Source organism: Lepidochelys kempii, chromosome 3 (assembly GCF_965140285.1).
Source record: "Lepidochelys kempii isolate rLepKem1 chromosome 3, rLepKem1.hap1, whole genome shotgun sequence".
NCBI lineage: Eukaryota > Metazoa > Chordata > Testudines > Cheloniidae > Lepidochelys > Lepidochelys kempii.
The window spans coordinates 107299494-107443672 of NC_136382.1; the positions used below are offsets into that span (position 1 = coordinate 107299494).

Below are 144179 nucleotides of genomic sequence, written 5' to 3' on the forward strand. Positions count from 1 at the left end.
AAGATAGGCACATGACCCCTATGGGGCAAGCATAACCTATTGGCTCAGATGGATGTGATGAGAATCTGAAACGAGAGATTGGGTAATGAGCCAGCAGAAAAATTGTCCAGTCCTAAATTTTGGAGGCAGATGTTGCACTGAGGTGATGGATACAGAGGTGGCACAATGATAAGAACCCTGTACATCATCCAGCTCCTGAGTAAGGAAAGATGTACCCATACATTGGACTAATGTATGGAGTATTTGGAAAAAAAGAAAAGAAAAAGGAATACAACAATAATGAATCTGGAATTATAATTTAATTTATAATTATAATTTAAAATAATTTTAGAGAGGATATTAAACCTCATGCTCAGGGCTTAAACCAATCTCTTATCTGGTAGAGACAGATTATTCCACATCTTCCTACTGCAGGGTTCTTACCCTTTCCTCTAAGTCACCTGGTGCTGGCCACTTTCAAAGACAAGATGGTAACTAGATGGACCTCCGGTTTAATCCAGTAGAGCAATTCCTATGTTCCTAAAGAGTAATTGTTATGAGACTACAGAGGTAGGCTAGAGTCACAGGGGAAAAAAATCCTACTGTTGCATGATACAGTAGGTAGTTAAGTGGGGGTGGTGTAGGTAAATTGGGTTAGAAATGTGCCTGGCCTCATGTTCCTGCTGGAGGCATCCCTGATTGTATTAGAGGAGAGGAATAAGCTATTGAGGCTGCATATGCGTGTGGGGGTGTGTACCTAAAAATACAGATCCAAATTTCACACAGCTATATTGGTATTTGATTACTGTTCTGACAGCGTTCTATGAAACCTCTTCTGTTCATTCCAGTGCTTGTACAGCCTAGCTATATACATCAAAAACTGGTTTCTTTTTAAGATGCAGCCAATATACTTCATCATATTGACTTACTGCATTTTAATTTAGAATACTTTTGGCCTTAAGTATGTATTACTCATAGATTTTTGCAGGATATTCTTTCAGTCAGCAATGTCCCAATTTAATAGGACATGCAGTGCAAACTACGTTTGCTGTTTTAGTGTATTATTCGCTAGACACAGCCTGATGCTTTAGCTGTTACCCATCTGAGTAATCCTTCAATGAGACTGATCATGTGAGTAAGGCTTGCAAGATTGGGCCAACCATAATAACATTAGAAGCTTCTCCCTGTCTAAGGTAGGTTTTCAAGAAGGAACTCATCCTCCTTATCCTCACTAGAGTTCTGATTTTCTGTGGTCCAGCCTGGAGTGCATGTATTCAAGGGTTTCTACCTGGGTCCACTTGCATAATTTAACCTGAAGCTGCAGCCTTTTGTTACACCTACAATGCATTGGTTTTGTTTTGAAAAAGACACAAGTGTAAGATCCATCCGACTGCTTCTGCATCACATTTTGCCTGCTACGTACCAACGTAGCAACCATTTTTTAAAAAATAAAAAGCTCCAATATGACATTTTCAAAATAAAAAACCACCATCTCACTGGTTATCCTGATAGAATTACTGAATAATAAGACACTGTTGCTCTATATAACTGCACTAACACAAGAATCAGAGCTGTGGAACAGAGTCCTGGGAGGTTAATCCAACCATAAAATCAAGAAGACTTAAATAGTAATAGTGAATTGCCAATAACTCAGTCCTGCTTGCTTTCTCTGTCTGAGCTTTTAGACATGTTGGGCTGAAGGTGCTTAGAGACTAACCTATCCACCTTGTTTGGAATTTGATTAAACATAGGCTAAAGTTAATTGCTCAAGACTGGCTCCAGGAAACATCACTCAGCTGTCAAAAGCAAGATAAAGTATATACTGTTTGCAAACAGCAGAATCCTCACACTGTGGTCCTTTCTTTTCCACGTGTTTTGAAAGGAGAACTATATTAGTCACATATTTCTCAAAACACACAGGATAATTGAGGGCACTCAGCAAGTCTCTGCACGGGACCCTAGCCTCTTGATATCTCCCATAGGAACGGTAAGTTTCTGGGCCACCCAGAATTCTGACTGTAGAAAGATATGGGCTAGATCTATTCTAAAGTTTTGTCAATATAGCTATGTCAGTCAGGGATGTGAACCCCGCCTCGGAGCTGACAGAGCTATGCCTGCAAAACCCCAGTATAATGACAGCTATACTGAGAGAAGAATTCTTCTGTCAGCATCATTTGAGGAGATGGTGTTATTATGCTGACAGAAAAACTCCTCCTGTTGTATATGCTGTATCTATGCTTGGGGGCTCTGCCAGTATAGGTACAAAGCAGTTGTAGTGTAGATGAGGCCTAAGACGTTGAAGAAAGTAACAAAAGTCAAATACCTTTTATGACAATGAAAAAAAAAATGTTCCTTTAAAGATTACAAGCTCTGTAACCAGGACTTTTTCTTTATACAAGCTGTCAAGGTTGATTCCCCACTCTGGCACTTCGAGTGCAGAAGAGGACGGAGGGTGGGGTAGGGCGCAAAGATTCTAAAAATTAATATTGGCTACTCCATGCTTGTATTAAACTCCCAAGGTTACAGATTTTTTCTGACCTTGGATGCGTAGATGCTGCTACCACCCAAGTGCAAAAACCCCTTTGAAAACCCAGGAAGGTGCACTTCGGAATTCCTTCCCGGGGGGGTATCCTCAAGCCCTTTCATCCCCGCTCCGGGGAAGAGCTGAGAAAGAAAACAAAGGAAATCAGCTGTTGCCACCAGCTAATTAAACGTGCACAAACCTCTTAGGATACAAAATTCCAATCCTGTTCTTAAAAAAGGTAAATTTTATTAAAAACAGAAAGAAAAATATATCTGAAAACTTAGGCTATTGCTAGATTTAAAAAGAGCAAATACAATAATTAAGCATTAAGAAGATTTTCTTGAGGTCCAATTTAAAGGTTACAAGCAAAACAAAAGCATTTGGGGTGAGCGCAGAGGAGTCCACAAGCCATAAAGAAATAAAACAGATAAACTTAATCATGTCTTCCTAGACATTTCCTGATCTACTTACATATCTGGGGTTTCAAATGAGTAGTTTCTAGGTATGATGTGATGATTTTTCATACCTGGCCCAAAGCTTTTTACAGCATAGTTCCAGCCCTATCCCTGGTCTCCGGGAGAACAACACAGACAGACAAAGGGGAAGTTTTTTCCCAATTTTAAAAAGTTCTAGCCTTCCCATTGGCTCTTTTGGTCAGGTGCCCACTCCCTTTCTTTTACCTATGGACTTTTTAACCCTTTACAGGTAAACCAAGTAGAGAACAGTTACTAACAGGGGTTTTATAGCTAACTGGCTGGCTGGCTGTCCATAAAAAGGAGCTACCTCTTCCCCCTTCATTTATCACACAAGCACTAATTAAACGGCTAAATTCCACTTCAGTTTTAGGCTAGAGATTTTTCTGAGCAGCACAGAAGTCCTCTCTACCATTGGTTAATGTTTCCACTATGGATATTTGACGCTATACAGACTGTGATGGACAGGCAGCAGAAGGGGAACAACAGAAGATATCAACACCCATCAGTTATGAGTCTAGTATTGTCGCTAGCAAGGTGCAGGCCAAACAGTACATTTTGCTGAGTACGTAGTAGGGCCAATTCCTGTTCTATGTTGCATGGGTTCACTGACTCTAAAGAGGAATTACCCACATAAATCCCCTCCACAGCAAGAAAAGAGTCAAATCGGATTTGTAAAGTACAGGAAGGAAATTTGGATGAAGGCACACAGCAGAACAAGACAGAGGACTTTACAATTAAGATCTCAATTCCCTCGGTGGACTAATCCACAATGGAAAGTTAATTAAGGGAGGGGCATTGATTTTCATTTGGCAGAGTGAGCAAAAGCAGAGATTAGAATTTCAGAAAAGGCAGGCGAGGGAAGGGATTTATACCAGGATATTTTATCAGCTACTTTAGTATTCCTACAAAATAAAATTAATCTTGGGAGAAACTACTGGCAAGTGACAATGTGCCAAATTCAACCCTGGATCTTTCCTGGAATTACTGGCCTTGGACCAGGGATGAGTTTGTCTTGATAGCATTAGGCACAACCTGATAAAAGTATGTCTCAGGATCTTGAAGGGGTTGTGGAATCCTTGTGCTTAACTCAGTTCATGCCAAGGAACATGACTGCATTCTATTTAGTTTCCACATCCTGCATGGTGGTATTGCCACAGTATTACTTGAAATGTGCTAATTGCATGGATTTTGGCACACTCAGTCTGAACTTCTCCACTGAAAATGCACTGGGATCACCAGCTTTGGCAGGAGAGGTGAGTGTTGGGTAGCCCAGCTCCTACTCCTTCTGGGACATTGCCACCAACGGATCCATTGATTTCAGTTCACTTGTCTCTACTGCCAAGTCTGCCTAACTGTAATACCATGGAAGACTTTACAAACCAAAGTACTTTTTTATGGTATCCTTTTCTCCCCCTACCTTACCTCTTTTTTGTCTGTTATGTCTAAACTTAGTTTTGTAAACTAGGGCAGAGGCCATAGGCCAAATTCAGAGGGGATTCAAAGCAAGCCTAAAGAAGGTACGGATATATGTTGAGTGAGTTACACTTTCTTATTAATAAATTGTAAGCCTGGTCCACATGAGAAAATTTGTACTAGTTTAAATAAACCAATTTTAAAATGGATTGATTTCAGCAAGGGTTAAACTGGTTTTATTGTATTTATATCAGGAGGTTGCAGCTGCTTAACTAGACCAATTTAAATCTGATTTAATTAGACCACTGCAACTCTTCTCATAAAGACATGGTCTAGAGTCACTCATGGAGAGTCACAGGGCTAAATTGTGAGTGAATGTAGATAAATTAGAGTACATTATACTAGCTTTGGCTCCTGTACAGCTGTCTACAAGTGCCACCATCTCTAAAGGATTCTGAACTGGTCTCCTTTACACAGCAAGGAGGCAGAAAATTGTGCAGCTCCCACCCTGACTTACCTTGCAACTTCCAGTTCCTCAGATCATGAGTGTCCTTTAGAAATTTGTCAAATAGCTGCAGGTAGCCCCCAGGGGGCCTAAATCCCTTCGTACACTAGTGTAACCCCATTCACGTAATTGGAATTACACCAGAGTAGGAGATCACAATCAGGCTTATGAAGTCTGAGTATAAAGGTGGACAAACCTGTATGAGTTACTAACTTACACATGACCTCAGTTAAACCCCCCCCCCCCCTTTTGTGTATGCTACAAGGCACCTCACACCCTTTAGGTACTTGCTAAATAAAATTAATTAATATTAATAATGAATAGTGATTTTTGGCTAAGTAATCTGTTTCACTTCAAAATGGAATAAAAATGCTCTATTTTTACATAATTTCAGTAGATTTTTTGCTGATTTAAGTTATAACAAAAAGGCCATTCTTAATAAAAGCGTCACACAGAGATTTGCACCAAAATAACTGGGACTCAAGCCCAACACTCCATTTTCCACATGGGGAAATTGAGCAGAAAAATCAGTTTGTTTGTTCAAGGCACCCAGGGTTGCAAGAGCTGGGAGCTCCTGATACCCAGTCCAGTGCTCATGCCATACTTCTCTTCCTAACTTACACATGGCTTCACAGTGCACTAGTGATAATGTCAGACCTATATTAACATTCACAAACTAGGCTTGAAGGGGGCAAGAGACAAAAGCCCATTGATAAGTCAAAACGTGGAGACCTGGAAGAAGGGTTGGAATCTGGGGGGAACATGGGCCATTATAATGGGGATAAGAGAGAGACAAGAGCAAACGTGGGGGAAAATCAAATCAGTATTTTAGCTGTCTGTATACTAATGTGAGAAGTGTGGGGAATAAACAGGAAGAACTAGAAATGCTAGTGAATAAACACAACGATGACATAGTTGGCATCACAGAGACTTGGTGGGATAATACACAAGTGGAATATTGGTATGGAAGGGTGCAGCTTGTTCAGGAAGGACAGGCAGGGAAAAAAGGGAGGAGGTGTTGCCTTGTATATCAAAGATCTATATACTTGGACTAAGGTTGGGATGGAAATAGGAGACAGACTTGTTGAAAGTCTATAGATAAGGATAAAAGGGGTAAAAAACAACGGCAATGGCATGGTAGGGGTCTACTACAGGCCACCTAACCAGGAAGAAGAGGTGGATGAGGCTTTTTTAAATAACTAACAAAATCATCCAAAGCACAGGATATGGTGGTGATGGGGGACTTTAACTACCCAGGTATCTGTTGGGAACATAACACAGCAGGCCACAGGTTATCCAACAAGTTTTTGGCATGTATTGGAGATATTTTTTATTTCAGAAGGTGTAGAAAGCTACTAGAATGGAGGCTGTTCTAGATTTGATTTTGATAATAGGGAGAAACTGGTTGAGAATTTGAAAGTGGTAGGCAGCTTGGGTGAAAGTGATCATAAAATGATAGAGTTTGTGATTCTCAGGAAAGGTAGGAGGGAGAACAGCAGAATAAAGATAATGGCTTTCAAGAAGGTAGACTTTAGCAAACTCAGGGAGTTGGTAAGTGAGATCCCATGGAAAGCAAGTATAAGGGGCAAAACACTTGGAAAGAATTGGCAGTTTTTCAAAGAGACATTATTAAGGGCACAGGAGCAAACTATCCCACTGCATAGGAAAGATAGGAAGTATGGCAAGAAACCATCCTGGCTTAACCAGGAGATCTTCAATGATCTGAAACTGAAAAAAGAGTCCTACAAAAATGGAAACTAGGTCAAATTACAAAGGATGAATATAAACTGGGGGGAGGGGGCGGGCAAACTTTTTGGCCCAAGGGCCACATCGGGGAACAGAAATTGTATGGCGGGCCATGAATGCTTACAAAATTGGGGCTTTGGGTGGGGTGGGGCTGGGGATGAGGAGTTTGGGGTGTAGGAGGGTGCTCTGGGTTTGGACCGAGGGGTTCGGGGGCGGGGGAATCAGAGCTGGGGCAGGGGTGCAGGTTCCAGCTGGGAGTGCAGGCTCTGGGATGGGGCTGGGGATGAGAGGTTTGGAGTTCAGGAGGGTGTTCCGGGCTGGGATCGAGGGGTTTGGAGAGCAGGAGGGTGATCAGGGCTGGGGCAGGGGATTGGGACGTGGGGAGAGGCTCAGGGAGGTGCAAGGTCTGAGTGGCGCTTACCTCAAGCAGCGCCCAGAAGCAGTGGCATGTCCCTTCTCCAGCTCCTATGTGGAGGTGTGGCCAGGTGGCTCTGCACACTGCCCCATCCATAGGCACCACCCCTGCAGCTCCCATTGGAGTGTGTAGGAGCTGGAGTGGGGCCATGCTGTGGCTTCCAGGAGCCATGTGGTCTGACCCCTGACCCCGCACCCTGGCCAGAGCACCAGAGCGGGGCTGAGCTGCATGATGCAGCCCCAACCCAGTGCCCCAGCCAGAGCAATGGAGTGGGACAGATTCGCGTGGTGCGGCTCTGACTCAGGGCCCTGGCCAGAGCGCCATCGCGGGGCTGAGTCCATGGTGTGGCTTGCGGACTGGCTTAAAATGGCTCGCAGGCCAGATCTGGCCCGCGGGCCGTAGTTTGCCCACCCCGATATAAACAAACAACAAGAGCATGTAGAGACAAAATTAAAGGCCATGGTACAAAATGAGATTAAACTATTTAGAGACAGAAAGGGTAACAAGAAAACATTCTACAAATTCATTGGAAGCAAGAGGAAGACCAAGGATAGGGTAGGTCTGTTACTCAATGTGGGGAGAAAGACAACAGAAAATGTGGAAATGACCAAAGTGCTAAATTACTTTTTGTTTCAATTTTCAACAAAAAGGTTAGTAATGATTGGATGTCTAACATAGTGAATGCCAGTGAAAATGAGGTAGGATTGAAGGCTAAAATAGGGAAAGAACAAGTTAAAAATTACTTAGACAAGTTAGATGTCTTCAAGTTGGCAGGGCCTGATGGAACACATCCTAGAATACTCGAGGAGCTGACCAAGGAGATTTATGAGCCACTAGTTTTTATCTTTGAAAACTCATGGAAGACAGGAGAGATTCCAGAGAACCAGAAAAGGGCAAATATAATACCAATCTATAAAAAGGGGAAATAAGGACAATCTGGGGAATTATAACCATTCAGGTTAACCTCAGTACCCAGAAAGATAATGGAGCAAATAATCAAGCAATCAATTTTCAAACGCCTAGAAAATAATAAGGTGATAAGTAACAGTCAACATGGATTTATCAAGAACAAATCATATCAAAACAACCTAATAGCTTTCTTTGACAGGTAACAAGACTTGTGGATAGGGGGAAGCTGTAGATGTGGTATATCTTGACTTTAGTAAGGCTTTGATAGTCTCTCATGGCTTTCTCATAAACAAATTAGGGAAATACAGCTTAGGTGGAGCTACTATAAAGTGGGTGCATAACTGGTTGGAAAACTGTTCCCAGAGAGTAGTTATTAGTAGTTCCCAGGCAAGCTGGAAGCGCATATTGAGTGGGGTCCCATGCGATCATTTCTGGGTCTGGTTCTGTTCAATGTCTTCATCAGTGATTTAGATAATGGTATAGAGAGTACACTTATAAAGTTTGCAGACGATACCAAGCTGGGAGGGGTTGCAAAAGCTTTGGAGGACAGGATTGAAATTCCAAATGATCTGGAGAAACTGGAGAAGTGGTCTGAAGTAAATAGGATGAAATTCAATAAGGACAAATGCAAAGTACTCCACTTAGGAAGGAACAATCAGTTGCACACATACAAAATGGGAAATGACTGCCAAGGAAGGAGTACTGCAGAAAGAGATCTGGGGGTCATAGTGGATCACCAGCTAAGTATGAATCAACAGTGTAATGTTGTTGCAAAAAAGGCAAACAACATTCTTGGGCTGTGTCTACACTGCCACTTTCAGCGCTAAAATTTTAGTTATTGAGGCGTGTGAAAAAAACACTACCTGAGCGACAAAAGTTTTAGCATTGAAAAGCACCAGTATAGACAGCGTTTTATCACTGGGAGCCGGTCTCCAGGTAATAAAACTACCACCGCTCGTTCAGGGTGGGGTTTTTTTATTGCTGGGAGAGCCCTCCCTCGGAGATAAAGTGTGTCTACACTGCCCATGTCACAGAGTGGCCACAGCCGCCCTGTAATGTGGGCAGTAGACATATTCTGAGATGTATTAGCAGAAGTGTTGTAAGCATGACAGGAGAAGTAAAGCCTCATCTGGAGTATTGTGTCCCGCTCTGGGCCCCACATTAGAGAAAAGAATCGGAGAAAGTCCAGAGAAGAGCAAAAAAAAAAAATGATTAAAGAAAACATGAGCTATCAGGGAAGATTGAAAAAATTGGGTTTGTTTAGTCTGGGGAAAGAAGGCTGGGAGGGGACATGATAACAATTTTCAAGTACATAAAAGGTTGTTACAAGAGGAGGGTGAAAAATTGTTCTCCTTAACCTCTGAAGATAGGACAAAGAACCACCACTCCCAAGAGGAGAAGGCGGGTGGTGGTGGTCGGGGACTCTCTCCTCCGGGGGACTGAGTCATCTATCTGCCGCCCTGACCGGGAAAACCAAGAAGTCTGCTGCTTGCCAGGGGCTAAGATTCGCGATGTGACGGAGAGACTGCCGAGACTCATCAAGCCCTCGGATCGCTACCCCTTCCTGCTTCTCCACGTGGGCACCAATGATACTGCCAAGAATGACCTTGAGCGGATCACTGCAGACTATGTGGCTCTAGGAAGAAGGATAAAGGAGTTGGAGGCACAAGTGGTGTTCTCGTCCATCCTCCCCGTGGAAGGAAAAGGCCTAGGTAGGGAGCGTCGAATCGTGGAAGTCAACGAATGGCTACGCAGGTGGTGTCGGAGAGAAGGCTTTGGTTTCTTTGACCATGGGATGGTGTTCCATGAAGGAGGAGTGCTGGGCAGAGACGGGCTCCATCTTATGAAGAGAGGGAAGAGCATCTTTGCCAGCAGGCTGGCTAACCTAGTGAGGAGGGCTTTAAACTAGGTTCACCGGGGGAAGGAGACCAAAGCCCTGAGGTAAGTGGGAAAGCGGGATACCGGGAGGAAGCACAGGCAGGAATGTCTGTGAGGGGAGGGCTCCTGCCTCATACTGGCAATGAGGGGCGATCAACAGGTTATCTCAAGTGCTTATATACAAATGCACAAAGCCTTGGAAACAATCAGGGAGAACTGGAGGTCCTGGTGATGTCAAGGAACTATGACGTGATCGGAATAACAGAGACTTGGTGGGATAACTCACATGACTGGAGTACTGTCATGGATGGTTATAAACTGTTCAGGAAGGACAGGCAGGGCAGAAAAGGTGGGGGAGTAGCCCTGTATGTAAGGGAGCAATATGACTGCTCAGAGCTCCGGTACGAAACTGCAGAAAAACCTGAGTGTCTCTGGATTAAGTTTAGAAGTGTGTGCAACAAGAGTGATGTAGTGGTGGGAGTCTGCTATAGACCACCGGACCAGGGGGATGAGGTGGATGAGGCTTTCTTCCGGCAGCTCACGGAAGCTACTAGATCGCATGCCCTGATTCTCATGGGTGACTTTAATTTTCCTGATATCTGCTGGGAGAGCAATACAGCGGTGCATAGACAATCCAGGAAGTTTTTGGAAAGCGTAGGGGACAATTTCCTGGCGCAAGTGCTAGAGGAGCCAACTAGGGGGGGCGCTTTTCTTGACCTGCTGCTCACAAACCGGGTAGAATTAGTGGGGGAAGCAAAAGTGGATGGGAATCTGGGAGGCAGTGACCATGAGTTGGTTGAGTTCAGGATCCTGACGCAGGGAAGAAAGGTAAGCAGCAGGATACGGACCATGGACTTCAGGAAAGCAGACTTCGACTCCCTCAGGGAACGGATGGCCAGGATCCCCTGGGGGACTAACTTGAAGGGGAAAGGAGTCCAGGAGAGCTGGCTGTATTTCAAGGAATCCCTGTTGAGGTTACAGGGACAAACCATCCCGATGAGTCGAAAGAATAGTAAATATGGCAGGCGACCAGCTTGGCTTAATGGTGAAATCCTAGCGGATCTTAAACATAAAAAAGAAGCTTACAAGAAGTGGAAGGTTGGACATATGACCAGGGAAGAGTATAAAAATATTGCTCGGGCATGTAGGAATGTTATCAGGAGGGCCAAATCGCACCTGGAGCTGCAGCTAGCCAGAGATGTCAAGAGTAACAAGAAGGGTTTCTTCAGGTATGTTGGCAACAAGAAGAAAGCCAAGGAATGTGTGGGCCCCTTACTGAATGAGGGAGGCAACCTAGTGACAGAGGATGTGGAAAAAGCTAATGTACTCAATGCTTTTTTTGCCTCTGTTTTCACTAACAAGGTCAGCTCCCAGACTGCTGCGCTGGGCATCACAAAATGCGGAAGAGATGGCCAGCCCTCTGTGGAGATAGAGGCGGTTAGGGACTATTTAGAAAAGCTGGACGTGCACAAGTCCATGGGGCCGGACGAGTTGCATCTGAGAGTGCTGAAGGAATTGGCGGCTGTGATTGCAGAGCCACTGGCCATTATCTTTGAAAACTCGTGGCGAACCGGGGAAGTCCCGGATGACTGGAAAAAGGCTAATGTAGTGCCAATCTTTAAAAAAGGGAAGAAGGAAGATCCTGGGAACTAAGGCCAGTCAGCCTCACCTCAGTCCCTGGAAAAATCATGGAGCAGGTCCTCAAAGAATCAATCCTGAAGCACTTGCATGAGAGGAAAGTGATCAGGAACAGCCAGCATGGATTCACCAAGGGAAGGTCATGCCTGACTAATCTAATCGCCTTTTACGATGAGATTACTGGTTCTGTGGATGAAGGGAAAGCAGTGGATGTATTGTTTCTTGACTTTAGCAAAGCTTTTGACACGGTCTCCCACAGTATTCTTGTCAGCAAGTTAAGGAAGTATGGGCTGGATGAATGCACTATAAGGTGGGTAGAAAGCTGGCTAGATTGTCGGGCTCAACGGGTAGTGATCAATGGCTCCATGTCTAGTTGGCAGCCGGTATCAAGTGGAGTGCCCCAAGGGTCGGTCCTGGGGCCGGTTTTATTCAATATCTTCATAAATGATCTGGAGGATATTGTGGATTGCACTCTCAGCAAATTTGCGGATGATACTAAACTGGGAGGAGTGGTAGATACGCTGGAGGGGAGGGATAGGATACAGAAGGACCTAGACCAATTGGAAGATTGGGCCAAAAGGAATCTGATGAGGTTCAATAAGGATAAGTGCAGGGTCCTGCACTTAGGACGGAAGAACCCAATGCACAGCTACAGACTAGGGACCGAATGGCTAGGCAGCAGTTCTGCGGAAAAGGACCTAGGGGTGACAGTGGACAAGAAGCTGGATATGAGTCAGCAGTGTGCCCTTGTTGCCAAGAAGGCCAATGGCATTTTGGGATGTATAAGTAGGGGCATAGCGAGCAGATCGAGGGACGTGATCGTTCCCCTCTATTTGACATTGGTGAGGCCTCATCTGGAGTACTGTGTCCAGTTTTGGGCCCCACACTTCAAGAAGGATGTGGATAAATTGGAGAGAGTCCAGCGAAGGGCAACAAAAATGATTAGGGGACTGGAACACATGAGTTATGAGGAGAGGCTGAGGGAGCTGGGATTGTTTAGTCTGCAGAAGAGAAGAATGAGGGGGGATTTGATAGCTGCTTTCAACTACCTGAAAGGGGGTTCCAAAGAGGATGGCTCTAGACTGTTCTCAATGGTAGCAGATGACAGAACGAGGAGTAATGGTCTCAAGTTGCAGTGGGGGAGGTTTAGATTGGATATTAGGAAAAACTTTTTCACTAAGAGGGTGGTGAAACACTGGAATGCGTTACCTAGGGAGGTGGTAGAATCTCCTTCCTTAGAGGTTTTTAAGGTCAGGCTTGACAAAGCCCTGGCTGGGATGATTTAACTGGGAATTGGTCCTGCTTTGAGCAGGGGGTTGGACTAGATGACCTTCTGGGGTCCCTTCCAACCCTGATATTCTATGATTCTATGAAAGAAGCAATGGGTTTAAATTGCAGCAAGGCAGGTTTAGGCTGGACATTAGGAAAAACTTCCTAACTGTCAGGGTGGTTAAACACTGGAACAAATTGCCTCGGGAGGTTGTGGAATCCCCATCCTTGGAGGTTTTTAAGAACAGGTTAGGCAAACACCTGTCAGGAATGACAGGTTTCAGAGTAACAGCCGTGTTAGTCTGTATTCGCAAAAAGAAAAGGAGTACTTGTGGCACCTTACCGACTAACCAATTTATTTGAGCATAAGCTTTCGTGAGCTACAGCTCACTTCATCGGATGTCAGGAATGGTTAGTTACTGAGCACAGGAGACTGGACTAGATGACCTCTCAAGGTCCCTGCTAGTCCTACACTGCTATGATTAAGCTGTTATGCTATGTTATATCAAGTGATTTAGAAACACTTCTGTGGCAGAGACTGATTAATGAACTGGACACTTAGAAGCCTTGCATAAATTCATGGCAGTCATTACTTTGCACACACACACAGTGCAAACTATGTAGATGTGATTTTTTTTAACACAATGGAGATGATCAAGCTGCTTCGAGATCAGTGTTTGTGTGGAGCCACCTTACCATGTTTCCAACCCTGTTGATGAATAAGCAGGTTTGTTTTAAATATCAATTGTGTTTAATTTGTAAATTTGGTTTTTTAATCTAGTTTTTTAACATTATGGATGAATTTAATGATCCTGAAAATGAAAAACAAATAGCATGGGTAGACTCATGCATAGTACAGGAAGTTTCAGAGCAAGCTGTTTCTCACATCTGCAGGTACATTTCTTTCCTGACCTGCACCAACCTCACTATTCAAGTCCTTAGCCTTTTTTGAGCAGACATTTCCAGTTGCATTGAATAATGCAAGGCTGGAGGGTGGTTTTGTGATGTGTTCAAAATGTCTAGGACGGGGACCAAAGTTGTCTTCTCTTTTGATCTAATCCAGGTGTGACCCCGAATCTCCAGATGTGAAAATGCATTACCTCCCCCCAGAAATGCTGCGTTCAGTACAACTGACCATTGACGACACTGTTTATTTTTTCAAAAAGGTTTTCTAATTTCTGCATCATCTGGCTTTAGCCTGAAATGGGAGGGAAATTGTTCTCGCTGAATCTTTTTTGTGCTGGAAAGCTATGGACTGCAGATATTTTTGCCTTCGACATTTAGCAATACAAGAAACAAACAATCCAAAATAATTGAGTTAGAGATTTTGCTATAGAACAAACATAAATCCAAGCATTCATCTCACTGAAGAAGTTCACCCTTTAACAATCAATGGAATTGCTGGAGCTACAAAGATAAGCTATAATGATGCACTGATCACCTTGCCACAGACACTTGATATAGCCCGTCAGTTCTCTGGCTAGTGTGAGAACCACTACACCTCTCTTTCTAAGCGTGAGTTTTGTGTTTACTAGTACAAGCTGTAATGTAGCATCCCCCTAACCTTGTGGAATTTGTGATTGTGGCATTACTTTCTTGTTTTGCATCTTTAAGAAGAGGTCTACACTTGGAGCTAGGGGTGTGATTCCCAGCTCATGAAGACCTATTCCTGTTAGCTCTTATCTGAACCAGCACGCCAAAAATAGTAGCATAGCTGGTGTAGCACACGTCATGGCAGCAGCAGCGCAGGCTAGCTGCCCTGGGCACAAAGCAGAGCCATGCAGAACCTGGGTGAATCTTTCTGTCGTTTCCTTTGGGTCACGTGGGACTGCCTGAAGTTTGGCGTTAATATGACCCAAAAAATCTCAAAGATAAATTTACCTAAAACTGACACATGTTGACTAGCTTCTGGTTGAAATAAATTTATTTATCTTCGCTTTTTCTCTAGCACCCATTGCCATGGTATATAAGTGCTTGACCAAGAAAAACTGCCGAGTATCTCCATAAGTCCCTATTTGATATTTGAAGCTTAGCTCAAGTCTACTGAACAACCTTTCTATGAGCCTGGCCCAAGTCTTGTGTTTGAAAAGAAACCTGGAACTGGGTGAGTTTTGCTCTGTTTTTGCATTTTGTTATGAAGGTTTTTGCCCAACGAGCTGCAGTAAGCAGAACAGGGCTAGTAACTGGAAGGGACACCTACAGGAAAAACTTAGCTGCAGCAGGAAGTGTGGTCAGCGGTTCATGAATGGATACTTTGCTCTCTGCGCTATTCCTGGAGCAGGGGTTAAGAGGGATTGTGCTGCTGGAGGAACTGTCTTTTGGTAAGATGTAAAAAGTCATGACCACTTGCAGTCATTAAAGATCCCCCTTTGGCACTGTTCTCCAAACAGGGATGTTTAACAGAGTGTCCTGACCAAATTTTCCTTTGAGTAACTGTGCATCTAAATGTCCCCTGCCATTTCAGCTGGGTAAAATATTCACTTCCTCGGAACAAAGGAATTGCCTGTGGTTTATGCAGTTCCGGATGTTGGGCTAGACTCTTAGATGATGTAAATCAGTGTAGCTCTATTAACTTCAAGGAAGTTATGTAGATTTACACCAGCTGAGAATTTGACTCTTTTTCTCAGGCTGTGGTCATACCTACATGTTTCAGAGGAAGCTGCAAAAGAGCCCCATAATGAGCAATTAGGGAATAATCTGATCATTGGGAAAGCTTCTTCCTAACCCCAGGCAATTAATTAGTAGCTGGACTATACTCTGGACTATACTCTGAAGCATGAGGAATTTATATTCCTTATCTATCTAATGAAGCCAACTGTCCTAAATTCATTTTTACTATGAACTGTGAAAAAATGGTTCCAGTCCACCACAGAGCTGGTTGTTTTTCAGCAGTGGGTGAAGTGATTTCAGAATATCCATTGCTTGTAAAACATTTTGGGATCCTATGAGATTAAAGATGCTATATGTGATATATTATTTATAAGGCTGTGATTTAATCATGGGTATTTTCAGTAAAAGTCATGGATAGGCTATGAACAAAAATTCATGGCCCGTGACCTGCCCATGACTTATACTATAAATACCCCTGACTAAATCTGGGGGGGGGCATTGCTGGGGGGGCACCCTGGGGAGGGGGGCGCTGCAGAGGGGTGGGGCTGCTAACAGCAGCTGCTCCGGCCCGGGGACCACTGCCATGGGCCACCGACAGCGGCTGCTCTGGCCCCTTGGACGGCTGCTGGGGGGTGTTCCTGGGGAGGGGTGGGTTACTGCTGGGGGGGGTGTGCCACTGCTCGGGGGATGCCCGGGGCCAGTAGCACCAGCTGATGGGGGCTGCCAACAGTGGCTGCTCTGGCCACCCCCGGGACCACTGCTCAGGCGGTCCCTGGGGCCAGCTGCCTGGGACCACCCAAGCACCAGCTGGTGTGGCTGTCCCCAGGGCCACCTGAGCAGCTGCTTGGGCAGCCCTGGGGTCGGCCACACTGGCCGCTGCAGAAGTCACGGAGGTCATGGAAAGTCCCGAAATCCATGACTTCCGCGACCTCCGTGACAGACATGGAGCCCTTATTATTTATGGAAAGCACTGTGTAAAACAAATGCAAATAGGAGGGCATCAGAAACATCCGTGATAAAAAATAAGGAATATGTTACAAATTCTTAAATTATATACTTGGCTCCAAAGTTCTGACATTTTAACAAGTTCAGTAAGAATGAGATGATTTTCTCCCCTTATTTGTCCCATGCCTGCAGCTATCTGGTGGGAAGCCTTTGCCCAGATTTCAAAATATTTTTAGCTGAGTGTGGTGCATTTGCTGATGTTGCTTTTCATTCCCTTTGCATTATCATAGGTGTGGCAGGTGAATCACAGAGAAATAATTACTTACTCAGGTGTAGACTTGTATTCTACCTTATTTAGCAGACAGACTATTGCATGGAGCTAATATTTCCAATGGGATATTAAGAGAGACTAGCCTCAAAGCACATGTGCAGGGGGGAAAGCTCAGCTGCCCTGTGAAAATGCAGGAAGTCCTCATCCTATACAGGCCTCCAAAACTGGCCGCATAACCTCCGTCACTATGTAAGGCATGACTGCACTCTGTGACCACTCTGAATAGTGGCGAAGAGTATCAAAGGAACATTACTGCTGTTTCAAGAAGGATTCACTTTAACCCGCCATCTATGTGATGCAGATTTGGTCAGGGACTCAATGTACAGCAACTATTTCCTGATTCGGTACCCTGCTGGCTCTTCAGACTCTTTTCTTGCACAGCCCCTCATCCATGTGAACAGGGAGTGCATTGGATGCTGTGGCAGCCATGCTCCGATAGAGTTGCCTTTTCCCCTTTGCAGCTGTTCATAAATTACATTACACATTTATTTTTTGTGATTTTCAAAACTCACCCACCCCTTGGAACACTGAAACAAACATGCAAAATTAAGGACACCCACACCCCTTAATGCATTCCATAATTTATGGACAGCCCCTTCATCACATAGCCCAGAATCTGCTTTTGCCTTCCCACTCAGGATGTAGAAACAGGGAGCATGGGGGCCTATGTAACTTCAGTGTCCTCTGAAAGTATTCATTGTGCTGCTGGCAGGAAGGCAATTTTCTTTGTCAGGGAGGGAAACCCTAACTCTTTGTGTACTTTGTTTTGGAGGGTCGTTTTCTGAAATCAGGATGTACCTCCCCTGCTGTGCATCATGGGAAGGGACTCCTAGCAGTTTAGGAAAGTACAGGACTTCACAGCTCTTGTGCTAATTGGAAAAGAGACATAAAAAGGGAAGCAAACTAATCATATCTAATATTTTTCCATGTCTAAGTAAAGGTAGTTTATTTAAAGTGTTGGGAATCAAACACACTGCAGTATAAATAAAGGACAACTTTATGGAGGGATAGATAGGGTATAAATACCATGATTGATGCTATAGTTTCTTAAACAAACTTTTAAAATAAACACCAAGGGCCAAATTGAGCACTGATGTACATCCTGTGAATGCCATTCATTTCAAAGGGTAAATCAGCACTGAATTTTGTCCCGTGGGTGCATATGCAGTGCTCACTGATTGCAGTATAACAGGAGCTGTGTATACATATCCCAGGGAAGAATCTGGCCTAAAGTTAAATTGATGTAATTATTAGAAGGTGGGGGGAGTGGGGGAGGGGGAATTTAGAGAGAGAGAGAGAGAGAGAGAGAGAGAGAAGAGGGAAGGTCCTGGAAAAAGCTAGACAGGTGGCCACCCTAGAGAGTATTATAGACAGTTCTGGTTGTGACACCAATAGTTAAGTTTGCCCAAGACTTGCTGTTATAAGATCCTGTTTTCAGTTGCTTATAGTTTGGCTAAACATTTGAGCTGAAATTTTCCTTGAGGAGTGTCTGCCTCAGACTGACTTTTTGTGGGAAGTTTCAGATAAAATGGTTTTTATCTAAAATACATTATTTTATCCATGTTTGTCATAAATATAAAGGGAAGGGTAACCACCTTTCTGTATACAGTGCTATAAAATTCCTTCTGGCCAGAGGCAAAACTCTTTCACCTGTAAAGGGTTAAGAAGCTAAGGTAACCTTGCTGGCACCTGACCCAAAATGACAAATGAGGGGACAAGATACTTTCAAATCTGGAGATGCGGGGGACAAAGGATCTGTCTGTGTGATGCTTTTGCCGGGAACAGATTAGAAATGCAGCCTTCCAACTCCTGTTAAGTTAGTTAGTAATCTAGCTAGAAATGAGTTAGATTTCCTTTTGTTTAATGGCTGGTAAAATAAGCTCTGCTGGATGGAATGTATATTCCTGTTTTTGTGTCTTTTTGTAACTTAAGGTTTTGCCTAGAGGGATTCTCTATGTTTTGAATCTGATTACCCTGTAAGGTATTTACCATCCTGATTTTACAGAGGTGATTCTTTTACCTTTTCTTTAATTAAAATTCTTCTTTTAAGAACCTGATTGATTTTTCATTGTTCTTAAGATCCAAGGGTTTGGGTCTGTGTTCACCTGTAAAAATTGGTGAGGATTATTATCAAGCCTTCCCCAGGAAAGGGGATGTAGGGATTGGGGGGATATTTTGGGGGAAAACATCTCCAAGGGGCTCTTTCCCTGTTCTTTGTTTAAAATGCTTGGTGGTGGCAGCATACGGTTCAAGGACAAGGCAAAGTTTGTACCTTGGGGAAGTTTTTAACCTAAGCTGGTAAGAATAAGCTTAGGGGGTCTTTCATGCAGGTCCCCACATCTGTACCCTAGAGTTCAGAGTGGGGAAGGAACCTTGACAATGTTAAAAAAATGCATACAGCTCGTTTCCTTGAGAAGATGTAGCAACTCTGGGAGCAGGGACTTGACATTTGGCAGGGGTATTGTGAGCATCAGGGATGTGTCTTTTGCCATCCCTGTGGAAAATCTGCCCAAATTTGGCCAAGTTATAAGCCTCTGAAAAATTTCAGCTTACACATGCTCAGGGAAGGCTTCTTAGTTTGTCAACTAAATTTGCTGAAGATTTTGTCTTCACTGAGCTTGCTCTACTCCACACAGTTCCTACATGAGACTGGACTGGGCATGTGGCCATCCCCACACAGTGACTGAGCATGCTTCATCCTGGAGCTGCAGGGGCTAAGCCAGGACTTTCATGGCAGCTCCTCCTCCCATTTACTGCAGGCCACTGTGGTGCTGGGTGCCTTAACTAAGAGAGGGAGACTGTCTCTTCTGTGTTCTCAGTCTTTCTCTGCTGGCACCCAAGCAGTGTGGAGGAGAAGGAGGAAGCAGACTGACTGAAACACAGAGAGGTGAGTAGGAGAAGGAGGAAGCAGACTGACTGAAACACAGAGAGGTGAGTAACTATGGTAGGCCATATGGTGAGGCCCATTATTGTGCCGTGCCATTCCAGCAAGAGGGGCACTATATAGTCTGTGAAATTTGATTCAGACAATAACATGAGAGATTTTATGTTAAAAGTCTTCTGCAAGAAACCTTGAAGTTTTTGTCATGGCATATCCAAAGTTATCTGGCTGGCAACAGTTTTTGACACCATGCTTATTAAAGAATTTTTGCCTATAATTTCCTGAATATTTGCCTAATCTTGGCCCAAGATGTTCAAAATAATTGAAATATATTCAAAAATGTCTTGCAATGATCAGTGAAAGCATAATACAGCTTATAGATGATACATGGGTGAAAACATGCTCAAAATGTTCAAAAAAATGGTCAGAGTTTGTATTTTATCTTTGAATTATGCATGGAATTGTTTATAAGGCCCAGAAGTCTGGTCCACCTAGTGCATAATATACACCAACATTTTTCTCATTTATCATGCAAACAGATTATGTGCAATAATTAGCCATATCTCTATTTTGGTAAAATTAGTGGTGCAAAACTTTACCCTGCTCCCAATTTGTCTTATCATCAGCAATACTCATGGTTCAGTATCGCTATTAATGTGTTCCATTTTAACTCCAGGCAAAGAATTTGGATGATAAATGCATGATATTTAAAATTAATTTTTTCCTAAATATTCATAGTAACATGTCTTTTCATGGCAAACAGCATATTTTTCTTAGTGGCAGTGTTATAGAAAAATAGCACATACAGTCTTTTATGGGGAGATTTTGATGTCTCAAATGATGATACATTTGATTTCAAATAAAAGGAAGACAGTGTAGGAACACAACAAAGGGTGCTTGTACCTAGCACCACTGCATTTTTGTAGCAGCAATTAATATTTATGGCACATTGCACGTACAGCAATAAACATTGTCAACCATGTAGATTTTCAGAAAGTGGCTTTGTGTTGTCTCCTAGATGTTGCGGTTTTTTTTCCCCTTCATTTTTTAGCATCCAGTGTGCAAATGTTGGAAAGTTAACCCAGTATTGAGCCACTTGCACCACATAAAAAGAGACAGTAGTAAAGCTTGGCGGCTTTGAATTTGACCAGTTCCATGTATTCAACCAATATGGTCGTGCTCAAGGATGGTCACGAAGACCAGGAAATCCCTTGTCAATCATCTAAGATTCCAAAGAATTCAGTTTAATAAAACTGGTTTGCACTGTTATATGTATCTAGCCTCAGTCTCTGGGAAATCTTGTCCTACTCCTTGGCAGCAGTTTCCTACCCTTTTGCTAGTGCTGATGATGCTCTGGTAAAAACCAACAAATCAGCTCTGCTCTATCTTCAATTCAAAGGTGGAGACTGCCTTACTGACCACATTCCAGAGAATAGTGCAATAATCTTTGATGGAATGGCTGTCATCCAAGCATTACGTGATATTCTTTCAACATTGGGTGAGCTTGCAGATGCCCTTTTAATGTACATAATTAAGCTTGCAAGAAAGTACAAGTGTACTTTCTTTGGACTTTGTCACAGATCTGTAACTCAATGTGAACATCAAAAATGTGGAACAGTCACGCTGAGCAGCAGGTGGCTCCCAAGTGGTACAAATCTATGGAAAGGACCAGAAAACCTCCAGTCAGTGGAAGAAGATTCTTTCTTATGGCAACAATAAGGAAGCACTTCAGACATTCTTGTACATGATGTGAAGGGATGCAGATTTGCAAGCTGTAGGAAAGGACATCATTCTCTACATAGCTCATGGAGAAGAGTGTTACTGTCTGGCTGTGCAGAAGGGTTCAGTGACAGTCACAGCTGTTGATGAATTAAGTTGTGACCACGAAGAATGTGACTACGTGAAACAGGCTGCAAAGGACTACCAGACTGTGATCATTAGGAACCCAGATACAGATGTTACAGTCATAGGCATCAGTCTTAAGTCACAACGGCCAGTCAATTCGCATTTCTTCAGTTGTGATGGGAATCAAAGCCACACTATTGATTTGGAGAAAGTCACTTCAACTCTAGGCCCGAAAGTAAGTATCCCCTTTATTGGACTCCACACGTTCACAGGATGTGATTCTGCAAGTGCCTTCTATAGAAAAGGAAAGAGAAAGGCATTTGCTGTGGCTTCTCAGAGTGAAGAGTTCCTGGATGCTTTCACAGACCTTGGGAAAGACTTTACACTTCAAGACTCAACTTTCCTTGTGCTTGAGAAATGTGTGTGCCATCCAGTATGGCCATGCTTCACCATAGGATGTCAGTGATGCCCGATGCAAGGTGTTCTGCCTAGCTTCATCTTCACTGCCTGAACTGAGCGTGCCACCAACATGTAATGCTCTACACCAACGCAGCAAGCAGGCAAATGACCAGGCTGCTATAATGAGGTACTCTTTTGTTGACAGGATGAATGCTCATTCCCCCGGTGGCCCTGGATAGCATTTAGAAAACAAGGAGCTTGTCATGACCTGGATGGCAAGAAATCCAGCACCAGATTGTATATTGCAGTGATTCATGCTTGCAAGCATGTAAAATGTCAAACATGGTGATGTTCCATTGTTCCTGTTTTGCTGCTGGGCTTTCCTGCCCAGGCTTGTGTCAGAAGTGTGAGAACATTGACCAAAAGGCTGCTGAACCTGTTATTCACAATGATGACGTGTCCGGCAAGAGTGATTGTGGTGAGTAGGATGCCGGACTGGGAAATAAAAATGTACTTTACTCAGGGAATAAGCAATACAGGGCCAATAACAATATATATAATTCACAGCAAACACTGGACTTGAAATAGAAAATACAATTTTGACTTATATCAATAATTATGTCAGTTCATACCAATTCAGATAAACTGCCACTTATAAATATTTGAGCAAGAAATAAAGGGCAGTCCAGTCAAAAGATTTGTGTTTTACTTGGTTCAGTGTTGTGGCTGAAGAAACATGCTCATTGCCAAGGAAAATAACGTTTTAGGCATTTTCATAAATTTAATATATTTGATGCATTTTTCTATCATTTCATGTAGTTAGGCTGGTGCACAAACACTTCTCTTGAGGGTAAATGGTAACATAATTCAGCCTACAGTGAAAGGTGAGTATTGCCAAGAAAAACAAATGATAGGGATGGGGTAATACTTTGACCTATACTTACTACGAAAAGCTAGTCATGGTAATTTATTGCACATTATCTGTTAGACTGATGGTAGAAAATATTAATGCATAAACACGCCAGTAGGGCAAGAATTTGTAATTCTTTAGCACATTTTATTATCCACAACTACTAAAAATAAAAGATTTTTCACCCAAATTGGCTATTTGCAATATTTTTTCTTGTGTATGACTTCTAAGTTCCTCAGTCCATTCTGCCTTGCCTGTAATATACTTCCATATACATTTCAATCATTTGCAGTCAATTTGGGCCTTTACAGGGAAAATATTAATGAAATTATGGACAAGAACTATTTTCGGTATGGTATCAAAATTGGTAACTTTGTGCCATGACAGAAAAATGTAGGGTTTCTTGCAGAGAACTTTTAATACAAGGCCTCTCAGGTTATTGGCTGTATAAATCTGCAGAGAGTAAGTGGTACCCCTAGTGCCAGAATGAAACTCATTTTCTAAGCACAATAATGGGCCTCACTGTCTGGCCTATGCTGTGGGGCGGTAGGTGAAGAGATGCAGGGTTGGAAGACACGTGCAGGAGCCTGAGGGAGAGGAGGGAATTGGGAGACTTGGGGAAGGGAGTTAGGAGCAAGAGCTGGGATGGGAAGAGAGGCATGAGCAAAAGTGGCATGATGACATACTAATTTTCCACAGGACCTCTACCTTAGTCAGTGCACAGGATGGGTGGTGTGCTGAGAATGAATCAGGGTGGTGTTGGGGGTTGAGGCTGTTGTCTGTTGGTTACATGAGCAATGTTAATTCTGGTGTTTCCTTCCTTCAGAGTGCATGACTTTGTAAACTGAATGTTCTTTTAATGTAGTTTTGGGGGATGTAATTGGATATTTAAGTTTGTAAGGAACTTAGATACAATGGTGGTGAAGACATTATAAAACAAAGACAGGTATTAAAATGACAAAAAACAAAAACAAATGAATAAACAAAAACCCCCCAAACCAAACCAAATCAAAGCCCCAAACCCCAAAACAAAACAAAACCCCAAACAAACCCAAACCAAAAAATTCACAAATCACCAGAGCAGAAAGAGATTTAATGTATATATGAATCATGCTAATTTAATTTAAAAACACCCTAACAACAAGCAAAACTATATGCTTCAAATTTATACTCAGCTTCTATAGACACAAAATCACTGGAACCTAAAGAAAGTAAACCACATGAGTATAGATTTTCAACAATTGAAACAATTAATGTATAGGCTAAAAGTTTCAATGCTAGGCATCTAAGCGGCCTGATTTTCAGAGGAGATTACCAACATTTAGGTGCTTAAATATAAAAGGAAGTGCCTAACTTGAGGCATCTAAATTTTAAAAATTTTAGCCATAACGGATAAGGCCAACTCCAGAACAAACAACTGTCACAAATCATACTGTGAATACTGCAACAGATAACTTTCCAAAAGATTGTACCAAACAGTGAAAATAATGAAAAAAATTATATTGTGTTAACTGGGCTGAATTATCTCTTTGGGAATGAATGAAGATTAAAAATGGAGACTCATTTTTGGGTGAAATGGAACAAGAATTTTGTGATCACAGTATCTGACAAATGACATCTTTCCGCCTAGGTCACCAATATTTCAATTTAAATCTGCATGTATGATTTTCTAGAGCATTTGAGGGTTTCTCGACTTCTGTTCTCATATTAGTGGCTTTTTCACAGTGTTGAGATAGTCAGACCAGGAACTGGTAGCATGAAGGCCTGGACTAAGTATTCCTATTGTGGGTACTGGGATTGGTGGGCTCTGGATTAAGTGTACCTATTGTGGTAGCCAGAAGCTGGGAATGGGCGACAGGGGATAGATCACTTGATGATTACCTGTTCTGTTCATTCCCTGTGTGGCACCTGGCATAGGCCACTGTCCGAAGACAGGATACTGGGCTAGATGGACCTTTGGTCTGACCCAGTATAGCCGTTCTTATGTTCCTAAAAATGGCAGGCCTAGTCCCAACCATAGTTAAAGGCCTGCCCCCTGGTGGGGGAGGAACCACTAAGCTCAGGCCACAAATGATTACGTGGGAGAACGAATTAGAAAACAGCAATGGGAGTGAAGGTCAAAGGTTAAAAATCAGGGATTCAGAAGGGGACAGAAAGCAGAGAACCCTGACAGTGTCCACCACTCCTTAAAGATGTCTAAGGAGTCAGTGGATACCACCCACAGGAATCATACCAGTGGTATGATTTGATAAGGGACCAAAAATAGGCCCCAAAGTTGCCGAGTGCTTCTCCTGCCCCACCAAGCTTTCTCCTCCTGGTTTGGTGGTGGCCATTTTGGCCAGTGCCAGGAGCAGGTTGATGGGGAGATCTCGCAACATCCTGGGACCATGGATAAGGTGTGCAAAGATAAACAGGTGAGGGGAAAAGTGCAGCCAGAACCTCAGTAAAAGATTCTCAAGGAGCTGGAAGAATGGCTGCAGCCTGACATACTCTACATAGATGTGACCCAAGGTCTCTTTCTTGCCACAGATAGGAGAGGTGTCATGGGATTCCATAAACTGTGCCAAATAACGCCTGTGCTCATTGCTCCATCGAGGAACTGCCAACTAATATCCCCAGAGAGTCATGAAACCATAGCAGAATACAGACTGGCCCACTACGGCTCCCTGCCCACTGGATTAAGTGCAGAGGATGCATGCTGGGGATGAGAGAGGGATTCTAGCAATGGGCAGGCAGGGCAGATTAGGACTCTCCATCAAACATAACTCCTGACATTCCCTGCTGAATGCCCTACAAGCTCCCCCTTTTGCTCATGACTCTAAAAACAAGTTGATGACACACAGAAGCTGGCTAAAATAGTGAGGGCCAGAGTGTAAGGGGCCCTTGAGTGGGCTTGCGGATGGGTAGGGGCATCCTTCCTTCCTCTCCGATGTTCTACATTCCTGGCACTCAGGGGAGCACAGGGATTGTTTGCTTTTGTTCCACTCTGAGGAGCAGGATACCAAAAAGGGAGTGAAGAGGAAGCAGCATAGCTCAGCTCCCGTTCCTGACTGTACCAGCTTAAACACCCAGGTTTATGCTTCTGGGAGCAATCTGTGGACAGAGCAGACTGTACACCACCTGTGCACAAAGAGAAATCGGGGAGAGAGTATACCTGCCTGAGACACAATCTCTGGTGCTCCTGCTGAGGCAGGGCTGTTGCTGATGTAAGCAGTGTCAGGATGAGCTCCACCCTGACATCTGGTGGTGAGGTGTGGCAAGTTGTGGAAAAGAACTTCAGGGGCAGATCTCATTTGCATAGGCACACCCACCACGCCTAGAATGAGACCATAGCTGCCCAAATGGTCACTTTGGCTGCTGTGGGATCCCCAGTGTCTCTGTTATTGGGGCAGGAAGAATAAATTGTTATTACCCTGATTATGGGAACTGTGCTTGGAACTGTACGTGGCCTTTTGTTACGATGGAGGGATTCACCATCATCTAAGTAGCACTCGCTAGGCAAGGGTCATGGGTTCCAAAACTGTGTGAATGGAGAGAGGCTGGGGACAAGTATTAATACTTGGTGGCATGGGCCCCTTGGTGAGGGCCTTACATGCTGATTGCACTTCCTCCTCTCTCCACTGTGGAATATCAGAGCTAATTTTGATTTCATTAGAAGTCTAGTTATAGGCTGCTGAGCTCACTTTGGGCTGACAGTGCCCCAGCACTGGGGCTCCCCTACTATAAGCTGAATTCACCTAAGAGCTGAAATCACTGAGTGTTGTGTTAAGTAGTGGGGGAGCCTGAAGATATATTGTGGAGCAGTTTGCGGGAGGGCTGGTGAAGCAGTTCGACACGGAGCAGTGTGTGGATGGCAGGAGCTGCTTGTGGGCCGTGGAGCTGAGTGAAGGAGTTCGTGGGGCGGCTGGCGGAGCGGAGCGCAGCTGAGCGAAGGAGTTCGTGGGGCGGCTGGCGGAGCGGAGCGCAGCTGAACGAAGGAGTTCGTGGGGCGGCTGGCGGAGCGGAGCGCAGCTGAACGAAGGAGTTCGTGGGGCGGCTGGTGGAGCGGAGTGCAGCTGCGCGAAGGAGTTTTGTGGGGCGGCTGGCGGAGCGGAGCGGAGCGCCGCTATGGAGCTATGGGGCGGTCAGCTTCAGATCACGTAAGGTGCCTCTTACCCCCGTCCCATTTCCACCCAGGTTGGGAGGTAAAGCTCCGCCGATAAACTTTCGAACTCTGGGGCTGCCCTGACCAGGGACAGAGACTTTTGGGGCATTGGACTTTTGGGGTTGCTGGACTCAAGAACCAAAGGGAAAAGGGCATGCCCCAATTTGCCTGGGGTGGGGTTGTTTTTGCTCATGGGTTGTGTTATGAATCCGGTTGGTGGTGTTTCCCCAACATAATGCCACATTGTTTCTCTCTGTTATTAAAAGACTTTTGCTACACTCAGACTATGTGCTTGCGAGAGGGGAAGTATCGCCTCTTGGAGGCGCCCAGTGGGGGTGGTATATATTTGTCCCAGGTCACTGGGTGGGGGCTCGAGCCGGTTTGCATTGTGTTATTGGAATGGAACCCCTAGATATTGAACCCGGCCCTTGTTGCTGCCAACTCTGACGGGCAGAAGGGTTACATTTTTGGGGGCTCGTCCGGGATCGCCTGGGTCAGTACCCCTCGCAAGCACCTGTTGAGTGATCCACTACATTGGGAAACAATTTATATATTTTTTTTGTTTGTGCTTATATTTTGAGGAAATTACTGTTTGTATAATGGCTAATATGTCAGGTTTGTTGGGCCCTGGCTCAGCAGCTTCTAGCTCGGAGGCTGCAGCCTCGGCTGATGATTGGACAAAAGCTCTGGGGCAAATATTGGAAAAGGTTGTGCTGCCCCATGCTGAGTCAGACTCTTGTCGTAAGTTAAGATTATTTGCTGGGGAGGAGGAGTTTGAACCCTGGTTAGAGCATACCACTGAAATGCTGCAAGAGTGGGCCGTACCAGATGCAGAAAAGCGAAGATGCCTTATAGAGAGCCTTGGCGGCCCAGCATTAGATGTGATTCGCACCCTGAAGCTCATTGACCCTGGGGTCAGTGTGAAGGACTGCCTAGAGGCCCTTGAACACAACTTTGGGAGCGTAGAGGGCCCTGAAGACAGCTACTGTAAGTTCCTTAATTCCCGACAACAAAAGGGCGAGAAGGCTTCAGCCTACATACAGAGACTGGAGAGACTGCTTCAGAGAGCTGTCATGAGGGGAGCAGTGACTGCTGAGCAGATGGATCAGACCAGACTGGCTCAAATTGTAAGAGGAACTCAGTATCAGAACCCGATTCTACTTCATCTCCGGCTAAGAGAACGACGGGAACATCCCCCAAGTTACTCCCAGCTGATAAAAGAGGTCCGAGAGGAGGAAGAAAGGCAGGCTGCCAGTGAGTTTTGGGAAGCCCAAACATCGGAGCCAGCCAGCACAACACCACTGCAAATGGCCAGTGTACTGATGGTGAGCACCAGAGAGGAACTTGCCCAACAAATGCAGGTCCTGACGGAACGGATAGCTGAGCTGCAAAGTACCGTTGACCGAGTTAAGACTTCTAGGAATAAGAAGCCTCAAACTGTGGCGATTGAGAAGCCCGCACTTAGAGCCACCATCCCCCCCAGGCGAAGGGGGAAAGGTCAATTCTTCTGCTACCGATGTGGTCAGGATGGACACAGTGCTGCCAAGTGCCGTAATGAAGAAAACCCCTCCTTAGTGTATGGAAAGCTGAGGATCAGTTGGGAGAGATCCGGTAGCTGCCAGAGGGTCTGGGGACGGGGACCCCCCAGGTCTGCAGGATTTGAAGATTCCCCCAGAAAAGACTTTCCAGCTGGGATCCCTGCAGGACTGATAGGGCCTCGAGCAGAGGTCATGGTGAGGATCGAAGGGGTGGAGTGTAAAGCAGTGCTTGACACTGGATCTCAAGTGACTATTATATTTCAGTCATTCTACCAACAGATGCTTAGGCACTTGCCTATACAGCCACTGACTGGCCTTGGCCTATGTGGCCTCAGCATGGATGAATACCCCTATCAAGGGTATGTCATAGTGCACCTGGAATTCCCAGAGGAGGTTGCTGGGGTAAGAGAAGAGGTAGACACAGCTGCCTTAATATGCCCTGACCCTAAAGGGACTTCTGATGTGTCTGTGCTGATAGGGACCAACTCCAGTCTCTTCAAGGTACTCGCGGATTACTGCAGAAGGCGGGCTGGGGACCAGTACCTGAATACCCTGATGATCCATACGCTTTGTGCTGAAGCCTATAGGAAAATTGAGAGCGCTAAAAGGGACACATCTGAGCTACCGCTTGGGGCACTGAAGTACGCGGGCACAACCCCCTTAGTAGTGCCTGCAAGGACGGAGCAAGAAGTGCTTGTCATGAGTACCTGTCTGAAAGGCAGTAAAGGGAAGTTAGCAATGATAGAGCAGCCGATGGGAGGAGAGCTCCCTGAAGGAGTGCTGGTCCCCAGTGGAGTCATAACCCTACCTGCTGAAGCCCAGGAAAGGGTGACTATACTGATTGCTAATGAAACGAGTCGTGATATTTTTGTGAAGCAAGGACAAAAGATAGCAGACCTCTTTGAGCCTGAGTCGATTGTAAAACCCCAGTATGAAACTCCAGTTCCGGCAATAGACCCAGCAAAGTTTGACTTTGGAGATTCACCAGTGTCCGAGGACTGGAAAGATCGCCTGAGGAAGAAACTTTGTGAAAGATCCAAGGTGTTCTCACTGCATGAGTGGGATGTGGGATGTGCAAAAGGAGTAGAGCACAATATCAGACTACATGACTCTCGACCTTTCAGGGAGAGATCTAGGAAGATTGCTCTCTCTGAGATGGAAGATGTGCGACATCATCTTCAGGAGCTGGCTGCGAATGGCATCATTACAGAGTCCCGCAGCCTATACGCCTCACCCATTGTGGTAGTCCGCAAAAAGAATGGGAAAATCCGGATGTGTATTGACTACCGCACCCTAAACAGCCGTACGGTGGTCGACCAGTACACTATGCCTCGAGTGCAAGACGCCTTAGACTGTTTGCTGGGAAGCCAGTGGTTCTCTGTGTTGGATCTTCGAAGTGGATACTACCAGATCCCTCTGGGAGAAGAAGATAAGGAGAAGACAGCCTTCATCTGCCCATTAGGGTTTTATCAGTTCGAACGCATGCCCCAAGGGATTTCTGGAGCACCTGCCACCTTTCAACGTCTCATGGAGAAAGTTGTGGGAGACATGAATTTACTGCAAGTGTTAGTTTATTTGGATGACCTGATTGTGTTTGGAAGAACCTTAGAGGAGCATGAAGAAAGACTTCTTAAAGTGCTTGATAGGTTGGAGGATTATGGTCTGAAGCTTTCAATTGACAAATGCCAGTTCTGCAGAACCTCAGTGAAGTATGTGGGTCACATTGTGTCCCAAGAAGGTGTGAGTACTGATCCTGATAAAATAGAAGCACTCACTACATGGCCACGTCCAAGTAACTACAGAGAACTCAAGACCTTCCTTGGATTTAGTGGCTACTACCGCAGATTTGTGAAAAACTATGCTACGATTGTAAAGCCTCTGAATGATCTTACCAGGGGACATCAGTCCAGCAAGAACAAATCTAAGTCCAAGAATAAGGGGAGGTCCCCAAAGCCTCCTGTGCAGAGACACAATGGCCCCTGTGCACCATTTGGGCCACGGTGGGATGAGAGATGTGAAAGGGCTTTTCAAGAAATCATTACTTGCCTAACTCATGCTCCAGTCCTAGTTTTTGCTGACCCAAGCAAACCATTTATCCTGCATACTGATGCCAGTTTGGAGGGTCTGGGAGCAGTCCTGTACCAGGAAGTGGAAGGCAAATGTAAACCTGTAGCCTTTGCCAGCCGAGGATTGTCTGATAGTGAAACTCGCTATCCCACCCACAAGCTGGAGTTTTTGGCCTTGAAATGGGCCATCACTGAGAAATTTCGAGACTACTTGTATGGTGCTCAGTTCCAGGTGTGGACAGACAACAATCCACTGACTTATGTGTTAACAAGTGCTAAGCTGGATGCTACAGGGCAGAGATGGGTGGCCGCCTTGGCTAGCTATGAGTTCAGCATTCAGTACCGATCAGGGAGAAGCAATGTAGATGCAGATGCATTGTCCAGGCGTCCGCAGGCTCCAGAAGTTGCTGTGATACCCACAGATGGAGTGAGAGCTATTTGCAGTGTGAGTCGCCGAGAGCCAGAGGCCCGTGAAGACTTTCAGGGATGTGTTGCAGAAGCTTTGGGCCTGCCCCCTGAATGCATGCCTTCTGCTTCGGTGAACTATATTGCATTAGACCAATCTCCTTTGCCCATGCTCAATGCGGCTGACTGGCAAGAAGCCCAGCGGCAAGATATTGACATTCGTGATACACTACTTGCCAAAAGGGAGGGGCGAAGCCCGACTGCGGTTGTCCCACCTAACCCGGAGGGTAAACTACTATTGAGAGAATGGACCAAACTAAAACTGATTCAGGGAGTGCTACACCGAATGACCACTGACCCTTTACAAAAACAACGAGCACAACTAGTACTGCCAAAAAAGTACAGAGCCCTGGCCATGAGGGCCCTGCATGATGACTTTGGGCATTTAGGGATGGAGAGGACCCTGGAACTTATTCGTAGTAGGTTCTATTGGCCCCGAATGGCTGAAGATGTTCGCAGGAAATGTGAGACTTGCGCTCGATGTGTTCAAAGGAAAACTCTGCCCACGAGGGCTGCATATCTCAAGAACATCACCAGCAACAAACAAACAGTAATTTCCTCAAAATATAAGCACAAACAAAAAAAATATATAAATTGTTTCCCAATGTAGTGGATCACTCAACAGGTGCTTGCGAGGGGTACTGACCCAGGCGATCCCGGACGAGCCCCCAAAAATGTAACCCTTCTGCCCGTCAGAGTTGGCAGCAACAAGGGCCGGGTTCAATATCTAGGGGTTCCATTCCAATAACACAATGCAAACCGGCTCGAGCCCCCACCCAGTGACCTGGGACAAATATATACCACCCCCACTGGGCGCCTCCAAGAGGCGATACTTCCCCTCTCGCAAGCACATAGTCTGAGTGTAGCAAAAGTCTTTTAATAACAGAGAGAAACAATGTGGCATTATGTTGGGGAAACACCACCAACCGGATTCATAACACAACCCATGAGCAAAAACAACCCCACCCCAGGCAAATTGGGGCATGCCCTTTTCCCTTTGGTTCTTGAGTCCAGCAACCCCAAAAGTCCAATGCCCCAAAAGTCTCTGTCCCTGGTCAGGGCAGCCCCAGAGTTCGAAAGTTTATCGGCGGAGCTTTACCTCCCAACCTGGGTGGAAATGGGACGGGGGTAAGAGGCACCTTACGTGATCTGAAGCTGACCGCCCCATAGCTCCATAGCGGCGCTCCGCTCCGCTCCGCCAGCCGCCCCACAAAACTCCTTCGCGCAGCTGCACTCCGCTCCACCAGCCGCCCCACGAACTCCTTCGTTCAGCTGCGCTCCGCTCCGCCAGCCGCCCCACGAACTCCTTCGTTCAGCTGCGCTCCGCTCCGCCAGCCGCCCCACGAACTCCTTCGCTCAGCTGCGCTCCGCTCCGCCAGCCGCCCCACGAACTCCTTCACTCAGCTCCACGGCCCACAAGCAGCTCCTGCCATCCACACACTGCTCCGTGTCGAACTGCTTCACCAGCCCTCCCGCAAACTGCTCCACAATATATCTTCAGGCTCCCCCACTACTTAACACAACACTCAGTGATTTCAGCTCTTAGGTGAATTCAGCTTATAGTAGGGGAGCCCCAGTGCTGGGGCACTGTCAGCCCAAAGTGAGCTCAGCAGCCTATAACTAGACTTCTAATGAAATCAAAATTAGCTCTGATATTCCACAGTGGAGAGAGGAGGAAGTGCAATCAGCATGTAAGGCCCTCACCAAGGGGCCCATGCCACCAAGTATTAATACTTGTCCCCAGCCTCTCTCCATTCACACAGTTTTGGAACCCATGACCCTTGCCTAGCGAGTGCTACTTAGATGATGGTGAATCCCTCCATCGTAACAAAAGGCCACGTACAGTTCCAAGCACAGTTCCCATAATCAGGGTAATAACAATTTATTCTTCCTGCCCCAATAACAGAGACACTGGGGATCCCACAGCAGCCAAAGTGACCATTTGGGCAGCTATGGTCTCATTCTAGGCGTGGTGGGTGTGCCTATGCAAATGAGATCTGCCCCTGAAGTTCTTTTCCACAACTTGCCACACCTCACCACCAGATGTCAGGGTGGAGCTCATCCTGACACTGCTTACACTTAAAAGCCAGGATCTGCCCCTAAAGATTAAAACAGCAATATTAGGAGGCATCGTGCGAAGAAATTTCCCCTTTCACGATGGTTCTGTTGAAAGCAATGACACAATCACAGCACTGAACAGAGATGGCAGTTAGGGGTAGATGTTTGGAGTTGTGTGTGGGTGTTTAGATACAAAATTTCCAATAACAAGTTAGTGATTTGTGCAGGTAACTTTTGCAAAAATGTGCCATTATTGTATTTCTTAATGGCTTCAGTTTACCCTATCAGTGCTTCTGCTGTGATCACAAATCCTCATCACCTCATTTATTAAGCTCACCTGGCTTCTAAACAGGGCATGTTTTGTGCACCATCAAGCCAAATTGATATATTTAATTATATAGCTTTAAAAAATGTGTATCCATATTGCAGCAATTCTTAAAACATGAAACCTCAACACTTTGCCTGGATTTTGTCGAGTGAGATGACTCATTATGCCTGGAAAGAAGATCTTGTAATTTTGTTATATTTTGCTGACATTAAGAAAATATTATGCTTTGCGTATATCAGGGACAGCCAAAATAGCAAACCCATTATTAGTGTGGGGTGGTGGCAAAGAGGTAAGATGCGTTACACACCCTTATAAAACACATTTGAGCATGTTTTCAAGCCCCATTTTTTTTTGTTTCAGAAAATCAGTTTTGGGAGAAAATGGAGCTGTGACTGACAGAAAGACAAGCCAGAAAACAGTGTTACGTTTAATCTACTCCTTCCATGTCAGCATCTCCTGTTTGCTGTGTGGGCTGCTCTGCTGGGGTGCCTTCAAATTTTTCAGCCTTTGGCACACATTCAGTGGACTTCAGAGCAAGACTCAGCTGCCCAGAGGGATTCCCTGCCTCTGGCTGAGGGGTGGGATGGGAAGGAGGCCCTGGATCTGTGAGACAAAGAGGACTGCATGCTTGAGGGTCAGCTGGCTCTGGATTACTGGTCTCACTGGAGACTGTGAGGGGATCCTGCACGTGATGGGTCACCATGAATGCTGCAGCTAGATTCTTCAGGACGTTCTCATCAATCATGGAGAGCTCTGCACTATCCTGTTCAGTAACGGAAGGACTTGCATCAGCCTCTTTTCCCAAGATGTCATCATTTCTATCCTCCTCATCCTCCTCTTCCTCGTTAGTGAATTTTGCTTCTTTTATTTTTTTGTACAGTTCATTCCTCTCTTCCTGCAGCGCTCTGCAAAGGTTCTCTAGCCTCTGGATTTTCAGCACGAAGCACTCGTACTCCTTAGCCCTCATTGCTTTCTGTGATCAAATCAAAATCAGGCAAAGGTGTAGAAAAATGGAGTTAATATTCACGAAGTTCACACACGTATGTTGCAGTTATAAAGATATAATTTGTTACATGCAACCTTTCTTCACTGCAAGGTAGCTGGAGTCCCCAGAGTAATCAGATGCAATTACAATCTTCCTAATTAAGTACTAATTCATCCCAGTTAACTGAAGTGTGTCACTTAAGTGGTAAATAAGGCATTCTGCAGGTCCTCTGCACTCAGCTGAATTTCACCGAGAGATATGAGGCATAGGCATAGCCATGAATAATCTCTAGTGATAGAAGGATGATAAAACATTCAGAATGTCAGTACAGATAAGCACCCAAAACCTGTATTGCTTATCTGGACTTCCTGGAACACTGTGTTGGAATTTTCCTGAGAACAGGCTGCCTCATATTTTCAATCCACCTTGTTTTTGGTTGGCTGGAAATTCTGTGAGAACAGCCTTTCTTGCAGCATTTTGTGGACATCTACATTTTCTGATTCTAGCTGGACGTAGAAGTCCACAAAAATGACAATACTGGAGGTTGCAGCGGGGACGTTATTCATTCTTTTTTCAAACCTCAGAAACTTAGTCCAGGTTACAATTAAGTTTGGGATGAAACTTTAGGTAACTTCTTATTTTATCTGAATCAGTTTCCACATCCCTACTAATTTTCTATGCAATTTCTCTATATAGGGAACATTTAAATCTATTGTGGTCCCCAGTGACTTCTATATTGGAAAATAAGCTGAATTAACCAAAGGTCTGACTTTAAAGTGCATTATTTAAAGCACATTAAAACCCCTGTGTGGACACTTTCTTTCAGAAGTCAAGTGGCCTTAATCTAAAGTGAACTAAAGCCACTTCACTTCTGAATGAGAACATCCATATGGGGGTTTAATGCACTTTAAATTCACCCTTTTAGTCAATTAGGCTTAACTTCCCGTGTGGACAAGCTGTTAGTGTATGCACAGAGCCAGGCCCAGTAATATCTTGGTCTCCATAGTTAAGATGTTTTTTCCAAGATCTGACTTTATCAACATATACTAGGAAAAAGGGCCCTGATCCAGAGACCATCAATATCAATGGGAGTTTTCCCATTGATTTTAGTGGGCTTTGGATCAGCCCCTAATTAACTTGAAAATATGAAAAAAATTGTGAAGTAGGTTTCTCACCTCTTCAATCATGTCCAATAGAGCTTTATTACAGTTCTCAAACCTGGCTTTCCATGTAGCTGTATCCTTTTCCAGCTTCTTCATCTTCTTTGTCATCTACAGAAGCAGGAAGAGAATCACAGCAGGTATCCCAAATGTTATTTGAAGTTAGAACAGCATTTTAGTTATCTTTTCTTAAACCTCTACTTATAGCTCTGTTACCAGTAACTACAATAAAAATTAATACAGCATTGTCAAAGAATGATGGCTGACTAACATATAGCGAGAGACTTGTTTAATTTCAACTCCCCAAGCGTTAAACTTTGACACAAGTGAATACCCTCTGCCATTCACACCCACGTGCTTCAAAATAGGAAAAATATATTACATGGTTAAAAATGATTATACATGTTAAAAATAGTTAAGGCTGTGAGGAAGGAAAGTTAATATTTCCCAAAGGAAATCTACATGAAGAAAAGAGATATCCTGGTGCCACAGCCTACACAAAATGGTTACTCCAATAGTAATGGCCAATTTCTAAACTGATCACTCAATTCTCTCTCACTTTCTGCTGCAAAGATTACAGTCTTACTAGTGTTTTAATGTGAACAATTACAAACACTTGATAGGGAGACTTCTGATTTCCTTAGGGCCCAATCCTCTGAGAAAGCTGGGGGGGGGCGGGGGCTGTTCTGGATTTGATTCTGACAAATAGGGAGGAACTGGTTGAGAATTTGAAAGTGGAAGGCAACTTGGGTGAAAGTGATCATGAAATGGTGGAGTTCATGATTCTAAGGAATGGTAGGAAGGAGAACAGCACAATAAAGACAATGGATTTCAAGAAGTCAGACTTCAGCAAACTCAAGGAGTTGGTAGGTAAAATCCTATGGGAAACAAGTCTAAGGGAAAAAACAATTGAAGACAATTGGCAGTTTTTCAAAGAGATGTTATTAAGGGCACAAGAGCAAACTATCCTACTGCATAGGAAAGATAGAAGTATGGCAAGAGACCACCCTGGCTTAACCAGGAGATTTTCAATGATCTAAAACTCCAAAAAGAGTCCTACAAAAAGTGGAAACTTGGTCAAATTACAAAAGATGAATATAAACAAATAACACAAGTATGTAGGGACAAAATTAGAAAAGCCAAGGCACAAAATGAGAGCAAACTAGCTAGGGACATAAAAAGAAACAAGAAAACATTCTACAAATACATTAAAAACAAGAGGAAGACCAAGGACAGAGTAGGCCTGTTACTCAATGAAGGGGGAAAGACAATAACAGAAAATGGGGAAATGGCAGAGGTGCTTAATGACTCTTTGTTTCTGTTTTCACCAAGAAGGTTGGTGGCAATTGGATGTCTAACATAGTGAATGCCAGTGAAAATGAGGTAGGATCAGAGTCTAAAATAGGGAAAGAACAAGTCAAAAATTACTCAGACAAGTTAGATGTCTTCAAATCACCAGGGCCTGATTAAATGCATCCTAGACTACTACAAGGAGCTGACTGAGGAGATATATGAGCCATTAGGAATTATCTTTGAAAAGTTTTGGAAGATGGGAGACATTCAAAAAAGCTGGAAAAGGGCAAATATAGTGCCCATCTAGAAAAGGGGAAATAAGGACAACCCGGGGAATTACAGACCAGTCATCTTAACTTCTGTACCCAGAAAGATAATGGTGCAAATAATTAAGCAATCAATTTGCAAACACCTAGAAGATAATAAGGTGATAAATAATAGTCAGTATGGATTTGTCAAGAACAAATCATGTCAAATCAACCTGATCGCTTTCTTTGACAGGGTAACAAGTCTTGTGGATAGGGGAGAAGTGGCAGATTTCAGAAAAGATGTGGACAAATTGGAGAAAGTCCAGAGAAGAGCAACAAAAAATGATTAAAGGTCTAGAAAACATGACCTATGAGGGAAGATTGAAAAAATTGGATTTGTTTAGTCTGGAGAAGAGAAGACTGAGAGGGGACATGATAACCATTTCCCAGTACATAAAAGGTTGTTACAAGGAGGAGGGAGAAAAATTGTTCTTCTTAGCCTCTGAGGATAGGACAAGAAGCAATAGGCTTAAATTGCAGCAAGGGAGGTTTAGGCTGGACATTAGGAAAAACTTCCTAACTGTCAGGGTGATTAAGCACTGGAATAAATTGCCTAGGGAGGTTGTGGAATCTCCATAATTGGGGATTTTTAAGAGCAGGTTGGACAAACACCTGCCAGGGATGGTCTAGGTAATACCTAGTCCTGCCTTGAGTGCAGGGGACTGGACTAGATAACCTCTCGAGGTCCCTTCCAGTCCTATGATTCTATGAAGTACTGAGTGCTGCAAGCTCTCCCTGAAGTCACTTGTCACCTCTTGGGGTGACTGAAATACTTACAGAAGCAAAGCCCCTCTTGGTTGCATTACTAAATTCAGAGTGAATTTTCTGGCATTTGGCAGGGATTCCTTCTCCCTCCTTATCAGTCTAAGGCTAGGTCTACAGTACGAAATTATTTCAAAATTATTCTATTCGAATTTTCGGAAGCGATTTTATACATTTGGTCTTGTGTGTCCCCACTATAGCGCGTAAATTCGGCGGAGTGCGTCCACGGTACCGAGGCTAGCATCGAATGTCGGAGTGGTGCACTGTGGGTAGCTATCACACAGTTCCCGCAGTCCCCGCAGCCCATTGGAATTCTGGGTTAAGCTCCCAGTGCATGATGGGGCAAAAACATTCTCGCGAGTGTTTCTGGGTGTGTGTCGGCAGTCGCTTCTCCCGCCATGAAAGCTACGGCAGACAATCGTTTCTCGCCTTTTTGGTGTGCAGATGCCATACTGCTTTCAGCAGACGGTGCAGTATGGTGCACTGCTTCTTTCCTGGTACTCTGAAACCACCTCACATTTCCTCTCATCTTTCTATGTAATCTCTATAAGTATCTGCTCTTTCTCTTCCTCATCGACCGCTTCCACTGCCAACTCTGCTCGGCCATCATGAACTGAACAGCACAGCTTCCGCTGCCAACTCTGCTCTCCCGCTTTTGTCATGCTACCAAGCTTCTCCATGTTGTCTGTCCTGGGCTCCCGCCTCCGTGAAAGCTACGGAAGACAACCATTTCCCACCTTTTTTCGGCGATCGTGAACTGAACAGCACCTCTTCTGCTGCCACTCTGCTCTCCTACGTTTTGTGCCCTTTTTCCAGGATTACCCATGCAGGAGCCATAGTGCGGCAAGCATGGAGCCTGCTCAGATCTCCGCTGCAGTTTTGACCATTGTAAATACCTTGCGCATTATCCAGCAGTATGTGTAGTACCTGCAAAACCGGGCGAGGAAGTGACGACAGCGTGATTACGATAGTAATGAGGAGATGGACACAGACGTTCCTAGAAGCACGGCATGTGGCGATTGGGAGATCATGGTGGTGTTGGGCCAGGTTCATGCCATGGAACGCCAATTCTGGCCGCTGCAAACAAGCACAGATTGGTGGGACCGCATAGTGTTGCAGGTATGGGATGATTCCCAGTGGCTGCGAAACTTTCATATGCGTAGGGCCACTTTCATGGAACTTTGTGACTCGCTGTCCCCTGCCCTGAAGCACAAAGACACCAAAATGAGGGCAGACCTCACAGTTGAGAAGCAAGTGGCCACAGCCCTGTGGAAGCTTGCAATGCCCGACAGCTACCAGTCAGTCGGGAATCAATTTAGAGTGAGCAAATCTACTGTGGGGGCTGCTGTGCTGCAAGCACAAACACAATCATTAACCAGCTGCTATCAAGGGTAGTGACTTTGGGAAATGTGCAGACCATTGTGGATGGCTTTAATGTGCTCAGGTTCCCTAACTGTGGTGGGACAATAGACGGAACGCATATCCCTATCTTGGCCCCGAATCACCGGGGCGGCCAGTATGTAAACCGCCAGCGGTACTTTTCCATGGTGCTGCAAGCACTGGTGGATCACAAGGGACATTTCACTGACATCAACGTGGGATGGCCAGGAAAGGTGCATGACGCTCACATCTTCAGGAACTCTGGTCTGTTTGAACAGCTGCAGGAAGGGACTTACTTCCCAGACCAGAAAATTACTGGTGGGGATGTTGAAATGCCTATAGTTTTCCTCGGGGACTCAGCCTACCCCTTAATGTCATGGCTCATGAAGCCGTACACAGGCACCCTGGACAGTAGTAAGGAGCAGTTCAACTATAGGCTGAGCAAGTGCAGAATGGTGGTAGAATGTGCTTTTGGACATTTGAAAGCTCGCTGGTGCAGTTTAGTGACTCAGTTAGATCTCAGCACAACCAATATTCCAATTGTAATGGCTGCTTCTTGTGTGCTCCACAATATCTGTGAGACTAAGGGGGAGATGTTTATGGCGGGGTGGGAGGTTGAGGCAACTCGTCTGGTGGCCAATTTCGCACAGCCAGACAACAAAGCTATTAGAAGAGTGCAGCAGGGTGTGCTGCGCATCAGAGAAGCTTTGAAAGCCAGTTTCATGACTGGCCAGGGTACGGTGTGACAGTTGTGTTTGTTTCTCTTGAAGTTACCCACCCCCATATATATATGAAAGGAAATAAAGTCACAATTGTTTAAAAACCATTCTTTATTATTTGTTGCACAATACATTGAGAGAAATCAGAAGGTAGACTGGGGGGGAGGGGTGGAGAGGGTGGAGGAGGAGGGAAGGACAAGTCCAGAAACCAAATCAAAATTTCAGATATACCAGCTTTCTGCTGCTTGTGCAATCCTCTGGGGTTGAGTGTGTGGGTCTCTGTAGCCTCCCCTGCCATGTTCTTGGGCATCTGGGTGAGGAGGCTATGGAACTTGGGGAGGAGGGAGGGCGGTTATACAGGGGCTGCAGTGGCGGTCCATGGTATTGCTGCCTTTCCAGCATAGATCCACCATACAGCGGACCATGTCAGTTTGCTCCCCCATGAGCTTGACCATAGCATCCTGCCTGCTCTCATCACGTGCGTCCCTCCTCTCTTCGTGTTCATTTAACGCTTTACGGGACTCCACAGTTGTTTGCCTCTACACATTCAGCTGGACCCTATTATTGCTGGAGGACTGCATGAGCTCAGCGAACATGTCGTCCCGAGTTAGTTTTTTCCACCTTCTAATCTGGACCAGCCTCTGGGATGGAGTAGATAGGGGCGTTGAAACATTTGCACCTGCGGGAGGAGAAAAAGGGAGGGTAGTATTCTAAAAGATACATTTTAGAGAACAAAGGGGACACTTTCTCAGTGAAACAGGCAATTCATAGTACACAGCACATGTTCTTTCTGTACAAGGTCACATTTTGCCTCTTCTACTGAAGTGCCTGCCACTTTGGTGTGAGTAAGCCATCACATGTGGCCCGGCAACAGAATTCAGCTTGCCGGCAGCCATGGTAAGCCCTAGGGGCATGCGGGGTTCTGCTTCTTCCGCATTCATTTCAATGCTTTCAAACTGCCAGGCCCCCTTTCCCATAGCAAGCAATGCCTGGTGGGTTTGCCATAGAAAAGGAGGGCCTGCGGGCTCTCTGGGATGATCGCTTCACACACCACCCCTGCCCCCCCCACACCCACCGTGTGGCTCCGATGAGGCTCTGAGCAGGGATGAGCCCTTTAAACTAAAGGCGAACAGCCCAGCGTGGCTGGGTTTCCCGCCACCCCCCACTGCGTGGCTCCGATCAGGCTCTTACTCACCAGAAGTGCCTTCTCCAGGGTCATGGTCCGTGAGCCCACATTGGGAGTGGGGGAGGCTATTGGGTCCAGCGTTAAGAATAGTTCCTGGCTAGGGGGGAAATGGATTCCCCACTTGCTGCCTGTGCACTGTCCTCCTCCTCCTCTTCCTCCTCTTCATCCTCCAATAATTCCTCCTCCTTGCTCCGTGTCACTCCCCCCTTCCTTGCAGGTGTTCATGAAGAGTGGTGGGGTAGTGGTGGCGTCACCCCCCATAATTGCATGCAGCTCACGGTAGAAGCGGCATGTATGGGGCTGTGACTCAGAGTGCCCGTTCACCTCCCTGGCTTTTTGGTACGTTTGGCTGAGCTCCTTGATTTTTGTATGACTTTGCTCTGTGTCCTTGGAGTAACGTCTTTCCGTCATGGCCCTGGAGACTTTAGCGTACGTATTTGTGTTTCTTTTTTTGGAACCTAGTTCTGCCATAACAGATTCGTCTCCCCAACATGCGATGAGATCCAGTACCTCCCATTTGGACCATGCTGGAGCTCATCTGCGAATCCGGGACTGTGTGGCCTCTTGTGATGGTGGACTCTGCATGGTTGCCTGCGGTGGTGGACTGTGCTGATGGTGACCTGTGCTGATGGTGACCAAACAGGAAATGAAATTCAAAAGTTCCCGGGGCTTTTACTGCTCACCTGGTTAGTGCATCGGAGTTGAGAGTGTTGTCCAGAGTGGTCACAAGGGAGCATTCTGGGATAGCTCCCGGAGGCCAATAACATCAAATTGCATCCACAGTACCTGTAACCCGGAACTGCGATCTCAATTTTAGCACTACTCCACTTGCCGAGGTGGAGTACAGAAATTGGATTAAAGAGCCCTTTAAATCGAAAAAACCAGTTTGGTCGTGTGGACGGAATCAGTTTTATTTCGAATTAACTCGGCTAATTCTGAAATAACCGCGTACTGTAGACCAGGCCTAAGATTTCCCCACTTGAGGTCCTGCTCAGGACTAGACTGTGCTTCCCCTGAACAGGAGAGGAGAAGGAATGGGGATTCTTTCCCTTTGTGCACTCCTGCACTGGGTCCAGACACAAAATCCTGAGCACGCTCCTGCCTCCCCCTGGAGTGCAAACCATCACAAAAGGGGCACAAGGAAGAAGTGGGGCCATGCCCTTACCCTTTGCCCAGACTGTGGAGTTGGCTGGCTATGCTAAGGGGAGCAGGTGCAGTATGTGTCTCCTGAGGCACAACTCCTAGTGGAACACCTTCTGGGATGATCACCTCTGCAGTGTCCTCAGTACAGGCCAATAGCAAAATTCCACAATCTTCCCTTCAGTCTTTACTCAGACCTCACGCCCTCTGAAGACAATTAGAGCTCTTTTCAATTAGGAATTCAGAATTTTGAGCCCCTGGAACATGAAAATTATGGGCTAGATTCTCTCTTGTGTTGCACTTTGTGCAGTCATTTAAACCACCAGTGCAAAGTGGGGGGACAACTCTGACTAGATAGCATTTTAAACTCCTTTGGCAGTGGGGTAAATGGCTGCATGAAGTGCAGGGCAACAGTGAATTGTGCCTTAAATATTTATACCAACACTAAACGTTTTATGCCAATTCATAAATGGTATTGAATGGCCATATGAGCCATCAGGTTAGATTGTAAGCAGTTCATTGATTATACTTCCTTTTTCTTTCACATACTTGTTATTTCTTTGCTGGAGAAGAGAGTGGAAGCTTTAACTTCCAGTGCTAAGACACAAGGGGCCAGATTCCAAACTTGTATAAACTAGTGTAAGTCTATTACATCAGCTGAAGAGCTGGTCCCATAAGTTTCTGTGGAGAGGAGATTGTGGGTCTCTTTTTCTATTAGACGTTATATCAGTTGACAGAAATCAGAAACGTACACAAAGTATCAAAACAATATTGCAATATATTTGGTCTTCCTGAGCCCTATCTCACATCCCACTCAAACTTGGACAAGTTTGTTTCACCCAAGCGTACAGAAATTTTCCAAATCAAAGATAAATGATCACAAAGGAGAACCATGTGTATCAAAATGGAAAGTGTCAGATTTTTAGAAATGATACATGCTACTCACTTTTTCCATCTCCTGTTTGAAACTGGCGAACACCTCATTGCTTTTTGTCAGTGTTTTCTGAAATTCTTCAAACCTTTCAGAATAGAGGGTGAGCTACGTACACAGGAACAAACAGATCAGTTTCAGAAGCTCCATGTGGGCAAATTGAATGAACACACACCTTGTTTTAATGCTAATTAAATGAAAAGGGAATAAATATGATTCAATAATAATCCTTTTGTGCGTGTAGAGCAGCTTTCAAAGCATCACATTAGTGAACTTAGCCTCACTACACCCTGATGAGGCTGGGAACTATATTATCCTTATATTAGAGAGGAATAAAATGAAGAAGAGCAGAAAGATTGAGGCCAATATTTTCAAAAGTATGTGGGAGCTGTGGGTGCTCAGCATTCTGAATATCAGGCTCAAGGTGGCATGTGGGTACCCAAAAATTGGAAGAATGTCAAATAAGTAGAGACTTGAAAAATTTTGACCTATGTGGCTTTCCTAAGGTCCCACAGGCAGAGAGCAGTAAAGCCTCGTAAACAACCCAAGGGCTCAGAGTCCTAGCTGCAATGCCTTCCAAAATGCCAAGTGTGGCCTGGGCAGTTTAAGAAGCATTTGTAACAAAGGCATAGTAGATCCGTCTTAGTGGGAGCTTCAGCTGGCAGTGGCTTATCCCAAAGTGACACATTTCCTGCCCATTTCCATCTTGACCTTCCCTTCCTTTATCAGTCTTCCCTATTTTTATCTGTGTGTTTGTGTCTCCTCCTTCACTCTCCTCCATTTATCTCACCTTCTATCCTCTCTCCCAATTCTTGCTTCTTTTTCTCTCACTTCACTTTTCCTATTTTTAAATCTTTTCCCTTTCTCTCTTTCCTTTTTCGTTTATTCCGAGTCTTGTTTCTTTTCCTTCTCACTTTGTGCTCTTTTTATTTATTTCCTCTCTCCTCCCTACACCTTTATGTTCTCTGGTTGCTTTGCCCTTTCCTGCACCCTCTAGCTGGCCTCTTCTCACTACTCAACTCCCTGACCCCACCTGCTGAGCCACTTCACAGGGAAGCAGCAGAGTGAACTGAGAAGGAATCTAGTCAGCTTTATTTTCTGGCTTGTACCTGGAGTGGAGCAGCAGGTAGGGCCAGCAAAAGCAGAGTAGCAAGGGTCTCTTGTCAATTTCACTTTGCTGTTCACACATGAGGCAGTGCAACAAAGCAGGAGAAAAGTGCTATTACAGTGTGCCAGTGTAACCTTTGGTCGGGCTAGAGTTCACTTCATTACCCTTCGCCAGTTCCTAAAAAAACCCAACTCCCACGGAAGAGTAGCTGGAGACCAGGAAGAAAAGGAGGACTTGTGGCACCTTAGAGACTAACCAATTTATTTGAGCATAAGCTTTCGTGAGCTACAGCTAGCTCACGAAAGCTTATGCTCAAATAAATTGGTTAGTCTCTAAGGTGCCACAAGTCCTCCTTTTCTTTTTGCAGATACAGACTAACACGGCTGTTACTTGGAGACCAGGAGTTCAGTCTCTAAGGATTTTCAGCAAGGATGCACAGGGTCAACCTCCCCACACTGAAGTCCCAAAAGGAACTAAATAAATGAGTTTAATTAAATAACTTTATAAAATCTTATGATAAAGAAACAAATAATCTAATTTTTACAACATGACACGGCTATTTTATCATCCACAGACATTACCTTCACAGTTATACATAAACATAAATAAAGAAAACAAATTAAAATCTGAACAGTTCAGTCCCCACAGAAATACAGTGAGAAGAAACTGAAAGTTCCCAAAAGCTTAGGTTTTGTTCACCTAAGTCTCAGTTAGAGTCTTTGATCACAAAGTCTATACAGTCTGCTGAGTCTAAAACAACATCTTCCCTCCACTTGCTTGTAGGAATCTTCAGTTGGAATCTATGCAGACTCTTCCTCTGCTGAAATCACACTAGCCACTCAGCTGACTGATTAGCCAATAACTCAGTTAAGTGTCTAGATTGAGCTTGAGTGTATAGATTAATTTAAGCATGTGAGTAGTCCCATTAAAACCAGAGCCTCAACCCCCAAGTAAGGCAGTCTGAGAGAGGCTTGAATGGATTCCTTTATTACTATTTTTACCATTTGAAATGCATGTTTAATATATTCTCTCCTGTTCAATTTCATTAAACTGGCTAGTGAGGTCTGGCTGATACACAAAACTCTTTCTAGCTGAACATAAAGACTTAATTAAAAACACTCAAAGAAAATTGGGGACTGACTCCTCAGGAAGCCTGTGAGGTTTGATTGGAGAACCTATCAAATTGATGTCCATAAACAGTAGGTGCAGAATAAGTTTATTTAATATTTTTCAATTTCTTCCCTGCTTATTTTAACCTTTGAAAAACTGCATAAAGGACCATATCCTTCTCACCTTGTTGGCCGTTGGCTAGACTGTCACAGCTCTTACTTGGCTGCATAGGGATGTTAGGTCACCATACTTGGATTGTGAGTCTGCCTTCCGGGGTAGACCCGGATCCACACACCCAGTACTATGCAATGTGAGCAATTGGGCAGGGAGGAGGTGTGGAGTGGGAGGAGCCCTGGCTTTGTTTCCCCTTCCTCGCAGGCCAGAATAGTTGGCAGAGTGCAGAGCAGGAGATATGCTACTCTATGAAAAGGGATAAATAACTTATTCCTCATCCAGTGGGCGTGAATTTTGACGGTCTGAGTCATAGCGCCATCCCTGGGCTGCGCCTGAGAAGATGTTGCCCTTTACTGTGGGCAGAGTATAAAATTACATTCTAGCCCATAAGTAACCCCAAAGTTGCTGAGGCTCTGTCTACAATAGTCATTTTTCCATAAAACTTCCCCCCATAGCTATAGCCTGTGCAATTTGCCTGATGATTATAACAATGGAAGCACCAGTGCAGATGAGGTACGGAGCCATTGTTAGGGTTTTCACCACTGTGTTTGGCAGACCTGCTCTGAGCTCTCCAGGGATCTCCAGGAAGTGCTCTGAGGACCACCAGCATTTAAGAGTGAATTCTCTCTGGGCTATAGAGTACTAGAGGCTGGTTTAAAAATTCTACTAAATGGAGGTAATTCTCATTTAAATCCTAAAAGAAGATCATTCTCTATGAATATTTCCATTAGGTATTTCCATAAGGCTAGGAAAATCTATCAATGTTTTCTCTTTTTGGTATACACATCCTATGTCCCCTTTTAATTGCTTACCCACATTTCAGGTCTGGTATTGTGCCACTCTGTGATGGAGTAACTGTTGTATGTTTTTCTATTAGTTGTATGTTACTTGGCTGCCATTGCATTTTGCTCCAGCCTTATCTGTGTGATAGTTTATGTAATACATTCCATTTTAATGTATTTTTCAAACACTGTTTTATGCCCTGTTGAGCAGAAAGCACAAAAGGCTCATTTGTACAAGCACTCTGTGTTTGGAACTGCCATGGAAGTTAATGAGAATTCTGATTCAGGCCCGATTCCAGAAAAGCACTTAAGGACGTGCTTAACAACTGACTTCACTGCAACTCATGTGCTTAAAGTTAAGTATGTGCTTCAGTGCTTTGCTGGACTGGAGCTTCAGAGGCGTGTAGGTCTGGGCTGAGGAAGAGTTATGGTGAGTATACTGGTATGGGCATCCAACATTATTACAGCACAGAGCTTTGCGGCTCAGTATTGTATGCACATGCAAACACTTCAGTGTGGTGCTCTGTTTTACTACGTGCTTGAATATAGCCTGATTCCATTACTACAGTGTCTTAATGATTCAGGATAGGCTTAGGGGGCATGCATACAAAGCTTCTGGAATACTTTACCTGGAATGTGGCACGTGGGCTAAAAATGGGCACACAAAGGCACACCATGCAATGAACTTCACCTGGGCCTGTAGTACAGTCTCCTGTTCCTTCAACATTTTTGCCTGGAGCTTCCATTCTGCAGCTTGAGTCAGCAGCTGTGTTTAGAGAAACAGAGAGAAAATTGTTATATCTGTGCCTTAGCAATGATAAATCCTGGCATTCCAACTACTTTATATTAGTATCTTTGGAAATAGCTGGTATAAATTCCATCCATGTGCTGCACAAAGAATCTATCTAGATTGGGGCCATTAGCATGAGTTTGAAAATTATGGGGTGGGGGTTCAGTGAAAAAAAACCGGGGATTTCAAAAATAGTTGGAGTAGAAGCTCCTATATGTTGTATACAACATGGCTGTACAGCACCTAAGAAAATATATCTACATATACTTTACTCAGCCAGTTGGGTAAAATCTTAGCCCCACTGAAGTCAATGGCAAAACTCCCATTGACTTTAATGGAGACAGGATTTCAGTGTTTAGATAATTTTGGCTAGGATCCCAAGTTCTGACCAAGGTCAATTTAATAGGTGGTGATAGATACATATATAATCCAAGGGATCCTATGGAAGGCCATGCAGCATGAAGAGATGGTGTGGATAACTCTTAGTTAGGTGGGCCCTAATTTCTGAGTCACTTTCTTGAGGAAGTATGTAGATAACATATGTGAAGAATACTTAATTATGTTAACATTTGCAGGCTGCGCTGGATTTTCAAGTCCAGGTCTCCCTTTTTGGCACTTACATGGTGGCTTCTTGAGGAATTACAGGTTGGTTGGGTCTAATGGTTTGAAACAAAACTTTGAAAAGCCTCAGGGCCATTTGGTGTCTAGGCTAGTCATTAATTCCCAAAACTGCCTGTGCTTTGATCTTTATTTCTTAAATGTTCATAAGGGTCACCTTGATAGACATCCTGGCTAGGATGATGAAGAGACCCAAGGTCAGACCCGTATGTCCTCTGCTACAACAAAACAGAGTTAAAATGAGGCAGAAAAAGTAGTATTTTTGGACAATAATGAAATCCTTCCAACATATTATCACACTGCACTATTTCTGTAGCTTGTAAAATCCAGGAGTTAATAAACTTTTCTGTAACATAAGCAAACCACAGATTGGCTACACAGATTAATGTGCAGTTTTAGGCAGCCCAAGATAATCTGCAAAAAACAAACTGGGAGAAACTGAATCATAAAAATTAGTATTTGTATTGATAAAATGTGAAGTGATAATAAGGGCGGACTCAACTTGGAGACCAATTCATAATAAAAATATCGAATGCAATATTTAGAAAAATTATGATGTGATTGTTTGGTATTTGTGTTATGGTAGAGGCCCCAGTCAGGACCAGGCAGGCCCCATTGTGGTATGCATTATAAACACAGAGTAAGGGACAGTCCCTGCACCTAACAGTTTACAATTTGTTTTAAGGCAAGGTGTAACGAAGTATTATAGGCTAGATTTTCAAATCAGGCTCTCCTTTTGGCACCCACAGAATTGCAAATTCACGTAAACTAGATGTTCAAGTACCTGACTGTGCCTTCAAATCAAGCACTTAGAAGTCTAGTAGGCCTACATTGCACCCGTATTTAATTGCAGATCCAATAATACATGGCACATTGGGATGTCAAAGCAACACCCTCCAAATGTAGGACGGTGAAGAAAATCTACCTTAGGCCATTGAAGCCGTGTGCTAACACATCCTCAGGTTGTGCTAACAGTTAAAGAAGCACACGTAGTACTAAATGTTACATTTTTACTAGAGAATCACACTCTTCATTGCTTCTGTAGGCCAAGCTGTACAGCCCACGAGAGAGAGCAGTGTATGAAGGGGCTGCCTATGACATGTCAGCATCAGCAGGGGCCGCCAGGGCGATTCCGCCATCTGCAGCCCCAAGTGGGCACTTGGTGGGCCTGATTTTCCTCTCACAGCAGAAATCGAGCTTTTCCACTTTCACCAAGATGATTAGGGCTCTGCCCATTGATACCTAGAACACTTCTGGGTATTTTAGAATTGATCGGACGCAGTGTTCAAAAGTTATTGTGTTACAGACAAACTCCAGTGAGCTGAGTGTGGGGCCTTGCAGGCTCAGTCAATTAGACAATTCATTTTTATTAGGTGACTAACTTGTTTTCTCAATCGGTACTTATATTAATCCTGGCCCTGCTGCCTGACCTCAATATCGGGGCTGGGTGCTCTGGATCTTTGGGAGAAGTTAGAGGAGGAGGAATAGACTGGAGAAACCTGCTTCACAATACTGCATGCAGTGCAGTGCCATGTTTGCTTGAAGGGTTTGTTTTCAGGGTTTGTTTAATGTTCAGTGAGTAGGTTCCTAAGAAGCAAGAGCACATTTTAAAAACATCACTGCACAAATGTCCCTCCTTGTATGTTTTTGTAGATCTCGCAGCGCTTGCTGAGGGAGGTAAAGAGGTTTTGTGCTGGGGCAAGTAAACCATGTATGGTGTTGAAGTTAAGACAAAAAAGTACAATTAAAAGACTAATTGGATAACTATAAGAATAAAAACACTTTATTAAAAAACAGCTTGAAAAAGCTAAAAACTTAAGGCAAAACTGATGGGGAGAGCTCTGTAAAATGGTACATAGAGAGTTGTAAGACAATTCTGTCCCTGAAAGACTTTTCCAGCAAGTGCTTTCTGTGATTGAAGTTTGCCCTTCTGTACTACTGAGCTCATCCTAAGAGGGCTGGATCATAAATGTCTTAATTACATATATTTTAATAGCATGGTGCCTTGAACTCAGTAGTGTGCAATATGATTCAGGTGGAGGACAAGTATAGTCCTGCAGTCTGGATACAAGACTGTGAATGATGAATTCCAGTGTACCAATCCTACTCTGACACTGACTCATCGCATGGCTTGAGTCACTCACTCATAGGCACCGGCTTCCTCTGGACGGGTGTGTGGGTGTGTGTGTGTGCTCATACCCCCGCTCCACCCCAGACCGCACCCCCACCTGACCCTTTTCCCCAAACCCCCACCCCCGACCCACGTCTTCCCGCCCCCACTCCGAACCAGGCCCCGCCCCCACCCCATCCCTTCCCCCAAACTCCCACCCCCGCCCACCTCTTTCCTGCCCAGTTCCGCCCCCTCCTGCCAGCGTGCCCCATCCCCACTCTTTCCCCTCCCTCCCAGAGTCTCCAGCACTCCACGAAACAGCTGATCGCGGTGGGCGGTAGGCGCTGGGAGGAAGGGGAAGGCGCTGATTGGCGGGGCAGCAGCTGGACAGGAGGTGCTGGAGGGGGAGGGGAGAGCTGACTGCTCATGGGTGCTGTGATACAGGAGGGCCAGGGAGCAGTGGGAGAGTGCTAGATATATAAGCTCAAGACCAATTAAGGCATGGTTCCCTGTAGACTAGGGAAGGTGGCCACAGGTTAATTGGAGCACCTGCAGTCAAGTAAGGCCCTGTTAGGAACCTAATAAACCCCCCTGCATCTGGCAGACAGAGGAGGAGGAGGAAGGACTGGAGCTTGGAGGTGCGTTGAGAGATTTTGAAAACCTGAGGATTGGAGTAAGGGAGACCCTGCCCAGCAGGACAGGGAGACTCCCTTCTCCCCAGCATCTAAGGACCGAGGGTAACCCCACCTAAGGGGGATGAGGGTAAGAAACCCACAGGGGTTGAGAGGGGCTGGGACTCATAGCAAACCCAGACCCCTCCCCCGCTTCCCTCCTCTACCACCTTCCCGGGCTAGTAGCAGAGACTTCGGCACCCAAGAGCAGGGCAAAGGTGGCATCTTAGCTCCCCAACAAGAAAAGCGCAGGGCCCACCAGACTAAAATCAGCCATCTTGCCACAGTGCTAAACACCTACTAATTTCTTTCCATGGGTACTCCAGCCCTGGAGTACCCATGGAGTCAGTGCGTATACAGTCACTTAACTTCTTTGACTGAGTTTGGGCTGTATTATTACCAAGTTGTAATAATCCATACTTGCCTACCTCAAAGGCAGGCTGCGAGCATTAATTCAGTTAATGTTCATAAGACTATTTAAGCATAAGTATGTATTATTATATCCCATTCCCATATGATTTTATAGCTAATTGAACCAGTTATTGACCTTACTCTTTCATAGGTGCTAGTTGTTCCGGAGAATTGCAAAGAAAATTCCCCTCTCCAGAAAACCATGTACAAAGAATGTTGATTTTTCACTACTTCATGAAAAAATGGAAATAACAGAAATAGGTCCATATAGCCTGGCTAAAATACTTTTGGAGAAGGATTTTGTAGACAGAGTCAGCAAAGGTGACAACTCTAGCCCCCACATTCTGAGAGGGACAGCACTTCTAGGGGTTCCACTTTCAGCACCTGTTGATTTGATTACTGGATGATACACTCAAAACTCCTTCCTTGGCCTCTCTGTTAGCCACTGCCCGCACCCTCTACTGAAGACACCCTCTACTGGAGACACCCTCTACCAGCTGGGCCCAACTGGAATTCAGGCACATTCAGTGGGGTCATCAGAGCCCATGGGGAAATGTCATTGGCAGGCATTGATGGAGATTGGTGCTTTAGGACTGGTAGCATGATCTGGCCCCATGACTGATGAATTAGCCATGCACTAAGAAAAGGTGGCAATCTGGCAGTTCTGGAGGCTGCATTCCTGAATCTACAGTACAGGCACACCAAAGTTTCCCTCACACTGCCCTGTCACTGTCTCACAACTCAGACCTGTAGAGCCAATTATAGTGGTGAAATGGTATTCAGGGATGAGATGGGCCCATCTTTTATCTAATGACAGACAGACAAATGAGCAGACAGATTTAGATAGATAAGTACGTATTCCTTTTCTCGTTCATGTCGCTCCTCTGCTTCTTTCATCATTTCCTGTGATTGCTCCAACTTGGCATCCACCAGTTTCTGTTGAAGTTCTCTGTGCTTAAATATTTTATCAAGTTGCTGCAAGAAAACAAACTGCTGTGTTGAAATTGCACATGTAGTGAAAAAACAGACCTGCATGCTCACACATGTATGGCTGCCTACTAGAACAAGCATAAAGGCCAAAATATTGCAAATGAATAGAGCCCTGCAAATCCATGGATATCTACTTTATAACTGCAGATGTGGTTGTATTGCTTACCATCTTTACAGATCACCTATTGAATGCAGATCCAATTTTTGTACCGAGAAGGGCTCTACAAATGGAAACCCCAAACATTCCCAGCCTATTGCAGTTATTAGAAAATGATAGGTCTTGTCATAAGAACAAATTGTACCAGAATTTACTCTAGAAGTGAAACCAAGTTTGTATTCATTTAGACTTATAATAACAAAAAAGTCCTGGGGACCTTTTCCAATACTGTGCATTAGAATGTACAATATCCACATATAAACTCATTAGTAGAATCAAAAAGATTAATCATATCTCAAATGTTTGCTCATTAGATCATGAACATGCATAACACAGTTTATTGGTGCTGTTAACTGGTCAAGATTTTGATAGATGGAGCATATTAGAATCAAACATCAAAGTCAATTGATCCTATAAAGTGAAAACAGAGATTTTAGGCCCCAACCCTGCAAACAGCTCAATGTGGGTGCAGGGGTTCATCGGGACAGAGCTCTAAACAGGATCGGGCCCTTTGGGCTTCAGTCTACAAGGTGCTGAGCATTCTTGCCTGACATAACAAAGCACTTGAGGACATGCTTAAATTTAAGCATAGGAGCTGTCTTGCTGAGGCAATTGGACTACACACACATGTAAAGTTCAGCATGTGCTTCAGTACTTTACTGGATCAGGCCAGAGTGCTCAGCACTTTGTGAGGTTGAGCCCTTATTGACTATTGTTTCCTCCTGGTAATTACATGTGTTCCAGCTCAACCACATAACATTGGTTTGATGCAGAAATTAGTGGGTGAAATATACAGGAGGTCAGACTAGATAATCTCATGGTGCTTCTGGTCTTTGAATCGATGACTCTATAGCAGGCTTTCCCAAAAGAAATATTAGCAATAGCAATGGCTCTTGCTGTGTTGAGTAAATCATTAGAGCTGGCTGGGAATTTTCCAGTGTAACTTTTTTGTGTGGGGGAAAATGCTGATTTATGAAACCAAAACTGTCCACAGGAAAGGGTTGCTTTCAACCAATTGCTCAATTTGAAAAAATTTTGAGAAAAAACTTTTGAAATGGTCAAAACATCCTGTTTTGACATTTTCTAATAGAAAAATTTTGTTTTATGGTTTGAAATGACTTTACATTTCAAAATTTTAGCTCATTTATTCTAAAAAAAGCTTAAGAATAAAAAGTCTAAATCAGAACAAAACATTTTGAAATTATGAATTGACATAATCCAAAAAATGTTTCAGATTGTTAGTTCATGAACATTTTTAAAATTTTGATATTTTGTTCTGATTTGGGTTGGGAAAAAATCTGAATTCTTAATCTCTTATGAGATGGGTCTATAAATCATGCCACATTTAGATAAAATTTCTTTTTATTTTGATAGAAACCATTAAAATGCATTTATAGTTCATTCAGGGGATGGTCTCATGTGTGATACGATAAGATTTTAAAATAATTAGATGGATGTGCTCAGTCCAAAGTGGGTCAGCCTCTGAGACTGGAAGTACACAGTACTTATGTCACTTTTCCTTCTGTTTTTAGTGCATATATTTGGACTGAGAACCACAATGAACATACTAATTAACAATAAAAAGTCCCACAAAGTCATGAGTTGAGATATTTACTAAAGATGGGAAAAAAATCAGCATAGTTTGAAAATATAGGAGTTTTGTTGAAATTTTCTCAATAGTCCTGAGATTTACTGAAGGGATAATATGCTATCTGTATATTTTTTTACTGCGGGTCTGCACACTAGAGTCTGTTCAGATGCCGAGCATCCCTGGTTTACATTTTTTATTAATCTGCAGCTGCCAGAGAAAGGTTGAAACACTAACTTGCTTCTGATGAGGTCTGGATTAAACTGCAATGTGTTATTAAATCTTGACAATGTTATCCATGTTGCATTTCACGGAAAAGCCTCGTGAAGAACAAAAATGACTGCAGATGAAGAGGATGGGGTGGTGTCAATAAATCTAATCCTCATGAACTTCAAAACCTGCCTTTCCCTACCTCAAGGAGGCTGCATGCCTTAGTAGTCTCACCTCCTCTCTGAGTTCATACTGATCAATGATGCTTTTCAGTTTCTCGGCCAGTTCTGTGTTCTCCTGGCATAGTTTCATGTTCCTTTCACTTTGCTGCTCAATCTGAGTCTGGATATCACTCAGTGTGCCCTGGAAATGATTAGTGATCTCTTTTCTCTTCTCGTCTTCCTCCCGGGCCCGTTGAAGAGTTTCCTCCTGTTAAAAATGTGGAGAATGTGATAATTTAAATGGGTAACACAACAGCCAGCTTTAAAAAAAAAGAAAAGACTTGGACTCATCTGAAGGTTATAATGTCTCTTTAGAGCTCTGTCTTTCTTTTTTAAACCCAGGTAATGAGTGTGACTATAAATACATAGACTGGATTAGGCAGTAGCCTTGAAAGAAAGGAGGAAAACAAGGACTTGCATTTATACAGATTGAGTTAAAGGGAACTCTCAAACCAGAGCAGCTTGGGTATGAGAATGTTTATACAAAATATAAATGTACCGATTCCCAATATTTCAGCATTACCTTTGCTATGAAGGAAGATATCTGGTCAAAAATGTTGCATCCAAACTGTTTTCTGATGGAAACTTGGGTTTTTGACAAAATGACCATGTTTGTTGGAAGGTGTTTGCTTTCTGTGGAAAGTTTCGGCTTTTAGTTGAAACCCCCCCAAACCGAAAAGTTTTGGCCACGAACAAAAATGTTTGGTCTTAATTCAGCACCAATAGAGGGGTTTCTCTCTCATAACCCAGTCTCTTCTGCTTCATCGAGCAGTAAATCAGACAACTATACTGGGCTGTGTGTTGTACAGATACAGAAGTTTATTTGCCAACACAGAGCCAAATAATGGGAGTGTTGCCGGAGTAAGGATGGCCGGATTTGTTCCACACTTATCAGTGAAACTCTATTTAGGATGTTTTTATGTATAAGTGAAAGTATCAGATGCCTGGATTCAGTGTTCTAGCATTGGGATGACCCAGTTTTTTATTTCTTAGTTATTTGCTTCTAAGGGTGTGTAATCCTGTTGTAACATTATTGGTAGCCACACCTAACATGTTACAACACATTAAGAAACCAACCTACAAATTGCATAGTGGCTTACTTTACAATCCCATAGCATAGTTCAGCTAGCATATTTATTTATATGAAATCCCTGATTACACTGGACAAGGATAATTTATTATAACCATGTGTGAACACAGCTGTAGCTGACTAGCACACTCTAATTTATATTATAGATGTTCCTCAAAGGCATAGATTTATCTCCTATTCTAGAAAAAAAACGAGCGCGCAGTGGGTGTGTAACATTCTACACTTTCTACAAGGAACACATCTTAAAGATCTGATGAAAAACAACTACTGCTTCTATTGGAGGTCACTTTTCCTTGTGGTGGACTGGACATGGATGGAGATCACAGAGTCATGCAGTTTTCTGGAGGAGGGAAATTTGGGATAGCATTATTGTTTGTATTACAGTATTGTTTGTATTACAGTAGTGCCTAGGGGCCACAGCTGAGATTGGGGCCCCATTGAACTAAGCGCTATATGTACACACAAACACACAAAGAAGAGCTTCCAACCAAAATAGACAAGACAAAGAGTGGGAGGAAAGCAATATTATAATCTCCATTTTACAGGTGGACAACTGAGCCATAGAGAGAGAAAGTGATCTATCCAGCTCACTCAGGAAGCCTTTGGTAATGCTGGGAATTGAATACGTGTCTTTTAGACTCCTAGCACAGGGCCTAATCCTTAAGTCGAGCCTCCATAGATATTTCATTCTTTTAGAAGAGCAAAGTGCATTAATAAAATATCATTATCATTATTCTGAGCTCAGTAAAGTAATAAATATATCCAAATGAATATAAAGCAAAACATTTCCACGTCTTGGAGATGAGCTACAATGAACCATTTTGTAGCAAGGTGACATAAAATAGCCAGAAAGTAGCAATTGTGCAAATGTTAAAACATACACAGTGATAACACTTTGGGTCTCATTTATTATTCACCTTGGAAGGAAGAATAATTACCTGAAGCACAACAAAAGAATTGCTGGTTAAGGTTTGTTAGAGTCATCATGCATTTTTGGTGTGGGGTGCATTGTTCAATTTGATCTCCTTCTCTCCCCCAAACAAAAGGCCAGACGGTGGCTTTGAGCTACTGACTGTCTTGTGGGGTTTTGGAACACTCTACAAGCAGCTGTGCAGAACTGGGAGTCCATAGAGTAGCTGGTCCAATCAGAATTTCTCATATTATGATTTTAGGTATCAGATAATGGTCACCAGTTGAATTTCAAGTATTTTGAAACGAGGCTGCATCTAGCTGAAAGGAAAGCTGGTCTTATAGTTAAGACACTGAACTGGTCTCAGGAAAACTGCATTTAACTCCTGAGTGACACTGTACATTGGTTTTCCCATCTATAAAATGGGTATGATAATAATACTTCCTTTGCCTGTCTAGGTTGTAAACTCTTTCAGGCAGGGACTGTATCTTGCTATGTGTAAGTACAATAGCTAGCACAAAGGGGTTCTGATCTCAGAGGCCTCTAGACACTACTGTAGGAGGAATGCTGACTGACTTGTCAAGAATTCCTTCCCAGAGTGTACCAGGAAGCAGTAGCTTTAGCTCCCTAGGAAAGGGAGTGGCATGTACTGCACCTGCACTGGGCCAGTGGAGAGGCAATGGCTCTCTAGATCTAGCTTAGCAATGTTTCTTCTCTCCACACCAGTTGTGCTGCCCCCTGAGCAGGGTCACACGGAAGGGGGAAGGCTGTTGTCCCCACATTGGGGCAGCCATCACCTGGCTCAAAGTAAACTTTCCTATTTGTGTTACTGTGTAATTGTTCACCTCAAGTACATCCAAAATCTCCAGTCATTCCTATCCCTATTAATCTGTGAGCATTCCCTCTATTGCCTGTTGCTCTTGGTTTCTCAGGCTTGTTTCTGTACAGCAAGATCATTTAAGTTTTCTTCATAATTCTAAACGTTAAGAGTCAGATCTGCTCTTGCTTACAGCTGTTAAAGCTGGAGTAGCTCCACAAATCCAATGCTCTGGATTCACACTGCTGTCACAGAGCAGAATCTCTTCCTGTAGGATTTTCTTTCAGCATGTTCGAAGCATTCAGAACATGCAAATCATATTTCCTTCATTAATTAGTGAAATCTACACTCACTTCTCTAAAAGTTGTAAATTATGGTTTGGAGTTTTAACACAAATAAATATGCTGCATCTCCTCTATGCTTACAGGTGGATGAGCTTCCAGAAACTAAAATTGATTCTTAAGATATCCCCTTGATCCAGTTCTACTCTCTCCTCCACCTCGCTCTCTTTTCTTAATTCCCATATTGGAGGTATATCCATACCTCATATGCCAATATGATACTGATATAGCCTTCCTATGTTTCACTGTTAAAAGTGCAATAATAAATTTAATAAAATCTCATAACATCTGAAAGAAGATACTGTTATGAAGTGGGTGAAAGCTTGTTATGTGTTGGGTTAAAATGCCATTGAAGGTGATAGGTGTCAACTTACCCTTCAGTTAACTTAACTATAAACATAAGCCTCATCTAAGACAACAGGAGTGTGTAAACCCCCTCAGGAGCTTTTGGGCTGCGTATTGTTTTGGGGAGGGCTGTGTGGGACTGTGAGAGAGCATTCAGATACTGCTGAGGTCACAAAGAAGAAGAAGAGAGAGAGAGAGAGAGAGAGAGAGGCAGAGGAAAAATGGCAAGAAAAACCAAGCAGGAGCCTGTAAGCACAGTGGTGTGATGCTGGAGTGGGAAAAGCTAGAGAGTTTTTAGGTCTGGTGTTGGCCAAAGAGGTCTGGGGGGCTGGTAAGCTAAGGACCTGCTCCCTTTTGTTCTTGGGTCCTTCTGTGGTCAGGAACACAGGACTTTGTGCATTCCTTGTAAATAAACAAGGCTGCATCAAAGAAATACCTGGCTGCCACCAATTTCTCCTTCCACCTCAAACTCCCACATAGCCCTGAACTTTGACTAGCCACTTGGGTCAAAAAGGGGCAATGCTACCTTATGTGTAGGCTTAATCATTTTAATGAGTGATATTTTATGAATAAAAGACCTCATAGAATTAAGATTATCCAGGATTGATTTTGATCTTGTAAATTAAGAATACTGTAATTCCACTGAAGTCACACCTGAGTGAAAGGAGTGCAAGTGAGATCAGTTTACTACTCCCTGATTAGGTTGATGATCCTGTGATTCTGAGGCAGTGCAGTCTGACTCACAAACTGCTTCGGTCATGCCCAGAATCAGAACTGGTGACTGGCTGGTGTTTACATAAGAGTCTTTCACTCTTAACTGTCCATGAGCAAGAAGCACAAGGGACATGAGATATTTATGTAATTAAACAGCCACCAGACTGTCAGCTAATTTTCAGAACAATAACACAACACAGAGAAATGTATCACTGGGGGTATTAGCTGACTTCTGTAAAAGACAGTGGGATATACAGTATAACAATGAGAATAAATTCTGTTCTTTTTAGGAACATGTATTTTGCTTTTCTTGAGGGAGAATTAAAAATCTGTTTTCTGCTGTCAAGTGTAGTTGCAGGGAAATCATTTGCATGGTTGGTTTGTAACTGCATAAAGATTTGAGGTTCCTGATATTAACCAAAAAAAGAACCAAGACAAACTTTCCTTTCTGTTGTGTATTTCTTGTTTGTAGTACAATTCTATATTGCATATTCTGCAGCACTTCAGTGCATGTCAGTGGGAATTCCACACACTGAACGAGTGTAGACTATACACATGATATTCACATGACATGATGTGCATATAATATGCCATGGCAAGTGAGAGGAGATTCATAATGTGGATAGGAGAGGTAAGTTTTACGCTTTGTAACTTAAGTGACACTATCAGCTGCTTTCTATAGTTTCTTTTCCCCATGATTTATAATATAAGCAGATTTGCCAGCCCCAAGTGTTCAAAAATTATGTGCCAGGCTCTCCTTCCCCTCCCCCCACCAATAATTAAATTGGGTTAAAACCATGGTTAAAATAATACACTTTGGATTCTTTTTATTTGCTTTCTGGTTTTTTAGCCTCTCTCTCTCTCTGAAACCCTAAGGGCTAGAAATGTAGCTTTACTTTTTTTCCCCACGTAATCACATGACTCCAGAATGTGGGCCTTTTAAAAATCCACTAAATACTACAAGGATCATGTTAAATTTGTGAGAATTGGCAACTGACTTTCTTCATTATGAATTTCATTCTTATCCATTTTGGAGACACTGATATTTTTTCCCATAGGCTTATTTTATTTTGCTTGCTTGTAATGTCTGCACAAGGCTGGAGTAGGCTTAGTGCTTCTGTGTTTTACAGAAAGGTCTATAGCATCTTTATGTCCACACTACGAAATTAGGTCAATTTTATAGAAGTAGATTTTTAGAAATTGATTTTATACAGTCGATTGTGTATGTCCACACAAAGCGCATTAAGTTGGCGGAGTGCGTCCTCACTAGCGATGCGTGGCTAGCATCGACCTATGGAGCGGTGCACTGTCTCTGCCGCCCATTGGAATTCTGGGTTAAGCTCCCAATGCCTGATGGGGCAAAAACATTGTCGCGAGTGGTTTTGGGTACAGGTCGCCAGTGGCCCCTCCCTCCATGAAAGCAATGGCAGACAATTGTTTCATGCCTTTTTTCCACGCAGACACCATACCACGCCATACCACCGCTCAGCTCAGCTCACCGACACCGCTGCTGTTGTGTCCTAGGTGCTGCTGGCAGCAGACGATGCACTAGGACCGCTAGTTGTCATCCACCGTCATCCACCGTCGTCATCCACCACTTCCGCTGCAACTCTGCTCTGCTGCTATTGTATCAATAGCGAATTTCTCCATGTTGTCTGTCATGGGGTCCCGGGTAAGTGTGTTCTTCCTCGGGAAATGTGCGCGGTGCTAACCGTCATCCTCCACCGCTTCTGTGGCAACTCTGCTCTCTTGCTCTCATGAATCCACCTTGCAGGTGCTCTCATCATTCTCTGTAAATATCTATTCTCGTGGCATCTGTTGTCAGCCACCGCTTCCGCTGCAACTCTGTTCTCCTGCAGACGCCATACCACTGCAAGCTTTGAGCCCGCTTAGATCACCAGGGCAGTTATGAGCATTGTAAACACCTTGCGCATTATTCTGCAGTATGTGCAGAACCAGAACCTGCAAAAGCAGGCGAGGAGGCAATGGCAGCGCGATGATGAGAGTGATGAGGACATGGACACAGACTTCTCTCAAAGCACGGGCCCTGGTAATGCGGGCATCATGGTGCTAATGGGCCAGGCTCATGCCATGGCACACCAGTTCTGGGCCTGGGAAACAAGCATAGACTGGTGGGACCGCATAGTGTTGCAGGTCTGGGATGATTCCCAGTGACTGCGAAATTTTAGCATGCGTATGGGCACTTTCATGGAACTTTGTGATTTGCTTTCCCCTGCCCTGAAGCACAGGAATACAAAGATGAGAGCAGCCCTCACAGTTCACAAGCGAGTGGCGATAGCTCTGTGGAAGCTTGCAACTCCAAACAGCTACCGGTCAGTTGGGAATCAATTTGGAGTGGGCAAATATACTGTGGGGGCTGCTGTGATGCAAGTAGCCAACGCAATCAAAGATCTGCTGATATCAAGGGTAGTGACCCTGGGAAATGTGCAGGTCATAGTGGATGACTTTGCTGCAATGGGATTCCCTAACTGTGGTGGGGCTATAGACGGAACCCATATCCCTATCTTGGCATCTGAGCACCAAGCCAGCGAGTACATAAACCGCAAGGGGTACTTTTCAATGGTGCTGCAAGCACTGGTGGATCACAAGGGATGTTTCACTGACATCAACGTGGGATGGCCGGGAAAGGTACCTGAAAGGTTCAGGAACGCTGGTCTGTTTGAACAGCTGCAGGAAGGGACTTACTTCTAAGACCAGAAAATAACTGTTGGGGATGTTGAAATGCCTATAGTTATCCTTGGGGACTCAGCCTACCCCTTAATGCCATGGCTCATGAAGCCATACACAAGCACCCTGGACAGCAGTAAGGAGCTGTTCAACTATAGGCTGAGCAAGTGCAGAATGGTGGTAGAATGTGCATTTGGACGTTTAAAAGCTTGCTGGTGCAGTTTACTGACTCGATTAGACCTCAGCGAAACCAATATTCCCATTGTTATTGCTGCTTGCTGTGTGCTCCACAATATCTATGAGAGTAAGGGGGAGATGTTTATGGCGGGGTGGGAGGTTGAGGCAAATTGCCTGGCCACTGATTATGCATAGCCAGACACCAGGGCGATTAGAAGAGCACAGCAGGGTGCACTGCACATCAGAAAAGCTCTGAAAACCAGTTTCATGACTGGCCAGGCTACAGTGTGACAGTTGTGTTTGTTTATCCTTGATGAAAACCCGCCCCTTGGTTCACTCTACTTCCCTGTAAGTCAACCACCCTCCCCCCGCTTGATCACCACTTGCAGATGCAATAAAGTCATTGTTGCTTCACATTCATGCATTCTTTATTAATTCATCACACAAAATAGGGAGATAACTGCCAAGGTAGCCCAGAAAGGATAGGGGAGGACGGAAGCACCGGGTGGGGTGGTGGATGAGGGGAGGAGGGAAGGACAAGCCCACACTGCACTTCAAAACTTATTGAATGCCAGCCTTCTGTTGCTTGGGCAGTCCTCTGGGGTGGAGTGGTTGGGTGCTCGGAGGACCCCTCACCACCCCACGTTCTTGGACATCTGGGTGAGGAGGCTATGGAACTTGGGGAGGAGGGAGGGCAGTTACGGAGGGGCTCCAGCAGCAGTCTGTGCTCCTGCTGCCTTTCCTGCAGCTCCACCAGACACCGGAGCATATCAGTTTGATCCCCTAGTAGTCTCAGCATTGCATCCTGCCTCCTCTCATCGCGCTACCGCCATCTCTCATCTTGCTCCCGCCACCTCTCATCTCGCTCGTCCCTCCTGTCCTCGCGTTCATTTTCTGCTTTCCTGGACTCTGACATTGTTTGCCTCCACGCATTCTGCTGGGCTCTTTCAGTGTGGGAGGACTGCATGAGCTCAGAGAACATTTCATCATGAGTGCTTTTTTCTGCCTTCTTATCTGTGTTAGCCTCTGGGATGGAGATGATAGGGGGAGCGTTGAAATATTTGCAGCTGCAGGAGGAAAAAAAGGGAGAGTAGTATTTAAAAAGACATATTTTAGAGAACAATGGGTAGACTCTTTCACAGTGAACCAAGCTGTTAACATTATGTAGCTTTTGGTACATGGTCGCATTTTGCCTCTTATATTGAGGGCCTGCCGGTTTGGTGTGAGAGATCACACATGCAGGGCCGGGCAACAGAATTCGGCTTGCAGGCAGCCATGGTAAGTCACAGTCTTTCAGCTTCTTCAACCTTCATAACATGTGGGAATGGTTTCAGACAGCAGCGCCCTCCTTTCCCATACCAAGCACCCATTGGGTTGGCCATTTAAAAGGAGGGGCTGCGGTTTTCAGGTTAACGTGGAGCACAAACCCAACTAAACCCCCCTCCCCACCCAATTCTCTGGGATGATCACTCTCCTGAGGATAACACAGAGAGATAAAGAAGGGATGTTGCTTGAATGCCAGCAAACACCAGGACCATACGCTGCCAGGCTCTGTGATGCAATGATTCCAGACTACGTGCTACTGGCCTGGTGGTAAAGTGTCCTACCATGGAGGATGGAATAAGGCTGCCCTCCGCAGAAACCTTTTGCAAAGGCTTTGGGAGTATCTCCAGGAGAGCTTCATGGAGATGTCCCTGGAGGATTTCCACTCTGTCCCCAGACACGTTAACAGACTTTTCCAGTAGCTGTACTGGTCACGAATGCATCCCAAGTCTTCAGGGCAAATTAATCATTAAACATGATTGCTTTTAAACCATGTATCATATTTACAAAGGTACACTCACCAGAGGTGCCTTCACCAGCTGCATGGTCCGGGAGCCCGTCTTGGGAGGGTTGGGAGGGTATTGGCTCCAGGGTTATAAACAGTTCCTGGCTGTCAGAGAGAACGGTTTCTCTGCTTGCTGCTGTGCGCTATCCTCCTCCTCCTCCTCCTCATCTTCCTCGTCCCCAAAATCCTCATCCCTATTGCAGGAGACTCCCCCCTTGCAGGTGTCCACGGACATGGGTGGGGTAGTGGGAGGCCCCCCGCCCCCAGAATTGCATGCAGCTCATCATAGAAGTGTCATGTCTGGGACTCTGACCCAGAGTGGCCGTTTTCCTCTTTGCTTTTTTGGTAGGCTTGCCTGAGATCCTTAATTTTCATATGGCACTGCTGCGCGTCCCTGTTGTAGCCTCTGTCCATCATGCCCTTGGAGATTTTTGCAAATATTTTGGCATTTCATCTTTTGGAACGGAGTTCTGATAGCATGGATTCATCTCGCCATACAGCAATCAGATCCAGTACCTCCCGTTCAGTCCATGCTGGAGCTCTTTTGCGATTCTGGGACTGCATGGTCACCTGTGTTGATGAGCTCACCACGCTGGCCAAACAGGAAATGAAATTCAAAAGTTCCCGGGGCTTTTCCTGTATACCTGGCTAGTGCATCTGAGTTGAAAGTGCTGTCCAGAGCGGTCACAATGGAGCACTCTGGGATAGCTCCCGGAGGCCAATACCATCGAATTGCATCCACACTACCCCAAATTCGACCTGGCGCTGTCGATTTCAGCGCTAATCCCCTCGTTGGGGAGGAGTACAGAAATCAATTTTAAGAGCCCTTTAAGTCGACAAAAATGGCTTCATCGTGTGGATGGGTGCAGGTTAAATTGATCTAATGCTGCCAAATTTGACCTAAACTCGTAGTGGAGACCAGGGCTAAGAAAGTAGTGGCCAAATTTTAAACTTCTATCCCCTTTAGGGGACAGACTTACACTCGGTTCTTGCTATGGGTGTAATTGTGTTTTGTGTGTTCACATGGCAAGTACTGAAGCCAGACAGAATTTGGCTTTATAATAATAGCCAAAAGTTTGCCTGGCTGGTCACCCAGTTCCAAAGTAAAATGGTTTAAAAGGTGACAGATATTGGAGATAGTCTCACTAGGTTTAAGGGTAAAAGGCCCTATTAACTACTTATGCCCCATGCAAAAATAGGGAGCAAACTCTGTTACCCTAGTCATAGTGAGATCAAGAAGTATCTGACTACTGAGATGTCATTTATGATATTCAACAATGCAACCAGTTCCATATCTACTCTCACCATACTATTAGGTCTGCTCTACACACAAAGTTGCTCTGGTTTAACTAAAGGTGGGTTTTAAAAAAAATACTTAGGGTTTCCACTGGTTTAACTATGCGTGGACATACTTTAGTCACTTTAAAACTGCCTGATATTGGTTTAAGGTAAAATGATCAGAAGAGATTTTTTATGTAATAACAATAATAATATTTATTATTTATAGGTATTCACAAACAACTAGCAGGAAAATTAGCAACAGAGCCTTTTTAATAGAAAATAAGATATTTAAAGAAACATGGTTATTGTAGATTTCACATCTAAGTGGCATATGTGAAAAATGGGAATTTTAGTAATATTTTTATGATTCCCGTGTGTCTGAGATTCCCTCCATGCTTTGCCTTGCTATGCTCAGAGTATAAAGGGCCAAAATGTTACTGTTGGGGCAAAGTAAGAGACATGAAGTATTTGTGTAACTATACTGTCTCTGGTGGTATGGATAGGTCATGAAAGGACTGGCTGAAAAGCATATCAATTGAGAACCTGGAAAGACTGGGACATTGGCCAGGACATTCATAGCAATCAGCAACCAAGAGGAAGGAAATTTCCTCCCCACCTCTCAGAAGGAAGGCAGAGCAAAGGCACCAGCTGGAGGACAAAAGGAAAAGCTGGGTGAGAACTGGCCTCTGGAGAGAGACACTCAAACACCGGGAACTAAGGACAAAGGGATGGAGATGGAGAGAGAGCCTAGATGGCTGAAGGGAGCCCCGGCCTGGCATTGGCCAGGCTGAACTCTCTTAACCTTTGCCTCTCTGTGCTAACCTAAGGACTTTCAGATTCTGTATGCTAGGTGACTAATAAATTGTTAACTTGTTTGAAAAAGCTGCTTGGTGTCACTATAGATACTCACTGAGAACCCTGAACCCTGATGGGGCATAGACCAAGTCTCCCACAGGAGTCTGGTTTGGCTGGACTCACTGCAGGGAGCCATGGATTGCTGGTGCCTGAAGGCCTACTTTAGGAGTCCTGGAGGCATGGGTCTTCCCCTATGGAACTGTGTGGATCCTTGGGGACGAGCACACTAAAGGGGTCACTCCCAAGGGACTGGTTACAGCCTGGGGCATAGACCAGACCCTATGAATCCATGACAACCTAATACACCAAAGAAGTTACAGACACACTTTGAATCTGAGCCCATTGACACACATTAAAATTTCTCTCACACAGATACTGTAACTTCAGACAGTTTTTGCAGACTAGGTCAACATCTTTCTCATCCTCAAGGCAAATAAGACTGACTTTTTGGCTTGGTTCATCCTCAATGGTCATTTCAAAATATCCCAGCACCCAAATTATATCAAAATACCCAATAGCTCCTTGTGAGTCTCCTGCAGCAAATCACTAGTGCTTATTTTGTTATGGAGACACATATATAATATATAAAACATACTGAGTCTAAGGGTATGTCTACATTGCAATCAGAGCTGTGACTACAACACATGTAGAAATACCTGAGCTAGCTTTGATCTAGTTAGCTTGAATAACAATAGCAGTGATGCCATGGCAGAATGCGTAGAGAAATGCTAAACTGTATTATGCTGTTTAGTCACTAAGTGGCGCAATGTGTAATATGCCTTATCGGAGCATATACCTCAATGGCTATACCTGTCAGTGCATTAAAGTGTGTCTTAAAGAGAACACATCTCTGTCATGGTGCGCACCACTCACAGCCAGACTGGTGAGTGGTAGTCTGGGGATTAACTCAAGGCTGATGCCTCCTGCCTGCGGTTTGTACACCGTCACTCTGTCTCTGCTGTCCACCTGCAGCCCCCTCACAGCCTCAGGACCTGTAATATCCTCTTTGTGGCTTGGCCCTCCAGCTGTTTCACAGTCCATGTTCACCCCTTCCAGGGGAGGTTTAGCTCCCCAATAGTCCTAGGCAGTCTTCCCACTCATTGCCTTGGTGCTACTTGCCCAATGGCTGGTAGGTGAACCTGGGCCCACCCTCTTCTCTGGGTTCCAGCCAGGGGCCCTCAGCTCAGCAGTTCAGGCCTCCTCTCTCGGGCATCACTGTTCTATCTCTGGGTTACTTCCTACTACTGGTTCCCCATTTCTTCCTGGGCCTACCAGTTCCCCAAAGCCTTTCTCCCAGGTAGTAACTGCAGTCTCCACTTATGCCTCCCTTTCTCCTAGGAGTGTCTACCTTTTCCCAGCTACCCCTTCTTCTTTCAGCTCCTGGGCTTTATAGGCCATGCTTAATCCTGCCCAGCTGAGCTTCCTTAATCAGCTACCTGATGGGTTAATTGGCCCATCTGGCCTGCATTAAACTCTGCAGGGTAAGTGTGGGATAGTCATCCCATCACAATCTCTCTGTATCTCTCTCTGTGGTGGAAGCTCTGTAACTAGTTCATATGTGGTACATGACAAGATGTCAGCAGTAAAGGCAACCTAACTGCAGAGGAGAACAGAAACAGAAGGAAAGCAGCAACAAAGGTTGCACATTGAAAAAAAGCAACAACGTTTTCAGGATCTATTTTATCAGCATGCCACTCTTTAGGGCCCCAGAGAACTTCAGCTTTGATACACCTTAAGAATGGAGAGACTGGAAGCAATATTTTGCAAGATTTCACAATGTAACCAAACTCCATAAGGAAACTGGAGATATCCAGGTATGCTCTTTAATTTATGCGATGGGAAAGTACCCAGAGCACATCTTTAAGTATTTTACCTTTACTAAAGAGAATCACAGAGATGACTGTGAAAGGTTTCTGGCTATGTTTGATGAATACTTTATACCTCATGGAAATGTGATTTATGAAAGGGCATGTTTTCACCAAAGAATTCAATAAACAGGGGAATCTGCTGAATCTTTTATCAGAACTTTACATGCATTAGCAGAAAACTGTGATTTTGGGCCTGAGAATGCAGCTGCTTTGAAAGTTTTTATCTACGTGCTCTATGATCAGTTAAAAACAGAAAACCCTACAGGCAGCTATTCAAATAGCAAAGTATCTGAACTGGTCAAACAGCAAAATCAAGAGCTATTTGCCAGTCTTGAAAGACAAGAAACTAGCTTACAATCATAGAATCATAGAATATCAGGGTTGGAAGGGACCCCAGAAGGTCATCTAGTCCAACCCCCTGCTCGAAGCAGGACCAATTCCCAGTTAAATCATCCCAGCCAGGGCTTTGTCAAGCCTGACCTTAAAAACCTCTAAGGAAGGAGATTCTACCACCTCCCTAGGTAACGCATTCCAGTGTTTCACCACCCTCTTAGTGAAAAAGTTTTTCCTAATATCCAATCTAAACCTCCCCCATTGCAACTTGAGACCATTACTCCTCGTTCTGTCATCTGCTACCATTGAGAACAGTCTAGAGCCATCCTCTTTGGAACCCCCTTTCAAGTAGTTGAAAGCAGCTAGCAAATCCCCCCTCATTCTTCTCTTCTGCAGACTAAACAATCCCAGCTCCCTCAGCCTCTCCTCATAAGTCATGTGTTCTAGACCCCTAATCATTTTTGTTGCCCTTCGCTGGACTCTCTCCAATTTATCCACATCCTTCTTGTACTGTGGGGCCCAAAACTGGACACAGTACTCCAGATGAGGCCTCACCAATGTCGAATAGAGGGGAACGATCACGTCCCTCGATCTGCTCGCTATGCCCCTACTTATACATCCCAAAATGCCATTGGCTTTCTTGGCAACAAGGGCACACTGCTGACTCATATCCAGCTTCTCGTCCACTGTCACCCCTAGGTCCTTTTCCGCAGAACTGCTGCCTAGCCATTCGGCCCCTAGTCTGTAGCGGTGCATTGGATTCTTCCGTCCTAAGTGCAGGATCCTGCACTTATCCTTATTGAACCTCATCAGATTTCTTTTGGCCCAATCCTCCAATTTGTCTAGGTCCTTCTGTATCCTATCCCTCCCCTCCAGCGTATCTACCTCTCCTCCCAGTTTAGTATCATCCGCAAATTTGCTGAGAGTGCAATCCACACCATCCTCCAGATCATTTATGAAGATATTGAACAAAACCAGCCCCAGGTCCGACCCTTGGGGCACTCCACTTGATACCGGCTGCCAACTAGACATGGAGCCATTGATCACTACCCGTTGAGCCCGACAATCTAGCCAGCTTTCTACCCACCTTATAGTGCATTCATCCAGCCCATACTTCCTTAACTTGCTGACAAGAATACTGTGGGAGACCGTGTCAAAAGCTTTGCTAAAGTCAAGAAACAATACATCCACTGCTTTCCCTTCATCCACAGAACCAGTAATCTCATCGTAAAAGGCGATTAGATTAGTCAGGCATGACCTTCCCTTGGTGAATCCATGCTGGCTGTTCCTGATCACTTTCCTCTCATGCAAGTGCTTCAGGATTGATTCTTTGAGGACCTGCTCCATGATTTTTCCAGGGACTGAGGTGAGGCTGACTGGCCTGTAGTTCCCAGGATCCTCCTTCTTCCCTTTTTTAAAGATTGGCACTACATTAGCCTTTTTCCAGTCATCCGGGACTTCCCCCGTTTGCCACGAGTTTTCAAAGATGATGGCCAATGGCTCTGCAATCACAGCCGCCAATTCCTCCAGCACTCTCGGATGCAACTCGACTGGCCCCATGGACTTGTGCACGTCCAGCTTTTCTAAATAGTCCCTAACCACCTCTATCTCCACAGAGGGCTGGCCATCTCTTCCCCATTTTGTGATGCCCAGCGCAGCAGTCTGGGAGCTGACCTTGTTAGTGAAGACAGAGGCAAAAAAAGCATTGAGTACATTAGCTTTTTCCACATCCTCTGTCACTAGGTTGCCTCCCTCATTCACTAAGGGGCCCACACTTTCCTTGGCTTTCTTCTTGTTGCCAACATACCTGAAGAAACCCTTCTTGTTACTCTTGACATCTCTTGCTAGCTTCAGCTCCAGGTGCGATTTGGTGCAAATTTTTTTTTATTTTGGTCCAGGTGCAAGCTGTAAAGAGGGCTAAAAGTAATTATCATAGGACCTCTGAGACTAAGAGGGATATAGCCCAGGCTAACTACATACTTTTTGGACTAAATGCATAAGATATGGGAAAATTCATAGCCCAGGGATCCATGTCCAGTCAAAGGTGCAATATGTAATAAATGCACAAAATATGGACGTTGTGCAGCAATTTGCTGCACTAAAGCAGTTAGGGTGTTGACTCATATTATAGGCAATCAAGAGCCATAGTTTCTGGGCTTTATCATGTGTGATGACACAGAGCCCACCTGGAGAGTGAAACTGGATGTTCATGGAAAGACTATTGATTCAGCAGCAGACATGAGTCATATTATCAGAGGGGACTTACAATCACCTTCAGCACCTCCCAGAGCTGAAGTCACCTGACACATCTCTGACTAGCCCTGGAGGTATTCTGAACTGCACAGACCAATTCCCCACAGAAACAACATACCCCCCCTCCAAAAAAAAAGAAAAAGTTTTGCACTCAAAGTGCATGTGATCAAAGGATTAAAGACCAATGATCTTCTCAGCTTCTGTATGGCAGCCATGATGGGACTAGTGAGAAAGGTGGAAGAACTCAATGAAGTATTTGATGATACTGGAGTTTTAAAAGGAGATCCAGTAAAATAACTTTAAGAGGCAATGCTGAACCACATAGATGAAGTGAGCTGTAGCTCACGAAAGGTTATGCTCAATAAATTTGTTAGTCTCTAAGGTGCCACAAGTACTCCTTTTCTTTTTGCAAATACAGACTAACACGGCTGCTACTCTGAAACCTGTCACATAGAATAACAACTCTACCAGACAGGCCTTGGAAGAGACTAGCTGCAAATTTATGCTAATTCAGAGGCCATCATTAGCTGGTTGGTAGTTTTCCAGGTATATAGAAATGTATTTGAAAGACATAATATGTCTTAGTGTTATTGAGAAACTGATGTGCACTTTTGCTTATTTTGGTATTCCAGAACAACTAGTGACAGACAATGGACCACAATTCACCACTGCAGAATATAAGTAATTCCAACTGAAATATGATTTTGATCATATTACTAGCTGCCCACATTACTCACAAGCAAATGGAGAGTCTGAGAGAGCTGTTCGGACAACAGGAAGATCCATTCCTTGTTCTTCTGATTTACAGATCAATGCCTATATAATCCAATACAACTCCTGATGGGAAGACCTCAGAACTACTGTTAGGTTCTTTTCCAAAGTCATATCTCCAAAGTGGCCAGACATGAAGGGAGTAGCCGAATCAGCTAAAAAGGAAAGAGCTTAAACTCTTTTACAACAGAGGTAACTCAGAGAACTGCTGGGTGTAGAACATGATTGTGTTTTTGTCAAAGCTGAATGGAGAAAAAGGATGGAGAAATCTAGCTATTGTAAAGGGGAAAAAAACCCTTCATGCCCAGATTATATGTGACTGAAACCAACATGGAGAGTTCAGCAGAAACTGTTGACAACTACAGTTTGTTGCTGAGAGATCACAATCAACAGAGCAAACTCTGCAGATAGTAGGTACATAACAAGAAAAAAAAGACACAGATTCCAAACCAACCATGGCCAGTTGTTGCAACTATGGATAGCCAGATGATCGAGTTGTTACGTGTTCGGGTTGTGTAATTAGAAAACCAGTATGATTCAGAGACACTTAACAGACTAATCCATATTGAACTTTAAAGACCGTGTCCTAGTGTACATTTTGTAAATGATTGGAATGTAAAACTTAAAGGGGGAGATATAGTGCAATATAAAGCTGCATTATAATGTTTTGCCACTAGGTGGTCTTGTGTGAAACATACTTTACCTGAGTTTGTAATAAGCCAGAGACTAGCAATGCATTAAAGCAGCGGTTCTCAAACTTTAGCAACTCGAGGACGCCCATTTTGATTTAAAATTTTTCACAGACCCGCAAGCCCCCCTGCTCAGCCCCAGGCCCTGCCCCCACTCCACCCCTTCCCCCAAGGCTCCACCTCTTCCCACCCCGTTTCACCCCTGCCCCTCCTCTTCCCTGTGTCTTTCTTCCCCCTCCCCAGAGCACACCCGGTCCTCGCTCCCCCCGCCTTTCTCCTAGCTGGGGAACAGCTGTTCCCCAGCATGCAGGAGGCACTGGAAGGGAGGGGGAGGAGTTGATCAGTGGGGCTGGTCACCCTGGACATGATTCCACTCCCTCCCACAAGCATGCCCCATCCCCACTCCTCGCCCATCCTCCCAATGCCTCCTTCACACTGCTGAACAGCTGCTTCCCGGTGTGCAGGAGGCACTGGAAGGGAGGGGAGGAGTTGAGGGAGAGAGGGGGATGGAGTTGATCAGCCAGGCCCGCAGACCACCTGGAGTACCTTCATGGACCCCCAGGGGTCCACAGACCCCAGTTTGAGAAACGCTGATTTAAAGGATCTCATGGCAGGCACATCTGATGTATCTCTCTCTGTAAAGGAATCTCTGTAGCCTGTCCACATCTGGCACAAGAGTCTGAACTGTTAGCAGTAGTCCTGCAACTTACTGTGTACAAGAATTACATGACAGAAAGGGTGGCAACATCGATTAGCCACTTGAGTAGCTGCCCAGGGTTCCAGGCATGATTGTACAGCCCATGCTGCCACCCTTGCTGCAATGGCTTCAGAGCTAGTTCAGGTATGTCTACACAGTCTTCAGTCACACCTCTGATTGCATTGTAAGCATACCCTGTGTGTCATTCACACAAAGGGCCCTTTGCACCACTCTGACAGCATAAATAAGGATTACAATTGGTGAAAATGTCATTTACACTCACCTAATGGCCCTTTTACAGAGCCAGAACTGAGTAAAGGGCCTTAATGTAAGCAGGAATGAGGCCTACGGTATATAATTGCATATTGTGTACATTAATGTAAATAATCTTTTCAGTGTGATGTTTGAACAGCATAGTAACATTTCTGAGCCTGCCCACACAGTATGGGGCATATATCCTGCTGTATAGTTTGAGAGGCCTCTTACTAACCTTGAGGGTTTTGTTGTGTCTCTGGAGCTCCCGGCAGAGGCTCTCAAGTTTGCTGCGGGCAAGGATGGCTCTGCTGTGCTCACTCTGCAGCTGGTCCTTCTCTTTGATGATCTGCGCCTGTCTCTTCTGTAGATACTTCAGCTTTTTCTGCTCAGCACGATGTTCTTCCAGCTGAAGACACAGGGGCAAAATGTAGGTAAAAATAAAAATGCAGTATATTGAAAAGAAGGAAAAGAAAATGCGCTCTTTGGTTTTTAACTAAGTTCCTCCTCTTTCATAACTGTTTGGAGAGTTTTTTGTATTTATATCAGCACCTAGTAAAGAGAGGCAAACTACTGGCAGTAAAATCACAATCTGTACAATAGCCCAGTGAATGATGTGTTTGTGTGTGTGCGCGCGCATGTAGATGGGGGGAGCATGAAGGTAATTTTTAATATTCTGTCCTCCCGTTTCAACCCTTTCTTCTTCAGTCTGCCAGATCCAAGCTTGAATGTTTTTGTTCTGTTTTGCTGTTTAAAACTGGGGCAATCACTGGAGCCTTATGCAGTGGGAATTCTCATACCCTGTCATGAGGTAACTCAGTGATTACTCATTTTATACTGTGGCTTTGTGAGAAGTAGAGCGGTCTTTCAGACAGGCCTTGTTCACTTATCACTGCCAGAAAGCAACAAAACTCAAAAATTTACTAGATACCCAAGCAGCTGTTGAAATAAAAGCCCTTGGTAATCAAAAATGTAGCCTTTCTGTGGGTTTCTGCTGTCACTGGCAGTGCATTCTTTAGCGGTACAAATTCCTTTAGGGCACCAAAAAATAATATCATACTATATTGGCTGAAGTAAGTATTTGGTGTGAACTTCCAAATATTTGCCACAACTACGTTTTAGTGGTGCATTTGATCGTAGAATTACAACTGTACTTTTGATTGGTGCTGTTCATTACTGTGACAGGGTGAGTGGCTACTTTAAGAAGGAGGGGATCCAGTGCACCTATGACTGCCCAGTTGTGCTAGAGCAGGGGTGGCCAACCTGTGGCTCCGGAGCTACTTGCAGCTCTTCAGAAGTTAATATGCGACTCCGGCGCTGGAGCTACAGGCGACAACTTTCCAATGTGTTGGGGGAGGCTCACTGCTCAACCCCGGGCTCTGCCATAGGCCCTGCCCCTGCTCCACCCCTTCCTGCTTGGATCTTCTTTTGGGAAAAGGGGAGAAGCCCCAGGATTGAGTTTGTTTTGAGTTAGTCACCCCTGTAATCACACTCTACGCACTACTGCAATAATATTTATACAAAATATGCCTTATGAAGTATCATATGAAAGCTAATACAGTGGTTATTAGTATCACTGTAAAATGCCTGTGTTCATGTTATATGTGAAGTTATGAATTCCCTCTGTATGATGTTACTAAAATGTATTTGAACTAGATAAATCTGGGGAGTGGAGAAAGAGGGTTTTTCCAGGCAAAGAAAATGCCTATGCTTCCATTCCGGTACAATCACAGACAACTAGTAATTATAATCAAGTGATCAGCCATTGGCATATTGGAGCCTGCAGGGACAGATCACTTTGCATTGTAGAAAGCATGAGCGGGGAAGAAACCAGGAGGGAACTTTCTCCATCGGACTCCATGGCACTTTTCCTCACAGCAGAGGCACTGGACTTTGGGAAGGATACATTTCAAAAGTTCACTGGTGTATAAAAGAGATGGGCAAAGAATCCCAAGTTATTTTTCACCCAAGAAGACAAGGGAACCAAGACTTTTGGATTTTGTGGGAGATCCTGACTAATGGGTTGGTCCGCCATCTTGCTGGAAGGAGCAAGGTAAGAGTCTTACCTTGAATCAAGACTGTAGTTTTGTTAAGACTTTGTCACTAGAAAGTGTTTTTCACTTTTATTTGCTTGTAACCATTTCTGACTTTATACCCTGTCTCTTTTTGATTAAATAAAATTAATTGTTTTACTTTTATTCTAAATCAACCCAGTGCTTGTTAGAATTGAAGTGATTGTTAACACTATTTAAAGAAACAAACTGCTGTGCTTTTGTCTCTTTAAAGGAGCAACAGACCTTATTACTCTTCTGAGTAGTCCAGGAGGGGGCTGGGCATTTCAGGACAGATGGTTTTGGGGAAATTTGGGAACTACTAGTCAAGTGTTGGAGTCACTTGACTAGTAGTAACCAAGGCTGGTGGAGTCCTGAGCATGGCTGTGGTGTGACAAGCAGGCTGCTGGAGTCAGAGTTGCTGAACCAGGGCTGCTTAACTCACACAGACTCAGTACATGCTTGTACGCAGGGTTGGAGCGTCCAGATGGAGAGCTACAGCAGCAGAGCATTTTAAGGCACTCAGGGTTACAGAAGAAGCAACGACACAACCTCTCACTGATCTGAATTACAGCCCCGAACGTGACAAGATAAGCAAACAGCACGTGGAGCACTGCTTTCAGTGCTACACTTCTTTGTCCGTTCACAGTGCAATTGATCCCTGTGATAAAGAGTGGGGCTGTCCAACACCAATAGAAGTAGCAAAGTCCACAGTTTACTTCATGGAGCCCCTGACGTGTCTCCCTTTATGAGGTCAAAAGTATGCTTGGGGGGTAGGATGGTGATGGGTCTGTTTGTTTTTCTGGTAGGCACTGTGGAGTAGAAGGGGATATCTGGGTATGCCATTCTTAGGGTGGAAAGGCTTTGTCCAAGAACAATTGTCTATGTCAGAAAATTAGACCCAAAAGGGAAATGTTTAAGGACTCTGGCCTGGTGGAGTTTAATTAAGGTGTTCAGGAATAAGGGAAACCGAGGCAGGGTGCTGTTGAAGCAACCTTGACCATGAGGGGCTCTTGAGAGACACCTGATCCTGTTACAGTTAACGGGAATTGCACATTCTACAATAAAGTAGACAATTCAATATTTGCACTGCGTTGGTCGGTTACATAAGTTACATGGTATTATTTATGTTCCCTGATGGTTGACGTATGCAACTGACCAATACAGTGCCGATGTGAGTTGCGAATATTACAATAGAATATAAAACTTGAATTTTAGACTGTGTTGATTAGTTACGTAAATCACCCAATCTGTGAACAGAAACAATACCACATGATATGTGGCTAATTAAAGCAGTGGAAACTGATTTATCTATTCAACTATTAATTAATCTAAGTTTCAATATCCACAACTGGAATGCTCTACAGGCCAGGAATTATTCACTGAAGAAACTTGTGAATAACGTTGACCTCACAATCCCCTACCAACAAAATACTCCTTGGACAAAGTCTTTCCACCATAAGAATGGTAGTTACTGATTCCCCTTTCTACTCCGTAATACCTACCAGAAAAACAAACAAAATTACCACCCTACACCAAGCAGACTTTTGACCCTATAAATGGAGAAGTGCCAGAGACTTCAAGAAGTCAGATAGGGTCTTTGCTGTTCTATTGATGCTACACAACACCACTCTTCACCACAGGGATCATGTTGTGAACAAAGACATGTAGCACTGAAAGTATATTCCACAAGTAGTTCATTTTTCTTGCCATGTCCCTGTGAATAGTATTGTCTGGTTTAAAAAAAGACACTGTGAATCACTATTTTATCAGAAATATCACAGAATGGCCTCTGAAACACTAAAACGGCATGACAAGGAGAGTTCACTAAGTGAAATGATATGTAGCTCAAACCAGAGGACAATCTTAATATTGTTTTATACTTCCATTGCTTCAAATATATTTGCATCTTATGTCCAACTTTCACTATACATATTCATATTTTTATATGTAGCCCAAAACTGTGTTTACATATGATCAGACTGCACTTGCTGAAATACGTTTTCTACCATTATAGAGAGTCAGTAGCCTCTCTATAATTAAGGCTGAGACTCGTTTTCCTTTATAAGCCTGATTTTTGACCCACTTTCCCTCTCCTTTTAAAAATATAACAAAAATTCTCTTTGCTTCAGATTTTGCATGTGTGACCTGTGCCCAGCAGATAATATTTTTGTCCAAATCGTAGATGACTCAGTCAAGCTGTTTTTGAGACACTGGACTTAGAAAGAATTAGGTCTTAATCATGACTTGGAATTTCTTCTGCTGCTTTTTTGCTACATCTCATAAAAACGGCTTGCCCTAGAAACTTGTATTTGAAAGTTCTTGAGAAGATGGTATTTATTTTGAAATTGAAGAAGAATCTTTGGGCAGTAACTCACTGGCAAATTAAGAATGACAGAATGGCCATCATATTTCAGTGGACTTGTAAAGGTTAACAAATGACAGTTGGAGACCTGAGCCTTCAGTAATGATATTATGAATAAAAAATGTTGCAATCATGGTCCCGCTGAAGTTAATGGTAAAACTCCTGTTGATGTTGGTGAGGCTAGGATTTCACGCTAAGGTTCTAGCCTTTTTTTCCAGATAGGGAGAGCCTTAAGAGTGTAAACTGACCACAAGGGAGTTTGGCACAATGCTTTGTGGGGAAAAATTAAGATAAACCACACCCTGCTCCACTAATCCAAACCACCTTTACTGGGTTGTGCTGGACTAGAGCACAGCTGGTAGAGCAGAGTAAATAGCATAAGCATTTGTCAGCAAAACCTTTGGTTAATTTTGTTAATTTATTCACTTTAGCAATGTCATAAGAACAGAAGAACGGCCATACTGGGTCAGAACAGTGGTCCATCTAGCCCGGTATCCTGTTTTCCCACAGTGGCCAGTACCAGATGCTTCAAGGGAATGACTAGAACAGGGCAATTGGTGAGTGATCCATCTCTTGCTGTCCAGTCCTAGCTTCTGGGGGTCAGAGGCACAAGGACACCTGGAGCATGGGGTTGCATCCCTGATCATCATGGCTAATGTATGTCAGAGTTATATCTCGAGAGGCAGCAGAGCATGAATGCTTTTGTGCTTCTCTTCTGATAGATTCTTCAAAGCTTCTCCTCTGCAGGGGCAGTTGGTGGTATGAGCCCATATTTTCAAGCTGTGATTGACTGTAGTGGAGAGTAAATTATAGCAGGACCGGTCCTGCTTTAACTTATGCTGCAGCCATGAGATCTCTTTAAGTATGTGCTTAACCCCCATCAAAGTCAGTATAAATCACCCAGGTTGTTAAATTAGGGCATTACTTGAAAAGAGCACAGCTCAATTTTGTGATGAAGCATCACACATAACATCAGAGACACTTGTGCATAAAACCAATTATAAAGCCAATGTTCTGTGAGGCAAATTTTCAATACTCTGCAAACTGTACAAATGCAGTGGTGTTTCCAAATGGAAGATATCAACCGGCTATGGCTGTGGAGTCCTTAGAGCACTTAGAAAAAATTCTTAGCCCAAAAATAACACATCTTGCAAAGTATGAAAGAAACAAAGAAGGCTGGCGTGGGAACAGGGGTTTGGTGCGTTTGACAGTTCATTCCCATATTCTGTAGATATTTGGGGTTTTGGTTTTTTTAAGTTTAACATTGACTCTGAATATTCTGGTTTTTTACTCCTCCTCCCTCTTTTAAATAACTGAACTCATATTACTTTTACTCTTAGAATCATAGAATCTCAGGGTTGGAAGGGACCTCACAAGGTCATCTAGTCCAACCCCCTGCTCAAAGCAGGACCAATCCCCAACTAAATCATCCTAGCCAGGGCTTTGTCAAGCCTGACCTTAAAAACTTAAAAACCTCTAAGGAAGGAGATTCCACCACCTCCCTAGGTAATGCATTCCAGCGTTTCACCTCCCTCCTAGTGAAAAAGCTTTTCCTAATATCCAACCTAAACCTCCCCCACTGCAACTTGAGACCATTACTCCTTGTTCTGTCATCTGCTACCACTGAGAACAGTCTAGATCCATCCTCTTTGGAACCCCCTCTCCAGGTAGTTGAAAGCAGCTATCAAATCCCCCCTCATTCTTCTCTTCCGCAAACTAAACAATCCCAGTTCCCTCAGCTTCTCCTCATAAGTCATGTGTTCCAGTCCCCTAATCATTTTTGTTGTCCTCCGCTGGACGCTTTCCAATTTTTTCACATCCTTCTTGTAGTGTGGGGCCCAAAACTGGGCACAGTACTCCAGATGAGGCCTCACCAATGTCGAATAGAGGGGGACGATCACATCCCTCGATCTGTTGGCAATGCCCCTACTTATACAGCCCAAAATGCCATTGGCCTTCTTGGCAACAACGGCACACTGTTAACTAGTATCCAGCTTCTCGTCCACTGTAACCCCTAGATCCTTTTCTGCAGAACTGCTGCCTAGCCATTCGGTCCCTAGTCTGTAGCGGTTTATGGGATTCTTCCGTCCTAAGTGCAGGACTCTGCACTTGTCCTTGTTGAACCTCATCAGATTTCTTTTGGCCCAGTCCTCTAATTTGTCTAGGTCCCTCTGTATCCTATCCCTACCCTCCAGTGTATCTACCTCTCCTCCCAGTTTAGTGTCATCTGCAAACTTGCTGAGGGTGCAATCCATGCCATCCTTCAGATCATTAATGAAGATATTGAACAAAACTGGCCCGAGGACCAACCCTTGGGGCACTCCGCTTGATACCGGCTGCCAACTAGACATGAAGCCATAAATCACTACCCATTGAGCCCGACAATCTAGCCAGCTTTCTATCCACCTTGTAGTCCATTCATCCAGCCCATACTTCTTTAATTTGCTGGCAGGAATACTGTGGGAGACCATGTCAAAAGCTTTGCTAAAGTCAAGGAATAACGAGTCCACTGCTTTCCCCTCATCCACAGAGCCAGTGATCTTGTCATAGAAGGCAATTAGATTAGTCAGGCATGACTTGCCCTTGGTGAATCCATGCTGACTGTTCCTGATCACTTTCCTCTTCTCTAAGTGCTTCAGAATTGATTCCTTGAGGACCTGCTCCATGATTTTTCCAGGGTCTGAGGTAAGGCTGACTGGCCTGTAGTTCCCTGGATCCTCCTTCTTCCTTTCCCTATATTAGCCTTTTTCCAGTCATCTGGGACCTCCCCTGATCGCCATGAGTTTTCAAAGATAATGGCCAATGGCTCTGCAATCACATCCACCAACTCCTTTAGCACTCTCGGATGCAGCGGATGCAGCCCCATGGACTTGTGCTCCTCCAGCTTTTCTAAATAGTCCCGAACCACTTCTTTCTCCACAGAGGGCTGGTCACTTTCTCCCCATGCTGTGCTGCCTAGTACAGTAGTCTGGGAGCTGACTTTGTTCGTGAAGACAGAGGCAAAAAAAGCATTGAGTATATTAGCTTTTTCCACATCCTCTGTCACTAGATTGCCTCCCTCATTCAGTAAGGGGCCCGCACTTTCCCTGACTTTCTTCTTGTTGCTAACATACCTGAAGAAATCCTTCTTGTTACTCTTAACATCTCTTGCTAGCTGCAACTCCAAGTGTGATTTGGCCTTCCTGATTTCACTCCTGCATGCCAGAGCAATATTTTTATATTCCTCCCTGGTCATTTGTCCAATCTTCCACTTCTTGTAAGCTTCTTTTTTGTGTTTAAGATCAGCAAGTATTTCACTGTTAAGCCAAGGTGGTCACCTGCTATATTTACTATTCTTTCTACACATCAGGATGGTTTGTCCCTGTAACCTCAATAAGGTTCTTTAAAATACAGCCAGCTCTCCTGGACTCCTTCCCCACTCATGTTATTCTCCCAGGAGATCTTGCCCATCAGTTCCCTGGGGGAGTCAAAGTCTGCTTTTCTGAAGTCCAGGGTCCGTATTCTGCTGCTCTCCTTTCTTCCCTGTGTCAGGATCCTGAACTCGACCATCTCATGGTCACTCCCTCCCAGGTTCTCATCCACTTTTGCTTCCCCTACTAATTCTTCCCAGTTTGTGAGCAGCAGGTCAAGAAGAGCTCTGCCCCTAGTTGGTTCCTCCAGCACTTGCACCAGGAAATTGTCCCCTACACTTTCCAAAAACTTCCTGGATTGTCTGTGCACCGCTATATTGCTCTCCCAGCAGATATCAGGGTGATTGAAGTCTCCCATGAGAACCAGGGCCTGCAGTCTAGTAACTTCCGTTAGTTGCCAGAAGAAAGCCTCGTCCACCTCATCCCCCTGGTCCGGTGGTCTATAGCAGACTCCCACCACGACATCACCCTTGTTGCTCACACTTCTAAACTTAATCCAGAGACTCTCAGGTTTTTCTGCAGTGTCATACCGGAGCTCTGAGCAGTCATACTGCTCTCTTACATACAATGCAACTCCCATACCTTTTCTGCCCTGCCTGTCCTTCCTGAACAGTTTATATCCATCCATGACAGTACTCCAGTCATGTGAGTTATCCCACCAGTCTCTGTGATTCCAATCACATCATAATTCCTTGATTGTACTAGGTCTTCCAGTTCTCCCTGCTTGTTTCCCAGGCTTCTTGCATTTGTGTATAGGCACTTGAGATAACTCGCTGATTGTCCCTCTTTCTCAGTATGAGGCAGGAGCCTTCCCCTCTCGCGCTCTCCTGCTCGTGCTTCCTCCCGGTATCGCACTTCCCCACTTACCTCAGGGCTTTGGTCTCCTTCCCCCGGTGAACCTAGTTTAAAACCCTCCTCACTAGGTCAGCCAGCCTGCTTGTGCAGATGCTCTTCCCTCTCTTCGTTAGGTGGAGCCCATCTCTGCCTAGCACTCCTCCTTCTTGGAAAACCATCCCATGGTCAAAGAATCCAAAGCTTTCTCTCCGACACCACCTGCGTAGCTCTTAAACTACTCATAATTACAACTTAATTAGTTTTTAAAAGCTCTGTATATTATTATTGAGAAAATGATGCCTAAATTGTCTCCACTCCTTTTAAAAGATCCTTAACACCAGAGTATAATTTCCTATTTAAAAATTATATATACATACACAAACACACACATAAATATCAGTCTCAAAAGAAAGGAAATGGAAAGTTAGGAATGTCAGTCATTCTTAGCTGTGGAGTGTCCATAGTAACACCCACTTCTGAAAGCAGGGATTCCACTAATCTCCAGTGTGTGTTGGTTTGATAGTGCAAAGCCATGCTCAGTTTCTCAGTTTTCTTTTAATCTGTTTTAGGAAGCAAACAGTGCAGGAACCAATACACTGAGAAAATCATTGCCTGAGGAAGTCAGGCTGTCAAATGCGATAGGCTGTTAACTTTTATTGTTTTCTGGTTTTTAGAGAGCTGTTTAAAGTACAAACTTGACCTGCTCTCTGTTTCATCAAAACCCAAGACTTTTGGTTGGTGATGTAATTGGAATTCTTAACAGTGTTTTTCACAAAGATTGGTTTTCCTAAGCACAGTGGATATTAGTAGGCAGGTTTCCAGTGTATGAAATCGCTGATTCCTACAATTTTAAGGGTCACAAATCACAGGCCACCTTGCTGTTTGCGCACTTTTGTGTTACGATAAGCCAGTTTTCACAGAACTGCTGTTTCAGTTACACAAACAAAACTAGATGGATCTCTACCCATCTCGGTCACACCTCTTCTGATTCCTTATCCTTAATATTCTAGAGATGGATCTAAAGCCAACTCCCAGAAATGAACACCCCTGAACTTTGGAGAAGATTCTTTTCCAAACCTTGGTACTTCAGCATATCTCTAAATGTGCATGAGAAAAACGATTTAACAAAAGTTGCATTGAAGTGTTTGCAGCAGGCAGAGTTAAGAGAGAATGAAGACTAGTGTTCCCTGAAATTTTCTCTCTAAAGTGCTGTCCAGTAGCAAGTGCTGCCTATTTTACTACTGCCCTCCATGTTCATCGTACATGATCACGGGTGTCACCAGGCAAATTCCTTGCACAGTGTGGCAAATTTAGTCCACAACATTTTTATGGCTGATTTTTCTTGGTTCTTCATCAGGTCTCTTATCATCCTGCTCCTAAATCAATCAATGTACCTACCTAATTCTTCTTATTTTGTTGGTGCCCACACTGGGCCAAATGTAGCCAATAGAATTACACAGAGGATGAACTAGATCCTGATCCCACAATTAGTTCAGCATGGGAAGATCACTGCGTTCACATGGACCCAGTTTACTTATGTTGAAAATCAGCCCACACTGACTTAAATGGGGCTCTGTATGGGAGAGAGTGCAGAGGTGCTGCCTGCAGGGAGCTCACTGCAGGATCAGGCACTTGGATGGTAGCTATAGGGCCCACTTCTCTCCTGTCTGGGAGCTTGTGTAGTAATTTACACATGTGAAGTGTGGGTATAAAACCCTACCAAATCAGAGTGGTAGTGTTGTCCATCCACTTTGCACTGGTGCTAATAATACATGGAGCAGGGCAAAGGAGAATCAGGCCCCTAGTGGTTTTACAAGCACTCTGAAAAGATGTAAATAATTACACGAGGTGCAAGTAGGGAACAAGCCTGCCACCTATATATTTGTGTCAAAGATACTTTCCTTAGCTTTTCCTATGTTACAAGTGATATTGGCCCCAGGCCTGATATCAGTTCTACCCAGTTACATCCAGAATAGAAAATCAGTGGAGCTACTCTGATGTATATGAGATAAGATTCTGACCTAAACTATGTGCTCAGAATCTTCTTGTGAAAGTTGCTTGTGTGATGAGGGGGCAGGCAAATCTTGAGAAATGAAGAGGAGAGAATACATGGAATTAGAAACAACTGTTCTGGTCCTTGGTAAATAAGCTTATACCTATAGTATAAAAAAATAATGTTTAGTCTTCTTTAAACAGGACTAGGAATAGTAGGAAATATGCAAATTTAATAAGGAGAAAATCCTTTTTCAGCTGCAGTAGATGTTAATTCTTTATCATGGCTGTAGCCTCACAGCTGGTTGGCAAAATCCATGTCTTCAATTCGGCTGCACTTTACCAAAAGGTTTGGTACATATTTCATTTAAACTGCCAATGTTCTGCCTCATCAACTCTCCATCTCTTTTCAGTTCTCCTCTGAAAATATATCTTTTGGTCCTTGCCCTTTAGTTTTTCTTCTTCTTCGGCTATGATTTATTATTTAACCCTGAAAAGTGTTTTGAGACACAGTTTGTATAAAAGACTTTATACAGAATAAAGTCGGAGCATATTGCATTGCACATCTTGTTTATTGCTTCAGGTATAGATTATTTTTTCTCACATAAGTCAACAAATACTATACTAACCATCTCAGCATACTTCCTAAATAACATGTCCAGCTTCTCTTCTGGTGTACTCAGTTTGCTCAAGCTTTGCATCAGCAGTGTGGCTTCCTTCCCTTAAAAAAAAGAAACAGAGGATTGAGACAGCAGTTAGTATATGGTATGCTGTTAGGAAATAGGCTGTTTGATGTGTTAATCTAAAAGAATCAGTTTGAAATGAAACCTCTTGGTATGAGAGGAATAATTTTCACCTTGTTTGTTTTTGTTTTTTTTAAAGAAAGACATGAACAGAGCCTGCTGATCACAAACATTTCTAGAACTTGATCCCATTCTAGAACTTGGTCCTGAACAGTTTTCTCGCTATAGGTGTAGATTTTTCAAAAGCACACTTAGGTGCATAAATTCCATTGAAAGTCGATGGGAGTTAATTGCCTTTGAAAATCTGCTGGGATCCTAGTTTTCTATAATACAAAAACCAAAATTCTCCAATAAGAAACTATAAAAATCTGCATTTTTCTAGAATTAAAATGAAAAGCTGAACTTTAGTTTTCCTAGCAACAATATATATAGGTATCAGTTAAACACAATGTTTTATTGATGTATTTACAACGTTTAAGAGTTTGAAGCCTACCAGTGCCATCAATCATTATAATAAAATAAAATTAATAGAATGATCCAGTCAGTGTTTCTTTACTGTTGTCGATTGCCCTGCTGTTTCAGCCTCTTGTTTTCATTTCTTTTCATTGATTGCTTAGCGCTTTCCATGTGTCCTACAATTATCTGCCTTTTAACATAATATACAGCCGTGCTGCATAAAGTTCAGAAGAGCCCATTACCATCCACATGAAATTTGTCCTTGCCAAACTCAGTGACATGATTTAGGGTGATTTTTAATGTTTTTGGCATCCTTTCTTACCCACGTCTGGAAGCTGAAGTGAAATTTGAGATGCACTAAAGCACGAACCCCCTATACGCAACGGAGTAACCTTTATTCCCGGAAGCAGTTTATTGGAGTACGTTTAGCTGTGTAAATTTAAAGCACATTCAAAAATCAACCACCAGGTGGGGAGGTTGCACGCATTGAATAAATGACATTGGTATTTTCAATAAAATTTAGTTAATAGTTAATATATTTTTTATTTTTTCACAAACTTTAAAACCTAAAGATCCTCCTGTAAAAACCCAAATTCTGCATTTTTCTGCATTTTTTTCCATGGCAAACGAATTTCTAGGATCCCTGCTCATGAACAATTTTTATTCAATACTTTTTAGTAAAGTGATTGGGTTATATGCACAGTACTACCCTAGAGATTTCTGGGCCAGAGTCTTTGTATGGTGCAAAAGGGCTGGATTCTGGCTGTAACATATAAGAATTCCCTCAGCAGGTGGATACTCTTAGCTGGTGCTGTGTCATCCTCTTTGCCTAGTATAGGGGGCATGCTGGTGCTGGGAAAGCTCATGCTGGGGGTCTGCTGAAGTGCGGGAGGGACAGGGTAGGATTGTATGCCATTATGCTGATCATCTGTGACCACATGCCATTAGCATAGATGGAAGCAGCCCCCAGGCTACTCTATCGAGGACCAGTGCAGACTTGCCCATGCATTCAGGTAGCCACATCTGGCTCCCTGACCCCATGTGGAATCTCGGATGCAAGAGAGAATCTAGCCCTATATCTTTAATGCACTGTACATACATTGCCAGACTTAAACCCACACCCACCTTTGAGGTGGACAACTAAATACTTTATACCCACCTTTGTAACACCAATATTCTGGTACTGTTTGGGGACAATTTTGACCATTGGTATAAATTAGAGCAGCATTAGTGCTGCTCTAATTTACATCCAGCCTGCAAAAGGTCCCTTCGGGGCTGTGTGCAGTTGAGCATAGTTGGAGCATAGTATGCTGTGGTCATGGCCCCTTCTGTTCCCACAGTACTCTTCCTATTCCAAAGGCTGCGAGGGGAGCTAATTTACCAGCTTTACACCAGCTGGACATCTTTTTAACTCCGGGTGTACTCCCTGTAGGAAAAGTCCACTGTTTTGGCCCTCATACACCACGATAGCAGCCATGACCCTTTGCGTGCAAATTAGGTGCAAGTGGACAACTCTGATCTGATCTTTACACTCACTTTGCACAGGTATTCTCAATCTCATGTGCCTGCAGTCAGAACCGGCAATCGCATTCTTTATTGGTTGTGTTGATGGTTTTGTTATGGACTGACATTGGATTTGAATTCCTGGGAAGCTCAGAGACTTGAGGACAAGCTATGTCTCTATGAGCTGAGGGTGGATGGGTATGTCTATGATATGCTGGCTAAATTGTTATGTGATTATACTGCTCTCTAGTGGCTGGCCCACAGAAATCTGAAAGCCATGATAGTAGGAAGAACTAGCAGAGACTTTTGTTTAGCTCAAATAATAGAACCCTGTGTCTTGGAACTGAGGATCCTGATTTCTATGCCCAGGGAGTTGTCTGCATATATGTAATACATGGATTTGTTACATATTTTTGCATCAATTCCAAAAGCTTATTGGGTAAAACATCACACAGAAATCTGCATGCCTTGCAGTTTGACTTTGCAACTGGTTCTGCAATTTTTCTCATGACCAATCCTCATAGTGTTGCAACAAACACTTTGTCATTATTATTGATAAGCTATTTCAAAGAAGTTGGGGAGGAGAGATTTGTTGAAGTATAAGCTAATGATCAGATTTTCCTTTTCTGAAGGTACACCTAATAGGAGAGGGAGATTTTTGGTAGCCCAGAGCGCAGTAACATGCCTGGACCACTGCCTGCAGCTGGAATATCAATTATTATGCTCATTGCTGAAAACAGCTAGAAAGGCTGTTTCTGAGACCTTAGCACAACTAACTGACCAGAAGGGCAGAGGGAAGTGAGTGACCACGAGAAGTAAAGATGGCCCTGTGCCATCCTGACTTGAGCTTTTTGCTGAAGCAAGACGGAAAGTCTGGCAATAGTTAACTATGGTTATGTGAAATACAGCTGGTTAACTGTTGGAAAATTCCCTGCCTGACAAGCTGGAGAACTCCACACTTCTGCTCAACAGGTTTTTTGATGAACAAGCCATGGTAATACTAACAAACTGGGTATAAAAAAAGGAAACAATCTGAGCTCAGTGGACACTTGTTCACTTGGGATACTTTGGACATTTCTCGGACACCTCTCAAGTTCCCCTGCAGATGGAAGGTGGGCCACTGGAAGTCTACAGATATCCACTGAAGACCTTCAACCCTCAATCTGGGGTTAATTTGGGGTGCTCTGCTAACCTGTGTAAGTGCTGGAGACTAAATAAAGTAGAAGCTTTGAGTGAAAGCACTTTTGTTTGCCTGCTTGCATCAACAATCTATCGGCCAGACGTTCTGTGTCCTCACTGATTTATTGCCTGCCACTGCCTCGCAAAGAGTAAAGTTACCGAGAACTTTGGATTCAGCAAAACCCTGGGTAACACCTCTCACCCCAGCATATTCTCCAACCCACAACTTCCAAACTGCATTGACTAGGAGAAAAAAGTGCTAGTTGGGTGGCACAATATTGTATAATATTCTCCTGAGTGTCTGTGCCATTAAAAGGCTCAACATCTGATGCAGCCTAAACTTATTTCTTGGATAATTATGTAAAACATATGTAACTAGATAAAGTTTGCAACAACAGTCACACTTCTCCACACGTAACCAGAAAATTCTTACTATCAATGACCAATAGAGATTTAATGTGGGACTCAACATAGATCAGAGTGTTTCTTTTTTCTGTTTTAAGCAATGACTCATAGAAGGGCTGCATTTCAGTTACATAAATACTTACCTAGCCCTTTCAGGATTTTCTTTTCCAGTTTTTGCTCCTTATTTATGCTGGATTCCTTTGCTCCTGAGGCATCCCCGGTAGCTATCTGCTCTTTCTCGCTCTCGTCATTTGCATCGTCATAGTCTCCATCCTCGTTATTGAATGATTCTCCCTTCTCAGGCCTGTCAGTTCCTTTAGCAGCTCTCTCTTTCTCCACTAGACTAGCAGCAGACCCATAGGTTTTAATAATGTCCTCCAGCTGTCGGCTCAGCTCTTCAGATATGTCACAAACTGTTGTTTCAGGCTGAACACTTGTTTCATTCTCCGGGGGCTGGGGTTTGGGAGAGGATTTCTCACAGTCTTGTTTCTCAAGGCCATTCTGATTAGGTGATGTTGAAGTGCCATTTGCAGGAGCGAGTGCTTGGTGTTCAGGTTTGAGATCAGTGGACTGGTTATTCTCCATACTTGGTGTAGTACCTAGTAGCACACAAATGTAAGTTTAACATTAACAAATTAATGTAGCCATCTAATAGTACACAAATATCACACAACACACTAGTGGTTTTGTCTAGGTTACAGGGGAATGTGTTTTTCTGTTACTTGATAAATATGTCATGTAAAAAACTTTAGTATCTGAGGCAATTTATCCCCAGTGAAAAAAGCAAATTTTGTACATTAAAAATGGAAAATGCCCACATAAAACTAACATTAAAAAAAAATCCTTATCCCCATTGCCAGTGATACCACAGACGATTAAACCAGATATTATCTAATTTACTGTGCTTTCTGAGTGTACTGTATGCCACTTGTTTTACTACTTGCATTTTTTTCCCAGCTGACTGCGGCAGCTTCACTTTACACCAGAGGTTCCCAAACTGTGGGGTGCCCCTCTGAGGGTGGGGCAAGGAGGAACATTCGGGATGGTGCAGCGGGGCCCAGGCCATCCCGCAAGGGGGGGCAGGGAGGGAGCGCCACCCATCCCTGCTCCCAGCTCTGTTCTGGCCCCGCCCCTGGCCTTGGCCCCCGACCACAGCCCAGCTGTGGCTCCATACCCAGCTCCGCTTCCGGCCCTGGCCCCACCCCCAGCCTTGGGCCCTGGCCATGGCTCCATTCCTGGCTCCGGGGTGGGGTGGGGGACACGCACAGGATTAAGGGGGTGGGGGCATGATCCTGAAAAGTTAGGGGACCATTGCTTTAGACTTTAATCAGTTTCACTTTCTAGTTCAGACTCATTGTGGCACAATGTGTCATACCTTCAGTTAGCAACATAGAAGAGAAATATTTAAATCTAAAACTGCTATGTAACTGTACAGCATCTAGTACGGTGGGGCCCATCAGCACTACCACAATAAACCAAATAATTAACAACAAAATAAACTTCTGCAAAACACTATTCTCATATTTAATTAGTACTGCTAACTGTGTGCTTGGCACTGTACAAAACATATAAAAAGACAGAATCCCAGCATCATAACATTATTTCATGATGCTTCACTGGTTATGCAAGAGATGAATCTGGTACACTATGTGTTCTCCTCCTCCTTGTAAAGCTAAACAAATAAAACCCATAATAGTTCTCATCCACAGTCACTAGTTAAATTATGCTGTGCGTTAATCCTCCTTTATGTTCCCCAAACCCTGAGGTCTGGACTTTGCGTGAAGGCTGCTCTAACTTAAACAAGAGCCTGGGACCATTCTAGCAACAGGGGTCACTGGGGCATAAAGATGTCTTGACCACACCCTGAAGGCTGGGGTCCTGGAGGGGGTGTGGTGTAAGAGCTAATACTTTGGGTCCATGCCATTCAGACATACAGTTTAAACAAGGGAAATCCTCAGGGAATAGGTTGAGTTGACTTTACTGCTACTTTGCACTCCTGAAGTGGTGCAAACCGGTAGGATTAGATCCCAGAATTGGTTCCTGATACTAGAACTAGTTCACACTGCCCTTGGATTTCTCTCTTTCAGTCTTGTCATATGTCTTATTTGTTGTTGTCCCCTTTAGTGATAGCACAGGTCACACATCTGGTAAAACATAAAGCCCCAGAGTGTCTAGTAAATAAGAATTCTTTGTCTGCTTTTAATCCAATATGTAAGATCAATGCTGTCTTATCCTGGAAAGATGAGCTTGCTTTCACAATAAATAGGGCCCTATCAAATTCACGGTTCATTTTGTTCAATTTCATGGCCCCAGGTCTTAAAATTGATCAGTTTCATGATTTCAGATGTTTACATCTGAAATTTCAGGGTGTTGTAACCATGGGGGTCCTAATTCAAAAGAGGATTGGGGTGGGGGCAAAACTGTTGTAGGGGGGTTGCTGGATTGCCATATTAACTTCTGTGCTGCAGTTGCAGAGTTTCCTGCAGCTCGAGGAGGCTCCCAGAGGTGGAGGTAGGTCCGATCTCCCCAGTGCTGCAGGGAATGCCCCAACTGGGGGCTCCTAGCTGCTACTCAGGGCCAGTGGTGGATTAACGCATGGGCCCATGGAGCCCATATCCAGGGGCCCCAGACAACTTGAAAAATGGGTGCCCCAGCTCTGGCAGGAGCCACGGGGTGGAAGCCCTGAGCCCAGGCAGGAGGGGGAATGGGAGCCCCAAACCATGGCAGGAGCTGCAGGCGGTGGCAGCAACCCCCAGCCTGTGTGCCCTGACCCTGGGCAGGAGCTGTGGGGGGGTGGCAGCCCCGAGCCCTGGCAGGAGCCTGGGTGGCCCCAGCCTTGGTAGGAGCTGTGCTGGTGTGGGGGGGGGGGGGCAGATTGTCGGGCTCAATGGGTAGTGATCAATGGCTCCATGTCTAGTTGGCTGCCGGTATCAAGTGGAGTGCCCCAAAGGTTGGTCCTCGGGCCAGTTTTGTTCAATATCTTCATTAATGATCTGGAGGATGGTGTGGATTGCACCCTTAGCAAGGTTTGCAGATGACACTAAACTGGGAGGAGAGGTAGATATGCTGGAGGGTAGGGATAGGATACAGAGGGCCCTAGACAAATTAGAGGATTGGGCCAAAAGAAATCTGATGAGGTTCAACAAGGACAAATGCAGAGTCCTGCACTTAGGACGGAAGAATCCCATAAACTGCTACAGACTAGGGACCGAATGGCTAGGCAGCAGTTCTGCAGAAAAGGACCTAGGGGTTACAGTGGACAAGAAGCTGGATATGAGTCAACAGTGTGCCATTGTTGCCAAGAAGGCCAATGGCATTTTGGGCTGTATAAGTAGGGGCATTGCCAGCAGATCAAGGGATGTGATCGTTCCCCTCTATTCGACATTGGTGAGGCCTCATCTGGAGTACTGTGCCCAGTTTTGGGCCCCACACTACAAGAAGGATGTGGAAAAATTGGAAAACGTCCAGCGGAGGGCAACAAAAATGATTAGGGGACTGGAACACGTGACTTATGAGGAGAGGCTGAGGGAACTGGGATTGTTTAGTCTGTGGAAGAGAAGAATGAGAGGGGTTTGATAGCTGCTTTCAGCTACCTGAGAGGGGGTTCCAAAGAGGATGGATCTAGACTGGTCTCAGTGGTAGCTGATGACAGAACGAGGAGTAATGGTCTCAAGTTGCAGTGGGGGAGGTTTAGGTTGGATATTAGGAAAAACTTTTTCACTGAGAGGGTGGTGAAACACTGGAATGCATTACCTAGGGAGGTGGTGGAATCTCCTTCCTTAGAAGTTTTTAAGGTCAGGCTTGACAAAGCCCTGGCTGGGATGATTTAATTGGGGATTGGTCCTGCTTTGAGCAGGGGGTTGGACTAGATGACCTCCTGAGGTCCCTTCCAACCCTGATATTCTATGATTCTATGTTGCCTGTGCAAAGACGGCAGTGCCTGGTCCTACGGACAATGCTATCATATCATATCATATCTCTGCTGCTTTGTCGCTACTGTAGTCAGTACCCCTGTGTGAAATTAGTTTAAAATGTTACCATTCTGATTTGATAGCATTTTGTGCCTAATTTACTTAGGAAAATTAGGCCCAGCATAAGTGATTTATCCAAACAATTCCTGTTCGCATTAATATATTTGTCTAGCCTAGAGTTTGTGGTCCTATTTTAACTTGAGTCCATCGATTGCCAATTATTCAAGTTGACTGCCATGATTATAAATGCTAGTCTGGATGCTCTACAAATGTTTGTTCCAGAATACAAACATTTGTGAAGTGTTTAGACTAGCATTTACAATTGTGGTCATTAATTTGAATTAATTGGCAATAAATGAACTAGAGTTAAAACAGGACCACAAACTCTAATCTAGGCAAACCCAGTGTGAAATTCATAACTAACATTCTATAACATATAACCTTAAATGTGCTACAGTTGCTCAATGGTACCACACGTTAGGTCATATCTGGTTATAACAGACACATGAATATGTTAATATTACCCCTTGAAATATCTGTTCCACCTGGTGTTCAGCTGTGATACTCTGAGTATCGTTTCCAGGCCTGAAGAAGAGCTCTGCGTAAGCTTGGAAGCTTGTCTCTCTCACCCACACAAGTTGGTCCAATATAAGATATTACCTCACCCACCTTGTCATTCCCTGCAGAGTAACCTGGCATTGCATCAGGAATCCTTCTTCATCAGGCCATAAAGCAGTTATAGAATCACTCTGGGTGGAATCCACAACAGGATTTAGGCATTGCAATGCTGAGAGTCACAGTGCTTAGAAAATCACATGAACAACAGGCGATCCACAAAGTCAAGTTAGGTGTCTGGACTTGGCTCCAATACAGTGAATGGGGAGAGATAGGTGCCTAAGAATGGGATTCACAAAAGCTAGCATGCTAAGAGAGGAGCTGCCTAAGCTAGCGGATGGCAGATACTGATATGCTGAGCCCAACCCCTTTCTCAGAGATAGGTGCTGGGAGGTGCCAAGCTCTGCGAGCGATCCATGAATGGGAATCCCTCTCCTGGCTTAGGTGCCGGTGTAGTTTCCCGAGGGAATGAGTTAGGTGCCTGCCTCACACCACACAAAATGGCCAGAGGTGGTAATACCCAACTTAAAATTTTTAGCTCAGTGGTTAGCACACTCACCTGGGACGTGAGCGATTCAGGTTCAGATCCCACCCCTGCCAGGTAGAGGGGGAGAAAGGATTGAACCTGGAGTCTCCCACCTAAGAGAATGCACTATAGATATTCTAATGTCAGACTCTCTCCTGTTGAAGCTGTTGTACTCTGGATTAAATAATGACAGAACGATTGGGTCAGAGAAAGAGAGCGGGACTGACTCTGTAGTCCACTAGTGAGGGCACCCACCTAGGGGGCAGGAGATTCTAGGTCAAATCCCCTTGCTTCAGTCACTCTTCCATTATTCAGCCAGAATAGAACAGTTTCAACAGGAGAGCTGAGACTCAGCTCAGAATGTCTCACAGCTCAGTAGTTAGCGCACACACCTGGGAGATGGGAGGGCCCCCGTTCCAATCCTTCTCCCCCTGCCATGGGGGAGGGAACTGAATCTGGGTCTCTCCCATCCCAGGTGAGTGGTCTAACAACTGGGATAAAAGTTATAAGGTGGGCACAACTACCTCTGCTATTTTGAATGGGGCCTGATCTGGTAGGTGCCCTCTTAGTCTGCCCACTGGATCAGGCCTGTTGGGTGAGCTAGGCAGTGGAACATCTGTCTTCTCCTGGTTTGTGAATCACTCTGGGGCTGAGGCAGGAGACAGGTGGCTGGATGCTTAGATCAAGGTAGCAGTGTGCATGCAAGAGGCAGAAATGTAGGTACTGAAAGAATTTTTACTTTGAAAAAGTTCGGCACCCAATGAGTTTGGAGGGTAGGAGTTTTATGGATCACAATGGGGGACTTAAGTGCCTAAAAATGGGACTTGGTGGCCTAAATCTGGGTTTAGGCACCTAAGTGGATTCCACTCTGTGTGAATACTACAACTGCCTCATGGCTGTGTTAGTTCCCATATGGGCTGCCCCCTATTCTGTGGTGAGGGGAAGGAGGAATGGGCAATGAATCTGTCCATTCATGAATCTATGGGCCCTGCCTTGTTCCCCAACTCGGCTGCATGCTGGAGCTTAGGAATCATGGAACTGCACTGTGTCCCTGGGACCAGAGCCATTTGGGCCTGTCTACGCAGCAAAGAAAAACCCGTGGCTGGTCCGTGCCAGACAACTCGAACTCACAGGGTTAGGGCTGGGGGCTGTTTCATTGCTGTGTAGACTTCTGGGCTGGAGCCCATTGCTGTCTACACAGCAATGAAACAGCCCCGCAAGCCCAAGTAGACTCGCATGGATCAGCTGTGGGTTTGTCTTTGCTGTGTAAACCTACCCTTTGTGCCTTCAGGGGGGAAAAGTTTTGTTGGTGGGAATGTTGGTTAGGACACTGGAGTTATCCTCTAATATTCCTTTTCAAAACAAATGTAACAAGACTTTAACTTCCACTGGAGATAACACCCCACTTTAACAGCCAGTCCAACTTCTAATATTGCAGTCAGCCCATGCACTGGTGGGGAAATTCGAACATACAATCTGTTTAGCCTGAAGGGAGAGAGAAACTGTGAATCCCCGTTGGATAATCCCAAGACTGTCAGTGTTGTCATATGTTGTTTGTTTGGATCTAAAATACAGCACCCTTTTAAATGTTTTCTTACAGTGACCCTTAACATCTCACTTTCAGGTCTCTACCTTTACTTTAAAGGCCAGTTAGTCCCAAAATAGAAAAGGAGAGTGCCCTGATTTAGCAGTATTGTGATAATAGTATTCTTCTACTGCTGGAAAAAATAGTCACCCATGCAGTACAGACGCTCTGCTACCTTGTTACATTCTGCACTTAGGAAATACTGATCTATTATGAACAGCCACAAAAATAAATGGTTTTTTTCTGTAAACAACATAAGTCCTTTAAAGTGGGGATGGGGGTTATTAAAAGTGTCATTTTCTCTGCCACAAGTATTTCTTTATCATTCCCCTCTTTCAGTTTGCACTGCAAGTAGGGTTGCAAACACTTGTCTATATTTAGTTCTTGCCTTCTCTTGTAGCCAGCAGAAAGACACATGGCATCTGCTTTGCAGCCAGAAGCTATTTTAAGCACTTCTAAAATGGGTAATGGTATTTAGCACTTTATTCTTGAAATTCATTAAAAATCATCAGTAAAGCAGAGTCTTCAACATGATTAAACCAAACAGCATGTGTTGATCAAAACTAAAGTGTTATCTTGAAATAAACTCAGCCTTAAACTACAGCAAAACTTAAAGCAGTAAATGTCAAACTCCGGCAAGTCCCATGTCAGATTAGCTCTGATTATCCACAGACAAATTAATGTGCCTTGTATTATCCTAAACCCTTCGTATTCCTTCAAAAACAATAATAAACCTGACATGACTAATTATGTAACAGGTATCAAGGATTTGGCATTTATCTACAACTTCTAGGACAAAGATCAGCAAAGTAACTGGATGCTGCAGGACACACACCCAGAGAAGAATAGTAAGAAACCAGACCCAGAAATTTTACTAGATGACCTGCTTTACGTCTCATGCCACACCTGAGTCCTGATTATTTTTGTAGCAAAACTGCCATTTTCCTTCATCTCACATAAGATCCATCTTCATCTAATTCTGTTTTATTTTTTTAATCTTTCTTTAGAGAAATGCATGTCTGGCTGACAGTGGCAGCCCCCGCAGGGCTGTTATTGTTATATCGGCTTTGTGTCTAACACACACAGCACCTATGCTTTCAAAGTAACGCCCCCAAAATAAACTTATCTTGAAAACTTGCACTGACAGTACTGAAGTAGGCATTTTGATGAAAGGCACAAAATAGTGTCAGCAGAGAAATTGTTTATCAGACTTACCAGAAACAGAAGAAGAGTTGAGTGAAGTAAAAATCAGGAGGAAGGCGCAGGCAAGGACAGGACAGCAACAGGACTCTCACCGGTATTCCAGCTAGCAAGAGAGAGAGGGACTGAGCGACTGAGGGAGGGGGAAGGACTGGATGACACAGCAAGAGAGAAACACTCCAGAGTTTGAGTGCAAGTATCCCAGCGGACTGACTCTAATAGCAGAGCAGAGAGGCCCCTTGCAAGTTGACTGCCCAACAGACATTTCTGCTGCTCGCCTTTCTGACATCCTAATGAGAGAAGAAAGATAATGACAGATTGAGGCCCTATAATCTTGTCTGCAGTGACTCAAGCGCATGAGTACCAACCTCAGGGTGGACTAAGAACCAGGGCACAAACCCCAAATTGGTTGTGAGTTCTATACTGAGATATCTGCAAGAATTAGCAAATGTAAACTGTTCAGGCATTATAACAGCCTTAACATGGAGTCACAGACAGTCCCCTGCAGTACTCTGATCTATCTTGCCACCTGGGTGAGTGTGCCTTAGTGATAGATGGTCCTGTACTCCAAAAATCACAATATTCAGGTTACTCCCAGCCCCAAAGGATCAGACAGTTACCCCAGGTAAATAGCACCTTAGATCTCACACCAAAAATAATGCTTGTAGCCAATCCTATAATTAACTATATAAAGTCTTATTAAATAGGAAAAGGGAACCAAATAGTTATTTGCAAGGTTAAAGCAGAAAAACATACATACACAAATGAGTCACAATTTTAAGTTTAAAAATATAATAGAAGCTTCCATAATCAGCAAGCTCTACATGTCCCTTAGGGCTGAGGGACCCATTTTACAATGTGCTGGACCAAATCCTCAAGACAACCCAGCTCATTCGATTATTAGAGAGCCCAAAGGATACCTTAAGCTTAGGACAGTGAGGAAGCGGAAAATTGCAGGTCAGTGAACTGGGTGACGAGTGAGAGTTAAGGCTGGACCAGAAGATGCTCAACATGTTGCCAGGATCTCCACCTGACTTTAGGGGGAACTAAGGATCCTAATGCAGCAGTAGGCACAGTGGGAAAGAGTCCACATATGCACACTTTGCATGGAGTTTTGTTGCTTGCTTTTATTTCCCAACATGGGAAATATGGCTTCACACATTATCCAGAGGGAATCCAGACATTATGGCTTACAAGAAACATCAGTCCTTAAGGGAAGTCCTTTTTTAACTTGACAATGCCTCTGTAAGCAGGGAGGGATGAAGTAGGACCCTTAAAAGTAGGGTCCCTGAAGGCCCAGCATCAACACAGAGAAAACCCAGACAGAATTTACCAGCATTACCGACTCATACGCTGCTACTGATTCAAATTTATTAAAAACTGGCAACGGCAGACATTTTGGGCCAGATTGTTCCTAGCCCTCTGGGAGTGCACAATTGGGGGGGGGGCTGAGGGGGTGGGGAAAGCTGGGGTAGTGAGTGCCATGAAATCCTGAGCAAGAATTAGTAGCGCTGGTTGGAAAAAATTTGGCATAACATGTTTTTGTCAGAATTTGTCAGTTTGTCAAACTCAGCATGTTCTGCAAGACCATGTGGATTTTGATGAAATTCTGTCAGAAACCTGCCTTGGTCAGGTCACCAGTTGAGCTTTCTCCCTTCTGGGGTAACAGAATCCAACAAAATATATACAGCCCAAAGTCCCCGCAAAAGAAAAATCTTCAGTCCACCTCCAAGCTGGTTGTGGGTGACACACCCTTGACTCAGTGCTTACAATATCCCTATCCTCTCCTTGGGGCAGGGGTTTATACCCTTTCCACAAAAAGGGTGGCTGCTAGGGGAGCCCAGGCTCTTGCTCTCCACCATACTCTGACCCTGAGCCCTATGAGATGCAGTGATATCAAACACCCCAGAATGCTTCAGGGCTGCCACCCTAGAGCACTTCCTACCACTTGCTTCCCCACAAGGCATCAAAATCCTTCACTCCAACAGAAGATAGCAAACACAACTGAATCTTCAGCTCAACTGGTAGCCTTTTTCCTTGCAGGCTGGACCCCACTTCAAGCTGGGGCAAGTTCCTGGGTTTCATTCCCACTGCCCAAGGCTGTCATGCTCTCTCTCAACCCATGGTTTCAGGCAGGCTACAGTCCCTGACCAGCCCTGTTTCCAGCCAGGATCCCAGCTCAGGGCTCAGGCTCCCAGGCTTCTCTTAGCCCTCTGCCCAAGAGGGAAAGCTCCCAGCTGGATCTCTTCCATAGCCCCTTTTCTAAAGCCTTGAGCAGCTGCCACTTGCAGGCCCCACCCTTTCAGGAAGGACTCTGGCTGTACCCTTATTCAGGAGCTCCCAAGATAGGTTTCCTCTCCTCTCACCTCTTTTCTACCTTGCTCCCTCCATTCCCTCTCCTGTCCCCTTCTGAGCTATCTCCCTCTTAAGCTTCTCTTCCCACTGCAACAGGGTCTAAAGATGTAGAGGGATGGAGTCACCTGGGCCCAGAACAGCTCCTTAATCCCTTCCGTCCCTAGGGTGACCAGATAACAACTGTGAAAAACAGGACAGGGGTGGGGGGTAATAGGCACCTATATAAGAAAAAGTCCCCCCAAAAGGGATTGTCCCTTTAAAAATGGGACATCTGGTCACCCTATCTGTCCCAGTGTGGGGTTGTGACGTTACTGACATAAACTGGGACTGTATAGATCATTGTTGCAACCAAGGTCCTGTAGTGGCACCAAATCTTGTATAAAGGGGGTCAAATGAGGTGTCTAAGACAAGGTTATGGTTTGCTGGTTATGATTCTGCTGTCTATATGTGTGTATCATTTTTGTAGTTAAAGTTATGAATATTGGCTCTATACTGTCTGTACTTCAAACTTGTGCTATGCTTCTGGGGAACACTTCAGACAAGTTGGTGTCAGCTCTGCCTAGCCTGCCTGAGGGCCCATTAAGGACCATCAGCTATACAACTGACCCACTGAGAGAAGGCAGACACGCCTTGCAACTCAGCAAGGCATGCAGGGACATGCCTATGGACAGAACTCTGAGGTTTTTCCAGGCTCTGATGGACAGCTTGTCTTTGGAACAAAGAAAGAAAGACCACATGGCAAGAGAATATAAAAAGCTGCTGCAGCTCCTCCATCTTGTCTTCAGTCTGGCTTCAAACCTCTGGAGGAACTTTGCTACACTGAAGCTTTGAACCAAGGACCCCAGCTGTGGATGTTCTCCAGAGACTTGATTTGAACCTGCAGTTTATTCTATCACTGCTGCAAGCCGGAACCAAGAACTTTGCCATTACTGTATGTAATTGACTCCATTTAACCAATTCTAGCTCTCATCTATATTTCTTTCCTTTTATGGATAAACCTTTAGATTTTAGATTCTAAAGGATTGGCAACAACGTGATTTGTGGGTAAAATCTGATTTGTATATTGACCTGGGTCTGGGGCTTGGTCCTTTGGGATCGAGAGAACCTTTTTTTCTTTTACTGGGGTACTGGTTTTCATAACCATTTATCCCCATAACGAGTGGCACTGGTGGTGATACTGGGAAACTGGAGTATCTAAGGGAATTGCTTGTGTGACTTGTGTTTAGCCAGTGGGGTAAAACCAAAGTCTTCTCTGTTTGGCTCGTTTGGTTTGCCTTGGTGTGCACAGAAACCCCACCCTTGGGCTGTAACTGCCCTGCTTTAAGCAATTTGTCCTGAATTGGCACTCTCATTTGGGTCCCGCCAGAACCAGCATCGTTACAGGGGTTTACACACAAATGGGCAGAATTCATTCCTGGTGTAATTCTACTTCAGGGATAAATTTGTCCCATCACATTTAAACATATGTGCAATGTATTTTTTGAAACACGTAAGAGAAGTATCATGTGGAATGAACACTATATGACAATTGTTTCCAGGATATGTGGGGACACATTTTGTTGCAAACAATGCAGAGGCTTGTGCTTAGTCTGGCAGTGTTTCTCTGCCTTATACAGCTACAGTTTTGTTGCCATCGGGTCCTACACATAGGTGCTGAAATTAGGGGTGCTGGGAGTGCTGCTGCATCCCCTGGCTTGAAGTGGTTTCCATCATATACAGGGTTTACAGTTTGGTTCAATGGCTCTCAGCACCCCCACTGTACACATGGTTCCAGCGCCCATGGTCCTTCAAACCCCTACTGTGAGTCATGAATTGTCTTCTTTCAGATTTAATTTACCCCTGTAGGAATGTGGTAAACATTTGGATCAATCAGATGTTTATGAATGGTGACCTTGCTGGCAATGGGACGAAGTTCTGCTATCACCAGCAGCTCCCACATCAAAATGGAGAAGGGGAAAAAAATCATATTTGCATATGCACATATATTTATTTACATACATAAACCAGGTGTCCCATACAGTATTCATTTCCCTCTGATTTTCTGGCTCCAAATCAATCTCAGAAGAGCTGTGAGTTTATGATTTGCCTCTTAATAACATTTTATGGCCTTGAGGGTTTCTTATATAACTAAGCTTTTGCAGGTTTCCTCTACAATTCATAGATCCTGGATACCAATGACAAAGTTAATAACACAGCCAAATTAGCAGATACTGAAAATCACTAGAGGTAACAGAGTTGTCTATTTTAGGCAAATAATTTCATTCTAAATTTACATCTGTAACAGTATCATTTCTGGATTTAAGCGAGAAAGCTGCTCTAGAAATCTGGAAGAATTCCCCATGGCTTGCTGCTGAGCAGTTTTGATTTGATCTTGGAAAGACTCAGGACTTTCAAAATCTTAACAGCAATAAAAATCAGTTATTAGGGTTTCAATTTTCTCCAGGCAATTTCCACCACTTCAGCTTGCCTAAGAGATAAACTCGCTATAAATCTGTTATGCGATCTGCCGTTTGAGGAACTTGGTGAGTTGATTAATAGTCTCACGAAAAATCCCACTGAAGGTAATGGAATCCCTCAGGTGGTGCATGCAGTCATATCTGAATGCATCTCTGCAGTTTTGAAATAGCCTTTCTTTACGCCAATATATGCAGGAAATCTAATGAGAAGAAAAAGGGCCAGATTTTCTGCTCAGTTATTCTGTTACTTCAGTGGAGCTACTGGGGACTAACACCACTGTAAACTGGAGCAGAATCTGAACAGAAGTGCAAAAAAATCCTTGAACCGAGGACAGTTTTTTTTCAAATCTATTTCAGTACAACTGCCTTAAAAAATGTGTCACCCCTCCACCAAAAAAGACTTCATATCAACACACCTGTGGGATCCAAAATTGTCTGGCCAAATTTAGACCTGGTGTAAGCAGGTATAATCACATGGAAGTCTCTGGAACAAATTCAAATGTAAATAGTGGTGTAAATTATTTCAGAACGCAAAAATGGCCATACTGGGTCAGACCAATGGTCCATCCAGCCCAGTATTCTGTCTTCTGACAGACGCCAATGCCAGGTGCTTCAGAGGGAACTGAGGCAGCAGTGGTACTGAACCAAGCAATAGAAGAGACAAAGAAGATGACCAGATGTGGAAGCTGCGGGATGTATGTGATCTTGGAGCGGGTATCTGAAAAAGGCTTAGTTTGTATGAAGTGCTGCCTGATAGAACTGATGGAAGAGACAATCTGAGGTTTGGAGATGCAGGAGAAAACTATGGTTGAGTTTTGAAGGGGATTCAAGCAAATGATGGAGGGAAGGCAAGAGGAGGCTGAAGGGAAAAGTCAAGATTTGAAGATGCAAGCTGGACTGAAGAACTGTGATGGGAGACTGCTGGATGAGGAAAGTAACAATTGGAAACATGTGACTATGAGAACCAGGCAGAGGAAAAGACTAGATAATGAGGGAGAAAGTGAGCTCATGAACAGGTTTGCAGAGTTGGAAAATGAAGAAGGGGCAGAGCAGGCTGTAACTGAAGGAGGGAGGGCAAGGAAGAAGAGAATAGCCAATGGAAATACCTGTAACTCAGAACCACAGGAGAATACAGGATGACTCGCAGAAGATTGCAAGGGAGAATAAAAGACAAGAGGACTTGCAGCCAGAAAGAACAGGAGGAAGGCCAGAGAATCACACCATTACCAGGAAAAGGCAGGTCTATGTGATTGGTAACTCTATACTAAGAAGAACAGACAGGCCTGTGACCATAGCTGATCCAGAGAACAGAAGGGTGTGCTGTTGGCTGGGAGCTAAGATACGGGATGTGGACCTGGGGCTGAAGAGGATCCTAATGGGAGCAGGAAAGAATCCACTGGTTGTCCTTCATGTGGGAACAAATGACACAGCTAGATTCTCACTAGAATGCATCCAGGCTGGGGAAGCCGCTTAATGAAATGGAGGCTCAGGTGATCTTCAATGGGATTTTACCTGTCCCTGGAGCAGGAGAATGGTGGTGAGACAAGATTATGATGATCAACAGATGGCTCAGGCTGTGGTGCTATTAGGAGGGCTTTGGGATATTTGACCTCTAGGAGACATTGATGGACAGAAGACTGTTCTCATGAGATGGACGCCATCTGAATAGGTTTTAGAGTGGTAGCTGTGTTAGTCTGTATCAGCAAAAATAACGAGGGGTCCTTGTGGCACCTTAGAGACTAACAAATTTATTTGGGCATAAGCTTTCGTGGGTTAGAACCCACTTCATCAGATGCATGGAGTGAAAATACAGGAACAGGTATAAATACATGAAAGGATGGGTGCCTAATCTGATGGTATCTAGTTTGCAAATTAATTCCAGTTCTGCAGCTAACCATCAGATTAGGCCTGAATAGAGACTGGGAGTGGTTGGGTCATTACAAAACCTAAACTTAATTTCCCCAATACTAATTTCTCCCTACTGTTACTCATACCTTCTTGTCAACAGTCTGTAATGGGTCATGCTCTTCCCACTTCAAAAGTTATTTTTTCTCCCTTGGTATCCTTCTGTTAATTGATTTATCTCATTAGACTGACCTCACACTTGGTAAAGCAACCCCCATTCTTTCATGTATTTATACCTGCTCCTGTATTTTCACTCCATGCATCTGATGAAGTGGGTTCTAACCCACAGAAGCTTATGCCCAAATAAATTTGTTAGTCTCTAAGGTGCCACAAGGACTTCTCGTTATTTTTGCCATCTGAATAGGATGTTGAATTAGTTATCCTCCAGTCATCTGGTACAGAAGCTTATTTAAATGATAGGTTACATACCACAGTTAGTGGTTGTGCAATTTCATATTTGAGTTCCTTTGTAATTTATTTGTGTTTATCAAAACCTCCTCTATTGACACCTCAATCTGGGACAATTCCTCAAATTTATCACTGAAAAAGAATGGCTCAGATGTAGGAATCTCCCTCACATCCTCTGCAGTGAAGATTGATTCAAAGAATTAATTTAGCTTCTCTGCCATGGCCTTGTCTTCCTGGAGTGCTCCTTTAGCACCTTGATCATCTAGCGGCTCACTGATTGTTTGGCAGGCTTCCTCCTTCAGATGTACTTAAAAAAATTGCTGTTTGTTTTTGTGTCCTTTGCTAGTTGGTTTTCAAATTCTTTTCTGGCCTGCCTAATTATATTTTTACATTTGACTTGTCAGAGTTTATGCTCCTTTCTATTTGCCTCAGCAGGAGTTGACTTCCAATTTTTAAAGGGTGCCTTTTTGCCTCTAACTGCCTCTCTACTCTGCTGTTTAGCAATGGTGATAATTTTGGGTCTTCTTAATGGTTTTTTTATTTGGGATATACATTTAATTTGAGCCTGTATTATGGTGTTTTAAAATGGCTTCTATTCAGTTTGCTAGCTTTCACTTTTGTGACTGTTCCTTATGATTTCTCTTTGCTAGCTTCTGCATTTTTGTGTAGTTCCCCTTTTGAAGTTAAATGATACTGTGGTGGGTTTCTTTGGTATTCCCCTCTACCAGGATGTTAAATTTAATTACCTTATGGTTGCTATTACTGAGTAGTTCAGCTACATTCACTTCTAGGACCAGATCCCATGCTCCACTTAGTGTCTCTCCTCTTGTGGGTTCCAGGACAAGGTGCTCCAAGAAGCAGTCATTTATGGTATCTAGAAATTTTATCTCTGCATCCCATCCTGAGGGACATGTACTCAGTCAGTATCAGGATAGTTGAAATCCCCCATTATTATTGGGTTTTCTGTTTTGGTAGCTTCTCTAATCTCCCTGAGCATTTCACAGTCACCATCACCATCCTAGTCAGGTGGTCAGAAATATATTCCTCCTGCTATACAGGTATAATTTCTGTATAGAATGTCTATCTATAGCGATTCTATGGTACAGTTTGAGTCAGTTAAGATTTTTACTATATTGGACTCTATGCTTTCTTTCACATATAGTGCCACTCCCCCACCAGCATGACCTACTCTGTCATTCCTATATATATTTTAATCCGGTATTACTGAAGTTTCACATTGCATGTAAACTGGAGTAATTTCCATGCCAAGGACAGTGCTGGGGACAATAAAAGGGAAAGCAACTATACCAAAGGTGTGTAAGATAAAGTAGGATGGGCTTACTTTATATAATACTTTCTTACATTGCTAGTTGTTTTTCCTGCTACATCCTCTTTTTACCTCCTTAAGTGTGAAAATAACATTCACTTACATCAAAGTTGTTATCAACATGCACCACCATTTAGGTCATCACTAAAACTTAGAAATAGAGAAGATCTACCAGGGTCCATTTCTGCAGCTGCTCTGCATGTGGCACTTCCCTGGATTTCACAAGCAACACCCGTTAATGAGAAGAATAGAAAATAAGAAAGTTGGAAACTGAAGGCTAGATCCTCAGCAGTGCAGGAGACCATGGGCTGTAAGGCATCTCAGGATTGGAGCCAAAAGTCTTTATCTGGAGTGTCCCTCCCAGGACCAGGTTCTGATGACAATGAAATCTAAGAAAGGAGAGCAGAACGATATTTAACTAATGATACAAATGGGGAGAATAAAGATTGATACAGTAGAAGGTTAAAAATTGAGATAGTAGATGTACAGTGCTTGGAAATGGTAAGGACCATTTGTGCTGGAAGACAAAGAAATATAGATAGAGATAGAAATAGTAATAGACACAATGATGGTGAATTAAGTATAATGATGATCCTGTTTTCTAGACAGACTGGCAGATGAACTGTTTGTTCAGAAGGGAGCATGCAGTGAATAACAGAAAGAGCAGATATTATTGTGTGCTGTCTAAAGCTGTTTGTGATGCAAACAACAACTTTTCTGTATTGAAGCACATTTTAAGATGTCTATGGGCACAGAAGCACCACGTGAAGAATCTTTAGCATGAGGCCTCTCAGTACATAGGTATAAAAATGTATTTCCATTCACAAATTAAAGTTGTGTTGCAGACCTAGCATATGGGTATGTAGGCGTGAGAGTTTGCCTGCTATGTACGTGGACTCATCTCCTCAAACATGCTTCTACTGAGAACAGTTCAAAGCTCAAGTAAGTAAAGACACAGTAAGAAAAACAAACACATATAAAACAGCAGGGGTAGAGACAAATAGAAAAAAAAACAAAAAAACAACCAGCTCTGATATGGGGAATATCAAGTTTTATTGACCTGAAAGGTAAATATGGCTGAAGTGAAGCCAAGATCAATAATAAATCTTCATGTCCCCAGATATAAAAGTCAGTGTGTGTGTGTTGTCATTTATACTGTAAGCACCAAGTTCTGTCTTAAATTATACCCTTGCCGCCCCACTGACTTCAACGGGGTTGTAGAGAGATGTGTGGGTGGTATTTAGCCCCGAATATCTTCAGATATATCTTAACATTTCTCTATTATGAATTTCAAAAAGTATAACAAGTTTTCCTCTGCATATGACATTATAAAGGCAAGATTATGATTTAGTTTGTAGCATTTCTCCATTACCTCCCAGTGATTATGTATATCAGACACCCCAACCTAATCAGAATGCAGGGAATTGCAGAATTAGGAAAAACCTGAATCAATAATTGTTATCCCCCCGAACAATTCCATTTCACTGCAGTACCTTATAAGCAGGAAGTACCCCAAAATGATCATCAGCATTCTGATTATTTTATTATAGATTTGAAAGACATGTGACTGCTCACATTTTCATTTTGTTCTTAAGTTTGTTAATCACTTATTCATAATATTAACAATGGTTTTATCAGGTTGCTTGAACTGAACAATTGTTTATATACAGATCATGGATTAGCTAGGTTAAAATAAACAGGCCTTTTTTAAAAACATAGGTCAGACTTTTCAAATTAAGAACTAGTTTTGATGTTAAAGGTTAAAGGACAAATAAAGGGATCTCCTTTGCTCTCTGTGATAATGATTTCCATTTATATAGTAATTTCCATGCAAGGATCTAAAAGTGTTTCATAAACATCTATTAACAGAGCTCCACAATACACTTTGGTGAGGTATGGAAGGCATATATTATTGTACTTATTATACAGATAGGTAAACTGAGGCACAGAAGAGTTAAATAGAAATACAGAAATATAATGACTGGCCCAGATCACAGAGTGAGTCAGCTATAGAGCTGGGAACAGAAAGAGTTCTGACTCTGTCTCTTGCTTTAATTGTTAGACACACTCTTCGTACATGCCAATGGGAATTATTCACATGCTTGGAGAAAATGGAGCCACCTCAAAAAGGGTCTTGGATCATTAGATCATAGAATATCAGGGTTGGAAGGGACCTCAGGAGGTCATCTAGTCCAACCCCCTGCTCAAAGCAGGACCAATCCCCAATTTTTGCCCCAGATCCCTAAATGGCCTCCTCAAGGATTGAACTCACAACCCTGGGTTTAGCAGGCCAAAGCGCAAACCACTGAGCTATCCCTCCCAAATCATTTATATCATAGTCATTAAATTTCCCCTAGATACTCCTATATTAAGACCAATAACTTGAGTTAGACTGAATGAGACTACACTGTTATGTACCACAAGTAGAGACCGAGGTGCCTCAATGTGTACACTATATAGAGTGTTCTGCAGTAGTCTAATCTCAAATTAACAAAGTCACACATCATGGTAACAAGGCTCAGAACTGAGACAAACTTACTGGCCATATATAGCTGGAAATGAGCTAGTCTGGGCACTGCTGCTATAAGACTCATTGAGTATGCATAAATTGCAGATTCTTATAATGAATTATGGGCACATATCCTCACCACACCTTCTCGTGGCTTTCCCATTCTACCAATATCACTTCTGTCTTAACTGGACTGATATGCAGTCAGCTAACCCTCTTCCATGCTCCAGTCTGTTTTGAACACCTGCTAAAGAATTTGACAGCACTGGCTGGATTGGATGAGACAGTTATAAAACTTTATTGTCTCACTAACGCTCCTAACAAGCCCGGATACACACTGAACAAGAGGGAGGACATGATGGAGCCCTGAAGAACCACACCTGAGACTGTCCAGGGGATACAAAGTGCAATTGCACAAAACAATGCTTGTAACCTCTCCAAAAGAGAGGAATGAAGCCATTGAAAGTAGGGGGGTCTCAATTAATTGCAGGTAACTCACATGATTAACTCAAAAAAAGTAAATTAAATTAAAAAAATTAATCACGATTAATCGCACTTATAACAATAGAATACCAATTGAAATGTATTAAATATTTTAGATGTTTTTCTACATTTTCAATATTGATATCAATTACAACACAAAATACAAAGTGCACAGTGCTCACTTTATATTATTATTTTTGATTACATATATATGTACTGTAAAAATTATAAACAAAAGAAATAGTATTTTTTAATTCACCTCATACAAGTACTGAAGTGCAAATCTCTTTATCGTGAAAGAGTAACTTACAAATGCAGATTTTTCTGGTTACATAACTGCACTGAAAAACAAAACAGTGTAAATCTTATAGCCTACAAGTCCACTCAGTCCTGCTTCTTATTCTGCCAATCGCTAAGACAAACAAGTTTGTTTACATTCACAGGAGATACTGCTGCCTACTTCTTATTTACAATGTCACCTGAAAGTGAGAACAGGTGTTCGTATGGCACGTTTGTAGCCACGTAGCAGGGCTATTTACATGCTAGATACGCTAAACATTCATATGCCCCTTCATGCTTCAGCCATCATTCCAGAGGACATGCTTCCACGCTGATGATGCTCGTTAAAAAAATAATGTGTCAATTAAATTTGTGACTGTACTCCTTGGGGGGAGAATTGTATGTCTCTTGCTCTGTTTGACTCCACATTCTGCATATATTTCATGTTATAGCAGTCTTGGATGACGACCCAGCACATGTTCATTTTAAGAACACTTTCACAACAGATTTGACAAAACGCAAAGAAAGCACCATTGTGAGATTTCAAAAAATTGCTACAACACTTGACCCAAGGTTTAAGAATCTGAAGTGCCATCCAAAATCTGAGAGGGATGAGGTGTGGAGCATGCTTTTAGAAGTCTTAAAAGAGCAACACTCTGATGCAGAAACTACAGAACCCAAACCACCAAAAAAGAAAATCAACCTTCTGCTGGTGGCGTCTGACTCAGATGATGAAAATGAACGTGTGTTAGTCTGCACTGCTTTGGATTGTTATCAAGCAGAACCCATCATCAGCATGGAAGCATATCCTCTGGAATGATGGTTGAAGCAAGAAGGGACATATGAATCTTTAACGCAACTGGCACGTAAATATCTTGCAACGCCAGCTAAAACAATGCCATGCGAATGCCTGTTCTCACTTTCAGGTGAATTGTAAACAAGAAGCAGGAAGCATTATCGCCTGCAAATTGTAATCAACCTTGTTTGTCTGAGTGACTGGCTGACCAAGAAGTAGGACTGAGTGGACTTGTAGGCTCTAAAGTTTTACTTTGTTTTATTTTTGAATGCAGTTTTTTTGTACATAATTCTACATTTGTAAGTTCAACTTTCATGATAAAGAGATTGCACTTCAGTATGTGTATGAGGTGAATTGAAAAATACAATTTTTTTGTTTTTTACGGTGCAAATATTTGTAATCCAAAATAAATATAAAGTGAGCACTGTATAATTTGTATTCTCTGTTGCCACTGAAATTAATATATTTGAAAATGTAGTAAACATCCAAAAATATTTGAAATAAATGGTATTCTATTGTTGTTTAACATGCGGTTAATCGCGATTAATTTTTTTAATCGCTTTACAGCCCTAATTGAAAGGCATCCTGATCTACTCCTGCTAAAGTTCACAGAGAAGCCAACATTACCTGAGCACGGATACCTGAAACCTGGTTCTCCAGTCCACTAAGGCCACTTTGTGCCACATAAGCATAACAAAGCAGTCTTAAAATGACCAGAGATGGCTTGTGGAGAATTCCTCTTGCTTAGGACAACTCTCTGAGGGTGGAAAGCTGACAGAAGTGGCTGCATTGCCTCCCACACAGCTAAGATGTGGAGGACAAATCAGGACCTTGATCTTTATCCAGTGCCAGTAGGAGATCATCCATCAAACAACCAGAGTAGTCAGTGTGTGTAAGATGGTGAGTAGTTTCACCAGCCAGGAAAAGACTCAGTCCTGCTGAGGCTCTTTCCTCCGGGCTTGCTTATTATCTCTACCAAACAATCACCAAAAGACAATCAACTGGAAAAAAAAAAAGCTCAGTCCTACCCCAGAGGTTTTCCCTGTTTTAGCCAGCCAGGAGAGAAGGCACACCCATTCCCTTTGAGCCAGGTTTCCCTTCCGTTTATACTCTGGCCAAGCAGACATGTGACCAACTGCGACCTGTTAATTCTTTTCAGGCTGCAGTGCCTTTACCTAGCCCTGGTCTACACTAGGACTTTAGGTCGAATTTAGCAACGTTAAATCAATTTAAACCTGCACCCGTCCACACAGTGAAGCCCTTTATTTCGACTTAAAGGGCTCTTAAAATCGATTTCCTTACTCCACCCCTGACAAGTGGATTAGCGCTTAAATCGACGTTCCCGGCTCGAATTTGGGGTACTGTGGACACAATTCGATGGTATTGGCCTCCGGGAGCTATCCCAGAGTGCTCCATTCTGACCGCTCTGGACAGCACTCTCAACTCAGATGCATTGGCCAGGTAGACAGGAAAAGAACCGCAAACTTTTGAATCTCATTTCCTGTTTGGCCAGCGTGGCAAGCTGCAGGTGACCATGCAGAGCTCATCAGCACAGGTGACCATGATGGAGTCCCAGAATCGCAAAAGAGCTCCAGCATGGACCGAACGGGAGGTATGGGATCTGATCGCTGTTTGGGGAGAGGAATCCATGCTATCAGAACTCCGTTCCAGTTTTCGAAATGCCAAAACCTTTGTGAAAATCTCCCAGGGCATGAAGGACAGAGGCCATAACAGGGACCCGAAGCAGTGCCGCGTGAAACTGAAGGAGCTGAGGCAAGCCTACCAGAAAACCAGAGAGGCGAACAGCCGCTCTGGGTCAGAGCCCCAAACATGCCGCTTCTATGATGAGCTGCATGCCATTTTAGGGGGTTCAGTCACCACTACCCCAGCCGTGTTGTTTGACTCCTTCAATGGAGATGGAGGCAATACGGAAGCAGGTTTTGGGGACGAAGAAGATGATGATGATGAGGAGGTTGTAGATAGCTCACAGCAAGCAAGCGGAGAAACCGGTTTTCCCGACAGCCAGGAACTGTTTCTCACCCTAGACCTGGAGCCAGTACCCCCCGAACCCACCCAAGGCTGCCTCCTGGACCCAGCAGGCGGAGAAGGGACCTCTGGTGAGTGTACCTTTTAAAATGCTATACATGGTTTAAAAGCAAGCATGTGAAAGGATTACTTTGCCCTGGCATTTGCGGTTCTCCTAGATGTAGTCCTAAAGCCTTTGCAAAAGGTTTCTGGGGAGGGCAGCCTTATTTCGTCCTTCATGGTAGGACACTTTACCACTCCAGGCCAGTAACACGTACTCGGGAATCACTGTAGAACAAAGCATTGCAGTGTATGTTTGCTGGCATTCAACCAAAATCCGTTCTTTATCTCTCTGTGTTATCCTCAGGAGAGTGAGATATAATTCATGGTCACCTGGTTGAAATAGAGCGCTTTTCTTCAGGGACACTCAGAGGTGCCCATTCCTGCTGGGCTGTTTGCCTGTGGCTGAACAGAAATGTTCCCCGCTGTTAGCCACAGGGAGGGGGGAAGGTTGAGGGGGTAGTCACGCGGTGGGAGGAGGCAAAATGCGACCTTGTAACGAAAGCACATGTGCTATGTATGTAATGTTAACAGCAAGGTTTACCCTGAAAGAGTGTAGCGACTGTTTTATAAAATGTGTCTTTTTAAATACCACTGTCCCTTTTTTTTTCTCCACCAGCTGCATGTGTTTCAATGATCACAGGATCTTCTCCTTCCCAGAGGCTAGTGAAGCTTAGAAAGAAAAAAAAACGCACTCGCGATGAAATGTTCTCCGAGCTCATGCTGTCCTCCCACACTGACAGAGCACAGACGAATGTGTGGAGGCAAATAATGTCAGAGTGCAGGAAAGCACAAAATGACCGGGAGGAGAGGTGGAGGGCTGAAGAGAGTAAGTGGCGGGCTGAAGAGAGTAAGTGGCGGGCTGAAGACAGGGCTGAAGCTCAAATGTGGTGGCAGCGTGATGAGAGGAGGCAGGATTCAATGCTGAGGCTGCTGCAGGACCAAACCAGAATGCTCCAGTGTATGGTTGAGCTGCAGCAAAGGCAGCTGGAGCACAGACTGCCACTGCTGCCCCTCTGTAACCAACCGCCCTCCTCCCCAAGTTCCATAGCCTCCACACCCAGACGCCCAAGAACGCGGTGGGGGGGCCTCCGGCCAACCAGCCACTCCACCACAGAGGATTGCCCAAAAAAAAGAAGGCTGTCATTCAATAAATTTTAAAGTTGTAAACTTTTAAAGTGCTGTGCTTAAAGTGCTGTGTGGCATTTTCCTTCCCTCCTCCACCACCCCTCCTGGGATACCTTGGTAGTCATCTCCCTATTTGTGTGATGAATGAATAACGAATGCATGACTGTGAAGCAGCAATGACTTTATTGCCTCTGCAAGCGGTGATTAAAGGGAGGAGGGGAGGGTGGTTAGCTTACAGGGAAGTAGAGTGAACCAAGGGGCGGGGGGTTTCATCAAGGAGAAACAAACAGAACTTTCACACCGTAGCCTGGCCAGTCATGAAACTGGTTTTCAAAGCTTCTCTGATGCGTACCGCGCCCTCCTGTGCTCTTCTAACCGCCCTGGTGTCTGGCTGCGCGTAACCAGCAGCTAGGCGATTTGCCTCAGCCTCCCACCCCGCCATAAACGTCTCCCCCTTACTCTCACAGATATTGTGGAGCACACAGCAAGCAGTAATAACAGTGGGAATATTGGTTTCGCTGAGGTCTAAGCGAGTCAGTAAACTGCGCCAGCGCGCCTTTAAACGTCCAAATGCACATTCTACCACCATTCTGCACTTGCTCAGCCTGTAGTTGAACAGCTCCTGACTACTGTCCAGGCTGCCTGTGTACGGCTTCATGAGCCATGGCATTAAGGGGTAGGCTGGGTCCCCAAGGATACATATAGGCATTTCAACATCCCCAACAGTTATTTTCTGGTCTGGGAATAAAGTCCCTTCCTGCAGCTTTTGAAACAGACCAGAGTTCCTGAAGATGCGAGCGTCATGCACCTTTCCCGGCCATCCCACGTTGATGTTGGTGAAACGTCCCTTGTGATCCACCAGAGCTTGCAGCACTATCGAAAAGTACCCCTTGCGGTTTATGTACTCGGCGGCTTGGTGCTCCGGTGTCAAGATAGGGATATGGGTTCCGTCTATAGCCCCACCACAGTTAGGGAATCCCATTGCAGCAAAGCCATCCACTATGACCTGCACATTTCCCAGGGTCACTACCCTTGATATCAGCAGATCTTTGATTGCGTGAGCTACTTGCATAACAGCAGCCCCCACAGTAGATTTGCCCACTCCAAATTGATTCCCAACTGACCGGTAGCTGTCTGGCGTTGCAAGCTTCCACAGGGCTATCGCCACTCGCTTCTCAACTGTGAGGGCTGCTCTCATCCTGGTATTCATGCGCTTCAGGGCAGGGGAAAGCAAGTCACAAAGTTCCATGAAAGTGCCCTTACGCATGCGAAAGTTTCGCAGCCACTGGGAATCGTCCCAGACCTGCAACACTATGCGGTCCCACCAGTCTGTGCTTGTTTCCCGAGCCCAGAATCGGCGTTCCACAGCATGAACCTGCCCCATTAGCACCATGATGCATGCATTGTCAGGGCCCATGCTTTCAGAGAAATCTGTGTCCATGTCCTGATCACTCACAGGACCGCGCTGACGTCGCCTCCTCGCCCGGTATCGCGTTGCCATGTTCTGGTGCTGCATATACTGCTGGATAATGCGTGTGGTGGTTGATGTGCTCCTAATTGCCAAAATGAGCTCAGCGGCCTCCATGCTTGCCTTGGTATGGCGTCCGCACAGAAAAAAGGCGCGGAACGATTGTCTGCCGTTGCTCTGACGGAGGGAGGGGCGACTGACGACACGGCTTACAGGGTTGGCTTCAGGGAGCTAAAATCAACAAAGGGTGTGCCTGTACATCAAGGAGTATTTCAGGCAGGACTGCACGGAGGGTTCCAATAAGAAATGGTGCACCAAAGTTATCGTTGTTATTGGAACAAGGAGGTTAGCCTGGCCTCTGATTGATACATGGCTAGATTTACCTCGCTGCGCCTTCTCTGTGAGTGACTGCAGTGTGATCTAGACAGGGGAGGAGGAAAATGAGTACAAAACAAATCTGGTCTATTTCTTGTTCTGACCCACTCCATCTATCTTTTACATCTTTGGCTGGCAGCAGACGGTGCAGAAGGACTGCATGCCATCCACATCTCATGGCTGCTTGGCAGAAGATGGTACAGTACGACTGCTAGCCATTTTCATCTCTTGCCTGCCTGGCATAAGATGGTACAATACGACTGCTAGCAATCCTCATCTCTTGCCTGCCTGGCAGAAGATGGTACAGTACGACTGCTAGCAGTCCATATCGCCTGCCCTCTCACCATAAGACGGTTCAATAGGACTGACTGCAGGACTAAAGAGAATGACCTGCTCAAGTCACTCCAAATTTAGTCCCTGCGCCCATGTCTGCCCAGGCGCTCCTGATCGACCTCACAGAGGCGACCAGGAGCACCTCAGACATGACGATGACGGCTACTAGTCGTACTGTACCGTCTGCTGCCACAAGGCAAGGGGTTGCTGCTACTGTGTAGCAATGCCGTACCGCGTCTGCCAGCATCCAGGAGACATAGGGTGACGGTTACCTGAGCGGGCTCCATGCTTGCCGTGGTATGGCGTCTGCACAGGTAACTCAGGAAAAAAGGCGCGAAATGATTGTCTGCCCTTGCTTTCACGGGGGGAGGGAGGGTGGGAACGGGGGCCTGACGATACGTACCCAGAACCACCCGCGACAATGTTTTAGCCCCATCAGGCATTGGGATATCAACCCAGAATTCCAATGGGCAGCGGAGACTGCGGGAACTGTGGGATAGCTACCCACAGTGCAACGCTCCGGAAGTCGACGCTTGCCTCGGTACTGTGGAAGCGCTCCGCCGAGTTAATGCACTTAATGCACTTAGAGCATTTTCTGTGGGGACACACACACTCAAATATATAAAACCGATTTCAAAAAAACCGACTTCTATAAATTCGACCTAATTTCGTAGTGTAGACATACCCCTAGTCATATTATGCCATAACCAGGTCTGCTCCCAGACTATAGACACTCCCAGTCAAGGAGGCCGGAGGTATCTAGATGTTCAAAGAATTGTCTTGTCACAACCTTCTCAGTAATCTTGACCAAAAAAGGGAGAAGATACCAGGAAGTGGTTTGATCCAGTTTCGGTATGGGAGACTGCCTGCAATTCAGACTGGAAGTGAACAGCACAGCTACATCACCAACCCATCAATCTTACATAGTTTTATGCTGTTTCAAACACAGGTCATCCCCATGTGCGCCAGAACAAGCCCAGCAACATCATTGAACCAGGTTTTGGTGATGCTTGCAAAGTCATGGCCCTTATCTCTGGTCAAATCATGGATCGATGATTATTAACCACTATTAAACAGCATGCACCAAAAACCAGGATCCTTGTTTGCAGATACGCCAGCCTTCTGAGAGCTAGCTGAAGATGAAAGCAATGAAACTGAGAGTAAATATATTGATCCTGCTTTACATCTTACTCCAAATCTTTTCTTGGTTTGTCTCCCCCATCCACAACCAAAGATCCACCTTCTTGGCCACCTTATAGTGACCATTTGAGGGCTGCAGCTGAGCACCTGCAAAAAGGACCTGCAGGAAAGACTACAGAATTCTCCTTTCGTCTCTTGAACTGCAATAATAAGCAATGGTTCAGCTTTGGAATTAGGTGACATTTCAATAGGTTGGCAGCTGCAGAGCTAATATGGGCAAATAGAGGCCCTAGTGATAGCACTGGGGGAGGTGACTTTCAAGACTTCTATGGACTGTGAACAGTCTCTCAACAGAAGTGGTGAAAAGCCCCATTGCTTGAAACATTTATGGCTAGAATGAACAAAGTAAGGAGCTATCCTGGACTGGCTGGGAAGAGGACAGCATGGATGACTGTTTCCATATTACTCTTATATCTGTGATTACATTACATTATGGAATTTTTAGCATAGTATGATGAAGTTAAAGAGAAAAAGAACAACTGTCCATTAACATGAAGCACTGTTCCTTTTTGTTGACTGCCTTTCAGTTAATTAAGACGTACATTATAAATCAAATAGAAATATCTATCTCTAACTATATGCTTAAATAAGACAGAGCTTCAGCTACATCTAGTGGCCAGAGGCTGAGTACTGCAGACTCTCTGCAGCCATGGCAGTAGATTTTTTTTTTAATCTGTCATGTTAAATTACTCCTGTTCTATCTCAGTATGTACAATGAGAATTAACTCTAAACATTTTTCATGTTAGAGTTTCAACAATGTAAGTGGCTCCTTAACAAATCTATGTGATCATCTGTACACTGTTGTCTTTCATTTGCAGTGTTTGATTAAAAGCTTTGAAAAAAAGAAGCTCGCTTCAAAAGGTGAGAACATTTTCTAAAGAGCCATGTGGCTTATGATCTAGTGATTTATCGCACAACGTATTGTTGCATGGAGGATCCAGATCAGTGAACACATGGACTAGGTAGGTTACCTATGTAATGATGTTCTCATCCTTTGTTGGCATGGGGTCAATTCTCTGATAGGTCAATTCAGGTATTCCATACTATTTTAGGGTGCAAGCCTGTAAAGAGTCCCAATGTGTATCTTAAAGGCAACTCCCCTTCCCCAAAAACAATAAAGTACATTTTAAAGTGTTTATTTTGGTATTTATTTAACCTAAATTAAACTGATGAGTGTAAAACTGAACTGTGCTGTCTGCCAGTCTTCTCAAAAAGGGGATTAAGTGAAATTGTGCAGAGAGAGATCAATGGATCAGGGGAAATAGAAGAATGATAGCCTAAAACAGGTTGAGCAAAAGGCTTAAGACTGCATCCTGGACAAGCCCGATCTGAACTTTGTGATTGACTTGAGAAGGCAAAGGATCCTTGCTGAATTAGGTGAAGCAAAGATATACCAAGCACTTATTTAAATGAAGGCAGAATGGACATCTTACAGACTTAAAAAACTTCACTTTCGTGTGCAGTGATCTAACATTAGCTGGCTGGGCTGTGATATAGAATTCACAATACTTTTGAGTGGCTCAAAATCTATTCCCCTCTCACCCCCCCCCCCCCCCCCCCGTATTGTGCTTCTTTGTTTAGCTAAGCAGCAGATAAAAAGTCAAAATAGGTTTCAAAGTCTTACCATGATCTTAAAATCTTCCTACACAACAATCAAATGAACTATCAGCTTGTTACACGGCATACAAAGAGGCTGAGACAGGATAACATTTGTCCCAAAGCACCCTAGTGTATCTATTACTTGGAGCCTGATTTTATGAGGTGCTGAGCACCCATACTTGCTATGAACTTTAGCTGTAGGTATAGGTGTTTGACACTTCTGAAAATCATGCCCATTATCTTTTATTTTACTTTACCAGTAGCCTTAGCAATAGTCAAGTTGGTGAATAGCTTTCCTGGTAAACATTCTGCTATAAGAAACCATCAAAAAGAAGACTAGGGAAAAGAAAAGAGATGAGGAAAAGTGATGAGCATTTTAGGAATACTGAATATCAATGGATGGAAGCCTTTTATTTTTTTCACGTAGCAAATCTCTTTTTCTTTGATATGGCTATTAAGATTGGGCACTGATCAAACTGCCCATCAGAGTGTGCGTGTATGTGTCTGTGTCAGATGGACTGGGATTGAAACACCTGACCCTTCTCTATTAAAATCGTGATGTTGCAAATGTCTTTTCTATAATGGGACAAAAAGAAAAACAGAGAACATACAATAATAGTGATTCATCTGTTCAGTCATTTGATGTGTTTCTCTATTGTTGCAGTTCCTGAGACTCAGCTTTATCCTGTATGTGAGCTCTGATTTTAACGATAGGGGCATGCTATTGAAATGAGTAAATACAATTTCTGAATCTCTTGTCTACTGACAAAATGTACTTGAAGTACATGCAAGCCTGAGAAACTGCCTCTGCCTTGGGTCCCAAATTCCTTTGATTTCTAGACTTATTTCTATTTTCCTGACAATGTTATCTGCCAGTTTTTAAAAAGTAAATGACTTTGCCTTCATCATTTATTCTGCTTCCCTCACTGTCAGGTCAAATTTGGTCTCGTAGTTAGTCCCCAGTGACTCCTCTGTCAACATGAGAGATGAGAGACAGACGGAACAGATGAGTTTAAGGAGTAGGCCAGATCTACAGCATAAGCCTTCCTTGCCCCAGTAATGTGGGAACACTTCCGTGGCTGCTCTGCAGGAATTGAAGGCTCCATGGGTGAGAGGATGCAAGGCCCATGCATGGACAATGGTAACTTTCTGTTCCATCATTTCCTCTAACAGCCCTGTAAAGGTTTTTGGTATAAATGAACACTGGTCCCTTCAGTAGTAACTAACCCTGTACCCCTATTGCATGGTAATACCTCACTCAGGAGAAATTTTGGGAGAAGAAGCCAGTGGGGAGACAGACACAGGAGGGCTATGAAACATAATGGGTATGGGTGTCCATACAGATAGATGACGGTAGCTTCTGGTCAATCTCCAAAGATACATAGGTTGCAGAATATAAACTCCCTGTCAGATCTGGGTGTGTGGAAACCAGTGTCTCTGCCAAACAAAAATTTAAATGGAAACTCCACCAATCCAGACTTGAGAGACAAGGTCAGTGAGGTAATGTCTTTTATTGGACCAACTTCTGTTGGTAAGAGAAACAAGCTGGTCCAATAAAATATATTTCCTCGCGCACCTTGTCTCTCTAATATCCTGTGACAGACACAGCTACAACTACACTGCATGCAACCAAGACTTGGGCAGTTTCCAGTCCCTATCACAGGAATAACTTAAGCAGAGGACAGTTTAACTCTTAGATTTTGTAGAATAATAAACTTTTACAAAACATGAGACTGACAGAAATATTTTCATAATTTTTTCTAATTATAATGGAAAACTTCTTTTTTAAAACAAACATTCTTCTGCAGCACTTGAAACCCAAACTCTGTAACACCGTGCTAGTGAATAAGAACAAGAAAAAGGAATTGACTCAAAAGCGATCACTGTCCATGCTGAGAGAAATATTAAAAGTAAACAAAGAGCAATCATAGTGAAAAGGAAATGTTTTCATTTTTAGTTACGTACAGTGCGGTATGTAACATAGAAAGGGAATTTGTTTACTTTTAAATACATGACATCTCACTCTGGTCCTTTTTACAGAAATAAGGCAATTTCCAAGCCAAGTAATTATATTTTGACTCCTTGTGGGTACGATTGGATACTTTTATTATTCACTTCATCCCCCAGTAGTGTGGATAATGATGCTAGGGTGCAGAATAGTTGCCGTCTTTCCACCTGAAAGTGACTGCACTTGAGAGCTTCCCTGTTTCCATATACTGTATTATACAACAGTGTTTTGGACTGCTCCTATAGAAATCTGTAGCACTGGTTCCTGACTGGGAATTTTCATGGAGTAAGGAGTGCAGTAAGCTGCATACAGTTTGTTATAACTCTTTGTCATATAAGGTTATTTTCTTCTGAGTTTTAATGTACCTCCTTTCTCCAGTTTTTATCAGTTTGTTTTCAGAATCCCTTTAATTGAACTGGTCATCTGTCATTCAGATGTATGCTTGTTATTCCACAGGTAAAAATGGTTCTGAAAAAAATATCCCTTTAAGAAAATAGCTGCTTTCCTGTTAATATGCAAACCACAAGGGGGCGCAAACACCTAATATATTCAGGGTTGAAAAGAGTTTATATTTCAAAATGACCACCCATAACAGATTAGTGGATTAATATTTTGCTCTAAAGAACCTGGCCTTTACTGATGACATCAATTTATATCCAGCCCAGGCTTTTACAGTTGTAAAAGTCATGGAGACTATAAACTTCACAATAGATGTCAGCCTGTTCTTGGTGTGCTCTGTAGAGCACTCCATAAACAGCCGTGATGAGGTAACTGTTCTTGCAAGACCCAGCTAAGGCTGTAATGGCTTTATCAGCACCAGCAAAGTGGCCGTGCCTATATTTTTCCAACCATAAGACCCTGAAATTATTTTATTAATCAGAATCTATTTTTCTGACAAGTGTGTTTGGTGTTATGTGAAAGCTTATCCTTGATCTCCCCTGCAACTAAAGCAGTGCGTCTATTTATGGACATGGCTTAAAGAACAGTAGATCTCATGTACCATATTAGAACTTTTTGAAAAACAGCCAAAGTACAGAGGTCAGGTTTCCTGTACTATAAGCAAATTAACAGGATGCAAGACCACAAGGTTTATGAATATCTGGTAAACTAGGTCACTGTACATATTTCACTAATAATTTTGCTCAAACTACAAATTATATAAACATATCTATAAACACTACAGAAAGCCAGCTAGGACCAACTCAAGGCCTTCTACTGCTCCACATCAAATCAGTGAGAATGTTACCATTGACTTCACTTCAGAGAGAGTAGGGTCAGGCTCTAACTGTTGTTTGGTAGACAATGCTATGAAAAAGAAAATGTAGTTTGAAATGTAGCAAAAGAAATATAGTTACGACCTCCACTGTGATCTGACTCTTTGTTAGCAATTAAGTGACAATGTAGGTGATATGATTATAAATGTTCTGCAAATTTATCTGTGGTATAATCTCAAAAGTCAACACAAATTCTTTGCACTGTTTCTCTCTGGAAAAAACCAGTGCTTTTTGCAGTTCAGTCTGATCTGACATTGTCTGGAGGAACTGGAGCACAGGAGTTATGCAATAAGGTGTATGCAAATAGATTTTTCCTGTGTGCCTATAAAACTACCTATTTATGGAAAAGCTTATATGGGAGGATTTATCACTGCACACAGACTAAGTAGTAATGCTTCCACTAAGAAGAATGCATGTTTTCATCAACTTTATAAATCAAGAATCTGTAGCAGTAAACAGAAAACATAAGGGAGTAGTCTTAGGAGTCTACTGAAGAGGACTTAAATAGCAGTAAGTATCATATTCAGATAGTTTGTTTTATACCAGAAAAAAAAAAAAACATAAAGGAGGCTGTCAAAGCAATGTGTAGGACAAACAGCCTCAAAAATGGAAAAAGATTTATTTAGTGCCAAATTAGGCAGCAGGTATTAAGACTATATCTGCATTCTTCAAACACAAAGTTTTAGGACATTTGATAAGATATGGTTTAATGGCATTTGGTATTAAATTTAGCGTCACACAAAATTAGTGATCATGGTCTGAAACATACTGTCGTCTCTTCAGAGGCAGGTCGAAGGAAAGAATGAATGTTTCCTACCCGGAAATACTGGGGAGTAAAGGATCATTATACTACTGCCCCCGCAAACCTGCACACCTGCTTGTCTCTAGTGTTATCTGTTGGTGTACTTTATGAACATTAGCCATTTTGAATAGGAGTATGATTTGTCACATAGTAACTCTAGTTACAAACTTGTTTGTGTGTAAAAAGGGTAAAGCTAAAGTATCACTTTTACCATCAGTTGTTTGGCAATACTAACCAGCTTAATTTCCCAACTGGATTCATAACACTGTAACTTACAAACACAAATACTCTACCTGGGGTTATTGTCCTCTGTTTATACACACCCATGTTCAAAATTCAGCTACATAATAGTTTTGTTCTTTCCCTCACACTTGAGCTGACAACACTGAAAAAATAATTTAAAAAGAATTAGAAAGACGATGGTGTCAGATCAGTGTCAAGCTTGGGAAGCATAGCTAAATGAGATTATAAGTATTAGGGATATGATCTTGCTGACCTTACTGAAGTAAGGATTTACATGGAAGGGATTTTGTTGGGTTTTTTTTGGGGGGGAGGGAAGGGGAGCAAAGAGGACAACAAGATTTGGCCCTTAAAAAGAACAAAATGTATATATTGCCTTATAATGAAAGGAGGTTCCCCCAAATACTGGAAAGAAATGGGTATAAATTCATTTAATTGTGAATTAGTTGGCAACCATGTCTGGGGGGGCGGGGAAAAATGGATTAGGGTTGTCCCACAGTAGAAAACTTATAACTGCTAGGTATTTCCTTTTCCTAAATAAGAAAAATAGTAGATTTCAATGTGATGCATGTCTTTTAGTTTCATACAGCATCTATGTAATCCAAATAATCAAAGATGGCATAGAAAAAAAATCCCTACCACCTAATGAGTCCATCTCTTAAATAACTCTTCAACATGACATAGTAAAAATACAAAAGAAAAAAAGTCTAACATGTAAGTGAAAGAGAATTTATAAAATTACAAGTTTAATAGATAAATATAATAAATACTTTATGCATCATAATTCTGGACAACTACATTTAAAGCAACTATGCTGGCAAGTCACACACAAAAAGTTGCTTCTTGGCAACTTTATTTTTGATAAAACCACACTGACAGGCATATTACAATGGTTCTTATTAAGCTTTATGCCATAATTATGTTTAAATCCTGCTCTCCTGAGCTCAATATACATTGGTGCAATGTAATTCTACTTTGGAATGTTTTCCTGCACACCAACACAGTTTTACAGGTAGATGTTCTACTTACCAGGGGCAAGGGGAGTTCTGAAGAAAAAATTTCGTAAATGACTTCTAGAAAAACTAAAGCATTTCTTAACTTTTTATTGACATTGGCAAATTAAAATAGAATAAATTAACAATATTTTCTCAAAAAAAATGTTTTGTACAAAAATACTGTCAAAATTTCCTAAAAAGCTTTCAACACAGTAGTATCTTTTCATGTACTGAATAAACTATATTAGCACAGTGTCAAAAATGCTGAAGACAGAAACAAAATAAAAATCTGTGAAATGTTTGCCACTGACTAGTCAACATTTCATCCACACCATATTATTGTCTATACATATGGGGGAGGGGGACTGGGTAGCAGACTTTAAGTAACATTATTCTTTTCCTGATCTAGGAGGGGTTGGCCCACATCTGTTAAGCTTCCAGTTTAGCATATTTAAAAAAAAAAAAATAGTCTGCACTGCAATGCATAGTTAAAAATGAAGCAAGATGGCAGCATTTGTGCAGTAATATCTGCCCTTCAAAGTTCATGCAACCAACTAATGCAATTTTTTCCCTGTTCACTCAGAATCTGAATGCAGTTCAAGTCATTGGAAATCATTGTTTACAAAATCCACAAGATTAAGCAATTTGCCAAGATTAGTATCTAACAGCTGAGCACTGTAGAAATTACGGACATGTTACTGTGAGGAAATTAAGAGGTGGGGGGAAACCCATAAAAAGCCAGAGTTAGCCAGAAATAATTATTACAGGAAGCGAAGTGAGTGTCAAAGCAAAAAAGAAAGAAAAAGTGGCAGCAATTATTTAAAAACAACCCCAATTTATACAAGCTCATAGTTTACTCTGTTTTCCAGATTCTCAACCTTTCAAGCACTGAAAAGCGAGATACTGTGTCTAAGGGAATGTTTTCATTCACACGGATAGAAAGTCCTTTGTTTGTTTTAAAGAAGTCAGCAGCTCACTCTGCTGGGCTGTTGTTTGCAAACGAAGTCTGTCATGAAATCAAACTCGTTCTGTCCCAACCACAGCTCAGGAAGCTCCTTGATGCGGTCCAAACCCATTTCTATGACTAAGGACATGAGCACCTCCTCATCTATGAAGTCAGTGTCTATGACATTGGGAGGCAGCATTGCTGCAGGGACATGGGGGACTGAAGGAGGCATGCCGCTGCTGCTGCTATGCTTTGGGTTGCAGTCTCTGAAATGCTGGTTTGTTCCGTTCATCGGATGATTTGCAGGGTGCAAGTCTGGCATATAGTGGTTGTGAGGATAAGGATGGTGGCTAAAATACTGGTTGTTTAGCTTCTGCAGCTGCATGCTGGCCGTTAAGGGGCCTCCTTGGCTTGCAACAGGGGGGGCCATGAACTGAGAATTATTAAATCTTGCCGTGGGAGGCATGCTGCTAGGAGGATGCCCCCCATTCACGTTCCCTGGCCCCATTGCATGTCTGATCCCGCCATTTGCGTTCATATTTCCAGCTCCATAATGTATATGCTCGCCCATCAAGGCGCTGAAGGCATGTTGCTGCTGTTGGTGATGGTGATGGGGGCTCGGAAACTGACCCATCCCCATTCGATGTGCAGGGTGGTGATGAAGCCCGCTGGTTCCATCAGGGAATCGCCCATGATTCATGGCCATCATGTGGTCTGCCATTTGCCACCTAGGAAGTTAACACACGGGAAGAGGTATTTCTTAAAATCCACAGACATTACCCACACTCTTTTACACTTACAGGAGTCCCTTAAAAAGCGAGCTCAGTAGCACCCCTCCCTCCGAGAGGGCGTGCAGCAGCGCTCCTCCACACAATACTACTGATTTCTTTGGAAGAAGTCTGCAGTCCCTGCTGCGAATCCAGAGAACTCACCCACCTTCCCATTGCAACTCCTGCACACCGAGCACCTAAAAGTATCGCGTACAACGCCCGCCTCCCAGGCGAGTGAGCCATTCTTTCCATTCCAAGCCATGGAAACCTTTCAAAAGATACCCTGCAAAGAGCAGCGAAGGAAACAAGTCCCACCTCCCCGCGTCACCAACTTTTGGAATTAAGTCCACAAGGCTTCCCGCCCCCCCCCCCCCCGCACCCATTATTTTATTTTTATAACACGCATTTTAAGGCGCTTATGGTGCACCGCGGAGAATGAGCCGTATTCTTTCTTGCGCCGTTCACATCCGGGCTGCCGCCGCACACCAAAGTATAAACAAGCAAAACAACAATCAAACCCCCCTCCATTACCCTCACCTCTCTCTCTTTGTGTTGTTGTTGCGCCAAGGGTGTTGAGGAAACCAGTCAGTAAAACTAGCCCAGCATAGAGAGGGCTTTTCTTTTTCTCTTCCCTGTGGTTACTTGAGGATACGAATGACTAATTAGCGTCGGTGCGACTGCGGCGGCGGCTACGGACGCAAAAGCTGTTTCTCGCTCCTCTGCGAGGCTCATCGACACTTGCCAACAATGCGCTGTGTTTCCCTTACCCTGCTTCGGCCACAGTTAATATAGGATTTCAGAAGGGAGGAGCAAAAGCCTCACAGGCAACCAGAAGTAAAACCTGGAGCAAGCGAGGGGGGCGGGGGAAGAAAGAAAGGGGAAAAAAAAGCCAGGCGGATCTGGAAGGAATCCAAAGAATCCTGTTCGTTCTGGTTGAGCGACACGTGTGTTTGCTGATCACTTATGCGGTGTCTTCAGATCAGCTAATGCTAGGAGCCATATCCCTGCTACACTCCTCTTATATCTCAAAGCGAGGGAGGGGGAGGGGATTACGAATCTATTGCATAGAACTGGAGGAGAGAAGACTGACAGGGAAAATAGATTCTGTATCATAATGGACACTGTTGCAGCCACTGCTAATAACAACTTAACAGGCTTCGGTTTTGTCAAATAATATGGTACTCAACTTGCACTCCCTCCCAACTCAAATCAAGCAGGCTGTTTTAAACTGCCGTCGATTTGTGGAGCAGGGGTTGTGTGTATGGTATCCCCCCCCCCCCATGCAATTCTGCAACATTGCTTCCGATTACAAGCCTTACACTGAAAGCAACTGAACAGCCTTGCTCGTGCCTTGTTCACAGTTGCTGGGTTTCCTCGATACAGCTCCAGACACGTGAGAATTAATGCTGTGTCTACTTTTTTTTTTAGGAAGGGGTAACTCCCTCCCCCACATCCCTCGAGGTATTTCTTCCTCTGCCTCTATTTGGAGGGGGCTGTCGCACGCATAAAGCAGAGGTTGCAGGTGGCAAGGAATAGAACTGGGGATGTTTGTCTTCCATGGCACACAGAGACACAGATCCAATCCGCACTTTCGGGGTTACACTCGGCTGCTCCATGTACGTGTGCTTTTGCTAAGTTTGTGTTTACCTCTCTCGGTAGCTTTGGCATTCACACGGAGGCGACTCTGCTCTGTAAACAAATTCAGCAAGACTCATTCCCGAGATCCACCTTTTTACACATACACGGTTGTTGCTGCTGCCGCCCTTGATCTGGGAGGTGGGGGAGGAAAGAGGTGATTGCAAAGTTGCACAACCTCTCGCCTGACTGGCTTTGTCTGGTGGTGATTTGGGGCTGATTTAGAGGGATCGGGTTTGCAGGAAACGAATATAAGCGCTATTTGATACTGCTTTTTTGCTGGAAAAGAAAAAAGAAAGACATAAACATGGTAACTGCTTTGTAAATACAGTAGTCCTGTAAGCTGAGGCACATCACCATAAACCTGCCCGTCAGCACATCATCTCTAACATTCACCACTCATTTGGTACGGTGGGATGGCATGCAAACAGAACCCCACATTTCAGAAATCCTGGATTTTCAAAATGCATCTCTAGGTAAAAATCTACCAAATCTTCCCAGCTGCACTAAATTATCACACAAGAGGGAGAGGGCAAGGGGAGGACAGTTGCAAACACTGCAGTGAAGTTGAATACTGTCCTATTTTAAAGCTTATCTAGTATAAAACTCTTAAGAAGGGACACTATGTCACAGCTCACTGGGAGTGCTGAAGGCTCTGGTTCAGCTCTATGGCAGCTGTGCTTGGAGACAAAGAATGGGGCATACCCCTTGTTAGGTTCAAACAGCCATCAGTAGCAAGCAGTAATGCTTCTGTCCCCTCCACTTCCCAGTGCAAGAACAGAAGTGTGCTGTGGGCACACATGCATCTCAAAGAGTAGAACTACAGGGCACTGCTGTGACAGCACAGGGCAGGCTGTAGGTCCCTACTGGGGAAGGAGAAGTCTGACCCTCTTTTAAAGCAGTTTGACTGGCCAGGGCCTTACTTGTCTACCCTGGCCATAACCTATTTAGATGTCAGTTAAAGGTGATGCTTTTCTGCCTAAATTGCTCTGGCGGCAATGTTCCCTCTAATTTTTTCCATCCATGTGAGGAATGAATTTTGCTATGTGCACCAATATGGAGGTGATATGTGGCGGCGGTGGGGCTGAGAGGTTCGAAGTGTGGGAGGTGGCTCAGGGCTGGGGCAGACGGTTGAGGTGCTGGGGGTGTGAGGGCTCTGGCTGGGGGTGTGGCCTCTGGGGTGGGGCTGGGGATGAGGGGTTTGGAGTGCAGCCTGTCCTGGGGCTGCGGCAGGGAGAGAGCCCTCTCTTGCTCAGCACCCCAGGGCCTGGGGGAGAGTGCCTTTCCCTGCTGCAGCAGCTCTGGGGCTGTGGCCTGGAGGAGAGGTGTCTCTCCCCACTGTGTGCCTGCATGGCCCTTGATAGCCTGCTGCACAGGTGCGCAGCTTAGAGGGAACTTAGTCTGGTGGGTAATGTGAACAGTGCTATTGGAACCAACTCGGGTTCAGGATACAGATGCAACTGGAGCAGAAGATGTGCAGAGAGCAGCAGTCCTGCACACAGCGGGTAAGAACCAAGCACAGAGCTGATAAGTGAACAGAAGGAGGGGAGAGGCAGACCACTTAAAAAACAACAACAGTGAAGTGTGACAAGGATGGAGTTCCCTGGGGAAAGGGGTGGCAGGAAGCATTAAAAGATGGGAGCAAGGACATCACCAGAATAGCTTTGCTAAGGAAGTGACCTCATCATCTGGCTTGAATTTCTACAGGAATTGAATGGGGTCTCTACCATGTGATGCAATATCTGGCCTGCTGGAGAGGATAATCAGGTGTTCTCTGGCACATTTGAAGCTCTTGATTTGGGGAATATGATTTAGCCATGGTCTCCAATCTGGGCCATGAGTGATAAAAAGAGGGACAATCACCATCCTGGAGATTTTTCCCTTGATGGTAGTAGTAGTTTTGTGGGCAAAAGAATGAGTATTGAGGACATACTGTTGCTGTTTGACAATTAGGCAGTTGTGGACAATATGAGCAAGCAATTTGCTAAATACAAATCCATGGTGACACTGGTAAGACCATTTGTATTGCAATGCCTTTTCAAAGCTCAACACATATCAGTTAGGATTAACACTGCTTTGGATGCTCTTTCTTATTTTCAGTTTTACAGATTCTGGAAGCTGGCACCAGAAGTAGAGATGCCAAAGCAGATTGTGGAGAACTGGCACATGACAGCAAGAAAGATGAGTAGGCATATCACCCAATATACTATGGGCCTGAGAGGTGTTTTCAGGCATTTACATCTTATATGGTGTTTTCTTCATCAGAGGCTGCAAAGCAACTTAGTTTATGGTTCACCAGAGGGATGCATAGGATTCTACAGCAAATCGGAAAAAACCAGGAAGACAAGGTAGGGGACGGGTAATGGGGAGTACTCGGTACAAAGCATGAATCCATCAGTTTGCCAGTCCCAGTGTGAAGCACAGTTATTTAAGGCAGCATACACATTGGTGTTCTCTAGGGCCTTTTGCATAACTGAGCTGGTGCTGCCATCAGCTAATGAGAAAGTAGGGCACTGCATATGCAGGGAAGGCATGCAATGGGAATAAAAGTATGGCAGAGAAGTTCAAAAGCTGATCCAGCTACAACAGGCTCTTGGGTATAGTTGGTACCTGTGTTCAGAAGAGGAATGGAGAAATATCTGACAATGTGCTAGCACAGGAGTATGAAGATGGACCCCCCCCCCCAACTTGGGAGTTAAGAGTTTGAAGCAGAAGGCCATGCAGGATAGTGGGATCCTGAGTGCTTACTCCTCTCATTCCTTGCACATTAGAGCAACAGCAATAGGCATAGCAGAATGGAAAACCAAAAAGAAGAATCCAAGCAGATGCAATAAATGTTATGCACAGCTGCCTTTCCCAGACCTGCAGAAGAGCTCTGTGTAACTTGCAAGCTTGTCTCTTTAATCAATAGAAATTGGCTGAATAAAATATATTACCTCACCCACCATGCACCTCTAATTTCCTGGGACCAACAACAATGTTCAGCTCTAGACATACAATGATAGGAAGATCAGGGTATCTCTCTCACTGGGACAGTGAATTTCAGTGGGATTTGGGCATCTGACTCTCTTTGGCTCCTTTGAAAAGCCAAGCTGTACTTATTTGTGACCTTGCCAACGCAAACCATCCTGGAGTGCATTTGTGAGCATTCTATCACACATTGTACAGAGCAATGGACAAAGACTAGTTCAGAAGGACAATAGTTAGGGTTGTCTGAGGAGTCTGCCACTTTTACTTGGTTTGGTAGAAGGAGAATGTAGTAGACACAGCTGGTGCCAGCACTGCAGAGTTGGTTATAAGCCTCAGCACCAGATTCCCTGATTATCCAGCTGGAAGAAAATGACTTTGGCAAGTTTTCTAGTTTGGATATCGTCAAAGTCAGGAGGCTAGAGCTGGAGAAGCTACAGCATGCAATGCCAGGCACAAGCCTCATGTAATCACTGTTGTTGTTCCTTCCACTGGTTCCGTAGACAAGCCAGGAGTTCCCCAGAGCCTACCATATGTCTTCCTATTTAGAGCATCCTCTCACCACAGTGAAGCTAGCTACTTAGTGAGTCTATAAACCCTGGCACATAACCAGCCAACCCTGGTGTGGGAGAGCTCCCCCAGTGGGAATCCCCTGCAGTAGTGGCATGATGCTAAAAGATTGATAGACTGATGACAAGCATCTGCAAGATGCAGAATCTGTAGTGGATAAGCCACAGTCAATTAGTATGGGAGAAAGGAAAGCTAGAGAAAGAGTTATCTGCACAGGTCAGATTTTTTTCTTTGCTGGGCTTCATAGGGTAGTTAATGCCCTCTGGTGAGAGATGGTCATGAGGCCAGAGTAAAGTGACAGTGGGGAGCTAACAACACACTGCCACTAGTGAGCGGTCCCCCCATACCTAAATTACCCAGTTACATGCCAGGAACCATAGGTTTGTTCAGTGAAGAGATGTTCTAAGCTGAGGGACATGTGCCAGGAGAATGATAAATTGAGCTAGTCTCACCAGCACTTCCCCACATGCCTTCTTTCTATTTGTCTAGATGGCTCAAGTTAGTTTATATATATATATATATATATATATATATAGTGGCTGTATCCTTTGCACCATAAACCTGTGTTGTCTCTTCACTCTAAGAGAATCCAGGGATAATGGGTGGTTGCCAGGATCCATTTTTTTTGTACTGTGTCCCCTTCCCCGTACACTTACTTCATAGCTGAGGGAACATAATTAACATTTTTGTTTTGTAAGCGTAATTCTATTCTAAGACATTTTCTTTTAAAATTTAAATCTGAAAATGAGACTATTCAGAACAAAGTTATTTCTCAGGTGGTTCAAGAAGATACAATAATCAAAATAATCATTAAATTTCATCTGTTTGTATTCTCTCACACCTAATCCCAGTGTGGACATCTTTAGTACATCTCTATATCTTTTGGATATTGTTATTAAATGGGACTAAATAATAGGATTGGGAACTTCTTTGGGCATTTAGGAGATTGGTAATGGCTTCTGAAGTAAGCTCAAGGTCACTGGGCTCAAATTCAGTCCAAATTAGTTGTGACGAAAAGTACTCACCAACTGATAGCCCAGTGGCCGTCATGAAATAAATTGAAGGTCTCTGTCCAGTTTCTAGTAGACAAATGTCCACATTAAAGAAACATGACAAATGGTATAAAATGCCATCTATCCTTGTTGCAAGTCTCAACCAAAAAGGTGAAAGACTGAATAGGCACAAAGATTGAACGACTCTGTCTGAGGTCACGAGGAGAGAGGAAAGAGATTTGGGGGAGCAAACAGCACATTGCTACCTAGGGGGTACCTCAATGGGTGGGCTCTTCCAAACTGAAGTTGTCTGACTGTGTACTAGGGACCTTCAGTGAGGTATCTCCACAACTAGACTGAAACATTGATGGGACATGGGAAATTTACATTGTCTCTGCCCACACTGCCTCTTCTGTGAATAAACAGAAGACTTTGATTTCCAGATATGTTAATTTAGTACCTTTCATGAGCACAGTTAAAAATATTTAAGTATGAATCTTAAACATTTTACAATGAAAAGGAAATGTCTCAAATCACCCCTAGGTTTATGTGATTTACAAAGGTTATATGAAGAGGGAGTAGAAATAATGATAGATTTAATCTAGTTTAGAGAGAGTTCTCTTATACCTTTTAAAAACAATTTAAACTCTTTTTAAATATGATTCCTATATTCATAGATGGCTAGTTATGGTTACTTATAAAGTGTAGAGAATAGTGGCCATATACCAATGAGAGTTTCAATACTGATGTTCACCATAAATTAATCTATTGATTGTTTTAATAAATTAAACCTCTCTCCTTTACTACCTCATAATGCAAATGCTAGGATTCTCCAGAACAGAGGATGCCAAGTATGCTGAATTGTACCAGACTCTATTGTAGTTTTGTTATGTGAACAAACATTCACTGGGAGATAGACTAAGCTCAAGAAACCATAGATAAAAATGAGTTTAAATACAATTTGAACCTAGATCTCCAGCATAATTTTGGAGTCTTCCAATTTCAGCCATAATCTCACATGCTTTACTTGGTGCATAAGCATCTGTAGAATGGAGACCATATTTAGAACTGTAGTTGCTGTCTTGATTTCATAGACGAGTCCACTGTGATAATCCAGTCTGACCTGCGTAACACAGGCCAAAGGACTTCACTTAATATTTTATGTATCAATACCACAACTTCTGTTTGAGCTATAGCATATCTTTTAGAAAGAGCTCCAGACTTGATTTGAAAGCTTCAGGTGACAGACAATCTACCACATCCCTCAGTAAATTGCTCCAATTGTTAATTACACTCACTGTTAAAAATGTGCGCCTAGTCTGAGTTTGTCTAGCTTCAGCTTCAAACCCAGGAATCTGCAACCTTTGGCCCATGGCCCATCAGGGAAAGCTGCGGGGGGGCCGGGATGGTTTGTTTACCTGCAGCGTCCGCAGGTTCAGCTGATCGCAGCGTCCGCAGGTTCAGCTGATCGCAGCTGTGGTTCGCCGCTCCAGGCCAATGGGGGCTGCGGGAAGCAGCGACCAGCAATTCCCTTGGCCCACGCCGCTTCCTGCAGCCCCCATTGGCCTGGAATGGTGAACCGCGGCCAGTAGGAGCTGCGATCGGCCGAACCTGTGGATGCTGCAGGTAAACAAACTGGCTCAGCCCGCCAGCAGCTTTCTCTGATGGGTCGTGTGCCAAAGATTGCCAATCCCTGTTCTAACCATTGAATCTCCTTATGTCTTTTTCTGCTAGATTAAGGAGTTGTCTACTATCAGAATTTTTTTTTCTCCATGAAGGTACTTGTAACCATGATAAAATCACCTCTTACTTACAGCCAGTAATTACTGAGATGGCTGATGTCACACTGCCCTACTTCTGGTGGTGGTGCGCGTTCTAACTTGGGACTTGGGCTTGCTTCTCACTTTAAACTCAGACCCCTTTATACCATTCTTGTTGCTTCATCTGATAAAATATACTTCTGTGGACCTGAAGTACACAGAAATCCATCAAAACCTCCCTTTTACAAGAACGGACAACAAACACTAAAGATAGATGTCAAATTGAGAAAAAAAAGCTGGAGGTATTCTTCCAAGTTCCACACAGAAAATAAGCCCTTCTTCTGTGAATTGGTAAGAGGAAACACTACTCGTAGTAGATTGTACAGATGTTAAAAGTAAGACTGCATCTCTCTGAGCAACATTGGGCTCCTTGAGCCTAACTCTCCTTTGGTGGGCCTTGCCCATGCCCATAGACTCTGCTACGTTCCTAGAGCTTGGCTCCTTGATTGAGGGGGGAAAAATAAGTGGTGCTATCTCCTAAATGCCAGCTATTTGTGGCACCAAAATCAGATCTCACTCATAGTACATTTTCAGATCTGTGATCCTTCCTGTCCTTTCTTACATGTGGAATGAAATAGTTAACATAAAATTATCATCACTGGTCGTCTTAGTTAACACCTATCAAATGAATGGGGCAGTTCTTACTTCTCAGAGCCATTGTGGCAGGCTCTTTGCAGACTCGTGTAGACTTCTCCACATTGGTTACTGTCCGTTCACATATTTGAGGTTTTCTTTACAACTACACCAGGTAATGATTTAGGGCTTGTTTAAACTGGCACTTTACAGCGCCGCAACTTTCTCGCTCATGGGGTGTGAAAAAACACCTCGAGCGCTGCAAGTTTCAGTGCTGTAGAGCGCCCGTGTAGACAGTGCACCAGCACTGGGAGCCGCGGTCCCAGCACTGGGAGCTATTCCCCTCCTGGAGGTGGTTTTTTTAGAGCGCTGGGACCTGTCTCCCAGCGCTCTGCTGTGACTACGCAAGCCACGTTAAAGCACTGCTGCGGCAGAACTTTAACATTGCTAGTGAAGACGTGCCCTTACTATTAAAAAATGAAGGCTGAGATTTGGAGACCAAGATAACCCCTGGAGAGAGGTACTTGGACACCATGCTGCCACATACTAGCTGGATCCAAGCCCTGGTACAGATGACCTTATAAAAGATAATCATACAGATAGTATGTATTCTTGTATTGCATAAGTGCATGCAGATGTCTTGGTGGGACATTTCTGAAAACTTCTTTGGTACAGAAAATAGAGAATTCCCTCTAATTATATCCTAGAGGTTGAACATGTGAGAAAATATTCCTGAAATAAATTAATTAATTGGTAGTTGACAAGTAATTAATTTGATGCAGACCACAGACATTATTCACTGGATAAGTTGTTAGACTGTGTTGCTATGTTCTACAAAAAAAAAAAAAAAAGCAACTATTGTTCACAAAGATTTGTGGTTACACCCGTACAGGCCCCAATCTTGCAAATACTTACGCACATGACTAACAGCTCTATTATATTTTTGTAGATCATTGCACATTAGAGCCTTGCACTTCATTCCTTGCATACCACAAACTCGCATTTAAATCAATGGGACTACCTGGGAACTGACTGCTCAGCATGAGCAAGGTTAACAGAATCTGGCCCATTATGATTATGATCTAAAATGACAAAACCTGGGCAACTCAGACATAAGCATGATGTCAATCTCAGTTCTGACTTCCGTAGGCCCAGATCCTCAGCTTGTGTAAATTAGCATAGCTTCACTAACATCAATGGAGATATGCTGATATACACCAGCTGAGGCTATGGCTCAAAGATTTTTCATGTCAAATCTAAAATGTGAATGTACTTTTCTATTTACAAAACCTGCATTTTACCTTTACATGTCCATTATTACATATATGTAAAAATATTAGCCATATTAAGATGGACTGTAATAATATATTAGGATATATAAGAGAACTATCTTTGGTATTATACTTCACTTCAGGTTTAGGTAAGTACAGACTTGCATACCCTTCTTGGATCTCACATCTTCATGTGGAGCAGTATCTTCTAATCTGCACACACAAAATTGACTTCAATGGCACTCTGCGTGGGCTCAAAATTCAGTACGTGTGTCTGCAGGATTAGGGGCTGTGTATGTAAGTAAGTAATTCCTGCTCTGTTGCTGTCACTGTGACCATGGCTGCCACTAGTGCTTCACCAGCATCCTTGCTAATTTTAAATGTTTATGTTGTATTTACATACACTGTGAAGTATTTGAATCCTTCCAATTTACTTTCGGTGATAAAGGGTTACAAGGAGAGGTGGCAGTGGTCATGGATTATGCACTGCTGACAGTTGCAGAATTAGTTACATTTTCCCCTTTGATTTGATTCTGTTTTTCTTCTAAATTAAATAATTATAATGCGTATACAATGTGTGTAATGACAAAAACATTCACGCAAGGACTATCAGGAATATGTTGTGGTTCAGGGGAATTTATAAGCTTTGAGCCTTCTTATTTTGTTCAGTCAGAATTTTGTGAGACTCTTTCACACACATTTCCCCCTGATTTGATTTCCTTTTACAATTATAACCCCTGGGAAAGGGAAAACATCCCAGTCTGACCAATCTTTTCAGAAGCCCTTTAGTACATATCTTTAGTTACAGGTTGGTAATAATTTTTATTGCAAACCCTTAGGTTTCAGGCTTTGTAACTCAGGCCAGCTTTCAACTCAACACTCCCCCACTGTCTCCCTAAGGCATTTGAGATAAGATAAATTGTCCTGGTTTTTTGTCATAAGAGTTAATCTTATCTGGGTAGGGCATTCTCAGTTCAGAAGCTACATGTCTGTGGATCTCCCTTCCTGAACATATCCAGAGGAGACTTGCTGTTACAACCATCAAGACTTGTTCTAAGGCAGGGATGGGCAAACTTTTTGGCCCGAGGGCCACATCTGGGTATGGAAATTATATGGCGGGCCATGAATGCTCAAAAAATTGGGGTTGGGGTATGGGAGGGAGTGAGGGCTGTGGTTGGAGGTGCAGGTTCTGGGGTGGGGCCAGAAATGAGGAGTTCAGGTGCTGGAGGGGGCTCTGGGCTGGGGCAGAGGGTTGGGCTACAAGGGGGAAGTGAGGGCTCCAACTAGGGGTGCGAGCTCTGGGGTGAGGCTGGCGATGAGGAGTTTTGGGTGCAAGAGGGTGCTCCTGGCTGGGACCAAGGGGTTCAGAGGGCGGGAGGGGGATCAAGGCTGGGGCAGAGGGTTGGGGTGTGGGAGGAGGTCGGGGTGCAGGCTCCAGGCAGCGCTTACCTCAAGCAGCTCCTGGAAGCAGCAGCATGTTCCCCCACCAACTCCTATGCGGCAGCATGGCCAAGTGACTCTGCACGCTGCCCTGTCTGCAGGCGCCGCCCCTGCAGCTCCCATTGGCTGTGGTTCCCAGCCAATGGGAACTGTGGGGGCAGTGCTTGGCTTGGGGGCAGTGTGCACAGCCTCCTGGCTACCCCTCGGTATAGGAGCTGGAGGGGGGACATGCACACGTGGAGTGGGGCAAGCCCCAGACCCCACTCTCCGACTGGAGTGCAAGAGCATGGCAAGCCCCAGACCCTGCTTCTCCGCGGGAGCTCGAGTGCTAGATTAAAACGTCTGGTGGGCCGGACGCGGCCGACCCCTGTTCTAAGACCTTTCCATTTGAATTGTGTCCTTTGGGAAACCTCACTTTTTTACTTTCTTTTCCTTTTGGATAACTTTTGTGGGTGCCTATTTTCATTTTTGACAGTGGCTGGTTCTTGGGCCATTGTGTCTAGAAGCAGTACAATGGGTCCAGATAGATTTTAACTGTTGGCTGTTTAACTGTTGGAATATGTACAGTAACACAGATGAGCCCTCTGGGAAACAACTAAGTAATTATATTTTAAAAATTAATGTCTAAAATATAAAATTACTCATACTTTCTAAAATTATTTTTAAACTTAAATTTTGTTAATAACAATAGCTTAGAAACCTAAAATTAAAACCTGTTTTCTAATCAAATATATGTTAGACAATTGTGCAATTTTGTAACTTTAACTTTTAGGCAAGCTGAGCAGGTTGTATTGTCCACGTACGTCAGATTAATTATATCATACTCATGCACTAATAATAGTAAATAATAAAATAATAATAATACTTAATATTTACTTAAAGTAGCACCTTATGGCTTCAAAGCACAATACCAACATTAACTAATTACTCTAGAAAGCAGCATGCATTCTTTTCTACTTACTTTCTAAAGGAGAAGCGTTTGATATATTTAAATAACTATTGTGTAATCAGAAAAGTAAATTAGAGTTATATAATGACTTATGCCACTTGTTATAGCAAGGGACTGGGAGTCAGGTGGCTTTTTTCCCAACTCTGCCAGTGACATATAAGTCAATAGGAGTTGGACATCTGATTTCCTTATACACTTTTGAAAACTCCATCCCCTCAGTCTCAAATGCACCTCATCTTCTCTGTCTGTAAAATGGGATAATAACATGTTCTCACTTCTGTAAAGTGCCTGGAGGTTCTTGGATGAAAGACACTACATTAGTTTGAGTTATTGTTATTATTATATGTAGTTGTTGTCATACAATTATTAAGACTATGCTGGTTCCTTGTTTTTATTTAAGATCATGTGTGAAATCCTGGCCCAGCTGAAGATAATGGGAGTTTTGTTATTGACTACAATGGAGCTAGGATTTTGTCCTATATATATATTTAAACCTATACTACAATACATTTCCAGCTCCCTACCCTTGACCGCAGTTCCTTTCCACACTCCCAAACAGCAGAATTAATGGATGGATGTGAGGGCAAACAGCAGAATTAAACACTGATATCTACTCTTACCCTTCTGTATGTCCCAAATATCCCAGCTCCAAGACCCTTACAAATTACCCCTGCAAAAATGATCCTTTTGGAGCCCCTGCTTCCTCTCAACTCCAGGATAAAGTATCCTTGCAAACTCTCAATCTTCACTGTCTATGCTCAGTAAGATCACTGCAATTTTCTTTCCAAATTACCCATTTCCTGCGGTTTACCTGCAACTCCCCATTAGAAAAATATCCTTGATACAGCAAACAGTAGCAGCCTAACAAATTATCCATGTTCTTCAACAGCAGCTCCCCCCGCCCACACCCCTGTCCCCACCCTTCTGCTGCCTTCCAAACAAACTCTCCCAAAATTAATCCCAGGACATCCTCACCAACCAGTTTGCCCACTCACTAAGCAAATAGTCCCCCCCAATAACTCCCTCATAGCTTGCTCTGGGATGTGAATGTGTGTTGGTGGAGGGGAGGGAAGCCTTGTGTGAGAGCCCTCACATCCATCTGAAGTTGTCTTAGAGATAGTCTCAAGGAATTTTAGTGAAAGATGTTCTCAGAGGAGCATCACTGACTCACTTCTCTATCTGCCATGGAGTCCTGCCTAACCCACCCTGGATGAGGATGGTAGTAAATCTGGTAGGGTAAGACTTGTTATTAATACACTAATAAGCATTTATGTAAAGCTTTTAATCTTCCACAGGCTTTACAAACATTAATTGCTCAATAATTTCATTTGCAGATTTTCTAAAGGTCTTCATATTTGAGAAGAAAACTTCTGTCAGCTAATAATGTTTTATTAACACTTCAATCATTATCTTAAATGTATAACTTGTCAAGGGCAGTTGATTCCTCACAGAATACTTATGATGGGCTTGCAGAATAAAAACAAACAAACAGCTCTGTGACTGTAGCAGGCTTAAATTGAATTTATGCTATTTTTACCCTAATACTAGGTTTGTTCTTGCTCATGTATAGCCTTGGTTTATTTTTGTTTCGCACAGTGCTCAGGGATTTGATTTCAGGAAGGAAAACAAACAGCTAAAAGGACATCTGAAGTTCAGTCACACATCTTTTGCCTAAACATAGGAACTGCTATGACAGAACAGGCTAGTGACCCATTTAGTCCAGTGGATCCGGCCTCCAAGTAGTGGTCTACATTAACTACTTCTCATGAAGACTTATAATGCACCTGCCAATTGAACGATATTATACCATGGATGAATGGGAAGAATTTTTTCCTGGTCCCATAGTTCAGAAGACAAACCACCCAAGATAAAGCAGCCAGCCAGTTATCTATACAGTGGTGGAGATATATGTTGGAGGGGATTTCTATCTTAATCCAGCTGGCATTCAGTTTTGGCCTCAAAACAGGAAGATGAATAGCTGTTGTCAATTTTATCTTTCTATAACTGCAGATGCTGGGCCAGATCCCTAGCTGGTGATCAAATCAGCATTGCTCCGTGGACTTTGAAGGACCTACACCAATCTACACCAGCTACAGATTTGGCCTGCTCTTTTTTGCATGTGGCTAATCCATTTGTGAATTAAACTAAGCTATTTGCATCAATAACATTCTGACAGTGAGTTTCACAGATTAATTATACATTGCAGAGATAAAATGTATCCTTTTGAATAGCCCCTTATTATTAAGGGACAAGATAAAATAAGAATGTCACATGGTCTTCTCTCTTCCATCCTTCATTGTATGTGTATATATAAAATTGTACTTTTTGCAGCTCCCCCCCCCCCCAAACAAACAAACAAAACCCTTAGGCCTTTCTCCTGTAAGGTGCTGAAAACTTGAGCTAATACTGTAGTCAATTCTAGTTCAGGTCACTCAACTTTGTAAGATTGAGCCCTAAATTGTCATTCAATTTTTTCCTCATACAGAGTTATCCCCACATACCGTTAAAGATAAAGGTGACCAAAACAAAATAATCAAAGGGAGAACCTACTTAGCAATGTTTTATATAATGGTATTACAATATTTTCTGTATTTTTCTCTGTTCCATTTTTTATTACAGCCTAACATTTTATTCGCTGTTTTTGACCACCATAGCATATTGAGCAGACATCTTCATTAAGCTGTCCACACGGATGCTTAAATCCTATTGTTGAAAGGTTACAATTAATTCAGAACCCATCTGTGTGTACAAATAGTTTAAATCATTCCTTCCAAGGTGCATTACCTTGCATTCACCTACACTGAATCCCATCTGCCATTGCATTACCCAATTATTTAGTTTTGTCAAGTCATTCTGTTGTGCCTCCCCAATCTTGTATAACCTATGTCATTTGTGAAGAGAGCAGATTTCAGTGCCTCATTAGTCAGCATCTCCAGCAGGCCCTTAATAAATATATTAAACAACACTGGGCCTAGTATTGATCACTGGGGCACCCCACTATTAACTTTCTTCACAATGAGAATTTGCCATTTATTCTTATTCTTCCCCCCACCCATCTCTTAACCAGACTTTAATCCATGATTGACAGGATTTACCTCTCCCTCTGTGGTTAGCAACTTTCCCTAATAGCCTCTTGAATGTTTAAATAAATTACATCCACTGGATCCCCATTATTTTGTTACCATTATAAAATAAATAAGAGCATGTAAACATAACTTCAGAGTCCTTTAAAAACATGTTTTGATCCAGCAGTTTTCAATGTAATATTATTTAGCAGCATTTTTAAAAAATCTTATGTCGTCCCAACATGTTCCAAAAAATGCAGGAGTCATTCTCAGTCCCATTTTAATCAAGTGCCACAGCAGAAAGGAACTATTTTGCAAGGTAAATACATTCAAGAGGCTAATCCATTTTGCACGATTAGAAACCCTCCAGGGGCAAGGCTTTCAACCACTTGCAAGCTTGTTTAAAAAAAAAATCAGGAAAATCAAGTTTTACCAATGAGAAAGCACCACAGACCTGTTGTAGGACTAATATTTGACAGGTCTCACTCCAGTGAAGGGTTTATTTTCACCCCAAGAGCCACTCAGGTGGCTCGTTTTTGCACATGCATGACAGCAAAGATTGCAAAGGTGAAGCCATATTTTAATCACTTCCTCTCCAGGATGTGGGTGTATGTCTGGGGTGGGGGGATGGAGGGTTGGTTAGCTATATTTGTTTCAGTGGCAGACTCTCCTGCATACTAACTGACCCTACAGCCCTAGACGATTTGGGGGCAAATCCGCCCTGTTCTCTTTCAGTCAAGCTCTTGCCAACCAAACGCCCCAAACCCTTCTTCAGCCTTTCCCTCTTCTCCCCCTCCCCTATCGCCTCATTCAGCCACATGTCCACCTTCTCCCTCCCTCCAGCTAAGCCCCTCCTGTCCTGCCACATCCCCCACCTCCCTCAAACTAATCAGCTGGACACCTCCCCACCAGCACAACGCCAGCCCCCATCTCCTCAGCCAATAGCCAGCCTTCTTCTCCCCGCCACTGCTGCCACTGGGCACTTCCCCCACCATGCAGCGCCTATTAGAAAACTCGGGAGGTGGGCGGGCGCAAGCCCTAGCGAGCCTGCCCGCGCGGCGGGGCGCGTTCCATCAGCCCTGCGCCGATGTTGCGCGCTTCTACCTCCCTCCCTCCTCCTCACCCCTTGGCCGAACGAGACGAGCTGCGAGGGAGGGGCTGCTGCGCCGCGCTGGCCCTGCCCTCCTCTCCCCTCCCCTCCCGCTGTGGTAGGAGGGGGGCAGCAGGACTGCGCTGCGGGCCCGTCCAGCTTTGCGGGCAGCTGCCCGGGTGGGATGACGAGGGGGGTGTAAACCGGATCCGCTCTGTGCAAGGCTGTTTGTTGTTCCCTTCTCAGCGTGCAGTGGAGCTGGCGACTGCTTGCAGCCAGCTAAGAAGACAAACGCAAGGGCAAGCGGGCGTGGCGTGAAGGGAGCAGCAGAATGACCTGCAACTGCATGGCCTTTTACCGGGTGGCACCCACTTACAGCCTTGTGAGCCCCAAGCATTCGGAAATCGTGAAATGGGCTCCAAAATAATGAGATTGTTTGTTTATATTTGCTCTCTAGTTTCTAAGTCCTCAGGGTGCGCTTGGTTCACATTTACCAGCAGTGTGTGTGCGGGCTACACTTCTTTATTTTTCATTGAAAGCAGAGGTTTTCATGTAATCCCTTGATTCCAGCTGCTGGGCTTCAGGAAAACCACCAAATATTGTGAGACTTGAAATAAAATTGTGACACTGCACTTAGAACACTAGGGGGAATTCGACCCTCTGTTTTGAGGGCTGGCCTCAGGCACAAAGACAGAATCTGTTTGGACTCCTGGTCTTCTGAGGTGCTCTGTTTTGGGGGGGATCCCACATCCCATCCAAGTTCTGCATCTCATAACTTAATCCAATCTCCCTCCAGTTGCAGAACTGAAGGTAAAGAGACAGCTTAAGGCCAGTTCCCCCTCACCTAGTATTGCCAACCACTCGTGTTCAAAAATCATGAGTTAGACCCACCAAAATCATGAGATTGGCTTAAAAAGGATGAGATTTTTAAAAACAATACATTGTTTGCCGTTAGGGTGGACTCATGCCACATTTTCAAACTTTCCTTCACAGCCTTGAGGGCTAGAGAGAAAGATAGGAAAAGAAAATCATCCTTTTGCTATTTAATTTTTAAAATCATCTTGCTAATGGTGCATTGAGAAATTTAAATAATCCACTCATCAGCAAAATATTTTAGAATACTGATGTAGCTCATAATGACTCAGAAGGAGCGTTGATAATGAATCTTGTCAATGACTATTATAGAGGGCCTGCTTCTAGTTTCCGCTGAAACTCCAGTTGACCTAATTGGGAGCTTTGCAAGTGGAGGAGCTGCGGAATCAGTCCCAGGATGAACAACATATAAAATAAAAATATACTGGATTTTAGGGGTGCTGGAACAGTGAGGCCAGGGGGCCATGGCCCCATCACTTTTTACCTGCCTTAAGGGTCGGTGATGGGGACGAAGGGGGTGGAGAGGAGTGAGTGGGGCAGGGCCTTGGGGAAGAGGCAGGGCAAGAGCAGGGCTTTGGGGAAGGGGTGGGGCCATGGGGGAAGGGATAAAACCATGGTTTGGGCACTGGTGCCCTCCCCCCCCACTTCTAGGGAGCTTCCGGCACTCCTGACTGGACTTTTATTGTACCTGTACCTTCCATATGAAAGTCTCGTGCTTTACAAATTTGAGCTAACTAAGCATTATGACCTGGATCCACTAAGGGACTTGGGTGCTCTGATGCTGAATGTTGCAATGTCTAACTTTTAGGAACCTAGAAAATCACAGGAATAACATTGTCATCCACAAAGCCTGAATTAGGCACATAGGCTCTCTATACAATGAACAGGGAGAGCTAGGTGCCTAAGAATGGGATCCACAAAAGCCAGCATGCTAGGCAGGGAGATCTCAAACTCGCCAACAAGAGATGCCACGGACAGATGTGTGTCCTAAGCCCTTCCCTTCCCAAAGTGATTGGGGTCTAAATCCAGGCTGCAAGGATTGCTGTCTCTGCTTGCAATCCACAACTGGGAACCCCTCTCCTGCAGTTAGGCAGTTGAGGTGCCTAAGTTTGGTTTTGTGAGAATGAGTTAGGTGCCTGCCTTACTCCACACAAAACATCTGGAAGAGGAAGTGGTGCCCACCTTATAATCTTTGGTGCAGTGGTTAGAGCACTGACCTGAGGGGGAGAAAGGATTTTAATGGGATCTTTCACACACCTCAGGTAAGTGCTCGAACTGCAGAGCTATGGGATAGTCTGATATGGGGCTCTCTCAATCTCGCCTGTCAAAGCTCTTTCCACTGTAGATAAATAAACAGTCATCATCAGCTCAGAGGGACTGGACTGTGTCTCTTACCTTGATGCAAGGGTATGAAGTCCTTCTCACACGCGCACACACACTCTCTCTCTCTGGCCCAGTGACTCTAAGTATTTATACAAACTGGAAAAATCTTCCAACAGGAAAGACTGAGAGCCCTCCACCGCCCATCATAACTCAGTGGACTCTCCTGAGAAGTGCATTCATATCTTTTCTCCCCATCAGGTAGAGGGGGAAATTGAACCCAAATATCTCACATCAGGGCTGTAACCACTGCAGCTTTTGAATGGGACCTACTCTGGTAGGTGGTTTCTGTACCTGCCTGTCAGATTGGGCTCCTCATGTGAGATAGGCAGCCAAGGCCTATCTTCCCCCCAGTTCATGGATCAATCTAGGGCTTAGGTGGAAGATAGGCACCTGGATGCCTAGCATGGGCCAGCAGTGCACATGCTCAGAGGCAGAAACTTAGGCACCTAGGGAACTTTTAACCTGAAAACTGAGGCACTGAGTGAATTTGGACACCTACAGGCTTGGGGGTGGGGGGGAGTTTTGTGGATCACAAGGAGCCTAAAAACTGGGATTTAGTTACCCAAACCCCAGACTAAGAGGCCTAAGTATTTTTGTGAATCTCACTCTATAATACCCCTATGAGGTAGGTAAGTATTAGTATACCCATTTGTAAAATGGGTAACAGAGGCACAGAGAGGTTAAGTGATTTGCCCAAGTATACACAGCTAGTGGCAAACTAGTGGCATAACTGGGACAAGAACTAGGAGTTTTGACTGCCAGTCCCCCACTCCAACCACCACTCAGACTATAGCCCACAATGTGCTGTGTGATGCATTAAAAAGAGTGGGATGCAATTTTAATATTTCTTATACCTTTCAATTAATTGGTCATTATTATGTATGTTAATGTTATTCTAATGAGTCCAAATATAATCAGTCAATATTAAGCAAGAATCAATGGGAGCTGTGGGTACCCAAGTCCTTTGAAAAATAAGCCTCTTTTATTTAAGGTGTCTACATTTTTAGGAACCTAATTTTTGGCACCTACATTTGACAATCTGGACCATTGTGTGCATTAGGGTATAACTGCATATCTCCTACAGTTCCTGTGGAAGAATAATAAATCATGTTTCTCTCTGGCTTAATCACTTAGAAATGGCATCCTCTCAATTTGAAATAGCTTTTCCCTATTAACAAACCCAGGCATGGTTTCTAAGCTCCATCCCTCCCACATCCACCCCTCTTTAACTTACTTCACCAGCTGTGTCCTGCATAATTCCAGAGCTCAAATAACAAAGCACTATCCACAGGGTGAGGGAGTGCTGAGGGCGGAGGCACACTGAGAGGGTATAACTGCCCACTACAAATTTAGATCGCCTTTCACTGAATCAGGTGAAAAAGATAGTACTTAACATCTTTAAACGAGGGCTGCCTGTGTGACAAGTACAAATTATACTTCATGTTCCTGTAATTTGACCGGTCAACACCTGGTCCAAAACAAGTGCTATAATGTTAAAGAGAATTCCAAAGCCACATCTAACACAGACATATCACTTTTCGTACAAAATCAACAAGCAGTTAAAAAAATAAAAACCTTCCAAATGAGATTAAAATAAATGAAGGAAACAAAGGTAGCACAGTCCAGCAGCTTATATTTACATACGAGTTTAATTTTTTTATGAATGGTTAAATAAATGAATTTCTAGATTCTGAATGGAAACATTTTTAGATATAATCTACAAAACAAACAGTTACTAGACAAAAGCTCCATCAAAATAAGTCTGGTTTATCGGTGTTGGTAAATTAAAGAGCAATTGTTACCAAGACCCTTTCCATTTTAGCAACAACAAAAAGGGTCAGTATTTTTATTTTGTGTATATAAATAAGAAAACTGAAGCACTCAGATGGCATTGGTTTAATAACATCCACTGAGAATTATTCTTTAAATTCTGTGCACTGACAGAACAGACTGTACAGACCCAGCAGACCAAACAAAAACAGAACAGTAAATAATTGTTCAAGAAACCACTTCTGAATTGTGGCACTTGCAGTAATAACTGTTTGGTTCACTTTAATGCACTACCTAATTGAATCAGGAAAAATAAACCAACTGAGGGGGAGGGGAAAACCTCTTTATACAAAAAAAATGACCTAGTCATAAAGAGCAATTGAGCGCAAGAGCAAAATATCATGTGCCTGCTTCTGTAGTCTTGGTTCACTCCAAACTTCCATTAGCCCGAGTGGAAGTTTTGGGAATGCAGGACTGGGCCATGTATTGTGTTACATCAGAAGAGTCTAATCCTGAGAGGTGCTGAGTGTGCACAACTCCCATTGGCCTCATTCAAACTGCTTGTGTGAATTAAGGGGTTTCAGGATAAGGCCCTAAATTCAGTTTGGCTAGTTAAGCAGGCAGTCACACAATAGCAAAATCTCCTTTACCGTGGTTATATAACCCTTCTATCTATATATAAACATTTTAAAAAATGCTCAGTAAATTACAAGGAAACTGTTCATAATAGAGAATGATTCCCAGGATTAAATCTGAATAGCACAGTATTAGATAGTGTTAATGGTATATATCATATATCCCCACAAGAATAATTAATAGTTATACAAATAATTACAAATGCTGTTGTACAGGTATATATTAAAAAGTTTTAACAACAAAATGAACCATTCGTTAAGGAAACTAATTGCTGACCTATAGTGCTCTTTGAGGCATTGTCACCATTGTATACCTAGGTCCCAGTGGGTAGATCCTTGAGCCCACATGAAACTTCACTTAAATCAGTGAAGCTCCGGGCAGGCACAGAAATCTGCCCTTATGGGGTATATCTACACAGCAAACTAAAACCCATGGCTGGCCCATGCCAGCTAATTCAGGCTCATGGGGCTCGGCCTACAGGGCTGTTTCATTGCTGTGTAGACTTGTGGGCTCAGGCTGGAGCCTGGGCTCTAGGACCCTGCTGGGGGGAGGGTCCCAGAGCTCTGGCCCCAGTCCACACCCA

General features: G+C 43.8%; 2 protein-coding genes across 2 annotated transcripts; both read right to left on the reverse strand.

The window, feature by feature from the left end:
* Positions 1–33699: 33699 nt before the first annotated feature.
* On the reverse strand, positions 33700–87508 carry TXLNB (taxilin beta). Its single transcript, XM_073335218.1, has 9 exons — positions 87067–87508; positions 83267–83358; positions 72224–72394; positions 54090–54284; positions 51766–51885; positions 47002–47076; positions 43152–43244; positions 35433–35528; positions 33700–34245 (listed from the first exon to the last, which is right to left on the reverse strand). The coding sequence occupies exons 1-9, from the start codon at positions 87506–87508 to the stop codon at positions 33700–33702; spliced, it is 1830 nt and encodes a 609-aa protein (XP_073191319.1).
* A 33067-nt stretch (positions 87509–120575) lies between these two features.
* On the reverse strand, positions 120576–123336 carry CITED2 (Cbp/p300 interacting transactivator with Glu/Asp rich carboxy-terminal domain 2). The gene is made up of 2 exons (XM_073337485.2): positions 123100–123336; positions 120576–122520 (listed from the first exon to the last, which is right to left on the reverse strand). The coding sequence occupies exon 2, from the start codon at positions 122511–122513 to the stop codon at positions 121812–121814; it is 702 nt and encodes a 233-aa protein (XP_073193586.1). The 5' UTR covers positions 122514–122520; positions 123100–123336; the 3' UTR covers positions 120576–121811.
* Between the last annotated feature and the right edge of the window lie 20843 nt (positions 123337–144179).

Coding starts and splice junctions, on each gene's coding strand:
- TXLNB (XM_073335218.1), bottom strand. CDS start 87,508: ATGGAGAATAACCAGTCCACTGATCTCAAACCTGAACACCAAGCACTC. Junction 43,245..47,001: donor AGACTGTACTACAGGCCCAG/GTGAAGTTCATT, acceptor CTGTGTACGTAG/CTCACCCTCTATTCTGAAAG. Junction 35,529..43,151: donor TCAAACAGGAGATGGAAAAA/GTGAGTAGCATG, acceptor CTGCTTCTGTAG/ATGACAAAGAAGATGAAGAA.
- CITED2 (XM_073337485.2), bottom strand. CDS start 122,513: ATGGCAGACCACATGATGGCCATGAATCATGGGCGATTCCCTGATGGA.